Here is a 144,179-nt window from a genome sequence, read left to right as displayed (position 1 = left end):
TGAAGCTTGTACTGTTGTGTGTGTGTTTTTTGTTTTCTGATTTTTGTTTTTTTTGGCTTGGAATTTCCATACAGACTAGTCCTGGAACATCTCAACATTTTTCTAAGTATTTGCTTCTGGGGATTCTTTTCTGTCACCCACCCACACATGCATGCAGGCACATATTATGCACACATTATGCAAGCAGGCCCTGCAGGGACCACATCTTCTATTGCTTTTGCATCTCCTTTAGAAATGTATTCCCTCTGCAGATGCTTGCTCTGTGAAAGAACCCACACCTTATGCTTTTCTTCCTCGGCCCCCACACCACCCCAGCCTTGGGTCTTCTCTCACTCAGACCTTCCCTTCATGGCGACTTGACTGTTCTGGATTCTGCTGAGTCCTGTCAATTGTGGGTCTCTGGTGCTGTTCTGTGCAGGTGCGGCCAAGTGAGTCCCAGGACTTGCTGGTCTAGGTCCTGAGCAACACGTCTCCAAGGGGCTCTGATCAAGTCTTGGGGAGATGGACCACTCTATGGGACCACTCTATGACTCCCGTTCTTTTCTTTCCTTTTCCTCTGCTGTACCCCCAACCCCCCCCCCCACACACACAGTGTAGTAACAATGGATTGAGAAAGTATTTTTGTTTCATTACTTGATGAAGTAACATCATTGCCTTTTACTGAAAGACCACTGTCTGGCCTGGACTTCAGTTCCTGTTAAATAAAACAGAGGGGCTGAAATAGACTGGGTGTTTTCAAACTGTGATTGAGTCCCCAGGAACAAAAATATGCCTCAGGGGGTGCAGTTTAAAACAATTTTTAAAAATCCAGAACATTCCTCCCTCAAAAAGAAAGAAAAAAAACCCAACAACAGAATTCTTGTAAAACCACTGAAGCAGACAACCTCTAGTGTTCTCTCAATGCTCAATGCCAGGCGTAATTTTTTTCACTTTTTTAACAACGCATCGCTTATGTGTGTTTTCACATGCAATGATTTTCACTTCAACAATTTCTTTATGCACATTTAGTAATATATTTAATTGTAATATGATGTGCATTCTATCCATTAACTAGTTAAAACAGTTCACATAAAAAAATAAGCTTCAGCCAAATTCTGTTCCTGAGGAAATTCTAGAATCCAAACCAAAGATTAGGGTTTTAGCTCTACTTGAACCCTTGTTTTGTCATGAGAAATTCATTTAACCTCAGTTTTGATCCCTGAAGACCTGACTAGTAGACCTGAACTTTTTTTCTGTCTCTTTCCTGTTTTGAGTTTGCAGGACACCCACGCTTACTGCCACAAGCTGACTATAGCCAGACTCTAGCTTGAGTATAGGTTTGATGTTTTTCTCCCTGTTAAAGACTTTTTGCCCTTGGGCCTTTAGCTGCTCATTTCTTCATTGACCTTATCAATAGGAAGTAGGCTGAGTCATTTGCTGATGGGCTAGTGAGCCTTTGAAGGACTCCTTCCAGATCTTAAGTACCAGGAAGGAACCCAGGGTCATACCCCATTATGCAAAGAACATGCTAAGATTCCACACTTGCTTTCCTTTATCATAGGCTACTCTTCAAAATCTTGCTCCCTACTAAAATTGCTAACAATTTTTGGCAAAGAAACTGCAAGTTTGTTGCCAAAGAGAAATCAAGCGAGCAAGGATGTGAAACAGGAGGTTACCTGGGGCATAGAAAAGGTATACAACTGGAACCTCCTTATATGGTCAACTTTTTTGAATTATAAAAAAAAATTCGCTTATTCTCAAGGAGGTCAGAAAAAAGCATTAGTGACACATCTTTACTTAAGCCATGATTAGAAACCTTCCTGAATGGCTCCTACCTAATCTAGGTCACATTTGTTAAAGTAAAAGATCATTGTGTTTTCCACATTAAGACTGTTCTTTTTACAATTTATTTTTCTTACTATGTTCATTGGGGATATAGATATAGGCAGAACACTATTTCTCTATGCATACTGATATTTTTGTTATCTCCAAACTCAGTAAACTCACATCAACAACTCTTTCCTCTTGAGCTATAAAAATAGGGTTCTTTAGAGATTTTAATTAAAGCATTTGCAAAGTACTCTAGGAATCTGATTTGATTTAAAAATATTAAAAGTTGAGTCCTCTTATATACCTTTCAAAAGAACATAGAGAATATTTGAAGATCTGTAATCATTAATAATAACTATTCCTTTTTAAAAGTTAATTAGAAAGTTTTATTTTGAGCTCTTGAGTAAAATCTGATGTCAAGGAAACTAAGATTTTGGGTCACTTTTGCTGATGAAATGGTATTAGAGACTTAGATCTGTGTGTACTTTTGCTTTGATAGCTTTGTCTTTTTAGCCTTTCTGTGGGGCAGGACTAAGACTGTATACAATCATTTTCTACCTATGAATTTATCTATGCATCTATATGTGTATCTGTGTTATTTGTGTCTGTCTGTCTGTATGCCTATCTACATAGATCACCTCTATATACTCTGATGTATTATATGGTTACGCCAAAGATCCCTGGGAAATTGTTTCATATGAGTTCATCAATATCTTCCTCATTTTTTAATAGTTGTATGAAATTGAGAAAGAAACAATGACCTAAAGATTTGGAGGCGGGAGAGGGGAGAGAGAGAGAGAGAGAGAGAGAGAGAGAGAGAGAGAGAGAGAGAGAGAGAGAGAGAGAAAGAGAAAGAGAAAGAGAGAAAGAGGAGAGAGAGCAAATGATATACTGTTGTATGATGTGAGGGGCTCGGGGGAGAAAGATGAGTTTTTAAAAAACATTTTTTGGACGTCTCCTCTGAGATGTGAGGTTTATTTCCTCATTCCCTAAGAAAACTTTCAGAAAAGGCCACTTTTCTATTGTATCAGTGATGTAACTTTGCTGAACTTGGTTTGAAGGTGTAGCAAGAAATTTGATTTTATTTGAATCATGGGAGAGGATATCACACAGTAGGTCATTTAGAAGTCCTGTTTCAACTATGGCTAATGGTATAGTTCCTGTCTGGCTTGGCTGCAGGGGGAGGCAGTGGGTGTCCAAATCCATGTTTTCTGGAGATTCGATGCCTCATCCTAGACAGGGAGATTTTTCACCTACCCCAGCAGAGACTGCAAAATCAGTTGTGTGAGCAGACTCACAGAATCAACATGGCTTAAACATCTCATTGACAGCCTGGGACACAGAGGGTTAGATGCAGACGTCAGAGCTGGGTTATTGTGCCAGAATCTGAGCACTGGAGATGAAAGGAGTCCTGAACATTTCAAGAGTAAACAGGGAGGAACCCGGGATGATCTGCCAGCTAGAACAAGTGCTGCTGTTCATTGCTTCTTTTGAAGTTCTGGTTGGGGTGTGGTGAGTCAGCTGAGTTTAATGAACCTGAGACACAAACATGTAGAAACCCAAGGCCCAAGATAGACTGGCATAGAAAATGTCCAGAGAAGGAGGAGGTAAAGTGAGTAAAATATGAAAGTGAAGGAAAAACACTGGAGATTCATTTCTATATTTTGGAAGGAAATCCAAGCCAGAATGTGATGAAGCAGCTGTGTGAAACTAATCCTAAGATACCCAAGCTGAGTGCTTGTGGAGAAAATCTGAAAACTAAGTTACATTTTCAATTTTAAGTAGTAAGCATATGTAATTTAATTTCTCAGGAGGTTGAAAATGTCTAGTTTCCAGTATAGATTCTTACATGAATGATTTGAAGATACCAAAAAGCAGAGCCATTCAAATAGTTTATTTTTCTTTTCTGGTAACACAAGAGGTAAGAGCTTGTAGCTTGATAAATTGCAAAATAGATCTCCTACTTATTTCTCTCCTTTCTTCTTTTACCACTAAATTTGTGATGAATGTCTATTTTAAAACTTGAAAGCCAAAACAAAAATTTACTTAGAAAAATTTCTTAGAGGGTGATATTTAAATACTATTTTTAGAGTTAAAAATAAAAGGAAAATGAATTTGAACTTAAATTTTCAGATAATCCTAATGTTTTTTCTAAGTTTATTTTGGCAGTGTTCTTAATTTTCTTACACTCTGTACACCTCTGGCTGTCAGATGAAGCGTAGGTGCTTTTCTAAATAATATTTAAGAGGGTAAAGTAAAATATGCAGGACAAACGAAGGCTATTATATTGAAATATAGCCATCAAAAACATACTAAAATTGTGACACAGTAAATATATACTCTTTGACACATGAAATAACTACAGGCCTATTATAATGAGAGAGATGATTTTGATGAGATTAGTATAAATGATATTTGCAACAATTATATGATTGAAAATATCAATTGATATTGTAAAAAATATTAATTGATATTGTGATATTATGAAAAAGTCAGTCATCGTTATCTCTACTATGGTTTATTTTTATTATTTATTTATTTTAAAAAAGTTATTTATTTATGCATATAAGAGCTAGAGTGCACGCCAGAGATATGGGGGTGAGAAGATTCACCAGAGACAGAGCAGGGAGCAGAACAGGCAGATCCACTGAAATACACTGCTGAGGGGAGCAGTGGGTGAGACAGGAGAGGTCTGCTGTGCCAAGTGAGTAAGCTTCCTGGCTGGGGATCAAACTCATGCCACAGGGGCTGGTGATAACTTGATAGCTCTGATATTTAACCCTTGTGCCACCAGCAAGGCCCCTCCTGTTCGTTCCTTTCTGCTGCCCTGGGTTTTGTTGTGTACTTTGACACAGCATTGTATCATGTGCATGATACTAGAATATTAGGTCCTTCTTGGAAGAAGTCTTGGCCTCTTTTGTTCCCTCACAAATACCCATTATCAACAGCAGAGCTAGCACTTAAACATTCGTCAGATCAGCAAATAAATAAACATTCATTAGATTAACAAATAAGTCAATTTTTATGCTTCCATAAATCTCCATAATAATTTCCAAGGCTGTGTAACATATTGCTGAGTTGATCAATGGGGGAAGTAATACTTGTGTTCTGCTAAAATACTGCAGCATCTGTCTTTATATGTACAAAAATTTTAGGAACTAGTCACTAATATACTTGTCCATACTGCCTTGTTTATACTGTCTCTGTCTGTCCTATATGCTCAAATTCTTCTCAGTGTTTTTATTTTTCTTTCTTTTTTTGTTTAACAAGTCATGCCATGAAATCCCTGCATTTCAATTTTCCACAAGGGGCTGGTGGGCTTCCTGCTCCTGGTTTTGAGGATTTTGGAGGTGGTGTCCCTTTCATCTCCTGCACTGTTCTTTCTAGAGATAAGTCACAATAGCAATGTGACCTTAGGCATTTCTTCTGCAGTGCAGCTGATCTTGAAGCAAAGTAAAAGGGCAAACTATTTATAAGTGTAACAGGTGCAGAGAACAGATAAGAGTTAGCTTTATCCAGGTTGGGACACCATTCTTGCTGAATTTCCTTGTAGGCTCAGACTGACTGTCAGGTCTAGGGTTTATTTTTTTTAACAAGCATATAGCAGAACCGAACTCACCCCCACCTATGCTGATTGGGAAGTCTGCTGTTTAGAGCTCATAGCAATAAGTTGATTTTTTTTTTGTACAATCACTGTTCACTGCTTGCCTCAGCTAACACCATGCTGGGAGGTCACGAAATTGGCAGAGGACTCTCCACACAGCTCTCCCTAGTGGTTGGACCAGTTTGCACTCCCACCAGCAGTGTAGGAGAGTTCCTTTTTCTCCACAACCTCACCAACATTTGTTGTTGCTAGTTTTTTTAATATGTGCCATTCTCACTGGTGTCAGATGGTATCTCATGGTAGTTTCGATTTGCATTTCCCTGATTACAATTGATGTTGAACATTTTTTCATATGCCTGTTGGCCATTTGCATTTCCTCTCTGGTACATATACACAATGGAATATTACTCAGCAATCCAAAAAGGTAAACTCATGCAATTGCAGAAACATGGATGGAGCTGGAAGGGATTATGCTCAGTGAAATAAGCCAGAAAGAAAAAGAAAAATACTGGATGGTCTCACTCGTAGCAGGAATCTAGAAAACCTAAATAAGGGACCAGGAAAAAAGACTAATTATAATAAAGTTAAGATCAAAATCAACAAGCAGCTATAAACCAGAGACACACTGTGGGGGTGGGGGAGGGGTGGAAGGGAGTAGGATCAAAACAAGGGGGGTGGGAATTGTGTGGGGACTATAACCAAGATGAAAATGCATACATTGTGCAAAACTGAAAAATGATGTTAAAAATATATAAAATTAAAAAATTAAAAAAAAGAAAATACACTTTAAGGAAAAAAAAGAAATTGGCAGAGGAAACAATAGAATCAGTTAAATAAAATAATTCTACCTATGATGGATATAAGAGCAAGGAGCTATGGAAGCATCTGGTAGGGAGCTGCTCCCTCCGGGGTGGATAAGGATGGCTCACACACAGACTTGCTTTTTAGTTGAGGCTGCTCTGACCTTCCCCAACTACCCCCAAATAGTCTTGTCAGATACAATCTTTATCAACATTTTCTCTTTCCCATACTTCTGCATACAATTTGGATTTGTAGGTATTAGTTACTAATGGATATTATCAATATTTATGATTTAATGTTAATATTTTAAATTAAAATTTGGAGTCCCTTTTACTCCTGATTCCACCTCTTTCTTACCCTTTGGTGACAGCATGTACAGATATTCTTTACTTTCCAAAATTCACATTTATGCCCCTTTGCTTTTTGGCAAGACTTACATTATTAACCGTTTTAGCTAACTGAAAGAAACCCAAGGAGGATATTTGCTTTTATGATAAAAGATAAAAAGCAAAAATAACGTTCAATGTCTGTTTTGTGGCAGAGCCCATTCTAAAGGTTGCATGTACCCCAAGCAGTGAGAGTGTACTCCCAAGCTCCTTCCCTGGCAACTGCTTTATACCAGGTGTATATTACTATATCATTCCTGCTTTCACTCTTTGTGAGTATTATTTTAGGTTTTATGTGCTATTTGGTATGATTGGTAGGTTATTTTTAGATTCTAGGAACTCTAAATACTATCCCCATATAAACTAATGGTAATTGCTTCTTTACACCATTTCAGTTTATAAAACTTTTCACAGAAACTCTCCACTTCTGGACAGAGGGGAAACCTGTATTAATATAAATTGTTCAACTTGCATATGCCTGGAGGAAACACCTTTCTCAGTTTTGTCTCTGAAATTCTTCCTTTTCTATTTTGTTTATTCAAATTCTTTCTTTCTTTTTTTTTTTTTGGAGGTTCAACTGCTTTTGTTTATTTACATTTTTTTTTAATCAAGGTTTATTTGTATTCTTGCTCATGTGGTTTCCTTTGTCTCTCACATTACAGAAGTATTGAATTGCCAGTTTTTGATAAATCAGCTATGTTAGATCCTACTCTATAGCCACTGTTTTTATCTTGAACTACTTTCGTTTCTTTTTTAGCAATGTGGGTGAAACTTTCTTCTTCCAGTTTCTTCTTTTCAATTTGAGAGCTAGATGTTATTTATATTATTTCGCGGTTGTGCACAGAATTGGGTTTCATGGGTTTATTTTTACATTTAAGATATTGATACATACAAAATGGTGCTAAAGTGCTTACAGTCATAGAATAAATGTTGATTAGTCACAGGTTTGGGCTTTTCTTCCTTCCCTTTTGATTTCCTTTTTTTCTCTCTTCCATCTATTCATCCTTTTTTTTTTTTTTTTTCACTCTGTGACATAGCCCTTTGCAGGCACCAGGCATACACAAACTAACAAGACATGGAATCTGCCATGGGCGATGGGAGGACATGCAGTTAGAACATATCATGAAACAAGCTAACTCCATGCTGGTTTTGTCCAATACATTCTTCATGATGAATCTGACTCTTTCTTGATGTCTGTGACCCATCTATTACTTTGGGAGAATTTTGTTACTGATTCCAATTTTCTGCCTTAGAGCCCTAAGCTGCCATGACAGACATGTTGAATTTTTCATAAGGCTTGGGTAAGACACAGTGTCTGTTTTGAAACCTAATGTACTGCATTTGAGAAAATTGGTTTTTCTATAAGGGGAAAAAAATCCCATCACCCTGACACCAAGCAATGGATTTTCAGATGCATTTCGGAAATATAGTAATACTGCTTTTTATCTCTGAGTGTGACTGAAATGAGTTGGGTAAAAAATATTGAGAACCTATAGAGAGCCTTCCAGCCTTTGCATTAGGCTTTTTTTTTTTAAGATTTATTTATTTATGCATACAAGAACTGGAATGTAGACCAGAGGTGGTGGTGGGGGCGCTGTTGAAAGGATTCACTAGAGACAGAGTGGGGAACAGAACAGGCAGATCTACTTAAATACATGGAAGGGAGCAGCAAGCGAGACAGGAGAGGTCTGCTGTGCCATGTGGGTCAGCTCCTTGGCCGGGGATCAAATTCGTGTTGCTGTGGCTGGTGAGAGCTTGATAGAGCTGAGACTTTAACCCCTGTGCCACTATGGAGACCCTGCATCAAGTTTGATACAGAGATTGGCTGTATTGGGACAGGAGAATCCTAAGAAGGACTCATGGTGGCAAGAGAATTCAGGAGTCTGTGGGGGTTATGGTCCTAGAAATATTTCAGGATATAACAGGGAGCAGTTTTTGTGGATTATTTCTGGAAGGATATGGAGTACTTGGCTGGAAAAGGCAAGTTACATTTATGACCAGCACAATTAGGCCTTGGCTTGTCATCCAATATGAGTCATTGTCAGGTGAGGTTCTAACAGGGCTGAGCCAGCAGACACGTGCTGAAGAATTGTCTCCTTCTCATCATTGGTTGTGACATGATCAGGAGGGAGGCATTGGAACTCTGGTGCTCCCTGAAGTCTCTAAGCAGAGCTCCTTGAAAGTGTGCAGCACCGTGAGGACCGTGACCTGTGTGGTCATTCATCCACTCCTAAGGATAGATAAAATACAAAGGCCATGTGGGTATTTTTTTTCCCTTGTCTCACCTGCTGCTTCTCTCTCTCTCTCTCTTTTTTTTTTTAAAGATTTATTTATTTATACAAGCCCTGGGTACAGTCAGAAGCGCAGGAGGGTGAGAGTATTCACCAGAGCCAGAGCCGGGAGCAGAGCAGGCAGACTGAAGAAGTACACTCCTGAGGGGAGCAAGGGGCGGCAGGAGAGGTCTGCGCACCATGTGGGACCCTCACCAGAGGCCGGGGATCGAACCTGCACTGCAGAGGCTGCGGGCGGCTTTGCAACCTAGCGCTCAACCACTGCACCACCAGGGAGGCCCTGCTGCTTCTCTTTTTTAATAAAGTTTATTTTATATATTTTTTACATCATTTTTTATTTTTGTACAATGTATGCATTTTCATTTCAGTGATTATCCTTGTAAAATTCCCACCCCCACCCCTTGTTTTGATCCTACTCCCTTCTCCCCACTCCTTCCCGTAGTGTGTCTCTGGTTTATAGTTGCTTGTTGATTTTGATTTTTACTTTATTATAATTAGTCTTTTTCCTAGTCCCTTATTTAGGTTTCCTAAATTCCTGCTATAAGTGAGACCATCGGGTATTTTTTGTTTTCTTTCTGGCTTATTTCATTGAGCATGATCCCTTCCAGCTCCATCCACGTTGCTGAAAATTGCATGAGTTTATCTTTTTTGAATGCTGAGTAATATTCCATGGTGTATATGTACCACATCTTCTTGATCCAGCCATTTATTTTTGGGCATTTGTGTTGTTTACATAGCTTACCTATTGTAAATAGTGCTGCAATAAACATAGGGGTGCAGGTGTCCTTTTGAGTTAATGTTTTCATGTGGATTTTTTTTTTAGAAATGATTGAGGGTAGAACATACGATTTCCAGGGTCTTTTGACCCCTTGGTTTCAATATATGATCAGAATTATTTGCATAATTTCGAAACAATTTCAAGATAAAGTGTCTAGTTATTGCTTGAAAAACAAATAATGAGTTAGGGACAAGTTCTTTATATCATTGTCACCTTTTTAATCTTTTTATTAAGGTGCTAGCCATTATTGGCATATAGCTCTTAAGGCATCAGTAACTGGACCTAGATCAGTAACTTTTCAATTAGGTACTGATAGGGCGAGATACAGGGATGTCAATTAGGGGTTGGATGCAAAAAAGCTAAAGTCTTTAATAAAAAATTGGTGTGTCTTACTTATCCTTTTAACACATATATCTTAAAAACCTACTGTGGGGCCTCCCCTGGTGGCGTAGCGGTTGAGCGCTGGGCTGTGAGGCTGCCCGCAGCCTCTGCAGTGCCGGTTCCTTCCCCAGCCACCGGCGAGGGTCCCACAAAAAACAAAACAAAACAAAACAAAAAAAACCTACTGTGTGTGGTGGGATTGTGTGCTAATTCTTTCTTGTCAAGAGATGTAAATGGGTACAGCCTGGCATGCATTTTTACTACATGTGAAGGTTAGCAGTTTCACATTCAATTTTTTCTCTGAGACTTAAGCTTTCTCCTGTTTCTCTTCTCCACTGCCTTTTTTTTTTTTTTAATCATTTACCTATTTATGCATTCAAGAACTAGGATACAGGCCAGAGTTGGGGGAGTGTTGAGAGGATTCACCAGAGACAGAGTGGGGAGCAGAACAGGCAGATGTACTAAAATACACTGCTGAGGGGAGCAGCAGGTGAGACAGGGGTGGTCTGCTGGGCCATGTGGGTAGCTCCCTTGCCAGGGATCGAACTCGTGTTGCAGAGGCTGCAGACAGCTTCACAGCACTGCGTTCAACCCTTTGAGTCATCAGAGAGGCCCTTTCTCCACTGCTTCTTAAAATGAGTCTCTATGTCCTTTGAGTAGGTAATACACAAAGAAAAAGAAGGCATATTTTTGACTCTTACCTGTTCCCAAACAGTTTTTCCCCCCGTGAAGGTAACTCTTTTTTTGTTTCACAACACTATATATGATTTAGGGGAATAGGATTCATGCCTTCAGTTTATCTTTGCTACCACACACAGTCCTCCACTGTAGCCCACGGGCCCCCTAACGACTTCCATTCCCTCTACTGGCCTCAGTTCTGCACTCATATCTTAAGGGTTTGTTTTGGTTTCATTTTGTCAGTTCCTTCGTTTTGTTTCTTTTGTATCCCACATAAAAAAGATATCATTAGGTGTCTGTCTTTCTCTTTTTGATTTATTTCATTCAGCATAATCTCCATGTTTTTACAAATGGCAAGATTTTATTTCTTTTATAGTTGAGTAGTATTTCATTGTGTATATAGGTCACATCTTCTTGATCCACACTACTATTGTTATTTTCTAATTTCTAGATTATAAACAATTACAAAAACTGTCATACCACTATCCATTTAATAGGAAGACATACATAACTTGATAATTTCTAAAATGCATGCTTCAATTTTTTAGATGACATTATAAGACATATTTTATTCATAGCCATTAAATTCCTGCAATAAAGAGCCAAAATTCAGCCTAAAATTTCCATAATCTCGGTCAGAATGATCTATTCAGTGAATTACTATTATTAAATTTAGTAAAACCATAATTTTTCCACAAGAGATTTGGGTAACTACATCAATAATCATAAAAAGGACAGATTCAAAATGGTTTGTAAAATTGCAGTTTACAAACTCCCCAGGGTGGAATCCCTAATTCAATCTATGTGGAATTAAACTAGTGAAAGTGCAGTAATAGTGTTTTAAACATGAAATCAAAATAGAACATAGTGTATTTTATGAAGCATGTCACTTAGTGGATTCCATATATTATCTATATGGTGGCACTGTTTGTTGTCCCAGTTTTAGCGATGGCAACTCAGAGGTTGAGCAACTTGATAGCTGGTCAAGTGGCAGAGTCTGGGCCGGAAAGGAGAGGTTGGAGCTCACCCATCTTACCTCTTTCCTCCACAAATGCTGAGGGCATTTGGGTGTTGGCATTCTTTGTATTTTCATTTTTTTAAATTTATTTTTAATTATTTATATATTTTTACATCATTTTTCATTTTTGTACAATGTATGCATTTTCTTCTTGGTTATAGTCCCTGTAAAATTCCTACCACGTATTCTCCCACCCTCGTCTTTATCCCACACACTTCTCCCCCTCTGTAGTATGTCTCTGATTTATAGTTGCCTGTTGTTTTTGATTTTTATTTTATTATAATTAGTTTTTTTTCCTGATACCTTATTTGGATCCTCTACATTACTGCTATATGTGAGACCTTTCGGTATTTTTCTTTTTCTTTCTGGCTTATTTCATTGAGCATGATCCCTTCTGGTTGGCATTCTTTTTAAACTCCAAAGTGACTCCTCAGCAATTGGATTGTTGTGTGAAAAATGCTTGTAAGATGTTTGTTTTGTATCCTTTCTCTAAAAGGAATGGAAAATAAAATACATGCGCTAAGGTTGAAGAAGATGTATCCAAGTACTTGATCTGAAAAGATATCTGTGGATGTCTTTCTGATCACTTTGCAAACAACATTAAAAATATTTAAGCTGTCTTTTAAAAAAATTAAAAAATATTTTATTAAGCTTTTTTTATTTTCTCAAATTGTTCATTTTTGTACAATGTTTGATTTCTCCCCTCATAAATCTCCCACCACCACATCACCTATGAACCATCCAATAGTCCCTTGTGTAAGCTGCTTTTTTAATTAAAAGTTTGGATTGCTTTTATTGATATTGCTTTAAAAATTTTAGCATTATTGACTTTTACTCACTTTAAAATTTTGTTTTGGCTGAACCAGAACTTGCCATTTTTGGAGTAAGAGTATTGATTAGTTATTACGTGTATTAGTTATTACACTGTTACATATAATCTTTTTAAGTTGTCACAACAACCCTGTGAGAAAAAATAATATTGATAGCTTAGTGTTACATATAAATAAACTGAGTCACAGGTTAAGTGACTTGCCCAAGGTGATATAATTAGAAAGTAGGGAAACTGGTGCATGAACTTGGGCTGATTGATTTCAGAATCTGTTATCTTTCTTCCTTTCCCCCTTCTTTCAGTAGCAAAAATATATTTTTTATACAACCCCCCAATGCCAAGTATATGATGTACTAGAAATATTGCAACATAAGAACAGGTTTGTTGGGCCTCCCTGGTGGCTCAGCAGGATGAACGCAGTGCTGTGAAGCTGTCCATAGCCTCTGCAGCATGGGTTCGATTCCCTGCCGCCAGGGAGATACCCACATGGCGCGGCAGACCTCTCCTGCCTTGCCCCCTGCTCCCCTCAGCAGTGCTTTCGGTCCGTCTGTCTGTTCTGCTCCCTGCTCTGTCTGTGGTGATTCCTCTCACCCTCCTGCACCTCTGCCTTGTACCCCAGCTATTGTATAAATAAAATTAATCTTAAAAAAACCAGGTTTGTTGTATAAATGTTAACATTTCTCTTTTAATTAATTTTAATCAACTCTTTTTTTATTGAGGTCACGTCGGCCTACAACACTATGTATGATTTAGGGTGTATAAGTTCACACTTCTTCAGATGTATTGCCATACCACACCCACTTCTCAGGCACCCATAATCATTTACGATTGTCCATTGGACCCCCCTCTTTTCTTTACAACCCACCTCTCGCCTTCCCCCTTTAGTAGCCTAAATTCTGCAGTCAGATTTCCAGGAACTATTGTGAATTAGTTTTGTCTCTGTTTTGTTCCTTTATATCCCACAACACTGCCTTACATTGCTCTTTTAATGCTTCACAGATAAGTGTGTGATCTTTTCTTAGGTCACTTAATGACTCTTGTCTTCAGATTTTATTATTTTTGAAAAAAGAGACTTGTTTTCAATAAATTAATAGCAGTATCCCTGATTTACAAACATACCTTTATTTAACCCTCACAATAACCCTAGACATAGATAAGATGTATAATAATAATTTGACCATGGGGACTTAGATCAAGTAACTGCTACAGGTGACACAGCCAGTTTACAAACCTAAGTTGTAATTAATATATTTACTGCTTTTCTTTCTTAAGGGCTTATGCAAACTGAAAATTCCATGTGTGGAATCGTGGCTTTTTATTTCAAATGATAACATGAATGTTTCATTTCATAATGATGTTTCATGAAGGTATAGTTTATGCTGCTTTCAAGAAATGACCTCAGTCTAAAAATGGCTGCCTGCGCCTCCCTGGGCATCCCTGGTGGTGCAAGGGGTTAAGCACCACACTATGAAGCAACCCGCAATCTCTGCAGCAAAAGTTCGATACCCGACCGGCCAGGGAGCAACCCACATGGCGCAGCAGACCTCTCCTGTCTCGCCCACTGCTCCCCTTAGCAGTGTATTTCGGTGGGTCTGCCTGTTCTGTTCCCCACTCTGTCTCTGGTGAGTCCTTTCACCCCTCATACCTCTGGCCTGTACCCCCAGCTCTTGTACGCATAAATAAATCTTTAAAAAAAAAAGCGGAGATTTCTTGACCTACTAAACATAGAGCTTCCATATGATCCAGCAATTCCACTCCTAGGTATTTACCCAAATGACACAGAAACATCAACTCCAAAGAGCACCTGCACCCCTATGTTTATAGCAGCACTGTTTACAATAGCTAAGCTTTGGAAACAGCCCAAATGCTCAAAAATAGATGACTGGATCAAGAAGATGTGGTACATATATACCATGGAATATTACTCAGCATTCAAAAAAGATAAACACATGCAATTTGCAGCAACATGGATGGCGCTGGAAGGGATCATGCTCAGCGAAATAAGCCAGAAAGAAAAAGAAAAATACCGGATGGTCTCATTCATAGCAGGAATCTAGAAAACTTAAATAAGGGACCAGGAAAATGAATATCTATAAGAAAGTGTAAATCATAATCAACAAACAACTATGAACCAGAGACACTTTATGAGAGGTAGGGGGTCGGGGGGGGGGAGGGATTGGGGTCAAAATAAAGGGGTTGCAATTGTTTGGGGAATATAAAAATAAAATAAAAAAAAATAAAAGCGGCTGCAAACATTTAGGAATGACTGAGGCAGATAAAAGCAGTCTTAACAATGAAACACTATGCTATAAATATTATATTGTTATTATTTTTCTGAGGGATCGTATTCATAGCAAACAGGATGTAACCGGACGTGTTAGGCAAGTTGTTGCTAACCCAGAAGACTAAAAGGGATTAAATTCTCATTATTACTCACAGTTAGTCCCCAAATATCTGTGTATGTTCAGTTTCTCAGTTTGGCAGGAAGTTTTAAAGAACCAAGCAGAGTGCCCTTCCGCCTCTGGCATATTCATAAGCTATTTTGGGGTGAGTCATCGGAATTCTGTGGTTTGTATATCCTGAAGGGAGAGACGAGATACTGTATGGTTAGCATTTATTTGAAACAGCTAGCTGGAAAAAATTCTTTGATAAAAGTTCAACATTAGGTAAGAAATGTCTGCGGAAGGATCTTTTCATTGTTATAAAATTTTGGCTTATATTCACATCTCTGGGAAAATAAAGACTTTAATTATTCAGTCTGTGGATATTCACACCTTGACCTAGTGCACACAGAAGCTCTGCTATGGCATTTAGTTGGGGTAATTCAGAGGAAAAATAACTGATTGAACGACTCTTCTTCTATTCTTGGAATCTCTGATTCCTAATATAAAAGTATTGCTCCATGTTGGATAGAGTTGTAGCTATATGAAAATAACGACCAACCCAAACCTCTGAGGTCTGTTGGATAATATCACCAATATCATAACTGTGGATTATTATTAAACCATTACAACAGTAAAAAGTAAGTGGAGAAGAATCAGCCTTTCTCCTCGAAGCTCTAAGCTACACTAAGGGGGAATTCCAATTGAGAAATATATTTTTTCCTGTTTCATTAGGAAAAAAATCTGATTATTAATGGAAGAAGAAAAAAATACAAATTAGGGGTGCTTATGATGTGCCAGATGCTGCACTATGATACCAGAAAACTTCATAAAGCCATAGCCATGCAGGAGAGCTACCTGTTGATCCTCACGCTGGGAGAGTTAAAATAATGCCCTGTTTCTTGAAGTATAGAGAGACTACTGTTTGCTCCTTGAAATGGTTTTAGATAGAACATTACACAGCAGTAAAATACATAATGAGTAAATGCCTTCTTTTTAATTCCCTCTTAATTTCTTAGTATTCAATTAAATGTTTCAGTTTGGCACTAGTGGAATTTTAACTGTCCTTGGAGCAGTCAACCAGATCTCCCTAGACTCGAATACCTAATTATTCTTCACTCTTCTTAGCATAGGCATCTTTTATTTATGGCAAGTGAAATGGTTTTTCCTTTATATGGAGTCAGCATTTAAAATTGTATCTCCATAACAAAGTGTGTTGATTGAAAAACTGTAAGTAACTAGTACAATTAGTGAACTGAATGACTTGAGAGGTTATTCAGCATAAAAGAGTTTTTAGCTGTGGTGATAAAGAAGGATGTGGTTTCATAAATAAAAAATAGAAAACACATTTGTGTAAGTTCTACCTGCTTGTTCTGAGCAATTCTTCTCAAAACATAGTGTGTAGACCACAGATGATTTGTGAACTTTTTACCCATCTGGAAGAAGATAAATACAGAGTCACAAGTAATAATTTAGAAATTTTATAGCTTATTCACATTGCTTTGACATCCAATTATGAAATATCATTCTAGTAATGTATTATATTGTCTTTTAAAAATTATCAACCTGGACTGTATTAGAAAAGAAAATTGATAGTTTGAGAAGCCTTAATGTACAGCCTGTGTTCAGAATGAGAACTTAACCAAGGAAAATGGCTGTCTAGGCAGTTGTGAGAAAGGAATATGCATTGGTGAGAAGTACATGTGGTCTAGAAGAATGGGAATAAGAGACTAAGCACATTTGTAAAGGCCAGGACTGTTTCAATCTTTTCATAGCTGGGGCCCAAGGATCCTGGTATATATTAAACAAATCATTGAGTGAATGAATGAACAAATGACTGAATGAATGAACTATGGTGTTTGGTAGGTGGGCAAATTAAATTGTCCGTGAGGTACACTATATGATAGTGTAGTAATACCTCACTTTGACTTTCCAGCCATTTCATTACATTCTCTAATTGTTTTTGTTCTAATTTTAGAAACACCTAGTCAATGGCTAAGCGTTAACTAGCTTATCAGTATAACTTGACTCTGAGAAGGTAGTGTCTTAATTTAAAATAATTTTAAATTCTGAACTGTATACCACAAAAAGAAGGATAAGTTGGGTTATATTTTAGTAATAATTCCAGTATTTCACTGGCTTAACTAACAATTATCTCACATGAATGCCCAACAAAGGCTGACATAGTGTTTTGCTCATGGTAGTTATTTCAACCTGTATGTCCCAAATAACATAGCAGGGGATGTGGCGTTTCATATCCTGTCTCTTATGGATCTGGCCTGGAAGTGACACATTTCAGTTCCATTCACCTTTTTTTGGCTAAAGCAATAAACATGCCTAATATCAATGGGGCAGAGAAATGCAATCCTACCATGTACTTACCAGGAAAGTAGAGTCAGGAATATTTTGTGAAGCATATTAATTAATAACCAGCGCATACCCCCACTTACTGTGAATTCTATCTTCAGCAGTGCTGATTGTATCATCAACATTGAGTTTCTGTATGTTCAGATCTCTGAAATCTTTAATATAATTACCCCACAAACATAGGGTTATTTGTACCCCTCTCCCTCAGTTGTCAGTTCACTTACTTAAGCTGCTATTTTCTGTTCCTTTTATAGTATCATTTACAGTGGTCTTTACCAGAGAATACCAGCTCCTTTGGTTCAAGTTCTGTCTCTACCAACCAGGCTTATTGCAGAGTACCACTTTCTATGAGAAGGTAGGCAATTGACCTTAGATCTTGGTCAGGGAGATTTCTTCTAGTGAGATTTTAAAATGACTGTGATTATAAAATTTTAATACATATTCCTGTGTGAATTTGTTAGAGTGAGTCAAATTTCAAGAGGTTTGTCCATCCTGAGAAAACTGGGCATGTTTAGTTTCTAGACCCGCAAACCTAAGAAGTAGGTCTGTCTCTCTTACTTTCTTCTTTCTCCCACCCTCCCCCATACTTCTTTTCTCCCCTCCCCATGCTTCCTCCCTTCCCTCTCTCTGTCTATCTGTCTGTTGGTCTGTCTCATCTAATAATCATCCATCTCCCAAGGCAGAACATATCTACGTATCTAGGTTGGGAAAGAAAGGTACTTTTGAAATACATGAAGTATTTTAATCTCAAATAGTATATAAAGTATCTTCACTTTTTTGACATAATGTTTGCAAATTTAGCAGGAAAGAAAAGATTGGCTCTAAAACGGTAACCATTTTGCAGCCATTGTTAACATTACTTGAGCCTCTGGAATTACTGGAATCTGAATGGAGATGGGTGAAACCTGACAGCATACTGGAAAAACCCATGATTTTCAAAATTATAAATAAGAATCAAAACATCACTGTCTGCCTCTTGTACTGACAGAGAGGTAGGGGATAGAGATTTTTCATTGTGATGAGTGTAAGAAGGCAAATCAGATACCAGGTTTCTCCAAAGCCACTTGAAAGGGGCTTTCCCCCAGCTTCCTGTATTGAGCACATTAACAGAATGGTTTCCAGATCTTTACAAGATTATGGTGGTGGACACAGACTAATCACCCAGCTGAATGGTACGGGGGAGGTGTCTTTTATTATGCCTTAGTCAGCTGTTGCACATCTAGACATGTAGCTAATCATTTATTTGCCTCTAATTTTGGAGGCTGGCTCTAGATGATAAGCCTCATAAAAAGCTAACTGGGAGATTCCTTTGATAAGGCTGTAAATCATTAAACAGAGAAATGACCAATTGATTTATGACTTACTGGAATACTTTAGACTGTGAAAGATAAACCTCCATTTCTAGTTTACAAGTGATATCCTTACTGACCCTTAAAAAAATCAAACTTTGATTAAATAATGCAAAAAATACCTATTTTTATTCAATTTCAGAAATTCTGGTTGAATGTCTGAACTCAAATGCTAAGATCTCTTCCAGTTTACAGAGTCTGCTATTAAGTTCCTTCAAACAACATCTGTATAACTAGAGTAATCAGCTTGATAACCTTGGAGGTGCTGCGAGCACCTTTTCATTATAGGCATAAATTTTGTGTTAAAAATAAGGTTATATAGACAAGTCATTACTAAAAGCATAGAAACATAAAATTGCTTAAATTTTCTTTTTTCAGTACCTTCTTCATATACCTATTTCAGGACCTCTGCATTTTTTATTCCTTCCATCTGGAACACCTTTCTCTGTCTCTGTCAAAATAGTCTATCTCCTGGGCCTCCCTGGTGGCGCAAGGGATTAAGACACAACCTATGAAGCTCTCCTCAGCCACTGCAGCACAAGTTCAATCCCCAGCCAGGGAGATACTCACATGGGCAGCAGACCTCTCCTGACACGCTCGCTGCTCCCCTTAGCAGTGTATTTCGGTCAGTCTGCCTGTTCTATTCCCCACTCTGTCTCTGGTGAATCCTCTCACCCTCCCACACCTCTGGCATGTGCCTCAGTTCTTGTATGCATAAATAAATAAATCTTAAAAAAAAATGTTCTGTCTTCTTAGAGACACCTTACCCAGGGACCTTATAGTGTTTCTCCCCCTGGCTCTAACCCTACTGTTTTTTTCCTCATAAAAATGGACATTACTTACACATTTGTTTGTTTTTTTAATTTTTTTTTTTGTTAGAATGTAAACTCTATAGGATTGGGCGGTAGTGAGGGATTGTTTCTAGCTGTTTCTGTAGTACCCAGAAAATGCCTAAATCTTATCTAGTGAGCATTTAATAACTACTTACAAGAGTGAAAGAACAGATAAATGAATATCTAGGTCAATTAATCCATAAAACTGCAAGTTACTGTGGCTTCTGGCAGTCTTATTTTTTTTCTTTAAGTTTAGTTGATTGTAGCTTAAAGTCGGAGGTTGAAATAACTTCTCGTGATAGATCTTACTATAATCATCCTATAAACTTCTCCTCTTATTAAATTAATTATGTAAAACTTTTTTGGCTTTCATTATGCGGTGATTGTATTTTGACTTAAGTTGGCAAATATAGAGGGATTTGGTTTGGGGAACAGAAGGATTTTAGAATAAGGAAGTAAAATCTGGTACCAAATGTTACCTCTTGTTTATGAAAGAAACATTAATCTCTTAAAGAGCAAAAATGGGAACTTTTATTTTTTTTAATTTTTTTAAATTTTTTTTAATAATAAATTTTATTTTTATATTCCCCATACAATTGCAACTCCCCCATTCTGACCCCAATCCCTCCCCTCCCGTCCCCCACCCCCCAAAAAGTGTCTCTGGTTCATAGTTTTTTGTTGATTTTGATTTTCACTTTCTTATAGTTATTCATTTTCCTGGTCCCTTATTTAAGTTTTCTAGATTCCTGCTATGAGTGAGACCATCCGGGTATTTTTCTTTTTCTTTCTGGCTTATTTCGCTGAGCATGATCCCTTCCAGTGCCATCCATGTTGCTGCAAATTGCATGTGTTTATCTTTTTTGAATGCTGAGTAATATTCCATGGTATATATGTACCACATCTTCTTGATCCAGTCATCTATTTTTGGGCATTTGGGCTGTTTCCAAAGCTTAGCTATTGTAAATAGTGCTGCTATAAACATAGGGGTGCAAGTGCTCTTTGGAATTGATGTTTCTGTGTCCTTTGGGTAAATACCTAGGAGTGGAATTGCTGGATCATATGGAAGCTCTATGTTTAGTAGGTCAAGAAATCTCCACACAGCTCTCCATAGTGGTTGGACCAGTTTGCACTCCCACCAACAGTGCAGGAGAGTTCCTTTTTCTCCACAACCTCGCCAACATTTGTTGTTGCTAGTTTTTTTACTTTTAGACATGGCTAATTGGCAATATCTACAAGTTCTCATACAGTCTAAAATTTGAAATGTTTGCACAGAAATAAGCTTCAATATGCCTCTGAAATAAGCATATTTCTTTTTTTTTAAGATATCTTTATTTATTTATACAGGAACCAGGGTGCAGGCCAGATGTGCGGGAAGATGAGAGGATTCACAAGAGACAGAGTGGGGGACCGAACAGGCAGACTGACAAAATACACTGCTGAGGGGAGCAGCGGGTGAGACAGGAATGGTCTGCCACGCCATGTGGGACCCTCGCCAGCTGGCAGGGATTGAACCAGCGCTGCAGAGGCTGTGGATAGTTTCACAGCGCGGGCCTCAACCTCCTGTGCCACCAGGGGAGGCCCTGAAATAAGCATATTTCAAAAACAATGTGAAAATTTGAAAATGAAATCACTTTCCCAATGCTAAAAGAACTTTTCTAACATGCTGTCACAAAAGACAACACCTCTCCTGCCCCTTAGAAAATTTCTTTCCTATAAACAAATGGACTGCTAAATAATCTAAATTCCCACTGCATGTTCAGAGTCACATGAGTAGGAGGCCAAGGTAGACAGTTTTGAGACTTAAATTTGGGAGAAATGCTGTATCTATGTTGCATGTTCTATCTCACAGTGTAACTACAACTCTGTGGAAAGAAATCTAACACAACAAACACTAGTCAACCCAGTGCCTGAACTTCACAAACCCTCAAATTAAATGCTCATTGCCCTTTCCTGACCACATATGTAGGCAGTTCAGAAATAATTGTTCCCATGTTACTTTGAGAGCAGAAAACAATGATAGAAATTACAAAGAATAAGTACATAATGGACAATTATTATTTTTTGATAGAATATAAGATTGCGGTTTTTAGCTGAGAATTTCCTAGGAATATACATAATTTTTATTATAATTTAATTAGGCAGATATAAGAAAATTCCTATAAATAACTGTAATGATTATTTATATTCTTAGGGCAAGTACTTCAGGGGTCACTTGGGAGAAGGTTTGTTGGAGGGGGTTGGCATGCGATGTGAAAGCAGGAATCACATGAAAGACCCTTTACATGGACAAGGTCCAGTTACAAATTGTTGGGATCAAGATGAGTCTTTTCCCTTAAGTATCCAGAATACTCTTAGAAAGAGGTTCTCTCTCTGGTCCTCAGTTGTCTTAGGCATAGAGAAGGGATTTGACTGAACATAACATTTCCATGTCATTTAACTTGCTATAATATATCATTCATTTTCTAATCTTTTTTAAAAAGATTTATCTATTTATACAAGAACCAGGGTACAGGCCAGATGCGCAGGAGGGTGAGACGATTCACCAGTGACAGAGCGGGAAACAGAACAGGCAGACTGACAAATTACTCTGCTGAGGGAAGCAGCGGGCGAGCCAAGAGAAGTTTGCTGCGCCATGTGGGATTCTCGCCGGCCAGCCGGGATCGAACCTGTGCTGCAGAAGCTGCGGACAACTTCACAGTGCGGCACTCAACCACCTCTGGCGCTCAACCGCCTGCGCCACCAGGGAGGCCCATATGATTCATTTTCTGAGACAATAGCATTTTATGTGTGTAGTTTTATCTGGGGGAAAATAGATTGCTTTCAATTTTTCCTTTATCACTGACATTTTAATTTATTCTAATTGCAAATGAATTTCATGACAATATTTGCTTCAACTTTTTATGGTAATCAAAAATAACACATGCATTCTATGATGGAATATTATTCTGCCTACCATTTGTGACAATATGGAAAAACCTGGAAGATATTATGTTTTGTGAAATAAGCCAGTCACAGAAAGACAAATGCTGCATCACTCATCTCGCTTATACATAGAATCCAAAATAGTGAAACTCACAGAAACACTGGGTAGAATAGTGGTTGCCATGGACTAGGGGTGTGGGAGAGTGGGGAGAATTCAGTGCAAGGACACCGTTTCAGTTATACAAGATTGAATAAGTTTTGGAGATCTACTGTATAGCATGGTGACTCTAGTTAACTATACCACATGTTTACAGAGTTACAAGTTGCCAAAGGAGCGGGGCTGAGGTGTTTTCACAAATGCAGATGTAATTTTTTCACAAATGCAGATGGGTGGATGAATGTTACTTGTGGTGATTATTTAACAATTGATGGATATAGTAAAGCAAGTTTTATACTTTAAATATGTGCAATTTTTATTTGTCATTCTATTTTTTTTAAATATTTTTTTCTCTTTAAATGTGTTCTTTTTTTAAAAAGATTTATTTATTTATATATTCAAGAGCTAGGGTGCAGGTCTGAGAAACAGCATTGGGGGTGGTGGTGAGAGGATTCACCAGAGACAGAGTGGGGAGCAGAACAGGCGGATTGACTGGAATACACTGCTGAGGGAAGCAGTGGGAAAGACAAGAGAGTTTTACTACGCCATGTGGGTCACCTCCCTGTCTGGGAATCTAACTGTGCTGCAGTGGTTGCGGCTAGCTTAATAGTGCTGCTCCTTAAACCCTTGCACCACCAGGAAGGCCCCTGTCATTCTATCTCAAGAAAGCTGAAGGAAAAATATAGCCTAGCCAATCTTCCAGAAAGCAGTCTCTTTAAAGAATTTAACTAAGACAGCTTGCAATGCCACAAGAATGAGGGGACTTTTTTTTTTAAATTAGCTCAGAAGAATGAGGAAAGATCTAAGAATTTTTAAAAAATTGCATGCAAATATTTAAGTCTTTATGACTGAAATTCATTCCTGTAATAATTTGGCAATTATTGACCCATGCTAAGTGGTGGAATGTAGTTATTAAAGATTTAGACATTAATGACTCTTGCTATTAAAAATGCTGCATTCTAGTCCTTGGTTTAGTCTAATTTTTGCTAGCATCTTCTTTGATCATTCAGGTTTTTAATAAAGTATGTTTATGATTTTCCAAATCTATTTTGTTGTACTAAATACTTTTAACTGATTCCAAATATATTGTACTGCAACAGAGAACACAGTTTGAATGATACTGACTGAAATTTGCTAAGATTTTTTTTTTATGGACTGACATGTGACCAGTTTTCATCGATTTTTTGCGTATGCTTGACCAAAAAAAAAATGTCATCTAGTCATTAGGTTATTAGGATTTCATTTGTTCCCATTACATACATTATTAGTTATGCTGTTCAAATACTTATTTCCACGATAATATTGATTTGCTTGAGTCATCCTGTAGAAGGTATTTTAAACGCTCCCCTTACTACCCCCCCACATTGATAGTGGTTTTTTCAACTTTTTCTTGAAACTTTGCTGACATTTTTGCTTTGTATGTAATGAGGCCATGTTAATACAAATCTAGAATTTCTATACCATCCTGATGGATTGAAATAGTCAAGCTCTTGATGACTGTGACATTGTTTGACTATATGATTATGACTTCACCTGAGACAGAACTACTAAAGTGAGTTGCTTCCAGATCCCTGACCCTCTGAAACCGCGAGAAACAACTATGCTATTGTCTTGAACAGCTAAGTGTAAAGTAATTTTTATATGGCAAGGATAAACTAACACCATACCTTTTTCTCTATTTTCTCTTTTTGAAACTTGTCTGAGCAATTCTTAGCCTTTCACATTTTTTTTCATTCTCTCCTCCATATCTCTTAGCCTATCTTGTCCAATCCTTTTTTCTGTTTGTGAAATATTTGACATAACTTATTCAGATCTATCTCTTAATTCTCCATTTCCCCCATATCACATTATAATGTATGTAGATAATCTAATGAGTTATTAATTTTGGCAATTAAGTTTTCTACTCTTGGAATTTCTGTTTTTTTTTTTTCACATGCTTTTGCTTAATTTGGACAAATTCCCATTCCTTATATTTGACTGACCATAATTTTTTGAGCTAAGGGTACTCGAATGAGGATGTCAACAATTCAAAAAGAATTTGTATTTCTTTTTTATAAGATTCTGGGGTGTTATCTACCTAGGGGCACATTTAATTTAGTATGTTTGCTTGGGCACTTTAGGTTTCCCCAGAGTGATTCTGGGCTCCCTGGTCTTGATTGAGAAGACACAATACTGTAATGATGTATATCTTTTCAACTAATTTATGTATTTGGAGTAATGTCAATCAATGTGACCTCCCACTCCCCAATCCCAGACTTTCCTGATGGGAAGCTTAGAATTTAAAAATTGCTAAGGAAGACATTTTCTTCAATGAACAAAGACCTGAGTCAGACAGACAAGTTATAAATTAGATTTGCTCAGCTTCTGCTCAAGGGCAGGTGCATACTGTTGACAAAGAAGTAAAGGTTTAGTTGTTTCCACAGCCTGTGTATCTCCACAAAGACTGGGTAAATCCCTTTCAAGAGTGGAAGGACCGTTCCCAGTGTTGCCCTTCCAACACTTGCAGAGGCAGTTATTATTGGTTATTAACATTGGGTTCTTTTTTCACTTTTACTAAGACAGGCAGGGAATACCTCTAATTTTCATAAAGAATGATCCAGAATTCAGTGGCTGACCTGCTTGAGCACAAGAAATCCACCATTCTTTTATCAAAATGCAGATAATGGCTAATCACACCTTTATATTTCATTTCAAACAGAACATTGCAAAGTAAATGCAAAAATTACTCTTAGTTGTATGAATTAGTTTTATTTTCAATCCATTAGTCTTCAAGAACTTTATAAAGCAGTCTTTGACCAAAAGAAAATTTCTCTTTACGAAATGTTTCTTTTGTTTAATGATTCTTAGGCTTTATAAGGGAGACCCAGAGACATTTAAAGTCCTAGTATAGTAAATTAGTTTTCTTAAACTACCTGTGATGAAGTAACTATTTTTTTTTACCAATCCTCTTTTTTATTCCTCCATTGTATTTAAATTTATTACTTCATTTTCCCTTTTACTCCTGACTTGTAACTTGAAGTGAAGAAGATATTGACTTTATTTATTGTTTATTTTACCTCCCTCCCTAATATAAGAATAAAGCACAATAAATCTTCTCTAAGTATTGCACTGGCATCATCCCAGATTAAGATATAGACTCCATTATATTTTTCTTTAAATATTTTATTGCATCTTAAATATCTCCCTGATCCAAAGTTTCCTCAGGAAGAATTCATTCGCTGAAAGCAATGAGAAAAAGCACTGATAAAGAGGTACAACTAGAGGAAGGAAAGAAAAGAGGATAAAATCATCAGTCATTGATAATGTGATAGTATTACCAAGATAATCAAATGAAAAATTCTTAGAATTAATAAAAGTTTAAAGTGAATATTTACAAAATATTCACAAAATGATTCCTTTTTTTTTCCTCTATACTGACTCTTATAAAAGAGTATAGAAAGGGCCCTCTTCATAATAGAAACTATAAAAACAAAACATGGTAAACCTGCCTTACAATAAATATTTGAGAAATTGCAAGAACACTATGAAATCTTATTACAAGTCACAAAAAAAGACAAGGAAATAAACAAACATGTGATATTGTAACAATGTCTATTTCTTCAAATTATGTCTTTGGAGTAATGTCAAGCAAAATCTTAATGGAACTTTCTAGTAAATATGTCCAAGTGATTCTGAAGCTCATCTAAGAAAACAAATAAAAGGAATGTCTCCTACAGTTCCCCTTGGGGAGGTGGAGGTCTGCATTGGGGGGCGGGTCACAGATGGTAGGAAGGTGAAATATCTGTGGGGAGCAGAGGACTGATCATCACCTGGGTCCAGTGATAGCTGAGCTTTCAGAGTGATGCACAACAACTCTTAAACAAGACTTTGGGCATTTCTCACTGGAAAATGAGTGAGTTCAAACATTCAACAAATATTCATTGAACATCAGGCATGATTCTAGGAACTGGGAGTTGAATCATGAAAAAAGAAAAGTCTTACCATTGGCGAGCTGAGATTCTGTTGGAGAGATAGACAATAAACTTGGGTTTTACTGAATGATCTTAAGCCTTATAAGGGGTACTTGGAGACATCTACCAAGATCCTAATGAATTAAATCAATGCTTCTTAAACTGTTTCTCTTGTAAAGAATAATTGTTTTGGTTTCCAATACGAGTTAAATAGATATTTTTGGACATATAGAATCTTTTGCTTGGATGATGTTGTACTACCAAAGGTTTCTACAGACTCTTTTTTTTTTAATTTTGTTTTTATATTCCCCACTACACACTCTTGATTTTTGTTTTGCTCTCATTCAGAGAACCTTGGAACATACTGAGTAGCACTGAGGTAAACAACCTCAAGAAATGTCTTGCTAATGGGAAACAGAGTTACAGACAAGTTGGTTTCAATGACAGTTCACTGTGGGAGTAAATTTTCCTCTATTCCATTGGCATTTCACAGTTGCTCTCCTTCCTTCACTCAAGAACACTTAGATTTCATTTAGATAACCCCCTTCCATACCATTCAGATTGTTGCAATTGGCAGGATTTCATCTTTTTTAGTGCTGAATAGTATTCCATCATGTATATGTACCACATCTTCTTAATCCAGCCATCTGTCACTGAGTATTCAGCTTGTTTCCATAACTTGGCTATTGTAAATAGTGCTGCAATGAGGGGATTGTGCTAGGTAAAATAAATCAGAGGGAGAAAGACAAAATGGATGATTTCACTCATATATGGAAGATAGAAAGACAAGACAAAGAAACTGAACCAAAACAGAGTTGAGAAATGATTACCAAATTGAGGTCACTAGAGGGGGTTGATGTGAGCCAAGTGAAGAGGGGGCCCAATGGTATACCATAAAGAGATGTGGGTGTTCTAGGTTGGGTAGGGTGTGGTGATGTCCATCTGAGGAGCTATGAATCTCTTCCTCTGAATCCTATACAGTGATGTAAAGCAATGTTATCTCAAACAAATAAATGAATAAGAAAAAAGAAAAAACAGGTAAATAATAATAAAAAAAAGGTCACTCTGATTTCTATGTCTCAGTTCCTCTTCCTTTCAAACTGTTTGCTTAGCAGTGGCATGGCGGCATCAACAATGGCAGGCCCCCCTGGCAGAGTAAATAGGAGTTCAGGCTCTGAACTGGATCATTCTGGGCTCAAATTCTTGGCCCTTTCCTGTTGGCTTTGTACCCAAGGATGCTTTGAATGGGAGATAACCTGTTGGGATAGATAGAACATGGATATTCTTCTAAAAAAGAGAAAGAAAAAAATGAAATGGGCTGAGAGTGCACTTTGTGTACAAAGAAATATCAAGTGTTTTCACTTTTGAAGATTCAAAACTTAATAAATGGTCTAATTTCCAATCTTAAAATTCTAATTAAGTTTTTTCTAATTCCCAGATCCCTTAAGCTATCCGTCACAGCCTGTGTTAAATTACATGGAGGAAATAAATAGCTGTTCTCTTCAAGGAAAATGTCAAACTTCCCTCACTAGTTTGCTTAACTGTTGTGGGGTAAGTGAAAAGGTATCAGGCTTTTCTGCCCTCCCGCCATTAGGATAGATGAAGGATCCTTGCGTTCCTGAATGCATGCCTGATGGCGGGCACCTGGAGTGGGGTGTGGGCTTATATAGATGGGATTTACCTGGGCTAAGGCTGCGCTTATAAGGGCGCGGTCATGAGGACGCCATCGAGAGCAGAGAAGCAGAGAGAAAGAGAGTGAAAGAGCAGCAGAGACCACCAGAGACCCCCAGAGAAGGCCGGAGAGCCCAGAAAGAGTAAAGACTTGCTGGGAGCTGTGAGGGCTGCCAGCCTCCCATCCCCCTGGCACCACTTGCCAGCAGTGTACCTGGTAAATCCCAACAGAAGCCTGCAAAAGCCACCGAGGACTTCAGGACTCCTTCTTTACCTGTATGCTGGGATCATAGAGATCCTGCTCTGGCCCTTCCTGCCATGACAACTGTTTATGGATGTGAGCATGATAAACACCTTTTAGGATTATGGGGAGGATTAATTAATGAATATTTGTAGAGTCCCTAGCACAAAGCCAAGAATATTTTAAGTCCTCGTTATCTAAGAAATAAGAGTTGGGAATGTATTCATTTGTATGTGTAACTTCCTTCTATGTCCAGGGTTTTTAAATTCAAGACTTCAGTATACACTTTCAGAAAGTATTTTTATTTTTTCCCCTTCTGATTCTCACACTAAAAGAGGCCTGCTAATTTATGATTACTCCTATGGGTTTAATTATCATTTGCATTTTTTTTAAGATTTATTTTTTTTATTTATACAAGAGCCGGGTACAGGCCAGATGCATGGGAGATTGAGAGGATTCACCGGAGACAGAGTGGGGAACAGAACAGGCAGACTGACAAAATACACTGCTGAGGGGAGCAACGGGCGAGACAGGAGAGGTCTACTTGCCATGTGGGTGGATCCGAGGCTAGCGGGGATCAAATCAGCACTGCACAGGCTGAGGACAGCTTCACAGCGCTGTGCTCAACCACCTGCGCCACCAGGGAGGCCCCATTTACATTTTTTAAAAAGATTTATTTATGCATACAAGAACTAGGGTACAGGCCAGAGGTGCTGGGGGAGGTGAGAGGATTCACCAGAGACAGAGTGGGAAGCAGAACAGGTGGATTGACTGAAATACACTGCTGAGGGGAGCAGCGGGCGAGTCAGGAGAGGTCTGCTGTGCCATGTGGGTTGCTTCCTGGCCCGCTGGGGATCGCGCTGGTGCTACGAATGTGGACAGCTTCATAGATTGTGTCTTAACCCCTTGCGCCACCAGGGAGGCCCATCATTTACATTTTGAATTAGAGTTGGTGTACCCCATTTTTTTTTTCCTTTCTGGCTTTCTTTTGCAGACTTTAGTTAGGAAAAAAATCCATCTTAGGTAGCTCTAGAGAGAGAAAAAGGAACTCATGTCTCTAAAAGGCAACCTGGGCCAGTGAGGTACATGACGGGGAAAGGGATAGTTTGAGGAGTCGGCTTCAAGAAGCAGTTGGGGAGCCCTCCCACAGAATTCTCAGTTCTTTCTGGCCCCAAATAAGTCATCTGTGACTCTCAATTCTACTCCCCAGGCAGAAGCAAACCTCCTGGGGAGGAAATTGCTCCCTATTCATGCCACTTCATTACTCAATTTGGAAATGGTTTTTGCTGTCAGACACAATTATGTCTGAAACCATGATTAAGGAGTGTGTGTCTTTGGTGAACAAAATGAAAATAAAAGCTGAAAATTTCCCTACATACCTTGAAAGGCTCACTTGTAGAGAGAGATTGTTTTGTTAGGTTTATCTTCCCAGGTGTTTTGTAGAAGCCCAAGACAGCCAGTGGGAATGAGTCATCTGGCTGCGGAAAGATTAGAAATTCCTAAAACATGATATACGGGCCCAGCAAATGAGGCAGAGAAAATGCAGGGAGCAGCCCTCTTTGACTTTAATTACCCCTCTCAGCCTTGGTGGCCTAGCTTTCCTTCAAAATTATTGGGCAGGTGCAGATAGAGACACCAGTTTCTAATCTTTTCCCTCTTTCCTCTTCTGTTTTTCTTTTTCCTTTCCTTATTCTGTAAAGTCATGACATTGATTTAAATTGAATGTACACAAGATCATGGCCATGAACTTGATTTTATGTGTGTGTATAAAAATGGCTAACAGAGGGAACCAATGGGTACTCACCCACAACTCATTGGCTCAAGGTTTGGGTCACTTTCTTCCATAAACACAACAATAAGCAAGAGTATTAGTTGAAAGGAAGACTTGGAAGTTCCCTGACTCAAGTCCAGAATCTCAGGACTTCCCCATGGAGTACTTTTTTTTTTTTGAGTTACAAAAAATGTTTAATTAGATTTGGTCAGTACAGGTAAGGTATACCAGAGTCACAGAGTAATATACAATAACAGGATACAAAACAAATTATAAAAGCTGAGTAACTGTGCACAAATTTCTGAAACTTTTAGTCACTTAACCAGAAAATACACAAATGTCTGGTGGACAAATGTATCTAATGTGCAACTACTAGAGGACTTCATCAATGAGTGCAGCTTTCAGTAGTGAAAATTAAATGAACTTATAAAACATTGCTGGGAAAATATTACAAAGATCGAACCCAGTACATTTACACTTGAATTCAAGTCATTCTGAACATGGTGGGGACCTGCAGTGTGATTTCCTTTTCCACTCACTGATCTCTCCTCTTGAGGCTCATAATTGAAGGTGTGTCATCTGAGTGGCATGTGAGAGTTTTTACTGCCCGTGGGAAAGTCCACATTTCTTACCCGCACTGAGATGGTCTCTGTAAAGACCACCTCCTCTGCCAGCTCTCTCCTCTGCGCTGCTGGAGGCCTTATGACCATTCCCAGAGAAGGAAAGTCATCTTCGGTTGTGTCCCCTTCCTTGAGAAATCCAAACCCAGATGTTTTCTGCCAATGGGAACAGTCATTACTTGGTCCACTGGACAGACACGACTTTAGTCCTTACCTGTGGCCTCTGCCTGTCCTACCAGTTTAGAAGATGTCGTCCTTCTGCGATCTGGGGTTGAGGCTCGAGGCCATGGCTGTTGATACTGCATCAGGTGCTAGCACATCTTCTGCAACTGTTGGCAAAAAACTGGGATGGCACCCTGCATACCCTCTACTTTTTCATCAAGTTGAATGATGAAGTCATTCAGTTCATTCTGACCACTTTTAAGCTTCTCACTGGTTTTCTTCTGTTAAGCTTACTCTACTTCAAGTTGTATAATTCATCAAGCTGCCATCCAAGTTCTTGATTCTCTTGGATAAGCATTCAACCCTTTATCAGTAACCTTTTCCTGTTTGACTATCAGGCGTAAACTCCCAGGCACTCAGGTCATTTTGGATTTGTTCCAGTTTGTCTTTAGTGTGTTATAGTTCCCCACTCATTTTTAGGAAAGACAAGTTGATGGTTGGATCTATTTTTGTAGATCTCAGCTGTGTAACTTTGGGCTGCTGGACTTGTGTGAGGCCTGGATTTGAGTAATATAGTCTTGGCATTCTTGCTGCTCAGTTCGATGTTTTCCCTGAGTGCAGACTCATAACTGTTGGTGCTTTAGTTTTCCTTCAGACTCCCTTAAGCCAGTTACATCATAAGAGTTAAGATCTGTGCACTTGACCTTGCACATGTATTTCATATTGTTTCCATCTTAGAATCAACTCATCTTGTGCCATAACTTTGAAGTCTGTTTTCACTCCGTAGAATCTTTTTGGGAAGAGGTTCCCTGCCGGAAGTCTTTAATTGAGGGGTTGCCTTCTGGCTACAGTTGTAGCCCTGGCTTGCTCAAGGCCCCTGCCAAGGGGAGACTCATCAGAGGACTTATACTAAGGTTGGGGGCTCACTGCAGGGAAGGAAATGGAGGACAGGAAGGGGGTGCAACCAGGAAAGTAGATGCCCCTGCAGAACAAAAGAGGGCAGCCCTCCATGGCCCTACAGAGTCTGGTGATTTTCACTGGAGGGACTTTTCAGAAAGGGAGTGAAGACGTGTGATGTGGGCATGGAAACAGCCTAGGCCACTGAGTATTCCACCTCTGGTGTATGCAAGGAAATACGTATGTATATAAAATGCTAGTACAATTCAACAACAACAAAAAACCGGCAGCCCAGTAAAAAAATGTGCAAAGGACCTAAATAGACTTTTTTTTTTTAAAAAACAGCAAGACACTCAGATGGCCTATAGGCACATGAAAAATTGTTCAGTGTTGTTTATTATAGGGAAATGCAAATCAAAACAATAATGAGATATCATCCTGTCCCTATGAGAAGAGCTTGTATCAAAATGAATAAAAACAACAAATATTGGTGAGGATATGGGGAAAAAGAACCCTAATCCACTGTTGGTGTGAATGTAATTTGGTGCAGTGTGGAAAATGGTATAGAGAGACCTTAAAAAAACAAAAATAGAAATCTATGTGATCCAGGGCCTCCCTGGTGGCGCAGGCGGTTGAGCACAGCGCTGTGAAGCTGTCCATAGCCTCTGCAGCGCCGGTTCGATCCCTGCCGGCCTCGGAGCAACCCACATGGTGAGCAGACCTTTCCTGTCTCTCCTGCTGCTCCCCTCAGTGGTGTATTTCAGTCATTCTGCCTGTTCTGTTCCCTGCTCTGTCTCCGGTGGATCCGCTCCCCTCCCGCACATCTGACCTGTATCCCCCTCTTGTATAAATAAAATAAATCTTAAAAAAAATTGTTTAAAAAAAAGAAATCTTATGTGATCTGGCAAAACCTCTGCTTGGTATTTAGCAAAGGACATGAAAATGCTAATACTGAGAAACTTATGTTTTTCTATGTTCATGGAAGCACTGTCCACAGTTGCCAAGTCATGGAAGCAAACTAAGTACCCCAAAACAGATGACTGGATTGAGGAATTCTGGCATATACACTCAGTGGATTAGTATGCAGGTATAAAAAGGATGAAATTGTGCCTCTGGGGACAAAATGGATGGACCTTGAGGTGAGTATGTTAAGAGAAATAAATGAAAATGCAAAAGAAAGACACCAGATGGTTTTACTTATCTATGGAATATAAGCAATTAAAAAATATATTTGCAAAAAACAAAAACAATTATTGGATCTAGTGAAAAATATACTGTTTACTAGAGGGAATGGGGGAGGGGAAAACAGATGGGGGAAGGAAGAGACTAATTATAATAAAGTAAAAATCAAAACCAACAGGCAACTATAAGCCAGAGACAACTGAGGGGGGGCGGAGGGGAGAAGGAGAGAGTAGGATCAAAACAAGGGAGGTGGGAATTGTATGAGGACTATAACAAAGATGAAAGTGCATACACTGTGCAAAAATGAAAAATGATATAAAAATATATAAAATTAAAAAAAAAAAGGAAGAGGCTAGAACTTGGGCACCCAAGATTTGAGAGAGGCTGACTGAAGGATGGAGGAGTATGGAGTAGTAAAAATATACCCCCAGGGTTATCTAGACATGTCAACAACTAACAAATTTTAAAAATTTTAGAAAGAGGGATGCAAAGAAAGAGTAGAAGCAAAGGAGGAAAAAGAACTGGAAGGGAGTTGGGGACTGGGGAGCAGGGAACGGGTGAAGGGAGGGGGGCCCTGAGCCTGCAGAGACCAGCAGAGAAGGGAGGTCGGTCTGTGTTTACTTAAAAGACTAACTGGGGATGATCTTGACTCAATTGTGTTTTTCTATTTGCTGATGTCATAACTAAGTAAACAAAAGACTGTTGCAGCTGCTGTCCTGGAAAAGGCAATTGCTGCAATTCAATTTAAATTTTAAGATATTCTGATGTTAAAAGATCTGCCAGAGCAGTTGGTTTTTGAAATGCTGAGTAGCTCAGGGCTAGAGGCGAGATGACCCCTGGTGTCCTGATTCCAGGATGACTGGTGAGTTTTGGTGAGAAAAATTTTCTGCTGTCCATTTGAAGCGATGTTGGCCTGCCTTACTGACAGAGTAATACAACTCCTAATTAAGGACAAAAATGAACAACTTAAGTGTCCTTTTTCTTGTAGGACTCCATTTCCTTTCCAGAGGTCGGGTGTTCAGGTTTAACTACTGACTGTCAGAGGCAGGAGAGTCCGGGAATCCAAAGTTAGTCAATTTAGTTCTTAAAAGTGACGAAGTACTTTTCCCCGTTATTATTTTTACTTTGAGGACACCTAGTGGCAGTTTATTGAAATTTCTGAAAGAAACTTCAGAATGTAGTAAAGGCAGGGAACCTCTTTTTCCTCAACACCTTCCCACTTGCAGCTTGAAGCCTGAAGCCAAAATTGTTTTCCGGCTGAGTGAGGAGCAAGCTGCAATCCTATCTGCAGCTCGACCCCAATCCCATCTTCCCACCTCTCACAGCTTGCAAACACAGTTCCCTTGGCCTGTTTCACGGTGGTTTCTTTCTTTCTTTTTTTTTTTTGTGGGACCCTCGCCTGGTGGCCAGGGATCAAACTGGCTCTGCAGAGGCTGCAGGCAGCCTCGCAACCCAGCGCTCAACCACTGTGCCACCAGGGGAGGCCCAACAAGGTTGTTTTCTTATGAGCTCCTTGTTTATTTGATATTAATAGACCTCATTTTTTAAAAGATTCATTTTATTTATTTATGCATACAAGAGCTGGAGTGTAGGCCAGAGATGTGGGGTGGGGGAGATGAGAGAATTCACCAGAGACAGAGTGGGGAACAGAACAGGCAGACTGACTGAACAGCAGGCGAGTCAGGAGATGTCTGCCGTGCCATGTGGGTAGCTCCCTGGATGATGATCGAACTTGTGCTGTAGTGGCTGCAGATAGCTTCATAGGTTGCATCTTAACCCCTTGTGCCACCAGTGAGGCCCAAAGAGAAGGTTTGAGGAACACCTTATGCAGTAGGCGAGCCTGTTGGCCCATCATGATGAAAACCTATGGAGGATGAAGGGTATGCTGAAGATGGTCAGTGTGTTGGTTAGGGTGTGTTAGCATTGTAACTTCATCACTTATTAGCTGAGTGACTTTGGTTAAATTGTTTAATATCCACTGTGCCTTAGTTTCTTTTCTCATTTGTAAGATGTGAATAATAATAACATAGAGCTAATGAAATACTTAGTACATACAAAATGCTTAGGACATATGGACAATAAATTTTAACTTCTGTCCTCTACTTCTTCTTTTACCTGTTCTTTTTCTCCTCTTCATTATTTTCCTCCTAAGTGCCCTGCTTCATAGAGGTCAAGAATGTGTCAAGATATGCAAAACACATCAGAAAGAGAAGGCACACAAGTAAAAAAGATCATTCCCCTGAACCATGAACTTTCTCTCACACTTTTCTGTCCACTCTGTCAACTACCTTCTGAACTGACACGGAGGAGGCTGCTGGGACCCCCAGGTTCCCACTCTGAGACTGTGAGACTTATTCTCCGCAGAGTGCCTAGTCACCTTATGAGCTGGAGAGAGGGACCAGCAACATTTCTGCTTATGCTGTGGTTGAAAGGAGAAGGAGATGACCTGTGAAGCATCTGGCTGTCCAGTCTCCCTGTGTCCGTAGATGAAGGAATTATTGATTTATTTATTTTTGGGAAACTTAAGCCAGGATCTGGTATTTATTTATTTATTTAGTTTGTTTTTTTATTTTGTATTTTTAAAATTTAATTTAATATATAATTTACATCATTCTTCCTTTTTGTACAATGTGTGCTTTCTCCTCTCAAGTGTAGTCCCTGCAAAATTCCCTTTACCAATTCACCCGTGTACCATCACCATAGTCCCTTGTGTAAGAACACATTCCCTCACCTGTATTGGTCCCTCTCCCTCCCTCTCAAAAAAATATAAATAAATAAAGGAAGTAAATGTCTGATGGGGAAAATTCCTGGCTGACTCCACTAGAGCACATGTGTGTGGAGGGAAAGAGGAGTCTCAGCTGCTATTTGTGCACAAAGTAAAACCATTTGTGCATCATCTAGTGACTGCCTTCCTTTCCCCAGGATCACGTACACTGCAGGAGAAATATTTAGTCAGGATGTGCTGTGCTGCACGCTCCCTGTGTGCCAGGCTCTCATAGTGTAGACCATGTATTAACTTCCTTCAACGTCACTCTTCCTGGATGTGGGAGGTATTGTGATTATCCCAGCTTGAAGAACATGAAAACCAAGGCACAGAGAAGTAGAATAGGTGGATCAAGATTCAACCAACCCAGTCAGGCTTCAGAGTCTGCTGCTTAACCTTTGCGCCTCTCAGTGGCCGCTTTGATACTCAGCATCTCAAGGGGCTTCGCATCTGTGCTCACAAGATTAACACAGGCCGTTAATTCTGTACTGGGTGCTTTTTCCCTTGATTTTGCATTTGGATACCTCCTATTAAGCTCTTTTTAAATTTTATATATATAGATATTTATTTTTTACGGCATTGTTCATTTTTAAACAATATTTGCTTCCCCCACCCCCTCAGGTGTAGTCTCCATAGAGTTTCCTTCACCAATGCACCTGTGCACATCACCTCAGTCCCCTGTGCTCCTCCCTCCCTCCCTCTGATCCCTCTCCTGCCTCCTCCCCTGCAGTATGTTTCTGATTTATAATTGTCCAATTTTGCTTTGTTGTGTTTTGTACTGTTATTATTTTTTTACACTGATATATTCCTGCTAAAAGTGAAGCCATCCGATATTTTTCTTTCTCTTTCTGACTTATTTCACTGAGCATAATTCCTTCTAGTTCCATCCACATTGCTGTGAATGGCATGAGTTTGTCTTTGCTGGGAAAACTGGACCACCACATGCAAAAAATGAAACTAGACCACTACCTTTCACTATGCATAAAATCAACTCAAAATGGATAAAAGAACTGGACATAAGACCTGAAACCATAAAATATATAGAAGAAAATATAGGTAAAACACTGCAAGACATACATCACAATAACCTTTTTTAAAAAATATTTATTTTTATACAAGAGCTGGGGTACAGGCCAGAGGTGTGGTAGGGTGAGAGGATTCACCAGAGACAGAGCAGGGAATAGAATAAGCAGAAGGACCGAAATACACTGCTGAGGGGAGCAACGGGCACGACAGGAGAGGTCTGCTGTGCCATGTGGGAATCTCCCTTGCCTGCCAGGAATCGAACCCACATTGCAGAGGTTGTGGACAGCTTTACAACGCTGGGCACAACCCGCTGCGCCACCAGGGAGGCCTCACAATAACATCTGTAAAGATTCATCACCCAAAGCAAAGAAAGTCAGGAAAAAGATAAATACCTGGGATTACATCAAACTAAAAAGCTTCTGCACAGCAAAAGAGACATTAACCAAAACAGAGAGACACTCCTATTAACCTCTAAAGCGTTCATTCAGACTATCAATTCCTATTACAGTCTATTGAATTTCTTGACTTATTTCCTCTCTTCCACCACAACCGTAGGTATTATTTCCTGTCCCCAGCCCATTGAACAGTGCCTGGTACAAAGGGGTGTTCCAGAAGGTCTGGGGAATGAATCAATAAATTGTGTTTTGGGGTGCGTTTCTTTCAAGATATGAGTATATAAACATATCCAGTCACAAATAGTTGTCATAAACCCTTGAGGTTTGTGATGAGTTAAATTTTTAGCTTCTATTTATGGGGAGGAAGCCAATAATTTGCCAGGTGGGAGCTTGTTTTTTTAAGGAAGAGAAGAAACCAGTAGTAAGGTTCTATCATGGTGTTTGTCCTTTTATGTGTCAGTTTTGACTAGTTGACACTAGGTGGAGCCAAGGAGCTTTGAGAGACTATCAAAAGAAGCATGAGCTAAAATTCTACCAAGCTTCAGATTGTGCTTAAAATAATTTTAAAGATTACTGTTTTTTAAGTTTCACAAATTGGTACATTAATCGAGCCACTTATTTAATTACTTTCATTATCCAATGCATTTTTATTTTGCTTCACTGGTTATCTTATTATTTTTCAAATTGGAAATATCTTAAACTTTAGTTTCCCAACACTTAGAATCAATTTTCAACTTAGGTGAAGACTCTATTTGGCAAATGAGACTCAACATCCCAGATCTTTCTCTGCCTCATCCCCTCAATTCACCCCACCTTTTGTTTTAGTGCAGTGTGTTTGCAGACACCAAAAGTCTGGCATGTTGTAAATAAATGCTCTGGACTAACAAAAGGGAGTTTTCTTTCCCTCCCTCTTCCTTTTCTTTTTGTTCTCCTTCTCCACCACCCATTGTCCACTTTCTATTCTTTTAGAATTAAAAAAAAATTATTTATTTATGCATACAAGAACTGGGGTATGCTACAGGTGCAGGGGGTGAGAGGATTCACCAGAGACAGAGTGGGGAACTGAACAGGCAGATTGACTGAAATACACTGCTGAGGGGAGCAGTGGGAGAGACAGGAGAGGTCTGCTGTGCCATGTGGGTGGCTCTCCGGCGGGGGTCTGCTGCATTAGGTGGGTGGATCCCTGGCAGGGATCAAACTCATGCTGCAGTGACTGGCGATAGCTTCATAGTGATGACACTTAACCCCTTGTGCCACCAAGGAGGCCCTTTTTTAGCATTTTTATAAGCAAAAAACCAGTGAATACCAGCTATTGCAATTGGCTTGACCTATTCTGACTGTTTCTGACAGTTCATTGTGTGCCCTTTCTTCTCCCTCCTTCTTCTTCTCCTCCAATTTTCTTCTCTATCTTGATATTTTATCTCCTTATTGACTATGCCACTCTGTTAATATTGAGGAGAAGAAACTATTGCTGACAGAAGTATTTGAATAAGAAAGTTTTCTGAGGCTGTAAGATTCAGACCACAGCTAGAAGCTGTTTCCTCCTTTGTAAAATAAAAGATAACACTAATATCACATTGCCACTGTGAATATTGAGCAGAGATACAATTTTAGAGAAAGATTTTCTCACAGGAAATTCCCATATCAATGTTACTTATTGCAACCATTGCTATAGCAACCTGGCTTTCTGAAGACAAACATTGAATTATAGATCTACTTTTCTTTATATTTAATTTGAAAATAGTTTCTTTTTAAAACTCATAGGTTTGAGTTATAATAATAATTTTTATGCACCATGAAACTTCAAGTATATGCAAAAAAGGAAATGCCTTCAAAAGGCAGTGAAATATTTTTCTAATCTAAAATCAGTTCATTTACTTCAATTTCAGAGAATTTTATTTTAACTTCAGTTCACAAATGTTTTTACAGTGATAAACTGAAGCAATGGAGACAGTTTTATTAATTGTAATCTTTCATTATAGTCATATTTTCTTTGCTAAGGAAGCAAGGAGTTTATATTTTTAAAAAGTGTTATAATGTCAAAATACAATAAATCAATGAAATCATTTCAAAAATCCTTTACTCTTAAAAATAGGGTAAAAAGAAACTTCCTATTCATTTCTTTGTGCCAAGAACTATGGATTTAGTCAAGCAATGTCATGAGATTCAGCCAAGATTGTATCTGCTGGCTGAAGAACTACTGGCTGATTCCATTCACTGCATAATTTTTTTTTTATAGAGGCATGTTTTATTTATTTATTTGTTTGTTTGTTTTTGTTTATACATGCACTGGGTACAGTCAGAAGCGTGGGAGGGTGAGAGAATTCACGAGAGCCAGAGCGGGGAGCAGAGCAGGCAGAAGGACCGAAGTACACTGCTGAGGGGAGCAGCGGGCGGCAGGAGAGGTCTGCTGCGCCATGTGGGACCCTCCTTCGGTGGCCGGGGAGCAGCTGGGGATCGAACCGGCACCGCAGAGGCCGCAGCTTCGCAACCCAGCGCTCAACCGCTACGCCACCGGGGAGGCCCACACTGCATAATTTTTAATCATCACTTAAAATTATAGAGCCAAGTGAAAGTTGGAAAAATACTTACAATAGGGAAGAACAGCTTTTGCATGTTTGTCAGTTTGTCCTATGAAGAATAAAATGAAATTTTTATAGGAGTTTTGACAGGTCAAATCCTTCCTTTTGGTTAACCTCAGGTAGTGCTTCTTACCTTTTTGTGTGTTTAGTTCATCCCATGAGCCTAACGATAGAAGCAGATCTTTTCCCCAGAAAAATGCTCATATTCTCACATATTTTACACAATATTTTGGAGCATTCTGAACACATCTCCTCCCACAACTGTGGTATTAGCAACTCAATTCCTAAGGACAGTCAGCTGAAGGACAATTTTTCACCTTGATTCTGAGTCCTGATAACAGATCAAACTATATCACACTTTTTTTTTTTAAAGATTTTATTTATTTATTCATACAAGCACTGGGTACAGTCAGAAGCACAGTAGGGCGAGAGAATTCACCAGAGCCAGAGCGGAGAGTAGAACAGGCAGAAGGACCGAAGTACACTGCTGAGGGGAGCAGCGGGTGCGGCAGGAGAGGTCTGCACGCCATGTGGGACCCCCACCCGGTGGCTGGGGATCGAACCGGTGCTGCAGAGGCTGTGGGCAACTTCAGCTTAGCAACCCAGCGCTCAACCACTGTGCCACCGGGGAGGCCCTATATCACACTTTTATTTGAAGGGGGTTTGAATCTCAAAGGAGGATGAGATTATATATTGGCTGAGATCCATCTACTTCCACTAACTTTTCTTACTTACCCCCAAAAAAGAAAACAGTCTTTCCATTCAAAATTAGCTTGAAGAACACTAATTAATAAAAAATCTGACTCTCCCAGGGAGTTATTTATAGGTTCTAGAATGATGTCAAGGGGCATGAAGTCATGGAAAATATTTCCATGTCCATCCTAGCTCTCGATGGATAATGAGCACCTGACTGCCCCACCTAAGGGTCAGTGCAACAGATCTGGATTAGAGCACTGTGTGTGGTCTCCAAAAAATATTTCCTTAGTGCATAGTCTCTAAATCAGAAATTAATTTCCCAATTTTGTCTCAAAATAGGGCCATACATTTAATTTCTTGATTTTATTTTAAAATTCAGTGCATTCTTGCATATATACACAATGGAATATTATTTAGCAATCAAAAAGATAAACTCATGCCATTCTCAGCAATGTGGATGGAACTAGAAGGAATTATGCTCGGTGAAATAAGCCAGAAAGAAAAAGAAAACTGTTGGATGGTTTCACTTCTAGCAGGAAAATAGGGGAACCAAATCAGACATCAGTGTAAAAAATAATAATAACAGTACAAAACACAACAAAGCAAATATGGACAATTATAAATCAGAGACATACTGCAGGGGAGGAGGAGGGAGAGGGATCAGAGGGAGGGAGGGAGGAGCACTGGGGACTGAGGTGATGGAAACTGGGGAAGGAAACTCTATGGGGACTACACCTGAGGGAGTGGGAAGAAGCAAAAAGCAAAATATTGTTTAAAAATGAACAATGATGTAAAAAACAATAAAAAAATCAATGCATTCTTCTTCTTCACTAGGCTTGGTGAGCACCATCTGAAGTTTGGTTCCGTGAAATTGAGGGTAAATACCACTTCCCTCGGATAACTTATATGTGTTGCAACTTTGTACTGTTTTTATGTAAATAGGGCCTCCCCAGTGGAGCACTGGGTGAGCGCTGGGTTGCAAAGCTGCCCGCAGCCTCTGCAGCACCAGTTCGATCCCCAGCCCCTGGGCGAGGGTCTCACATGGCGCACAGACCTCTCCTGCCGCCCGCTGCTCCCCTCAGCAGTGTACTTCGGTCCTTCTGCCTGCTCTGCTCCCTGCACTGGCTCTGGTTAATTCTCTCACCCTTCCGTGCTTCTGACTCTACCCTGTGCTTGTATAAATAAATAAATAAATCTTAAAAAAAAAAGGCAGCAGTGTTGCTGTTGCTTATATATATATATATATATATATATATATATATATAAAATAAATATATGTGGTTTTATAAGGTGATACCCCTAATGGCAACCAGTTTGGCATTGATGATTCATAAAAGTCTTTTATACTGTTTTTTTTTTTTTTTCTTCAGTCGCCTCTTTTTTTTTTTTTTTTTTAAAGATTTATTTATTTATTTATACAAGCACTGGGTACAGTCAGAAGCGTGGAGGGTGAGAGAATTCACCAGAGCCAGAGTGGGGAGCAGAGCAGGCAGAAGGACCGAAGTACACTGCTGAGGGGAGCAGCAGGCAGCAGGAGAGGTCTGCACGCCATATGGGACCCTCCTCTGGTGGCTGGGGAGCAGCCGGGGATCGAACCGGCGCTGCAGAGGCTGCGGACAGCTTCAGCTTCTCAACCCAGCACTCAACCGCTGCGCCATGGGGTGGGTGGGGGGTGTCCCTTATACTGTGTTTTGCATAAAGGACAGGGACAGGCATTATGTTTTGCATAAAGGACAAACTCTTGAGGCTTACAAAGAGTTGTGACTGAGTTAGCAAATGACAGAGCTGGGCTTCCTCCCTAGTGCTCCTTGCCCTTATTTGGATGCACTAGTTCTCAAACATATGTTGAAAACTCATTTCAGTCATCTCTGTTTATTTTAGTAATTGGCATGATTACTTGAAGCATAAAACTATTTAACAACACAATTTATCATTATAATTTAATAACACCTTAGGTTCATTCTTGACCTCGTGTTAAGTCTGATAGTTAACTGTCTATCCCTTGAATTAATTTTAAGACAAAATTGGTCTGATTTCGGTTTCCAAACCAGTGTCTCATGAGGAAAGTAGTTCTTTTGTTTTTTATGATCTTGGTATGAATTACTACTTCTGTTTGATGTCACTTCTCTGAAGAACAATTCATCCATGAAAGGTCATTTCACATCAGACTTCCAAAAGAATAACCTTAATTTCATATGAACTAGTTGCATAAAGAGTTGTAGTTATAATAAAAACCCATTGTCAAAAATGCCAGAGAGAATGCCTCTTGTTCTTACTGAATGTATGGCACTGGGTGAATGTCTGTCTAATCGAATATTTCAAAATGTCACACCAAAGGTCTCGTGGAAGCAAAATTTGAATTACAAAAACATTTCCCAAGTTTCCTAAATTTTACAGAAATCTTGGTTTCCATAAAGGAAAAAAGTCTTAAACTGGAAAAATCTTAAAAGTAGAGGACTCCAAAACATACTTGATCGTGGTATCATGCATGAAACAGGACTAACAAAAATTAAGAGAAAGCTCATCACACAGATAAATATGCTATGGACTCAACTAGACTTCTTAATGAATATGAAAATCAAGGCCTCTCTTTTCCTATTTGTTTATCTTTGTTTCTGAAAATTGATTTTCTTTAGAGTAAATATGTTTTTGTGCTGTAAGTTAAATAGCAACAAAAATCTAATGCTGACAGTGGAAAACGCATGCCTCCCTGGCCTTAACAGCTCAAGCAATACCTTTCTCTCAATTTTGTGTAGGCTAGAACTACCCCCTTCCTCTCTACCATTAAACATTAATTGCTCAATTACAGTGTTTTGGGATACTGAAAATTTTGCCTGAGGCTTTTCAGCAAATTCAGCTTTAAAGCAAATGATCCCAGTAGTCAAAATTATTTTCTAAACACAGTACAGAGTTTCCTCTAGAAAGATTATTTAAGGCCTATTACACTTGCTAGGTCCTTACATTACAAAATACTTGGGTGCTTAGTGAGGCTGTTGTCTTTATTTTTCAGTACCTAAATGTAAAAGGAATATTATGTATCTGGGTAGCACAAACTCACGCAAATATACTTAATCTGAATGCAATTTTCTTCATTTTAGACCATTTTGAAAAGGGATATTGAGTTCTGTTTTCAGGGCATTATTTATAAATGCTGAGCTAAAAGATTTATTTATAAAAATACTCTTTCTGTTAAAATTTAAATATGTATATAGATATGATTTGATATGTCCAAAGTCATCACGTTATTTGGACGTATTCTTTCCTAAATCTCTGTGAAAATTTTATCAATTATTTTATAATTTGACAACAAAAAATAAACCCATAGAGTTCTGTGAAGCATTTTCTCATTACTTTTCTCAATGGTTGTTAGCTATTCCAACTCCATTTTACAGAAAAGGAATATGAGGCCCTAGACGGGTGAATGACACAGGCAGGGCATACTGCTAGATATGGGCAGGGCACAGTGAGTCCTATAGGAGTGGAGTCTACAGAAATGAAAACAATGACATAATTAAAAATACTGCTGTGGAAGCTATGATGAAAAGGGGTTTTCCAAGTACAGAGATTTAAAGGATATTTTGATAAAAAGTTGAACATAAATTAAAACATTTGAGATATATTTCAATAAAACAAGTTTAAAATCCTATAGGGAATTCTTTTCAAAATCTTTGTCCTTTATAGTAATTTGGATTTTCATGTATCAGGTTTGCTTGTCTGCCTGTTTCACTTGGAATGCAGCCACCTAATTCTTGAAAAGTGAGACTTCTTGACTGTATGCTTTCCATACAGTCTCCACTCTTGATCTTTATAGTTAACAGAAATAGTGGTGGCTTTATTGTGTTGATGCCATATCATGAAACTCCAGATAGAGCTATATCCTATCAAGTCTTTAATGCTTCTTTCTGCTCTATCTGAGTCTATCATCAAGCTGTACATATAATTATGTACTCCGTATTGTAACATAAGCATATTATTTACTTTTATCTCAAACAGTTTCACCACTGGGATATTTTTTGAAAGCCTGTATTATTTTGCCAGCTGAGACTTTGAAAAAAAGGAGATGAATTTGCTCAGAAGAATTACCTTAAGTGTGTATGTATTTTTCATTCACAACACCAAACCAAACAAAATACAACAAACAACACCACTGAACAATCCCCAAAGAAAAATCTCTAGGAAAAATTTACTTTGATGTAGTCCTAGACTTGCCTTGCACACAGTAGGTATAATAAAATATGTGTTAAACTTAAATTGAATAGACCATTCCTTGTGTCAAGGATATTTCTTTGTGGTGACTTTGACACTGAAGCGATTTGACACTCCTGCAAGCTGGATTCTCTGGGAAGCAGACTTAGATGACAAATGTGCAGGAAGTTTATTAGGGAGTGTTCTGTGTGAAAAAGCTAGGAGTGGGTAGAGAGAAAGGTTTGTCTGTGATCAGTCTCAGTCAAGGCATCAGGCTCATAGGAAGCTTTGAAGATGGGCTGATCCTTCAAATTTGTGTCTTGATGTGATGTGAGGAGTCAGGTTTTATAATCTGGCATTGACCAGCCATTGGATGTGAGCTGTCCCTCTCCTTGACGTTGGACAATGCAGCTTTCTCCAGACGAAGGCAAATTCTGCACGTTGACTGCAGAGAAAGCAGAACTTCTAGTAGCTGGTGTAACAGGAATAAGTCCTGGAACCCTGAAGGTGAATCTGAGAGATGCAACACTATTTTCAACACAGACACTATGGCCAGTGAATTGAATGAAGCAACAATAATAAAAAGGAAAATTTTCCTCTGCCATTCTTCTTCATACTCCATTTTCCAAACTCTATTTCTATTAAAAGGACAGGCATTTTTGTTGTTGTTGTTGTTGTTTGTTTCATTACTTTCAACTCACAGGTAGACTTAGTGAGGTCTGACTTGGCTAATTATTTTGACAATTTCCTATTCATTATTTCACATAGCAGGGAGCCTTTTTGGACCATCAAGCCTGTAAATTTACGATTGCACATTAATCAGTGGAATATAATTGCTAGCTGCTGCCTCTGGGCTCGTGGTGCACTTTATATGCCAGGATACATACAATCAGCCTCCAGGTTTTCTCTGGAACACTTGCCTATCCAACAAGAAAATGAGCATTACTGTAATTGAGAAAATGAACACCTTTGGGTCATTTTCTTATTAGCAATGGTTAGAAACTTATCATTGCATTGCCTTGTTTTGTTTCTCATTATCTTACAAAGGATTGCTGGGCAAAGAGCTATTTGGCATATGTAGAATTTTAGCTTGCTTGGGGGTGGGGAAGAAGGTGAACTCTAAGAGGAGAAAATACTAAGTTCTAATACCATATAGATTCAGTGCCTGGACTTTGCTCATTTGTATATATTTTGCTAGATGTGGTAGGGCAGTGGAAATTGACCTGGGAATTCAAAAAATCTTCCAAAAATACATAGCTGATTTAACTGTATATACATCTGTATATTTTTCTTTTCTGAAAAAGAGAGTCTTTAGCTGTCATTCTATGCTCAAAGTGCTCTATGGCACCAAAAGGTTTAGGACTCGTTACACTGAAAATTGAACAAAAGAAACCACTTCTTTTATTTTCTGGTTTTCAGCTATTATCTCTATGTCAAGCCTAAGCATGCCTTTGGATACTCCACAAGCACCTTCAACTTTCCTACCACCAACTCATCACAAATTAGCCCTGTTTTCCCCATTTCCATTGATAATATCCCATTCACTTAATTGTTCAGTTAGAAATCTAGGCACTCGCTCTTCCTCCTTCCATTGTTCCCCACTTCTGAGATCCACTTAATGACATGGTTGAAACACAGGTATCTTCTATCCTAGGAATCCACTTACCGTGATGGACTCTTGGTGTCCTGCTGCTCAGCTTCATGAAGTCTGTTCAAAATGACAGCTGTTTTGAGGATGGGGGAAATTATGAAGAAGAATTAAGAAAGAATTTCTTTATATCAGAATAGAAGGAAAGAGCCAGTGAGCTCTTGTTTGTGGGGGCAATGCCTAGATTGCTGTTTGTCTTGGGTGGTGAATAGATAGGAGAGGGTCTTTCTCTTTGAAACTTCTTAGCTTAGCATGGTGAATTAATCAAATCTAGATTGGGTTTCAGAAATCAATAATCTTTGAGGTGATTTTGTGTGAACTCTGCTCAATAGCAATACTTCATATTTAGTAAGACAAAGGAAGTTTTTCAGAGTCATACTTTCGGGGAAACATAAATGCCAGCTAAGCAAAGACAAGTTTCTTGTTCCTCACAAAGTTAGGCAGAATTTCCTGGTCGAAGTTTGCCTCACATTCCCAAGCAGAAATTTTTTCCTGAAAGACCTTCTTTTCTGTCCCCCATGTATTCTTACAGTAAATTCATCCATGTAAGCAATTTGCTTTTCTCTGTTTTGGAACTTGGTAGAAACTGACCTTCTGGACTAGTAAAATCTCTGTAGCTAAAAGGAAATATTTTCCTGCCTCACGGGTGCTGACTGATGCTTGAAATTCTAGTAACAAGGAACAAATCCTTTTATCCCACAAGAAAGAATGAGGAATAGGGAGGAAACCAATTAAGTCAACTAATATTTACTGTGTGTCTGCTGGGACTGGTATGGTGCTAAGCCCTTTATTCAGATGTTCTATTTGTATATGTGATCCTCTCTTCTAAGACAGATTTAATTATTCCAGCACAGGAAAACTAATGTCACTGATTTTATGAAATTTGCCCAGAGTCAGTCATCTTTTCTTTAGGGGAAGGACACCAGCATTGTGACCCAGGACAAAATCATTTCCTGCTTGGTCCTCAGCAAGAGTCCTGATGATATTGACTTGTAGCATTTTTGGTTATATTTGTGCTAGGAGGGTGGAGAAAAGAATCTGGAACTAGCTGTAGAGGGAAGAGGCAGTTTGGTGCAGGACTGGCTCTTTACCTATATTAGCTCCACTCTGGTCAACTTCCCTATGCACAATTATGTGACACTGCTGCAGGACTCTGCAAACTTTATTTTCAAGACCCTTTGTTACGGTGGCTCTCTTTTTAGAATTGGTCGAAAGGACGACTATACAGAAGTTGGGAAATGGGAGGAAGAGAGAAATACTTCTCCCATTTCATCTGTTCCTGCAGTGTGAGTCCAGTGGCAGCGTGGGGTCCCAGCAGTAAAAATTAGTAAAAATTAATTCCAGTCTCTAATAACTTCCATCCCTCTAAAAATCCAGTGTCTTCCTACCCACTGAGAGGTACCCGTCATGGCCAATGGTATGCCCTCTCCTCAAAGGCCTGAGGACAACACCACATGCTTCTGGGCCACGTGCTTAGGTTTTTAACCCCTTCTCTTCCCCCTGTTCTTTGAGTTTTAGGGTGGCAACTGCTTCCTACTTGGGCTACCGCGGAGCCCCACTTTCCTCTCTTAGTTGTCCAACACTTGCTGTAAGCAATTTCTTGAATTAAATCTTTGTATTTTAAAATGTTACATTGATATCTGTTTTCCTGACCAGCTGTTGTTTATATTTGTATGTCCAAGCTGCAGAGAGTGGATAAACAGACAGTTGGGCATATGAAGACTAGGGAAAAACGGAACCATTTCTGTTCTGGTTAAGCAAACTGCTGGTTGCATCAACTGTTCGAGGAGGGGTTGTCTTGGCCTAAAAGTTCTTGGACGAAAATGTCTGAATTCCGTGTTGTTCACAATAAGAACATTTCTTATTGCAAGGGTGAGGGCCAAAGAAAAATTCTACACGACATGTCTCCTTAAAGTACTTGCAAGAGGCCACACAAAGGAATCAAATTTCCATATTGTGGCCTTTTTCTCTAAGTCATGTGGTAAAGTGGAAATTTTGTAATTTGACCCTTTATACTAGAGACAACAGAACAGTCTGCTCTGGTGTATCCAATCCCTCCCTTACTTCCGGAGCACTTGAGATCCTATGCAAGATTTGATCCTCCCCAACCACAAATCACCCAGTTTTTCTTTTTACTCAAATGTCAGCAAAGGTTTACAACTGTTTTCTACAAGATCAAATTACCTATTTATTGAAATAAGTTAACTGTAGCTTGCTGACAGAGTATTTCATTTTCAGGAACAGTTGTCAGATTTTTAAAACATTAAAAACCCATCAAAAACTTTACAGGAACTATAGCCAACATTTTGGAAGTGACTTTCTAAAATCTGTTCTGCTCAGGTGTATTCAAGATAATTAACTGGTGTGGTTTTTGCCATATTGTGGGTAGTGAGGCTTTTATTCTTTTTAAATTAATGTGTTTCAGAAATTTTCATGGATCTATTCACCTTGCCTTTTAACAAATGTACATCATGTGACGTGATGGAGATTAATGTGACCATATTACATCGGAAACCTATAATTTCTCCAAAGGTGAGGAAACCTTGTCCCCTTTGGGGAGGTGGGAAGCACACTTATTTATCCTTCTTTTTTTTGGCCAGTATTCTCCTTTACCTTATTCTCCAAATTTGTCACATAATTTCCTTCTAAGGTGCACCAGATGGAATGATCTAAAGACCGGATGTACAAGTCAAAGGATCCCTAAATGCTAAGTGATTTGGAATAAAAAGTCTCAAATCCCATCTGAATCTTCATTTTCTGAAATATGTTTAATGTAATCTTGTCCCATAGTTAATCAATGAAATTAAGATTTCCACAGCCAAACCCCTGGGGTAGTTAAAGATTTTCTTACTATCCCTTGGAGATGCAGTACATGACTCATAGGTTAAATGCTAAAAAAGTCCTGCCTTAGAGAAAGCAATTTAACTTTGTGGAAGGAAGTAATTTCCACATTTATGTGACCTTGGAGCATTTTTAACCTTTTACATCTTGTATGGCTCGGTATACCAACCTAATTTTCCTTGAAACACACTTTTAGAAATACTGTATATAATTGAAAGAATGAAGATGAAGGCATTTAAAGGTCCTTCAGCAAAAAAGTGAGTGACATCTGGAGAAAGATAAGATTCAGTCTTATTTACTTTTTGAAAACATATAAGGCTTCTTATGTCATTTAAGACTCTGTTGAAAAGGATAGAAAAACTGCTTCAAAATGGTTTGAAGGAAATAGAAGGAAATTTAACATTTTACAATATTGAAAAATCAAAGGTAGACTTGACTTCAGACACTGCTAAATCCAGCAATCAAGCAATGTTTTCCTCCACCTCCTTACTCCCATTGTTCCTAGAGCTGTGCATAGTCTGGGGAAGCCCAGTCTCTGTATAGATAGCAGCATGAGAGCTGTGAAATCTCCAGTTGTGTGTTCAGAATAGAGTGAAAGGGAAAGAGACCTCCTTTTTGGTGGAACTTGTGGTGGAGAACTTGAGAAGGGAGCAGTGTGGACCCAAAGAAACAGGATTGTTGTTGTGCCAGATTTACTGTCTGGGGAGACACACAATCAAAATGTTACAACACAATCTAGTGTATCTCCCTGATGTGTTTTTTCTACTGAGCTAACAGGAGAAAATAACAACAACAATAATAACTCTTAAGAACACTCTCTAAAGATCTGTGTACTTTCTTGAGTGACAGAAGTGGTGATGCTTGGAGTGTTGATGGATTCCTATAGGGCACTGGAATAAGTTGGAAAGACACCCTGGCTACAACTCCTCATTGTGAGTGGAAAGGAACATAGATATTGTTGAGCTCCCCTAGATTGGAAATGTGCCCTAGTAAGTGTCCTAGCAGGTGCTCCGTGGGACAAAGAAAGAAGTAGCTGAAGAAAACAGAAGGGAAGAAAGAAATCCAAGACTGACCCTTATTGAATCTCATTCCTTTGGTCGCCATCATTTCTCCAGACCCATGTCTATTTCCTCACAATCTCCTACCCCTTAGAGGATTACCCCAGCCCTTCACTTTGCCACCCTTCTTTCCCTTCCAGATCTGTCAGAATTTGTCTCTATCCATGATTACACAGCCCCTGACCCTGTGGCTTGGATCTAGAAGGCTCCTTATTTCCAGTGCTTGATGACAGATGGAATGTGATTATTTATTATAAATGCAAAACAGTCTTTCCAAGATGGTAATCTGATTGATTTTCTTTCTAGCCACCCATGTCAATATTTTGTATGTATTGAGGTTTCATCTTCTCTATTTCTCTCAGTGAATTTTGATGCTTTTATGGGTTGTTGCACCCCATAGACTGGTTCCCCTACTTGTCCAGCTTTCTCTCACCACACTTAGACTTATACTTTGTTACATCAATGCAAACCCCCTGTAGTTCTCTAGGCATTCGTATGCTGTGTACCTCTAGAAATGGCCTGAGATGAAGATTCCATGATTGAGTAAGAAAGTGCTTTCAGGAGAAACCTGGGATGGAGTAAGGGGAGCAGGATAGGACAGGGAAAGAAGCTGTAAAAGATGGATGGTCAAATGATAACGCTGGTGATCTCTGAAGCATGCATTACATCCCCCAGTTTTTCTACCTTTTATATCTCCAAATCAGTCCATCCTTGACAGTGGCCTCTTTTGGGAAGGCGCTAGCTGTCAAGTATTCCCACATGAGTCACTTTCGTTAGGTTTAGACCAATTGCCAAGAAGTCAAGTGCCACTGTGAGCTGTTAGCAACCAGTACTCAGAGCTTCTGGGATATTGACTAAACTGCAATAAGTGCTTGCTTAAGTAATTCATCCCTGGAGAAACCATCAGTCCCCACTCCTCCCTTTGATCTACTGCCTGAAAACATGACTTGATACGGTGTATTTCAAACTTCAGCCTGTATCAGAATCAACTCAGGGCTTGGTGAAACTCAGCTTGCTGGCTCTTGCTCTCAGAGATTTTGATTTGGAAACTGGGGTAGAGCCCAGTTGTTGCATAGAGCAACACCACGCTGATAAACAGGAGTCAGGAGTCCTGAGGCAGCTTACATAATGCAGGATGCTGCTGAAAAGCAAAATCAATTGAGAGGAAGGAGGACAAAGAGAAAAGGGAGGCAGAGTCTAGAAAAAGTGCTTTATCATCTGCAGTATCAGGGATTGGGAGTCTGCCCTCCAGGCACTTCTCATCTGCTTGATGACTTGCTATTATAATTGAGATTAAGCTCCAGTTCCCCAGTGATTTCACCCTTATCAACAAGGTGTTCCACTGATCAGCTTCTGGGGTCCCTTGTTATACAGCTGTCCTCAGCAGCCACCCCCCCTTCCCCATTCCCAGTCATACCCCATGATGCATAGCCTTCCCAGCCTGATCCTGCTTTGTGCTCTTGTTTGATTTGAAAAGCACCTTGTAGGGTTGGGCTCCTGTACCTAACTGAATGGGTCATTTTAACCTTGCTTAAGATTTAGAACAGTAGGTAACAAAATGGGGGCCGAACAGGCCGCTTAGGAGTAGCAGACCCACACCCAATAATTTATATTTCTAACAAGTTCCCATGTTCTGTTGATGGTGTTTGTCTGAATCCCCAACTCTCTGAGAATGTGTGGTTTTATACATTCTACCTTCCCTTCTTAACTTAATTGATCTATAACCACCCTAAGGAAAACTTCTTATTTATTCATATCCTCATCACTCCTCTTCACATTGAACGAGCCATTTTTTGTTTGTTTGTTTGGTTTGGTTTCACTGACAACACCCCGTGCACTTACCACACTATGTAAGAGTTTTGTTTCAGGTAGTAGTGGAGAGTTATGAGGACTCAACCAGAAGAGTGAAGGATGGCACATGTTTAGACTTCAAAGGAAAAGCTTCTACTGGATTTCTCTTAAAAATGAATCATTTCTCATTACCTCATAGACCTTTGAGAACAGTACTCTGTCACATTCATCGTGATATATCTGAGATCTTAGAATTTTACCTGATTCCTTGTACGGGTCCAATATAGGTCTATTAAACTGAACAATGTCAATCTTGGTTTCGTGGAAAAAAATGTTTAGCTTACCTATGTTAATAAGTGACATAAGTGAAATACTTGCATAAATGTGTGTTTAATTCAGTTATGGGAAATAAAATAATTTACAAATAAACCTTGAAGAATAAATTTATTTTTCAGTTGAAGCTTGCCTTCTCTAGGACACAGTATTTATCCCTCAATATATGTAGGAAGGTATTAGTATGACTTTTTATACACACACAAATGAGTCACTTCCAGAAATAAGCACCATTTCTGCCCCAACACTTACTTAATTCATGAACCTGTAATTTGCTTTTGGAAAAATCATCTCATGAAATGATGATGACTTGAGGTTTCAGACACCTGGCACAGAACTAGAAAAAAAGTAAACTTTGTGGCAACGCTGCAAAGAACAAAATGTAAGCCGCGTTTAGTGTCAGTAGCTGTTAAATACACGCATTCACAGTGGCAGACAACCTTCCTTTAGAAAACACAGGCCAGTGACAGAAGATAACAAATACATGCCATTCTCTGTGAAAGTATGAGTGTTCTCTCCAGAAGAAACATGATAATTGGGGAAAAAATTAGAAAAAGGTGACTTTGGTAGAGTGGCTAAGGAGTATATAATGTAATGGCTGTTTGGGTATATATTCATCAAAGCTGTTGACATAGTTCTCTTATTAGCTAATATTTTAAATGTTGTTTTAAGGAAATAGCACATCTGTAAAGCACCAGAAGCAAGAGGGTCTGGAGTGGTTGCTGTTAAACCTCTTTGCTAATTGGACACGCCAGCCACTGTTGCACCATTAGTCTGCAGCTGTACCTGACAGGCTAAACAGCCTGAGCAAACCCAGCATTTGGAATTAATGTGTTTACTTTAAGAAACACAAAGTCTGATTCAATTAGCATCCAAAGTCATGGAGCTACAGAATTTAATGTTGAAGGCTTTCTTTCATTTTCTTTTTAAATAAAATTTCTACTACAGCATTTACAGAACCTAAATTAATGATGAAGAGATGTATTACTTTTGTCTTAGAGGCTGAAAACATAAAAAAGTTGGATTAAAATTATGAAGCTACTCTGACATGATATATTAAGAACTCTGAATGATGCCTAGGGATGTAGAAGAGGAGAAAAACACTTGAGTAAGTAAACAGAGTTTATGAGACTTGTTTATGCCAGGAAAGCAGGATGAATATTTCTGACTAAAAGTTAATTAACTATTTTGCCTCAGCGAGCCAATTTGTCGTCTTAAACTTTGATTCATTAACTGCAGACTGAGAGGGTTGCTTGTTCCTTGGTGTACTCATAGACTGAGTTTGTGTTAAATGGTGCTGTGAGATATTGTCTGTTCTTTCCAATTGAAACTAACGGAAAAGGCTATTATACTGCAAGTAAGACTTTTTAAGTGGCAGTAAGTAGATGGGTAGTCTTTCAGAGCAAAGCCTAAGAACTATATGGCTTAATTGCAAAGCTAATCAACCCTTATTAAATAAAACAAGGGCAAATCCAGGATTTTCGAGTCTGCACATTTAATGGGGCATGGAAGTTGCCCAGTTGGCAATTCTGAGATCTTAAGACTCATGAACTAATGGTTTCTGCCTGCCCCTTTAGGATTTGCCACTTGGAGGCTGTAACCTTCTTTGAAAAAGTAAGTTTCTTGTGATGACAAAATAAATCTCCATTTGTCAAGATATTGGCTTTATTTCTAATTGCGACATATTTTATGCAAAACCATGTGCTGGATGTGGAACACCTTGGGTAAATGAAAAGTAAAGACACCTTATTTAGAATTTTCGTAAGTCATTTCATTAGTCATTCTAACTTTTTCCCTAGTATAATGACCTTTGAAGATTTTAATCACAGCTATGGAAGGAAATATTTGAGGGGTCAGAGTACATGTTATTTAAAGGGAAAATTTGTACCCAACCACACTTACCTATACATGGCTAACTCTATATCCATAGGACATATATTTGGGAATATTTGTGAAAATCCCAGAACTTTGGTGAATTGGTTCAAATAGAAATAGAAGAAATATCATTCTTCACAAAAAATATCATTCTTCACATTCAGCACAAACATGTCACCCACCCTTTATGTGAACCTCAGTCCTGAGCTGTCTCCTTCACCCTGTCATGAAAGGCAGCCCTTCTTGGAGCAGCTTCGTCATGTGTGCTGGTATAAGACCCCTTCAATGTGGACTAGACTGTAAGCTCCATGAGGGGAGGACCCTGTGTGTCAGAATTGTATGCCCACTTCTTGGAACAGTGCCTATGGAATGAATAATGGAATGAATGATGAATGAACAAATGAATGATTGCATCTGGGCACTGAAAATGTATTGAGAATGTTGTAGTGTTGTTTTGAGAAGGTTGTAGTGATTTGAGAAGGTTGTGGTGGTGTTTTGTTTAATAATGAGCTAAGCTAGATTTCAGTGTTGGATTTATGGGCAGCCAAACAGTGACTAAGCACAATGTGTGCTTCAAGGGATTAAAATTTTTGTTCTTTTTCTTACTATGTAACTTTAGCAAGCTATTTAATCTCACTAAATCCTGATTTTATCACTCCTAAATCAGAGTTAATAATGATAATACCTTTCTTATAGGCTTACTGTGAGGAATGAAAATGGTCATGTTTGTTGAACACCTACTCCTCAGCAGGAAGACGACATGAAACTGCCATGCGTTATGACCTGATTCATCTGAAAGTGGAATTTGTTTTCAAAGAGAGTAAGCAAATGCTGGTATTTTTAGGTGAGGTTTTATAAACACAGAAAGATTTAACTAGCAGTAATTTACAAACCAACACTTGCTGTTTCAAAGATTCTAGCCTGGGATATGTACTGAAAATGATCTACATTCATGCCCGCTGTCTTGACTCAAAATGAAACACAGATATTGAACGAGTTGACTGTGTCTCATTGTATCGAATGAATATAGGCAAGTCTGACATTAGTATGGGTAGTAAGAACAAAAAAAAAATGGGCAGAACCTTTATTCAGATTAAATGTCCCTACATTATAAAGTAACCAGCAATATAATCACAAATGTGAAGCAGAAATCTTGTCAAGATTCCCGAGATGCTAAATTTTAGAATTTTTTTTTTTTTTTTTGTGTGTGTGTGTTGAGGGTGTGTGTTGAGGGTGAGGGTGAGACAAATTGAGAGAGAAGTTTTTGGAGGAATGGATGTCTAAAACTTTTAACATGGCATACTGAAACAGTGGAATTTGACCTTGATGGAAATCATAGAAAATCAGTTATCCTTTGAAAAGCAGTTTTACATGTTCCCCTAAGTAAAGAGGACTACTGCCCTGGAGAGGATATATTTTTTTATCCTCATAGCTTGGCATCAAGTGCTCTATCTTTGGTCCACAGTTGGTGCATGTAAATTCTTCCCTATGCAGTGAACAAGAAGGGATTGTTCTTCATTTCTTGCAGCCATATTATCTCCATGGGCAAATTCCCTCACCTCTTCAACACCTACACTAAAGTTGCCATTATAGGCTGCTATTCCTTCAGGCAGTTTTGGTGTTGATTTTTGTGATTTACTCACTTGTCTCAGCCAAAAGAAAACACACACTTGCACACACACAATGTTGAAGATTCAAGCAGCTCCTTTAAAAATTGTGCTAAAAAGCATATAACATACAATTTACCATGTTAACCATTTTTAAATAGTTAAGGGCTTTAAACCAGTTCAGCCACGTTCAGTATATTTATATTGTTATAAAATAGATCTCTAAAACCTCTTAATATGATAAATGAAAACTATACTGATTGAATGACAAGTTATTTTTCCCCACTCCCAACCTCTGGAAACCACCATTAAACTTTCTGAGTTTGACTGCTTTAGATACCTCATAATACAGTGATTGTCTTTGTGAATGGTTTATGAACTTACTGTAAAGTCCTTAGTTTCATCTGTGTTGTGGTATGGGACAGAATTTCTTTTTAAAGACTGAATAATATTCCGTTATATGTTTGTCACGGATTTTCTTTATCCATTTATTCATTGATGGGCATTTGAGTTGCTTCCATCTTTTAACTCTTGTGAATAATGTTGGGATGAATGTGAGTGTAGAAATATTTCTTTGTGATCCTGTCCAAACAGCTATTTATTCAAAGTTACTGGAGATTAAATCCAAATCAGAATGGAATGGAGCCAATAACATGGAAAGTTGTCATTACTGGATTTAAGCTAGCAAATTTCTTGTTATTTATTAAAAAAGAATATAGGGTGGGCCTCCCCTGATGGTGTAGTGGTTGAGTGCTGGGCTGCAAGGCTGCCTGCAGCCTCTGCAGCACCGGTTCATTCCCCGGCCTCTGCAAAGGGTCCCACCAAAAAAAAAAAAAAAAAAAAGAATATAGGGTTCACCGCTGAGATCTCTGTGATTCCTAAATGAATGTTTATTATGAAGATATGTGTCCTTTTTGTTTCTCACAATGCCCACCACTACTTCCTGCATTTCAGCTCTTTGAGTCATTTTGATATGCTCCTGCTTCATGTTTCTCCTTGTCCTGGGTTTTTATCTTTCCTTCCATATCAGACAAGTGCATAGGATCCTCTTACATCTTTGAGATTTTCCCTTCTCCTTTCTATGTTCTGCGTCCTAAGCATTCACTCTTTCTTTAACTTTAATAATTTACTTATTTATATATATTTTACATCATTGTTTATTTTTTTTCCCTAAGCAATTACTCTTCTTCCTGTTTGTTACTCTGAGCCACAAGTGTGGAGATAAGGAATAGGAAAGTAGGAGGGGTTGTCACTAGGTTGCAATAGCCTCTTTGATCTTCAGTTGTGCCTAACTAGAAAAATAATGAATAAGTGTTTAATTTTTTTTATTTTATATAATTCTTACATGCATTTTCATTTTGGTATTTTCCCCATACAATTGCACCCCCCTTTATTTTGACCCTAGTCCTTCCTCTCCCTGCCCCTCTCCCTTCTCCTCCCCACCCCCTTTTCCTCCCCCCTCCAAGTGTGTCTCTGGTTTATAGTTGCTTGTTGATTTTGATTTAGAAAAATAATGAATAAATGCATGCATGATTACACAATACCTTATATATTATTGATTTCTGTTGACCTGACTTGTAAAATGTTTGGCTGATATTTGAGAGTATGGAAAAGGGCTTTGTATCAAGTAGAGATTTAAGATTCAGGAGTTGTCGCCTGTGTTCTTGTCCTGGTTTCATAGAGGACATAGGCACGACAGCCTAAAGTCATTCATGTGCAGTCAGGATTATGAGGTTCAATATTCCAGAGAGGATGTGAGAGGGCCGGTGATCAAGGCAATGAAGGTTGGCTTGGTAGGGGTCGGGCACTCCCTATCCATCATCACAATTGAGAGCCAAAGTGTATGGAAAATGTATCAGAGATCAAGAAAGAAGTGAGACCAGTGTATATGAATGTGTGCAGAGAGAGACCAAACCTAGGCAAATTAGTTATCAGGAATGGCACCAAAGCAGTAAGTATTGAGACATTTACAGAGTTCATGGATCAATAATATTAATATCACTATTTTTTTTAAGATTTATTTATTTATGCATACAAGAACTGGGGTACAGGCCAGAGGTGTGGGAGAGGGGTGAGAGGATTCACCATAGACAGAGTGGGGAACAGAACAGGCAGATTGACCAAAGTACACTGCTGAGGGGAGCAGTGGATGAGTCAGGAGAGGTCTGCTGTGCCATGTATGCAGCTCCCTGGCTGGCCAGGAATCGAACTCGTGCTGCAGTGGCTACGGGTAGTTTCACAGGTTATGTCTTAACCCTTGGGCCACCAGGGAGGCCCCAATATTAATATCACTATTAATAGTTGTACTTATTGACTACTTAATCTGTGCCAGATACTACTAAGTACTTTTCATGCATTGTGCCATTTAATCCTCACTACAACCGTATGAGGTAAGTTTTATTATTATCTGAATTTTACAAATGAGAAAAACAAGTTTCAGGCAAGTTAAGTAACTTTCTCATGGACACAGTAAATGGGAGAGTTTTCAGACTTAATACTGCTTTCTGGTTGTAAATAGATAGGAACTGGTCTGAGTGAATAAGAGGATAAGTAAAATGTCACATAATTTTCTGCATTATACCGTTATAGTACATTTCCTGGTAAATAACAGATATCGTTTATCATTGATTTGGATTCAATGACTTTGTTTAAATAAAAGCAATTCCATCAAAATTCAATAGATGTTTATGTATAATCAAACAAAAAAATTGGTATGAGTGGAAACCTTAAGTTTTGAATTTTTGAGAGAAGGTTTTCAAACATTTAGTTCCCAAATGCAGTCCCATACTTTCCACAATTGTCTAAATTCTTGTTCAAAAATAGTGCCACTGTTGAGAAAGATGTCAGCATTGACATCCACATTTTAAGAGTTAAAAACATCTGGCTTCCCAGACAGACTATCTTTTTTGATTTTGCAATCATATATCTGGCATAAATGTTTTGAAGGACAAGTTGGGGCATTGATCTGAGCCTTTGCAACTTGAGAATGAATCTTACGTTGGGAGAAGGAACTGCAAGACTACAATTGTGCATGGGCGAAGGTTGGGTGGGATGGGAAGAATGTTAAATGTGATGCCAGAAGAGGCAGGTTCATATTTGTCCTTTGCTGATTCCAAACCTGAAATGAAGATGATAGTTTCACATTTTCAGAACAGTTATTATGTGGTTCAAATGAAATAATATGTGACTGTTCTTTGCAAAATGTAAATTTAGTTAAGCAAATAGTAGGCATTTATTGTCATAAATTAATTACTAGTCTCATGAATCTATATATAAATAAAGTCCTTTATAGAACTTTCATTAGAGGGGCCGCACTCTTGACCTAAGGGGTAAGTCCCTGGCCAGGGAGCTAACCCACACATAGCACAGCAGACCTTTCCTGTCTCACCCGCTGCTTCCCTCAGCTGTATATTTTAGTAGATCCACCTGTTCTGCTCTCCACTCTTTCTGTCTCTGGTGAATCCTCACATCCCCACACCTCTGTCCTACACCCTAGATCTAAGCAAAAATTAAAAAAAAAATCAAAATTAAAATGTATAATTTAAAAAATAAATAAAATAAATGTATAATACCATTATCAGTTGTATGGCATGCAAAAATTTTCTCCCAATCAGTATAAATAAATAAGTTATTAAATATAAAAAAATAAATGTATAACACCAGTTCTAGGAGTGCCTCAAAGATTCAAAAGAAGGCCCTAGGGCAACTTATCGTGTCTTGAAATGGGGGTTGTTCAGTTGGTGAGCGTGGGACAAGGCACCAAGTCTTCCTTTAAAGACAAAGACTTAATTACAAAGTCACCAACAAGGCTTTGAGTGGCTGGAGCGTCGAGTTTCAGAAGTGACTTCCAAGACCCACAAGAGGGAGCGCATGCTCTTCACTTCTGAGGCACTGCTGATTAGCTTTCCAATAGCACATTCAAAACAGACAGTAGTTTGGGAGGTGAGGTGTGATGGAGAAAATGATCAAGAGAAATGAGCTCCTTCAAGAAAAATTATTGGAAGATGTAAACCTTAAGTTCTTCAGTGTGTTTGAAAGTCCTTGAGAAAATTCTGGCCAGAATCCCTTTTAACTCACTCCTTAAAGGAAAAAGAGCAGCTGCTATCATTTCAGATTAATTTTTTCTGGCTTAACATCTATCCCAAATATTCTCTTCCTGGAAAAGAGCATTGGGAAATGATGCTGCAGTGGAAATGATGCCCAACTCCACTTAGGCTAGGCAGCTTTGTGAGGCAAGCAGGAATACATGGTTTTGGCATTTGTAATCACAACTTGATTCACTTAAACATTCAGAGAGCAAGAAGAGCAAGAAGTGTATGCCCACACATATTAAAACATGCCAACTACCTGAAGTATGTTATAAAGACTAGAAAAGTGTGTGTGTGAACTTTGTGTAAATTGAACAGGTCTATATGAAATAGAATATTATCCTTAAATCTTATAAACTTGGAAGTACATTTCACTATCTATATTTTTAATCCAATACATAATAAAATTACTAATGCAATGAATCTTTTAAAAACAAACAATTAAAAAATGATTATTTTTGACAAGCCCTTAATAAGAAAACACTTACTAGCCCTTAGTAAATCAAAAATGAAACTACAAAATGTCATTTCATAGTGTTGAGTTTCAATTGAATGAGATGCAATGAGGAGGGGCCAACTGACTGCCTCTCAAAGGGTCTATGTGGGCAGTATTCATTATAGATATGAAAATCAGAAACTGGATTGGACAACCCTTTCAAAGCAAATCCATCTTTTAGGGATTCATTAATGTATGAATATTCAAAAAATGAGAAATGTAACTTGCATTTTCTAAACAACCTAAGCAGAGACTTATTACCCACTAGGAGAAACTTTTAAGGAAGGCACATTTGATCAAAAGATTGTTTGGTTGGCATGAAATCAGAGTGAAAGATCTAACTTTGATAGTTTAAGGGGGTTTATTCAGGTAAACTGTCTGAATACTGTTCTCTACTGCAAGGGTGATTTTTCCAAAGGGGCAAAAATAATAAATACCTGGTGCCCAATTCCTTTTCTCTGGAATGCTGTTTGGATAGAAAGACACACCTCTTGTCTTCCTGGGATTTCCAGTCTAGTGGGGGAGCTGACAGTGGGTCACATAAGAAAAGAGCATCTTCCCAGCAAAGGGATAGGGAAAAGATCAAGAAATACTTTAGGAGGAAACAGCACGAGCTAAGCTCTTGATTTAACCAGAGAATTATACAGTGCTAATAAATGTCTGTCTTCAAGTATGTCTCAAACCCAATTTGGCCATAACTTTTACCTTCTAGGTCATTTTAGGATGTGAGCAATTATTCAGCAAGCAAGGGCAGGTTCAGCTTATCTGGAATTCATGGGATCTTTGAACACTGTTCAGTAATTCACCCCAGCAGCATTTGCCGAGGCATGGTCTCCTGAAATTGGATGTGGTTCATATTTTGGCTTGTGCTTTTGTCTTTTGTTGATGTAGAGATCAGCTTACTGCATGGTCACTATAGTATTTCCCATCATTTAGCTTTGTTTTTATGTTTACTACTTAGGTTAATGGTTCACAAAGGAAACCAATTAATCAGGAGACTAACGAACATGTGACTACTGAAGTCAAATGAAATTTTGGACTACAAAGGAAATTTCCATCAAGGATCATATCAAATATATGACCACAATAGAATCAACAATATATTTATTGGCAAATTTGCTTCACCAATGGCATCATCATTATCCATTCAATTGCTCAAATCAAACCCTAGGAGTTTATTCATGATTCTCCTCGTTCACATGTAATGTATTCCTAATCTCTCAGCAAATTCTATTGGCTGATCTCCATAGCTAAAACTCTAGTCCCAGCCACTATCAGATCTTACCAGTACCTTAGCAACCAGTTAAAATCTTTTCTTCCTATGTCCTCTTACTCTTCTTTCCCTGTCTGAGCCCATCTTCTATACATTAACTGTAAATGGGAGAGTGTCATATCCATACATTTAGAATAAAATTTAAACTGTACTGTGGCCTGAAAGATCTCACTTAGAGATCTCACAGATCTGAGCTCTTCTATCTTGCAGACCCCACACCCCGCCTTTCCCAATAGCTGCACTAAGCTTTCTGATTTGAAAAGTCTCACATCTCTTCATTTCAGTGTCTTTGCACCAGCTGTTCCCTGTGCTTGCAATATTTCTTCCAAGACTTTTGTCTTGCTGTTTCTCAGTATTTTGCTTGTATTGTATTTTGAGGAGCGTCCTTCCTTTGCTATCTTAGTTGAATTAAACCTTCTCTTTCATTTAGCATGTAACATTTTTATCTTTCATCTTCTTTATAGCATTTATTAAATCTCAACTTTCTCATTCAAGTTTTTTAAAACTATGAATGTAGCAGTTAAGAATATGGATCTGTCCTGGATTCTCATTGCCTGGTTCCAAATACTAGCACTACCAGTTTTAGCTCTGTGTTCTTGTATACATTAAGATCTCTGAGACTCGTTTTTCTCATATGGAGAATAGAGATAATAATAGTATTTACCTCATAGCTAAATGCTAGTAATTGGGAAATCTTGGTGGAAGTGCCAAGAGATTAGTGATCTTATTTTTTGTGCTATTCTATATGTCTGAAACTAGGTCAATTTTAAAAAAATGTACAAGGAGATTTCTAAGAAGGGAATGAACTCTCCTGACTGGGGAGATCAGAGAAGTGATCATAGAGGATATTCCAGATAGAAAAAATGGGACAAATTCCATGACAGCATTGATTTATACCTTTAGGTCATGCTTTTGTGAAGCACCTGTAGGACATGTAATCCCTGGTTACATCAGGAATTTAGGGAGATAAGGGCTACGATTACCTACAAACTTTCTATAGTAGGAAATTTACGGATTTACAAAGTTTCTTTGTAATTCTCAAAACAACTGTACATGGCATTTATAAATCACTAGTTTATGGGCTAGTATATTAAATAACATACTAGTTTGCTTAAAACAATATCAGCTATGTAAAAAAAACCCAATTTTGAGCAATACAAGCTATGTTTAAATTCTCATAGACAGAAATAAAACTCACAGTGAAGTCCTCTGCTTATAACAATTGATGTCTTAGAGAAATCAGAGTTCAAATATCATGATTTCCTAATTTTCCTATTTCGTGCAATATCAGCCAGGAAATCTGGAAGGTAAAGCCAGAACTGTCTTCCACTGGTACTATATCATACTCAAGTTGTTCATGGGTTCTATTTATTCCAAGTTTCCAAAGGTTAGTAGGATAGCTAAGACTACCTTTATTCCCACAAATTCAGAAAATTCCGTAAGTAAATCTTCATCTATTGAAGCAGTTTATTACTTGAACTATTGATTCACAGAACCAGAGAGAATGTTTTTAAACTCATGTTAATATTGCTGGTCATTGAGCACAGCACAAATTTTAGTGATTTGCAGAAAGAGGAGAAAAATGAAAAGCGTTAGTACATTCAGCTTTGCTAATGTGTCAATCAGTCCATGCTACCTACATAGGATCCATAGCTTGGAAATATAGAACACACTTGGGAGATGCCTTCCTTCCAGAAAGAATCATCTGCATCAACTAAAAAACCTTCAGAATATTAACTCCTTTGTTCGGTGTTGCAGTTGTTGAAATGTGTTAAGAATCCTTAAATGCTTGACACTATGTGCTCCTCCCAAATTCAGCTTTTAATTTCTGGGCTCTGGTTAATTTTCACCATTTTGGTGTCAGCAGAAAAACTTCTATCATTTTTATTTCCAGTCACAGCTGCACTTGACTTCTGGAGAAATATATCAGGTCAGAGTGAGAAACAAAATCAAGGTGACAGGGAGAACTGTTGCAGTAAAGCCGGGCCACTTACCAATGCCTAAACTTTTCTATCAAGGTCCTTTTTCCTTCGGGACTTGGCATATGAAAATTATGCCTTAGACTGTTAGCTAGTGCCAATGGGAGGGTACCTTTAGCAAGGTAACTTTATCCTCAGTCAAGATCAGATGCTGCCTCACTTAAATGTCACGGACAAGCTTTCCTTTTTCTGTTAATACAATCTGTGACCATGTTTTCCATGTGATTCCTCACCAGTCGGCTGTAGGAACAGGGATAGTTTTTACGTGATCCCTGCAAAGCTTGCTTTAAAAAGCAAGGTGGAGAAAGGAGGGTAGAAATACCAAGTATATAGCAGAGGAATTCATTGATGGTTGGTGACTAGAATACCATTCCTTAGGCTCCAGAAATCTGTACTAGCCAAATCTATATATAATAGATTGTGCAAGTGCTGGTCCCTAACAAAACACATGGCCTATTGAGAGAAAACTGGTGTGTTAGAATCACATACAATGAACCATATTCTTACAAAATTACTGTGTGTGATGTTACAGAAATGAAGTCTTGTAGTTTTACTTTCTAGTGTTTTTTTTTTTTACTATGTTTGCATGTTTATTTTTCCTTTTGTAGATTAGAATCAATTTGTCTAGCCTCACAAAAAAAGACCTTATTAGGATAGAAATAAATTTTTATAAATTACTTTAGAAAGAACTGACATATTTATGAGTTACTATTCTATTCCTAAACAAAGGATGTCCTTCCATATGTTCCATATGTTCATATTATATCTTTTAGGAGAGTTGTAAAGTTTATTTCTAAACATTCTAAATTTTATTCATATACACACTATCTTTTTTTGTTGATATTATATATGGTTTCATCCATATTATAGACTATATTGGTACTTCATTCATTTTTATAGCTGATTAGCATTCCATTGCAACAATATGCCATGTTTTGTTTATTCTTTCTTTAGTGCATAGCCATTTGGGCTGTTTCTGCTTTTTGTCTATTATTAACAAATCTGTTATACACTTTCACTTGCAAGTTTTGTGGGGACAAATGTTTTTAATTTTCTTAGTTATATACCTACGAGTGGGATTGCTGGGCCATATGGTAACGCCATGCTTTTTTTTTTAATGAGGCACTGCCAACCTGTTTTCCACAGTGGTCACACCATATTACCATTTTATTAGGGTTCTAACTTCTCCACATCCTTGCCAACATGTTATTATCCACCATTTTGATGATAGTCCTCTTAGTGGGTATGGCATGATACTGAATTGTGGTTTTTATTCATAGTCCTCTAATGACTAATGATGATGAATATCTGAATATCCTATCCTATACTTTTTGGCCATTTTTGTATCTCTTTTGGACAAATGAATCTTTTGTCTATTATAGACTGTCTACAACTTATAAAGTTTGACTTATGAGTTTTGACTTTACTATGGTGTGAAAGTGATACACATTCAGTAGATGCCATCCTTGAAATTTTGACCAATTTCCTGGCTGGCAACAGGAAGTACAATACTCTCTTATGATGTTGGGCAGTGAAGCACAGCTCCTAGCAGTCACATGATCACGAGGACCAACAATTGTCTACCAGCTATCCTGACTCTCATCAGAAGAAAGTGAAACTGATGACCCCATCATGGTAGTATCCCTACCATCCAGCAATTAATTTTAGCTCAATGTTGCTGATTGGTGGAGTCCAATGTGTTTTTAGCAGTGCATGTTAATGATGAGAACCTATTCAAACATTCTGCTTTTCACTTTCAGTACAACATTTAATAAATTACATGGAAATTCAACATATCATATTGAATATAAAATAGGCACTGTATCAGATGATTTTCCTGAATTGTGGGCTAATGTGTGTTCTGAGTACTTTTTTTTTTAAGCACACATTTTAAGATTTATTTATTTATGCACACAAGAGCTGGGGTTCAGGCCAGAGGTGGGAGGGGCAGAGGGTGAGAGGATTCACCAGAGACAGAGTGGGAAACAGAACAGGCAGATTGACCAAAGTACACTGCTGAGGGGAGCAGTAGGTGAGTCAGGAGAGGACTGCTGCGCTATGTGGGTTTCTCCCTGGCTGGCTGGGCATGGAATCATGCTGCAGAGGCTGCGGACAGCTTCATAGGTTGTTTCTTACCCCCTTGCATCACCAGGGAGGCCCATGTTCTAAGTACATTTAAAGTAAGTCAAGTAAGCTATGATGTTTGGTAGGTTAGGTGTGTTAAATACATTTTCCTTTTAATGTTACTTTCAATTTACAATAATCTCATTGTAAGCCTAGGGGTGTGTGTGTGTGTGTGTAATTAGATTAGATGATTTATTTGTGAGTTGTAAGATTTATGTATATATTTTGAATGCTAGACTGTGATCTTATAAATTATTTGTAAGTATTTTCTTCCACTCTGGGATTACCTTTTCACTTTCTTGATAATGTCCTTTGAAATATAAAGTTTTTAACTTTGATGGAATCCAATTTATTTTTTTTTTCTTTACTTGCTTGTGCTTGGTGTTAAATAAGTCATTGCTTAATCCAAACCCATGAAGATTTGCATCTGTACTACTTAGAATTCAACACTTTTAACTCTTACATTAAGTTGTTGATCCATTTGGGGTTAATTCTTGCATATAATATTAGGTAGGGCTCCAAATTTATTTCTCTGCATGTGTACATTCAGTTGGTCCAGCACTATGTGTGGAAAAAATCTTTCCCCCACTGAATATTTTGAGACACTTGTCTGTGTAATTAAAATTCCTAGCTTAAACTCCACATAAAGTGATCTACATTTTCACATCTGTCCCTAGTGAAATTTATCTCCCGAAACCATGGAGTCAAGATTTCTGAAAATCAAATCCATAATCTTTTCTTAAGAGGTTGAATTTCAGCAGTTAATTCCCAACCTCTCAGGATGTCTTCTGTTAAAGTTAGAGCATTAATTGAAAAGGAATGGGATCCTGAAAAATAGAATGAAGACACATTAATTTTCCAATGTGGTTGTCACAAACAGGTGCTCTACGTTCTTGTCAACACTTGAAGTTTTTAGTTGCTAAAAGTTTAGCCATTTTGTTGGGTATGTAGTGATATTTCCTTAACCTAAACTTTCTGATATTATCAATTTGAAAAATCCATGGAAAAATTCTGTCATTTACATATATAAATTCCACTTATTGTTCTATGTATTAGTTTTATTTTTTAGCAAAATAATTATATTAATAAAATAAAAATCAGAAAAATTTAAGCATTGGAATTAAATAAAAACTGGAATTTGTCTAGACATTGAGAACAATGGAGTTAAAATTAAATGAAAGAATAAAAACTTTTACCTGAGACATTTCTAGACTTTCTATGTGGTATTAACTAGAGCAAAGTTCTAGATTTAGAATGAGTTATTGATATATAGTAAGTAGCATAGAATACATAATAATGCTGATAAATTGTATGAGTTTGAATAAGTCACTTAGATAGTATTATTATACAGTAAATATTATTTAGCCCATCAATTCCACATGTATTTAGTGAATATTTAATTTGATTATATTTGTGATCGTACTGCCTTCAGGAACTACATGTAGGACAGAGCATATATATAGATATGTTATCATACCATGAATTGGAAATTTGGTATTTTCTGGTTCTTTTCTTCAAAGAAAGTGAGTTGGTGAGAAAGTTTAGTGATTTAGATGGAGTACTTCTCTCGTAGTTTGTGTTCCTTTTTTTCCCAGGAACTGTAATTCTTTTCTGTTCGACAGTTTCAATGGAGTTTTATGTCTCCTTCCTTCATTGGATCATATATTCTTTGCAAATTATTTTCACACTCTGCTAATGTTATCATCCAAAGTTCAAATTTTCATTATTTTGTTTTGATGACGATATGGTTCTTTCATTAAGTGCTGCATAATGACTATGCTTCTTAAAAAGAAATGATTCTCCTATTTTTCTGTTTTTGTTTTTGTTTTGTATTGGCTGTACCAGTTTTGTAATTGGAAAGTATATATATATATTTTTTTTTCCATAGGTCTATTCGGCAAATTGAAAAATTATAAGTCATTTTCTTCCACTTGGTGCTGAGAAGATCAGCATCTTATGGATAAGTTCCCAATATTCTGGGGAGACAGGACAGGTCTTGGTGAGAAGTAGACTCTCCATTTGCTTTTCTTCCCCAAATATTTTAAGTGTTCCATGTTCTGTTGCAATTGAAAGCACCTTTCTAAACAAAGACTAGTCTTGGGGACTTGGCAATTTTTGCTAGGTGGTTGTGAGTGTGCCTTTAGATGGCAAAATGTGTCATATTTCTTGATCTATTTCCCTTTACTTTCTTCTGTACTTACTTTCTTCTGCAAAAGTACACTTAGATTCTGGTATGTTTATTTAATTTGGTAACTTTTTGTTTACTTGACATGTATCCCAGCAGGAGAAAAATAGATGTCAATACTTTCTGCAAAAAATTATTAAAAATTCCTCATAAACCAGAGACACACTATGGGGGGGGGGTGTGTGGAGGTGAGGGAGAAAAGGGAGTAAGATCAAAACGAGTGGTGGGAATTGTGTGGGGACTATAACCAAGATGAAAATGCATACATTGTGCAAAATTGGAAAATGATGTAAAAATATATATAAAATTAAAAAATATTCCTCATTGCATACTGATATCACATTTGACTGTTTCATTTCCAATATTGTTTAACTATAAAAAAGTTTTGAAAATGTAGACTGCTATATAGATATTCATTTATAATATTGTAAATCTTATCCACCCTTGAAAGGCACATTGCTTTTTCTCTTATTTTAAGGGTATTCTTTGATTTTCCCACTAAAACAAGATCTATCATGGTGATAATTCCTATACAGACAGGAAGGGAGAAAATTTTCTTGTCTACATCTTTTACTTCCATATTTTCCAAAATGAGTAGCATTAAAAAAATCCTTTTTTCCTGAACATCTTTTTTGATATAAAATTGATATACAAAAAACTAGACATACAATGTGATGAGTGGCTAGATTCTCACACCCAGAAACCATCACCACAATGTTGCTTTCTTTATAAATGCCATTTCTATGAGTCCGTGGGACACAGGAAGTCTGAGCTGTAAGTGTTCTAATCTTGTTCTTCAGTTTTAGCTTGTCCTGAGTGAAGAGCTCTAAAATTGTGTACTCAACTTAGCTTATGACTCCAAGAGCTCTGGACATGAAGTGTAACTCAATTTCAATATGTAAAATTTTCTTTTCCCCTTTATACCTAGTGAAGTTCACACTCTAGGTATGCTTTAATTAGTTTCATTTTTAAGACTCTAACATGGGATCATCAAAGTAACAAGTCTCAGTTGCACGACTTGACATGTCATTAACACTTGCATTACAACATATGGTGCTTGGGTGACTTGAGTTAATGCAGGAGTCACAAGGGGGTAGAGGTGGGCTACAGAAAGTCAGAGTTTCTTGGCATTTGACATGTTATGTTAAGAAAAACATTAGTTACATTTTTTGAGCAGAACAGATGATCATGAGTGCAACAAATTCTCTAAGTAGAGCAGTTTAGATGAATTATTGTGTAAGTGCTTCTGAAAGTCAAGTTAAAACATGCCTGGCATCGGTGTAATCAAGCACAGTATAACCTGATGGAGAGTTGCCATGTTTTGGCATTTTCATTACAAAGATAACTGTGGTTAAATCAAGCTTGTAACCTGTAGATATAGACACAGTATTTGTAGTTATAATTATTTTTCTATATTCTTTGCAAAAACCTCAAGCTCTTTCTTCACGTCTTAGATTTATTTTGATAAATTGCTAACTACAACTTAAACAAGTTTACTGAACAAATGGTATATTTATTTAATTTGAGATAATGCCTTATTTTTTGGAAGAAGAAAGAAAGAATGTGAAATCCTCATACTGCTGGCTTTAAAAATTAGGCTCATACTAGTTAAAATCTAAACGTTAAAATGTTTTTATTTTAGCTAGAAAAAACTCTTCAATTAGTCTATATCATAAGCACTTCACTGAACTCCATAGCCTGAAGTGACCAGATGGTAGAATTAGAGGATTTGGAGCTCAGAGAGACTCAGAGGTCATTTAATCCAACATCTTAACTTTACAGAGGTGAAAAGTAACCCTCAGAGCTGTGGTTTGTACTTTAAATAGCAGATTCTTCCTTTATAAAATAAAAGAGCGTTAGAAAGACTAATGAGTCTATGATAAATAGATAGGGACAACTGATGTGCTCATGACTTTGTGTTTAACATTCTAAACAAATGAGAGTGGAGCCCCTGGGAAGAGTTATGATGCAGAATGCATTAAGCCCCCAAGGTTGCAAGCCCTGCAGTGACATTGCTGTAGGTAGTACATCCCAATTCCCAGAGCAAGGAATGAGATTTCAAGTTGTATGTTCAAGATAGTAGCACAAGCCCCTGGATAAGTGTTATACTCCACCACCATGCTTTCTCATCCTTCTGTTTGGGCTCCTTACCTCTTTAAAACTAATTAACTACTTCTATTTTTTTCTTTTTCTTTTTTTTAAAGATATATTTATTTATGCGTAAAAGAACTGGGGTGTAAGGCAGAGGTGTGGGTGGTGAGAGGATTCCCTAGAGAGAATAGGAAGCAGAACAGGCAGATCTACTGAAATACACTGCTGAGGGGAGCAGTGGGCTTGGCAGGAGAGGTCTGCTGCACCATGTGGGTAGTGTCTTGGCTGGCCCAGGGATCGAACTCGTGCTGTAGTGGCTGGCAATAGCGTGATAGCACTGTCTTCTTAAGCTTTTCCATGTGCTATATTCTTTTGAACATCTTTTCTTTTGGATTCAACATTGCTTTAAGAATACATAACAGAATTTCAAACTCTTATGATGTTTAAATTGAAGAGAATGCTATTTTATTTATTCATTTTGATACATAAATTGCTGTTATCAATAGATTATCATCCAAAGAGAAAGAAAAATAGATAAACATCATATGATTTCCTAAATTCTTTAAGGTTTAGTCATGTAGTGTTTATAATATGGAAGCAAAGAAGAAAATCTGAGTACATACAAAAGTTCAAGCAGATCATTATCATGTAGATAATGTAAAAAACAAGTAATTATTTGTTTTTTTGTTTTTCTTTTAATTCCACTATCTTTGCAGTTGTGGGGAGGAAACTCAACCAAAGAGCACATAGAGTGGATGGAGAAGTGTGGTCTATATATACAATGGAATAATATTCAGCTAAGAAAAGATAAAATTTTGCCATTTGCAGCAAAATGGAAGGCACTTGTAGGGATTATGTGAAGCAAAGTTAGCCAGAAAGATAAAGACAAACAATGGATGATTTCCATATCTGGGGAATACAAGGAAACAATGAGGATGAACAAATCAAATATAAATAAACTAGTGGACATTGATAACTGAACTGAGGTTACCAGAGATGAGGAGAGCAGATAGTGGGGCAAAGGATGAAGGAGTATCAGGTATGGTGATGAGTGTTTTATTTTTAAATAGCACACACCACAGAAAATAACTTTGCAGTTATTATTAATTTTCTAATGTTATAAATAGCATGTTTTCATTGTGAGAAAGTTTTGAAAATATAGACATATGGTTGAGTATATTCATAATTTTATATATCAATAAAAATATTATTCAATGATTTGTGTTAAATTTGATTAAAAATTTTTGGCATGTAATAATTTCATACTTTCCTTGTCTGTCCTCTAAACTTCATTATATTAGTTGGGATTTAGTTTTAGTCTTAAAAGATACTAAAAATTAGCCTCCTTGAAAACTGACTTATAGATACCATTTTTAAATTTACGTTGAAGTTTAAGGATTTATTATAAATAACTTTATTCTAATTATAGGATTAGCCATATTTATGATGACAGAATATTAGCTTGGATTATTATTTTTGCCACTATCACTTCTACCCTGAAATTTTTGAGGTTGAATTCTTTACTTGGGCACATCTCTTTGGTAGCTGCAGTGTGACTTTGAACAAATTTTCACTCTCTTCCTTATTTGTCTAAAAAAAAAAAAAAACTTCTAGTGGCTTCTAGACATGCAAAACCAATTGACAAGACATGGACTATGTGTTTCAGAATCCTTTCTTCCCCAAGCCGTTGATAGCTGGTATTTTGCACTGCAAATGAGAAGCCTGATCCATACTGATTCTTTTTATTGCCCTTTTTAAGTTATTAGTTTCCTTTCTTTCCTTCACTGTGGTAATTATAAATCTCACAAAAAAATGATTTTAAAAAACACAAGACTAAGATGTTCCCTCCACATCCCCCAGGATACATCTTAGGAGTTGACCTTTTAATTGCTAAGTAAGAAGCCTTCTTACTTGATAAAATGCTTTTTATCTGAAGACTCATGTATTGCTTTATTCCAGAACTCTTTTCATTATTCTCCAAATTATTTTTTCATTACATGTTTTTGCTCATTAAATATTTTTGAGTTCTGGACAAATTTCTACAATTTTTAGAATAAAAAATGCATTTAAATGCATTTTTGTGTACGTTGTGTCCTATCTCCATGCCATTTGATAATTTTACAACCAAGTTTTTAGTTTCCATGTTGTCTTTTCTCTGATCTCAGAAAGCTACCTATTTTCATGACTTCTTACTTTGATAGTAAAGCTGTTTTCTTGAATATCATTAAGAACGTATAAACAACCTCTTTTGCATTTTTCTCCTATTTTCTGATGCTCACTGATTTTTCTCTGATACTTAATGTCATTTTCTTTTCAAGTACACTTGTTTATACATTTTTTGTCTCTTTTCCATCTTGAGAGATATGAAGACATTTGCCATTCTAGTCCTCTTCTGGCCTCTTGTCACTGACTGATGGGAGTTCACCCAACTGGCCTCGGTCTGACATTTTCTAATCCTTCACAGGCAAGGGTTATATACTGAGATACAGTTTGAGTTTCTTTGTGTCCTTGTCATTGATCTCTAAATCATATTTTGGTTAGTTTGATATGCATTATACCTAGCAGAAATGCCTTATATTTATAACAGATGGATACAATTCTAGTTTTCACAGCTGATAAAATTTACTGCTTATTTTTTATAGTCTGTGGACCCCATATTTATCTATGGAAGTCTGGCAAGATGCCTTTGTTATTTCAACATATTACCCTCAAGTACCCAGTATATTTTATAGGTGAATTACTTTTTATCCTTTACATTTGAATAAAGTCGATAGTCATCTGACTTGTCTGATCCATCAGCTTTCCACATCATATAATCTTTGTACTTCACTCTCTAGACATATGGAACCACCTACTGTTCTCTCCAAATAACCATACTATCATATCTCTGCCTTAAATGCCTGGCACAATCCTGAAAAAATGCATCCATCAATTCTCCGGTCAAAGAATTTCTGTCTTCTTGGCAGACCTATTCTGCGTTAAAACAGTTATCCTGCTGGTTAGTTGTTATTCACAAACAAGCATGTCTTCCCAGTAGGATATAAACTCTTTGAAGGCAGATAGTATGACTTGTTCATTTCTGTATCCCTAACTCCTTGCAAAATGCCTGGGAGATACTGCATGATTGAATAGATGGATGATTGAATGGAGGAAATCCATCATAAGCACTTTGGATGAGAAAATCAGTACATTATATTTAACTGCTGAGTAGAAAGTATACTTTGTTTATCAAGTCATATGGGAAAACATGTCAATTAAAAAATCCAACTATGGCAACCACTTCCTGATCTGCTCTAATTCTGAAGACAAAAAGATTTAGCAGACAGCTCATAGCCTCACATCTCTCCTCCATCTTTCTGAGACCTTGGAATGCTCATAGAACAAATTTGTATAGAACTTTAATTTTAGTGAGTATTAATTTTGAATACACACACAAATAATGAAATTAAATTTCTAAATCAATATTTTACATCAGAGAGGCATACTGAACAACAGAATCTGACAGAACTTTTGTTCAAATTCCATATCCAATATTTACTGTTTGCATGACAACATTTAAAACTCTCTGATCATGAATTTTTATTTTTTAAATTGAAGTAACATTTTATTATAACATTACGTAAGTTTCAGGTGTCCATTATTGAGAATCAACATGTATATATATATATATATTAATGAAATGTTCAAATATATTTTAATCTGTAAATGGGCATAATCATGATTGTTATATGGGGCTGATTTGAAGTTTCCCTTTTAACTTACTTTAAATTAAGGGAAGTATAGTCTTTCTTCATATTAGTTATATGAGGAATTTGTATTTGAAAATGGTGTCATTAATATCACAAAATTAGAAATATAACTCTCAGTCAAATGCTGAATATAACTCGAGCTTTTGTGTTCACTGGGAAGAATAACCCTTACATCTCCTTACTTATTGTGTATATACAGTATTCAAACTTTATCAGTCATTAAATATTTATTGGTAAGGTTTCAAACAACCTGCCCACTTGGTGCATCATTTGATACTAATAATGGAAATAAGAGCAACCCTGTTTTATAACTTTATAGTTTGCAAAGCTCTTTCACACACATTTAATCCTTTGATGCCAGCTGGTAATGAAATGTGTTCTAATTATTATGCATCATTGGGCAGGGTGAGCCTGAAGGCCAAAAGCAGTTAACAGGTATTAATTATAGCTATTTACTTTCCTCTGAACTTTAATTCATATTCCCACAGGTTAAAATCCTTAACTATTCTACATATTTGCTTCCTTCAGCCTCTCTTCTATTTGTCTTTCGAATATGGCATGTCTTGTTCAATTTAGAAATTTCTATGGCTCAAACTATGGTGTTTTCTACTGCAAGTGATTTAATGAAAGTTGATAAGATTTCCTTGTTTTCTAACGAGAATGTAATAATTTGTGCTGGAAACAATAAGTAAATTCCAAAAATGGTTATTGAAACTTATAAGTGTTAAGAAAAAACACTTCTATACAGCCAAGTCTCACAAATAGTCTAGTGGCCTACATCATATTGATTTGTAAATCATAACATATATAATCATTGTGATTTGAGAAACTAATTAAAAATTGAAAATCAATGAGCTTTATGGGACTCTGTGAGGCATTGAACTCACTGTCTCTCAAACTTTCTTATAGACCCCTCCAAATAGGCTGTCAAGAAAACTGAATCTCATCATCATAGAAACAAAAACATCCCCCATAAGATAATTGCTATTTAAAATTAATTTTTACTATATATACACACACACACAGAGATATGTAATTGAAAGCATGTTATAACAAAGAGTAGTAGTTTGGGGATTGACTTTATTTCTAGGATTTAAAACTCAGGAAAATAAGTCATCCCATTTGTAACTGAACACTAAGAGTTTTCAGTGTAAAATTTCTCAGACATAAGGATAAAATAAGATAATGCAAAATGTCATGTATGATATATGCATGTCAACAGGAAATAGGATGAAATGGGGAATAAATACTTTACGAATATCATGTAAAATATCCATATTCTAATGGTATCTAGTGGGTAGAATGTATCCCTTCTCTATTACATATATAGGACTTTCACCCTTCCCTTTGTACATGTGATTTTGTATGTGACTGGTTTTTCCCGTAAAGAGGCAGTGCATATTTCTCTGGCCCTTGACCATTGGTTCCTCCATGTGACTTGCTCTGGATCATAGAGTCGTGACAGTATTCCAGCTCTAGCCCAAGACTTAAGTGAACTTGCATGTATTCCAACCATGTCCAACACAGATCAGCTGACTTCTGTGGAACCGTAGAAATGTGAGTGAACCAAACTAAATATTTTATATCTTCCTTCCTTCCTTCCCTTTCTTTTTGTCTTCTTTTCTCCCCTTCCCTCCCTCCCTTTCTATGTATGTATGTATGTATGTTTGTATGTATGTATGTATCTATTTATCTCCATCCATCCATCCACCCGTCCATCCATCCACCCATTCATCCATCTGTGATTATTGATCTATCTATTATATCTTTATTTCTATTTAACCCCCAAACTATGTTATTGGAATTTGTTAAAGGTTTAAGACTTGAAATATTTATGAATCTTAATTCTTTACAAGATAACAAGAAAGTTTACTTGTCTGACTCTTTCCTGTGGGCTGTAAGTAGAGAGAATACAGAAAAGAGTTATAGTATTCTTAATAATGTAAGTATACATCTTCTCTTATAAACAGTATTTGTTCTGGTTCCAAAGCAGCAGGGACTATGAGCATTTGTGTGATGTTTCAGATAGTTTGGTTGTGTTTCATGAACACAAGCCCATTAGATTTCAGGATTAATTAAGCCAACAGTCATAGAGCACCTACTATGGTCCAGAATGTGCTAAAGATACTGAATATACAGTAGTCAATGAGAAGTTCATGATCCAGTCATTCCTGTTTGCTAGAAAACCCTGATATTAATCTAAATTACTCTAATAAATATGTTTGACTAATTGTGATAAGTGACATGAAGGAAAAATATAGAATGTCATGACAGCACATAGTAGGACGGTTTTATCATCGACTACAGGTTCAGAGAAGTGACGTTTTAGCTATATTTAAAAGATCTGAATTAATCAGGATAAGGGAAGTATGGTTTGCAGAAGACCACTGGAAACAAGGGGTCATCTGTGCAAAGGTCTAGAAAAAGGAGAACAAACAATCTCTTCTTGAAATGGAAAAACATAAAAGACAGTGTGACTAGGGGATGATGAGTGAGAAAGGGAAGCTTGTGATGGGGCTGACATAGGGCAGGGGACAGATCAGGTAGGCCCCTGTAGTCCATTTAAAAATCTTGGGCCTGGGCCTTCCCTGGTGGTGCAGACAGTTGAACGCAGCGCAGTGAAGCTGTCTGCAGCCTCCGCAGCGCGGGTTTGATCCCAGCCTGCTGGCGAGGGTCGCACATTGCGCTGCAGACCTTTCCTGTTGTGCCCACTGCTCCCCTCAGCAGTGTATTTCATCAATCTGCTTGTTCTGTTCCCCTCTCTGTCTCTGGTGGATCCTTTCACCCTCCCGCACATATGGCCTCTACCCCAGTTCTTGTATAAATAAATAAATCAATCTTTAAAAAAAAAAATCTTGGGCCTAATCTTAAATTCAATGGGAAGCCATGGAAAGATTGTAAGTAGATAAATTGTATTCACATTAAATTTTAAAAGATCATTCTGGATGTAGTATGACAAAAATAGAAGAGAGAGAGGTGAACCTAGTGAGATCAGAGGTCTGCTGACTGCAAGGTGGAGGCAGCAGCTCTCTTAGACATGAAGGTGGTTTAGAATAGGAATTTTAAGGTGGATTGGCAATTGGAGGTGCTTAGATTAAGCATTTCTGCACAACACATATCCCCAATCTCAATGGCATGCAACAATGGTGTTGGGTTAGCTCACACAGCTGGGTGTTGGGTGTCCATGCTGAGCTATTAGATGGCTGTGCCATAGCTTCAGTGAATCTGGATCTTTTCACACTTTCATTTCATCACTTGTTGCTGGTTTCTCTGTTGTTACTGTTTCATAATATTGTCCTTGTCTTTTCAGTCCATTATATTGTAAGTTCTTGAGAATAAGAATCTTTGCTCACACTTTAAAAATATTCTTTAATACCCCCTAAAGAATGTGACCAAATAAATGGTTGGCCCTCAGTAAGTACTGGTTTGTCTACCAATTTGTATAAAGCTAGAATACTTGTTAAGAATTTGGAAGGAGCATATTGAATCACTGTCTAATGGATTGATTGATTGAAATATTAATATATTCCCTTTAATAGCTGTCACTCTGATAATTATTATACTAAGATTTCAGGATACCGAACATTTTAAGTTTGTCTTCAGCCCTGAGGAACTCAGTCTGGTAGGGGAGAGCGATGGAAAATATTATGTGTATTTTTGGGTCTAAGTTATTATAGTAGAGATACTAGACCATTTTAAAATCACATTTAAAACATGCTGTTTTAAAATGAAACCTCAGACTATAGTCTGAATCATCAACTTTATCCATCTCTTTTAAAAGATCAGCTAGTCTCATTCCAAACTCTTAGCCTATAGCTTTAATTTCAAAATCCTCCCATTTCTGCCTTCCACATAAAAATTTGCTCTTACCTCTGGCCCGTTAATTGCAGCTTCCAAATTCAACATTCAATAAATAGTGTCTAAATGATTTTTACAAAAACTTGAAAATTTAAATGCAAGAAGAGAAGTAATTCGACAAGTTCTATTTAAGTTTCCACATGTCTCCTAATTCCAGACATTTTATGAGTATTGTGGAGATATTTAAAGCTAATACACACAAACAAAAAGAGGATTTTATGGCTTCTGATTAGAATTAAAGAGGAAAAAATCTTTCTTGAAGAGATTTTATAATGGAAGAAAATTACATTTGCTGTTGTTTTGTTCCCACTTATTACTTAACATTGAGTACAGAAATTGTGCAAGAAATTATTTTCAACTATTGTTAGTTCTGAAGCATTGCAATTAGATAGAGATTATTCCACGTTTAATTTTTTAAAACTGTATGACCACCCCATCTTTAAAGGATGCTAAGACTATTCGATTTTTAGTGTTATGAATAAATTGAACAAATTTTGTTTACAGAAGAATGCCAAGCACATCAGCTAGCTGTTTATTAGATTATGTTGAAAAATCTTGTCAAGTATGGACCTGATGATTTTCCCAGCCAAAAACAGAGCAAAAGTTTATAGTAATTATTTCTGTTATTCATACTTCAAATTCATTTGGTTTCAAATATCCAAGTAACTGAAGTAAACTTAGAAATTTTGTACATGGAGTGAGTGGTAAATGATCTAAGCTCTACTAACAAACAGTGGTAAAATTCAAAAGAGACACAGTCTTTTCCCTTCAGACCAATGTTTTTCTTTCTTTTTTTCCCTCTAAATATTTTGCTGTCTTGGTTTTGAAAGTAAAAAGAGAAGTGATCCCACATGATTGAATTACTAGTTGAACTGCAAATGTTATGTGTTAAACAAAATTATTGATTATCTAGATTTCATCTAGGTGTTTACAAAGGGCTAGAATTTCTTTTTAATGAAATTTGCATGGGGGATAGGAGGCAGAACTTTTTTTTTTGATTTGTGAAAACTTACAAAATCAGAGAATTTTTGTTATCTGATGGTCAAAGCTTATTTAAAGCCTATAAAAACAGTTTATGTACCTTAACTTGTTATTGCACATAGAGATGAGACTTAAGCATTTGTTGTAAACAAATATCTTATATATTTTTTCCTGAACTTTAGCCACTTCTCTGCCACAAAAATGGAACAATAATGGATTATTTGTTCAAAATAATCCACTATGTCTTGAATTCACACACATACACTCTTTCACATACACATAAACATATTTTCACATACATACAATTGGAAAGCATAAGTGAGATTTTACTACAGGTATTATGAGATGGATTATTGTTTTGTGAAGAGTTTATCTTGGCGATTCTTTCGTGTCAGTCTATATACACATATATCATTATCTCGTAAGTGCAATGTATTCCATAGTGCTGACATGCCATGATTTATTTAGTTGCTCTGGCAGAAATTTTTAGATTGATTTGACTTATTTGCTCTTAAACAATACAGCTATAAAATTAGTTCTGCATGAATATTTGGACAAATATGAATTTCTATAGCTTAAATATATAGAAGTAAAATCCATGCATGTGGTTTATAAAAATGTTAAATTTTGATATTTACAAAGTTCCCTCCAAAAATAGTTTGACTTCAAATGCCCATGAATGGGTTATGAAAGCAGCTGTTTCTCTGTACCTTTTCTTAATTTCCCTTAAACTTAAATGGACGGTATCAAACTTTAATAGTTTATATAACCTGAGGAATAAAAAGTATATAGTGATTTTATTTTAATTTTAATTTCCCTGGTTACTACTGATAGTAAGGTTTAGCTTTATTTCATATTTATATTTAGTATCTAATTTTCATTGCTGTAAATGTGTTTATTGTATCTTTTATCCAATTTCTTAGAAATTGCCTTTTCCTAACAATGTGAGAGCTCTCCACAGACAATGATAATTTACTACTTGTCTCTTAAACATATTGCATATATTTTCCCTCAATATCTTTTATTATTGTGGTTGTAACAATCATCTTTGCCTAAAAAAGTTTAAATATTTTCATATAGCCGATTTTTCATCATTTGATTCATTGATTCATTTATCATATATCTGATTTATGGGAGGCCCTTTCTCATCTCTCAAGATTTAAAAGCCTTTATTGTATTAATTTTTTATAGTTTTGTTATTATACTACCACTTTAATCATCCTATAATTGATTTTGTGTATATATTTAAGTCAGGTTCTAATTGACCTTTAATTTAAAGGGCTAGTTATAATTTTTAAATAGTCCAATATTTCTTTGCTAATTTAGATTATATTTTCTCTGATATGTGCATGATATGCTTATGCACACAACTTTTCTTCTGGACTCTCCAATGTCTACTTGTCTATTCTTTTTTTTTTTCAAAGATTTATTTATGCATGCATACAAGAGCGGGGTACAGACCAGAGGTGTGGTGGGGTGAGAGCATTCACCAGAGACAGAGTAGGGAGCAGAACAGGCAGATCTACTGAAATACACTGCTGAGGGGAGCAGCGGGTGAGTCAGGAGAGGTCTGCTGCGCCATGTAGATTGCTCCCTGGCTGGCCGGGGATTGAACTAATGCTGTAGTTACTGCGGACAGCTTCATAGTTTGCGTCTTAACCCCTTGCGCCACCAGGGAGGCCCTAATTGTCTATTCTTGTGCTCTTATACTGCTTGCATTTTCATGACTTTATAGTATGTTTATGCCTGTTATGGCAAATCATTTCAATTATCCCTTCCAAATAGCCATATTTAATTCCATAAAAGTCTTATTATGAATTTAGCTAGGATCATATCAAATTTATAATTATTCTATGGATAATTGTGATCTCTTCAATGTTTAATTTAGTGACTCTTAGTCACGCAGTTATTCTTATGTTTGGAATTCTCCATACATTTGTCTGTGAACAATATATCTATTTGTTGTTTGCATACTGTGGAAGAGACATGGGATGTGTTTCTGGGTTTGTACTAGCTGCCTTCCAGGCCTGGAGCCTATCGTCACAGCTACCTGGAGAATCACTTTGCCTCTTTCATCTCAGTGGTCACAGTTCTGGCCTAAGTGTGGGTGCAAATGGTGATGTTCCCAATATTTCTTCACAGACACATTGGCTGCTTTGACCAGGACCACATGTGAAGTCCCAAATCTATTCATTCTGGCCTGATGATCTTTTAACTGCTGCTAGGTTTGCAGGAGTTTTTACCTCTGTGTGTTTTAAACTGTGCTTATCTCCGGCTTTGATTTTCTGAGGCCTAATCCCATCCATTTTATCACTCAGGAATTCCTCCCATTACTTGCTTCTGAAAAATGGATTAAAAATAGTCTACTACAGTTTTTATAATTTTCAGGAATGGTAGCCTTCTTGTCACACTTTCAACAAGTCACTTGAAATATTTTTTGGAAGCAAGCAATTAGCAAGATCCCTGGAAGAGTCAGTCAGTTTCTATATTTGTAAATCAAGGATGATGACATGCTCTTTTAGAGGGCTATTTTTTAAGTTTAAATGAAACACACATGTATCTTAACATTGTCACCATAAAACAAAAAAGATAAACACATGCATTTTGCAGCAACATGGATGGAGCTGGAAGGGCTCATGCTCAGCGAAATAAGCCAGAAAGAAAATGAAAAATACCGGATGGTCTCACTCATAGTAGGAATCTAGAAAACCTAAATAAGGGACCAGGAAAAAGACTAATTAACACAAAGTAAAAATCAAAATCAACAAGCAACTATAAACAAGAGACACACTACAGCGGCCAGGGAGGGAAGGGTGGGACACAGGGAGAGGAAGGATTAGGGTCAAAATAAGGAGGGGTGCAATTGTATGGGGAATATAACCAAAATGAAAATACAAACATTGTGCAAAAATGAAAAATGATGTAAGAATTGTATAAAATAAAATATTAAAAAAAAACAAATTCAGGAAATAGCAAAGAATCTCACTTTTATTTAAACCTAACACAAACTCACCCTCATTTAAAAAAAAAAAATTCTAACCCAAGTGTTGTGGTAGGATTATTGGGGCAAAGCAGATCATTGATGAAAGTATCTGTAGCATTTTCAGTGTTTCAGGTAAAAATCTGTTACCAGAAACACTGCTTCTAGAACGATAGGATACTGAAATTTGGCAAGTACTTCAGATGTGTTTGGCCCCATGGCTCCAATCTAATAACAACATGAAAACTTCATGAGGAAAATGATATTGGGGTATTCCCAAGAAATGCTAGTGTCTCTACGTGTACTGTCAAGCTATCTTCTCTGTGGTGTCGCTGCCGCGGTAAGTCATTCATTACCTCAGCGACATCTCAGGGAAGGCTGGTCCCTGAGCAGCAGTTAAGTCATCCTCGCAGAAAAGGCCCTGAGACATCACGGTTGCTTCATTGTGCTCCTATCACAGCAGCAGCTTTGAAAGCTCTGATGGTTGGTTTTTCTAATTAAAAGCTAGTTTTTCTAAAGCGATCATCTGTCCTAATTGTAATCAGAAGCAGTTAGTGCAAAATGCAAATTTTACAAGGACTTACAGCTTTTTGCTTATTTACCACTTTTCTAACTCGAACTTGAGTGACCATAACAAGTAGTGGTTTGTAGCTGTTATTAATATGGCCATCACCAATAAGAAACAGAACAGGTAAGTGATGGTCCCTGAGTAATAGTGTGGTAATTCAGGGTAAAGCACGGATCTATGATAAATTTTTCTTGCTTTTAGACTAACATTTTCTCTTGGGTCTGCAATGCTGCTTTTCTTTTCCCTTTTTGATGTACATGAAGGGCATTTGCTCTGATGCTAAATTTTGCACATTTTTTTGTAGCAGGCTTGGCTTCCAAATCAAAACATAAATAAACAAACCCCAAAAAGCACTGTACGTGTCTAGAAGCGCCTACAGTGAATTTGAAATTTCAAGGACAACTTGGAGGTACCAGTGATTCATGAAATAGGGATGTTAGCCAACTCTGATGTAATATTTTATATGAAGGACTTTCCACTTACAAAGGTCTCAGTATTAAGCAAAATTACATATCCATCGGCATCCATTTCATCCTGCACAGACTAATGATGTGCAAGTCGGTTTGGATGGACCAGAGAAGTCATTTAACATACAGCAAGTGTTTATAGCAATTGAGCTGAGCAGATAAAAGGACCCTGTTCTTTTGAAACTACCGGGGAAGGCTCTAAGCAGGCGGCCACAGGCATCCAGCTAAGCTGACTCTGTCCAGGACTCCAGGCTGTGGGACATGACCATGGGCCAGCTATATTTGCTAACCACACATTAAAAGTTATGAAATGTTTATTTTTGGCTTCTCAGGCTAGGGAAAGTTAAAGATCATATCTGTAACCAAATAAGCTTATGAGCCCTGTACACTTCAGGCCTGCTCTGTAACCTTAGTCTGTGCAAACAAACTCAGATTTATCCCTTTTATAAGGGAGAAGAGATTATCATTCCTTATCGGTGAGCCAGCACAAGTACTGAATTATATACAGCTGCTAACATCAGAATTATTTTGAGCTTTATGCTTTTGTGAGACTAATGTTGTGAAGAACAGCACTACCATCTGTCTGCTTCTTGGAGGCCATGGTTGGATTTGCTTCTGTTGAAACAGTTCTTTCTCTTTGGAAAAAGAGCATGTTACTAATATATAAGAATCCACAGGGATCAAGGTTTTAAATTGTATTAGAAAACCTACTGTGCTATGACCCATCTCATGTCCCCACTATGGGGCACAAGAAAGCTGTTCTCATGTCCAGCTTTGTTCACAGAGTCTATCTGCTTCCCAAAGGAGATTTGTACATTTTGAACGAATGCTTTCTTCCTAATTTAACACATCAATTTTTTGAGTTGTTTGTTCTGCTCTGGACTTTATTTCTAAGGCCAGAATTAGTTGGAATAGACATATGCTAAAATCTCATTGGCCTGAAATATGAAAAGAGGAGGAAAGAAAGTCACTGAGAAGTATAGATTATTATCTAAACTGAAATGCAATTTTATTGCATTCAAGTATATTGAGAGTGAGGCTGACAATCTTAAAGCAATGGGAGTCAGACTAACAATGTTTGCCTATGCATGCTTTGATGAATGAACAAGAGAGCACTGTAATTTCCTCATAATTCTGTGCTGTTGACATTCCTGCAAAACTTATGGTGGAGTAAAAGATTTAGCATGGAGTTTTCTGACAGTTAAGACAAAAAGTAAAAACTGTTGGAATATGTAGTGCTATTTGTCAGATAAGAGGAAACATACAATTCTCTCAGTTGGGATAGTGTTTTTGTTGGCATTGAACTGATGGTAAAGATTGTTCATTTTGTATATACGAGCCCAAATTACTTAATTAATTGATATTCTTATTTTTACGGAGCACCTATTATATAATAAGGAACTGTGTGAGCTATTGAGGTTTATGGGCAATTAAGACAAAGTCTCTGTGAATAGTCTATGAAATTAAAATAGTGCATAATGATTTTATAAAAGTACAACTTTGTTCAAAAAGTTGTGTCTTACTTTTCTTTTTTATTAAGATGAGAACAAGTTAATGGATGCTTTTTGGTTATTTAAGACTGTGCTTTCAGGACCACACATTTAATCCAGAACACAGAGAACTGAGATCAACAAAAGTTTAATGTGTCTATAATGCACCCCTTTCTCAAACATTAGATGTATAAAATGAGCATTTGGTAAATTTTGGGTCATAGGCTATTCACAACTCATTTCTGAGACAGGATCTCAGTTCTTAGTATTTTGAGTTGTTTATTGAAGTAGTACTAGATACCAGACATTTTGGAAGCGGACTTTAATTTGCTTGTGAAATTGATGAGTCCAATGGAATTTTTTGTTTTTATTTTTGCTTGTTTGTTTGCTGAGACATTTAGCCAGTTACCTTCTACTCTTCTTGGAAAAATAAGACTGGCAAAAAGTATCAATATCATTCTCCCATAAGACCTCTGCTTCTGTTGAGCCCTCTGGCAGGCACTTGGTTAATAGTGTAGAGATTTGTACCATCTAGCACAGAGATGATTATGATAACTCGTGATACCTCTGCTTATTGAGGTTAAGTGACCACAGCTTATTCACAATGTACCCCTACCACATAATATACTATCTGGCCCACAGTGCTCAACAAATGATTGTTCAACTAAAATAAAATAAAAAGTAGAAATTAGCATAGCATAAAAATGACCACATTGAATGTTAAAATAATAGAATTGTTTCAGCCACTAGAACACAAAGAATAAAACTCACAAATGCTACTCACAAGAAATTTGCAATACATTTTGGGAGGCAAATTGTAATCAGTATTAAGGACTGCATATTATCAATATCAAGGGTGAATATTAAGGACTGAAGAAGCATGGAAGAATAAATAATTTTTCCTCAGCAGATGGGGAAGTCTCTATATTCCTAGGACTCCTTATATTGTTAAGACTTTTACAAAAAGAGTTTAAGAATTATACTCTTGAGTGAAACAATGTTTGAGTTGTATCTTTAAAAATAAGAAGAAATTAGGCAGAGAAAGCTGAAAAGATATTTAGTACTGTTTTAGGTATGAACATATAACAAAACACTCCAAACTTAGCTTAAAACAACAATCATGGGTTTTGTAGGGCTTACGTGGACACCTTATTTCTAGTCAATGTAGTTTCAGCTGTGTGACTTGACCACTTGTTACCTGGTTGTTGGTTGACAGGTTAACCAGAGCTGCCTGCTGAAGTCCTTCTTACTTTTTTACTATTATTTTAAAATTTTCTTAACTTTTTAATATTTATTTTCTTACATTGTTGTTAATTTGGGGACAATATTTGATTTCTCCCCTCATGTGTAGTCCTGTATGTCTCCCACCATTATGACACCCATGCACCATCACCACAGCCCCTTGTGCTCTTCCCTCCCCTGCTGTCCTTTTTATAAAAGTTCTTGGGCTGTCTCAGTGCAAGGCAACTCTGTTTCAAAATCATGTGTTTTAAGAGACAGGACTCAGAAGTCTCTTAAGTTCTGGGCCTAGAAGTTGACACAGTGTCACTTTTTTTGCCTGCAAATTCAAAGAGAAGGGAACTCACCTATCAGAAATTTTGTGAATATCTTGAACCCAGCACATCTGTAGATAAACTATCATTAATGATTTACTAAATACTCATTTTGGTCAGAGAATGTAGAGAAACCCACTGTGATCTGGCGGGGGGGTGGGGGGAGCAGAATGGCAGGAGCCAAATTGGGAGACAATTGTGGAAGAGATACCTTTAGGTAGATAGCAAAGAGCCATGTGTACGGTGTTCTGAGTTTTATAATCTTTTGGACTCCAGAATCGACCTGCTCATTTCTGTGTGTGTGTGTGTGTGTTTTAAGATTTATTTATTTATTTATACAAGCACTGGGTATAGTCAGAAGCACGGGAGGGTGAGAGAATTCACCAGAGCCAGAGTGGGGAACAGAACAGGCAGACTGACAAAATACACTGCTGAAGGGAGCAGTGGGAGGGGCAGGAGAGGTTCGTTGCGCCACGTGGGACCCTTGCTGGTGGCCAGGGATCGAACTGGCACTGCAGAGGCTGTGGGCAGCTTTGCAGCCCAGCACTCAACCGCTGTGCCACAAGGGGAGGGTCTGTGTGTGCTTTTTATTTAATTAATTAATTTATTTATGCATACAAGAACTGGGGTACAGGCCAGAGATGCAGGGGGTGCCAAGATTCACCAGAGGCAGAGTGGGGAGCAGAACAGGTGGATCTATTGAAATACACTGCTGAGGGGAGCAGCAGGCGAGACAGGAGAGGTCTGCTGTGCCATGTGGATAGCTCCCTGGCCAGCGGGGATCAAACTTGTGCTGCAGAATATGCAGACAGCTTCACAACACTGCGCTTAACCCCTTGCACCACGAGGGAGGCCCTCACTTCTGTATTTAGAAAGATCAATTGTGTAACTGTGTGAAGGAGTGACTCAAGTGAATTGACATTGCAACTAGCAGACATGGGAAAAAGCTCTTGTAGTTTATCTAAAAAATGATGAATTTGGGAGTAAATGGCAATAAGGGTCTAGGACAAAAGATGTATTTAGAGCAAGCATGAATATATACTTAAGAGATAAAAAAGAATCAGTATGGCCTGAAAGGTTTCAACTTGGAAAGTATCAGAAAATACGGAACATATTGTAGCAAGAGAATCATGAGTGAGAAAAGAGAGAAAAGATGGCCAGTTAAACTGATGGGATGCCGGACTTGAGATAGGGCTGACAGTATTAGGCTAAGAAGTTTGTGATTAGGGAAGTGGTTATATATGAATAAGGACCCAAAAGAAAGATTAATTGTGAAATATCTAAGTTTATAGCTATCAAGTTCCAAGTGCTATTTGAAACTAGAGGTATACATGAAATCAATATGAAACAATTTTTTTGAGAAAAGTAGTAATTTTGAGGCAAGAACTTGGGGAAAAGGAACACAAACATAACGATGAAAACACTGAAAGAAATGAAAAGGGCAGTAGAAACAAAGTGACTTATTTGGTCACATAAATCAGAATAATCAGAGGGAGCAAATGTCATCCTATCTGTGTCACAGTGCAGATAATGATGCATAGTTTCCCAACTGATTTTTATGATTCAGAAATTTATTCAAGGATGTTAAGTGAGAAAGTAAGCATATAGTTTGTTTTCTATTTCCCAACATTATATATTTGCAGCAGTATTACAGGTGGTGGTACTCAAACGTTGCAAATGCAGGGACATTTAAAAAAATCTGAAGCTATTATCAGCTTTCAAAAAGATTGGAAAATAGGCTTTTTTTCACATAGTATAAATATGGTTCAACCCTTCTAAAATAGCTGTCTTCCTTAAATAGCTCCTTTCATCTTTAGTAATCAGGACCACTTACTTGAAGTTATTAACTTGTCCAATACCTAATATCCCAGCACAAGAAGGTTTGAAACATGCCAAAATTTTGGAGAGAATGTCATTACTTAAGTTGGTTTTGGGATTTTTCTGAATTGTGTCTTATTTCTTATATCATAAACTACCTGGAATGTCAATGTTTATTTTTTTAAAAAAGATTTTATGTTTATTCATACAAGAGCTCAGGTGTAGGCCAGAGGTGCAGGGAGGGTGAGAGCATTCACCAGAGACAGAGTGGGGAGCAGAACAGACAGATCTACTGAAATACACTGCTGAGGAGAGCAGCGGATGAGACAGGAGAGGTCTACTGCAGCATATGGGTTACCTCCTGGCGGGGGATTGAATTAGTTCTGCAATGGCTGCGGATAGCTTCATAGTGCTGAGACTTAACCCCTTGTGCTACCAGGGAGACTGGGAATTTGAATGTTTAAATATTAGTAAAGACATCTTAGTTTCTTTTTGCCTCTATCTCATGGAAACAGTAGTGAGCCATAGAAAGAAAGTCTGTTGGTAAGCTCCTAGGAAAAATGTGAACAACTCTTGCTAGAACCTCTAGCTCCTGTATTGTAAACACTGGGAGCTCTCCTTATTATGTATAGAGCTCATTTGAATCAGAGCCAGTAATCTAAGACCTGTGATGGGAAATGGGTGGAAGTGGCTTGACACCAAGTCTGATGCTCAAAGGAGCATCATTTCCCAGACCCAGCTTTAAGGATGTTCTATAGCAGAATCTGCGAAGGCATTGCTATGAGCACCTCTTTAAGGGTGAGCAATAAGGAGACCTTTGGAACTATTGGCTTGCGTACATGAAAAGGTAAAGAAGTTAAGGAGGGCCTCCCTAGTGGCACAGGCGGTTGAGCGCCGCACTGTGAAGCTGTCCACAGCCTCTGCAGTGCAGGTTCGATCCCAGCCGGCCAGGGAGAAACCCACAGGGTGCAGCAGACCTCTCCTGTCTTGCCCGCTGCTCCCCTCAGCAGTGTATTTCAGTCAGTCTGCCTGCTCTGCTCCCCACTCTGTCTCTGGTGAATCCTCTCACTCTCCAGCGCATCTGGCCTGTACCCTGGCTCTTGTATAAATAAATAAATCTTTAAAAAAAAAAAGAAGTTAAGGAATGCTGAGTTACTGAAGACTAAGTTTGCTGTTGATTTGGGCCAGTATTGATAGAAGTGGAAAGAATGAGACTTTAAGGTTTCCCTCTTTCTGCTCCAGAAATTACATTATCTAAAAATGAATACTCACGGAGCTTTATATCTTATGTTCTAGTAGGCATTCATCAGTACAGTATTTCTTTTTATCTTCACAAGACCAAATTAAGTGAAGATTAGGGCAAATCTGTTTTAGTCCAGCAATAATGTCTCTCTAAAGTTTTTCCTCCTAGACTCCTGGCAGAAGGGGGTAGTATTTATTGAGATATAATTTGTATGCCATGAAATGCACCCATTTTGGGTGTGCAAGTCAATGATTTTTTAAAAGTATATTTCCAGAGTTGTGCAACCATTACCCAAATCAACTTTGCAGTGCTTGGTGTGAGAAAGTGTTTATGACTCTTGGTTCTTTGCACCTGGTAAATTGTTAATGAATAATTTGGCATAAATAAACGAAAGACACCATGAGAGGCAGACTCCTAGTTCAACTAGCTTCAAGTACTTGGACTTGAATCAGAACCTCAGAGTTTCTTGACAGAGAGTCATCTGGTACATGGTTATACTTTCCTCTCTCTCTCTCTCTCTCTCTCTCTCTCTCTTTCTCTTTCTCCCTCTCTCCATATAACTAAAGTCACAGTCTTCTGCTTTATGTGAGTTAAACTTTTATTGCCCATGAGTTATATATTTAATCATTCTTGGAAGGTGTATAAAGTTGAAAATAGTCCTCATACTTTATTTCTGCATTTCTGTGAATTATTATTTTCTGACAGCCTGAAGAGATATGTAAGTCTGTAAACATTGAAGAACATGAATTTAACAGCTAACCAGAAACTTGAGAGTGGTAATGATCCTATTCCCACCAGATCTTTAAAATACCTGTTTAAAGAAACCCTTTTATCTTCTCTGAGCTACAGTTTTCCTCATCCATAAAGTGATGCTATAATAGCTACCACATGGAGACATTGCATTTCATATAAAGTTTTTCTTTGGACGTGTCCTGCCTGTTTTTCGAAAGAAGACAGTGGGATATAGTAGATGTGACATGTTATCAGTTATATGACTTTGGGACATCAACTTTCCAAGCCTCTATTTGCATAATTACGATGAATAGAGGGCTCTGAGGATTATTCTGAAGATTAAGGGGATAATGTATGTGAGCCTCTTGCTGGAAAATATTCCTCAGTAAGTTCTTCTGAATGATTGACTGGATGAGCAAGACATTTCTCTGACTCAGTGACAATAAAATGAACTGCTAAGAGAGGGAAGGAAACAAAATGGCTTGTGTAGAATCGAATTGGTTGAGGAGGGGAATTGGTAAGTGGCAAGGATAGATAGAGTCCTGGCTTCACATTCTGATTCTCTATAAAATGTGAGGATGCATGCAGTTTATTTAACCTCATAACATTTAGGCCTTACTTTGTTTTCAAAGTGAAGAGGACATTCCTTATGTCATAATGTTGATGAAAAGATTAAATAACGTAATGTATAGAGAACACATCACCAAGTTTACAATTGTAATTCAGTGAGAGTTTCCTTCTTTGTCCCCTCTTTGTCATGTATGAAAACATTTCATACATGTGTGTTATATTAAATTATATTAAAACTAAGGACAGGAGTATTATGCTTTTCTAATATGTAGGAAAATATTTGGGATTTGATGGATTTGTTATACTGCGGGTGAGCCTGGGGACAGGCTGGGGATTGGATTGTGAAGTTACAAACAAATCAGTGACTTTGGTAAGTTATCCTCTTAGCACACTTGTTTCTGCCTCCTAAAATAAGGAAAATAAGATTAAGTACTTCATAAACTTGTTGTCAGTATTAAATCAAATACTGCTTTGAAAGTAATTTCACAAAGATCTTGGGATATTAGCTAACCCTTCAATAAATATTAGCTGTGAGCTGTTATTTCATTTCCTAGTTGGATTCCCAGTTTTAGGTTGAATTCCCAAAGTTAGAAATGGTTATATGGAGAATAAAATGACATTTTAACACAAACGTTTAAACTGATTAGAAATAATCGTCAAATAAAATTGGTGGTGGGTAAGGATCCTATTAGAACCCTTTAAGTTAGGGCTAAAAAATAAGATTTATCAGAGACACCCTGCAGGTGAGGAGAGGGACAGGGGTCAGAGGGAGGGAGGAGGAGCACAGGGGACTGAGGTGATGGTGCACGAGTGCACAGGTGAAGGAAATTCTATGGGGACAATATCTGAGGGGGGAGGAAACAAATATTGTTTAAAAATGAATAATGATGTAAAAAATAAAAAAATAAAGATTTATGAGTTATGGTCAAATGATGTTATTTTTGACATTGTGATGAAAGCAAATAAAAGCAGTCCACATGGGGGTATTTTAAAACATTTTCCTTCACCCTTTGCATTCAATGGAATTTAGTAGATTTTTGTTTTGTTTATTATTATTTGTATTTTAAACAGCTTTATTGGATATAATTGATGTGCAAAGAACTGTATACATTTAACACAAACAGTTTGATGAGTTCGGACAGTTCACAGATGTGAAACCATCATCACAGTCATGAAATAGATATAGCTAACACTTAGACTTTCCTTTTGTCCTTGTTTTGTTTTTAAGCTTTGTTTTATTTTTGTAGTAAGAACACTTATCATGAAATTACCTTCTTTGCAAATCTGGAAGTATATAATAAATATATTGTTAACTAGCTACAGGCACTGTTTTGTATAGCAGGTAGAACTTGTTGATCTTGCTTATCTGAAACTTTATACCCATTAAATAATAACTCCCCATCCCCCTAACTCCACCCATCAACTGCTGACAACCACTATTGTATTCTCTGCTTCGAGGAGTGTGACTATTAAGGATACCTCATATACATGGAAGCGCGTAGTATAATTCCTCCTGCAACTTATCTCACTTGGCATAATGTCTTCCAAATTCATTTACTTTTCACCAACAGCAGAATTTCCTTCTTTTTAAAAGCTGAATAATAGCCCGTGGAATGCACATTTTCTTCATCTACTCATCTGTCAGTTAACCCTGGGGCTGTTTCTGTATCTTGGCTATTGTGAATAATGCTATGATCAACAAGTTTAGATCTCTCTTTGACATCCAGATTTCAATTCTTGTGGCTATATACCCTGAAGTAGGATTACTGGATCATATGGTATCTCTAGCTTTAATTTTTTGAGGAAACTCCATATTTTTTTCCATAGTGGCTTCACCTGCATTCTTGCTAACAGTGTCCAGGGCTTTCAATTTTTTCCACATATTTGTCAACTCTTATCTTTTTTTTTTCTGATAATAGCCATCCCAATAGGGGTGAGGTCATATCTCATTGTAATTTTGTTGTGTATTTCCTTGAAAATTAATGATGTTGAGCATTGTTTTATATACTTGTTGGCCATTTGAACTTCATTTTTGGAGAAATGTCTATTCAAGTCCTTTGTCCATTTTGAATGGGTTACTTTTAAATAGCTTTTATTTTTTTCAGTTGAATTATATGGCTTCATTATGCATTTTAGAAATTAATACCTTATATATGATATGCAAATATTTTTTCCCATTCCATAAGTTGCATTTTCATGCCTTTGATTGTTTTCTTTGATGCGAAGAAGTGTTTTAGTTATTGTTCACTCACCGAGAGGAGTGATTTAGTTCCTGAATCAAAGGGATTGCTCAATGCCATGGCACATTACCCTTCTATAATTTTAAGTGGCAGTGTTCAGAGATAACATTTTCTCTGGAGTTATATTATCTAACACATGATACTAAGTAAAGAATGGAAAGGCCAAAGCACTAATGATCCCAAACCCATGTTCCATGTGAGAAAACTTTGTTTTAGTAAGGGGGGAGAAAGGCAAATCTCGATAAAATTAGGGAGATATACTCTTTCCCCAAAATCTTTCCTGGTAGAAAACATACCAGCAAACTATGACATCCAAGTTGTCAAGAAGCCTGTGTCTCTTGCAAAGTGGGAAGAAACCACTCCACTATTCTGCTATTCTCTTGGCTTAATGAAATGCTAGCAGGCTGCCCTGCTGTTCCCCGTATCTTGTATTTCCAGGCCTTGCCACCTGTGCAACAAAAGCAAGCAATCTATTTAGAAGAGTGTTTTTCATTCTCTTAACTCTGAAGGTCTTTATTCTCAGCATGAGATTATTGCAACAACTTAACAAGCCGTGTTTTCTCCCCCTATTTTCCTTTCTTTTCTTTTTGCACCTATGTCCTTTTAAGTCCATTCAGGCCTTAGGGAAACATTTAGTACTTAAGCTTTGGTTTTTCAAGCTCAATCGGGTAGAAAATCTAACACAGAATGTGTGCACAAACGATAGCTCTGCACAATAGAGACGAACAAATAGCACAAAGAGAAAAGAAGAATATGAGTGTTCAGGGAGCAGGGCTGCACTTGAATTCAATTTCCCAACAGCAGACTGATGCTTTCTCCCAAGATTCCCAGGTTTCAAATTGGTCATATATTGAGGGCCAGTTACCTGGACAATAGGGGGAAATGGCAGTCAGTAATTATGATCATGGTTTCTAGGTTGTTAGGAAGCTAATATTAATCCTGAAATTGTATGAGGAATGTGTTCATCTGGCCATAATTGTATAGTCTTCTTGAAAGCATTTACCAGCAATGCTAATTTAAGGCAAATCACCCCAGGGGAGTATTTCTGAGCTAGTGGGGTTGCCAATTTATTGGTTAACTCTGGACAGTTTATCCAGAACAGAAATAGCAACAGGAAACTCACAAAAAAAAAATGATACAGGTATATATTTTCATTTTCTATCAGGTAAACAATTAGATATAAAGATTATCAGAGCACTCATTGTTCTTTGGAAAACAAAGTGCCTGTGTTGGCTGGCTGGCAAATGATCCTGAATGCTACTGAGTTACATGCAATTAAAAGCATCCTGAGATATTAACACTAGGAGTTAATAATGCTGTTTTCAGAAAACACATTCAATTTGAATAAATACATCAAAATGTTGTTTTCACAGTGAAATATCTATGTGAAAGAATGATTCATCATCAGTCTCCCTCAAAATTAAAGCATAGATTATAGGTGCCTTGTTTGCTTTTGTTTCGTGAGAGAAAAGACTGAAAATCCCAACAAGATTCCAAAAGTGTTACAGCTTTAGAAACGAGACAAAAGAACCATGAGCGTTTGCTTAAGCTTGCTTTTTAGGATTATCTTTATTGTTCACAATGAAGATTATTCCTGCATTCCTCTTTTGGTTTTTCTTCAGTTGTTTACTTATTTCATTATACTTGTCTGATAAAAAAAGATAAATTTCTGAATTTTGGGAAATAAAACATCCAAGTCCCATTTTTGAGACAATGTATTTTTAAACTTCATAGAGAACTGTGCAAAGCAGGTAATTTTATTATATCATGGAGCTACTCTGATAGATTGGTTAAAGGAACAATGTTTGCATACATTTTATAGCTCCTGGATTGGAAGAGAACCATATGTTAGGAGGTGGCACCTCAACTCCGTCCAGGGTTCCCAATGACCACACGGAGCCAGAGAAGCAAAAGCAAAAAGGCTTTTACTAGGGCCCAACTCTGCCTGGAGTACTGACACAGCAGTCTCATCAGGTTGAGAGAGGGACCCCCTCCCAGAGCAACCAGATGTTTTTGTACTTTGTTGACAGGATGTGGGGACTTTTCACACCTGGGACAGGGTCCACCCTGATTGGATAGCTCTCATGGTGCCAGGTAGGTTTCATTTCTTCTTATGTTGTGGTTTCTGCCCAGAAATAAAACCTAGCTGTGCCCTTTTGAGATGGCAGTTATTTCTCAAAATGCCTTTAGTCTTGCTCATCTTACAATCCCTCCTTTTCCCTGTGCCTGTAAGGAGAGGGTAATCTTACCCTCATAGTTGTTTTTATCTTTGAAGCCTTTCTAAACTCTTCAGAGGTCCCCTCCTGCGCTGTCCCCAAAACTGCCTAATTACCCTAACTTGCCCTATGTTTTATTTTTTTTGTCCTTTTGCGAATGGAGCCCCTAACTGCAGTCAGGAAAAAGGGCATCATTTTGATCAGTAACTGCTTCCTGCTGAAAGTGGGCTATGAGGGGAAACAGTCAGGGCTCCACCACAGGGCGACGATTTAAGGGACCTCGAAAGGACAGTGGAGGCTTTATAGTTTGATGGTCTCCAGGCGAGAAATGACCTCGATGAAGGCATTGAGGATGTAAAGCCCAAGCAAGAGAAACAAAAGATTTTAGTTCAAGAGTGAGGAGGTTTAAGAGTAAGGAGGTCACAAATTTTTTAACTTTAGCTATTAACAGGTCTAGGGCTTTGGGGTTTTATACATACTTAATTTTACTGTAGTTATTAAAATGTGGCCCTTTAAATGTTAGTACATAAAATGTTAAATTTAAACCAAATACAAACAAGTAGCCTCGTAGCAAGCAAGGTAGTAGTGCTGTAAAGAGTCCTGGCTCCAGCTGGCCATTTGTACTAGTAAGGGGGACAATCGACCAGTAGGTCAATTCAAAGAATTGGAGTAAGGCAGAGCAAGTGGTCCCTTATTTACTAAAAAGGTGATTTTTTTGTCTGTCACTTCTAGGGTCACCCAAGGTTTATCCATATAAACAGTAAACAGGGGCCTGTCTCACCTCTGGGCTTCTTCAGAGAAGGTCTTCTCCTGCACCGGGTTCTTCATCAGAGGCAGCTGTCCGTCAAGCCTGTCCTCCCATTCTGGCCCGTGGTTTGGGCTGGCCCCCTCCCTCTCTGGAGAGTGGGACAGTCCCTCTTTTCAGTGCCCTGTACTATGGCACTGAAGGCATGGCCCTGGGGACAGCTTCTTGCAGCTGAGGTGTCCCCGTTGCTGGCAGTGGAAGCAAGCTGGCAGTCCATTGAGAGGTTGAGGTCCCGAATGCCCTAGGGCACATGGGGCCTTGGGTGAGTCTGAGGTGGCAGAGTACTGTGATGGCAACTGCCATTTGTAGGACCTCTTTTTTTTTTTTTTTTTTTTGTCTAGCCAGACTCCTTCATATTACTGTAGGCCTTGAAGGCCATGTCTAAAAGTGTTAAAAGGATTTTAGCCCCTTGATTTAGTCTCCGGATCCTGCACCTGATGTCAGAACAAGGCTGGTTAAAAGATACATATTTTAATTATACATTTTTATAGGTTTTATATAGTATCTATATAATAGAGATTAGAGACCACTTGAATATTAAGTAACACCAAAACAGTGAATAATATTTTCCTGATTTTGAACAATTAAATATTATACTATTTTTTATAGTGTTTACATATAATACTGGAGAGAAAAATACAGAAAACACAAAAAGTTATCATGCTGCCTCTCTTGTGAAGAAGCTAATTAGATTAGTTGTTTTTACCATTTCTGTTATTAACTATAAAACAGGTGTTTGTTATAAATTATTTTACTTTATTTTGTTTACCTGTCCTGTGTCTAAAATGTTAGTATTTTTTACATACACTACCTTTTTGCCTGGGGCACATGGGATAAAATGGTTGGTTTTTTTCAACCAAGCAATGAAAAGGCAATTGCCAAAATCCAGCAATGCATTACCAAAAAGGCGAGAGATTTTATAAAATACAAAACTGAAACTTTTATATTTACTTAAGAAGCTAAAATTTTTATACAAATTTTTAACCAGAGCCCAGACTATTATTTTATTAAAAGAAGTTTAGATAAAAGCCTAGGAGTAAGTTTATTTGTTAGCATAAACCAGGTTAATTATTATTTTCTTTGTAGAGCATGAGCAAACACATTTTAACAAAGTATTAATTTTTAACACTAAAACCTTAAGGCATGTATGCTTTAAACCATTAAATGTAGAATCAGTTTTTTTTTTAACCACAATTTTAGATCGCAATCTCAAAATTTAGGATTTTTTTTTATAGGAGCCATTTATAATTAATTCTCTGGAGATAAAAAGCAAGAACAAAGAGATCTCTTGATTTTTATTTAAAATTTTTGGCCACGTGAACTAGTTTTAAGAAACAGTTATTTTTACCAATATTTGCAAAAACACTGAGAAACCACAATTTAGTAAATAACAGTTTTTTAATAACAATTTTTTTAAGTTTGACACATCTATTTAGCCAAGTTTTTAATATTTTTTATATCAAGCAGTTTTTTAATAACATAGAGGTTAGAATTTTTATATAGAACAAGTATTTAATTTTAGCCCTTACTTAAAAACTAGGGTCCAACAAAGACCACAATAATTATAAAGTTAAGCAGTTTGTACTAACTTTCTTAGATAAGAAAAACATTCTGAGTTTGTATTTTTAAGTAATTATTTGGCTTTACATTGTTTTAGTTCTGTCTTACTGAGATCAAGCACATTTTTAAGACAAAAGACATTTTTTTCTTTACAGAACCATGTATGGGGAGGACAGGAGAAGAGGAAGAATAAGATCTTCCTTTACAGTTTGTCTGTTTTCAGACTCTTATCAGAAATTAATTAGTCTGAATAAGAAACTAAACTTTTACAGGTCCAATAAGCAATTTAGAAGTTTTCACTCAATCAAAAAATTACCTTTTATGGCTCGTTAGTAAGTCCAAAGTAACTCAGCCGTTTTTACCTTAAACAATCTAGACTTTAAGATTGGACAAACACAGGGAAATAGAACTTTTTTTCCCTAGAATGAACCAAATTAGTTTTTCAGGGTGGACAAAGGGAGAGTCCAATTTCCCCACAGCTGGAAGGCAGCAGAGACATACCAATGATCTCAACACTGGAGAAAAAGTCCAGGTAGCTGCTTGCTGAGATCAGAGGCAGTCCCCCACCAGCCAGTTGTAATGGGTCCCTTACTTTTTGCCTTGACTGTAACCAAGGACAGTGGGGTAGACATTGCCTGACCCATGATTACAAACACAAACACAACAAGAACAACAGACACCAGGAGGCACGGACAAAAGACTACAGACAACAGAAACAGGCCCGGGGGCTTACCGGAGAGGACAATGATTGTTTCCCAAATTTGCCTCAATGTCCCAGCCTGTGGCCCAGGACAGGTTCCGGATTCCACGTCAGAATTAGGCATCAGTGTCCCGGCCTGTGGCCCGGGGAGTATCCCAGCCTGCAGCCCAGGATGGGTTCCGGATTCCTTGTCAGAACCCGATGGCTGAGTATGCCCCAGAAAAATCTGAATTTCTCTGGGCGTCGGCTGTCGCAGGTTTGAGACATCTTTCCAAACCCCGAGCCCCTGGTTGTATGACACGTCCGCCCGACCCAGGAGGCCCATACTCATTCCGGACTCCACGTCCGGACGAGTCCTGGATTCCACGTCAGGACCAAATACCAAGAATCAGATGTCCTCCTCTGGCCTAAGCCTTACTCTAGTCACCTTGTATAGTTTTTGGGGGACCCCGGAGGGGCCCCCAAAATGTTAGGAGTTGGCACCTCAACTCCATCCGGGGTTCCCAAAGACCACACAGAGCCAGAGATGCAAAAGCAAAAAGGCTTTATTGCTAGCTTAAGCTAGGGCCCAACTCTGCCTGGAGTACTGACACAGCAGTCTCACCAGGTTGAGAGAGGGACCCCCTCCCAGAGCAACCAGCTATTTTTGTGCTTTGTTGACAGGGTGCGGGGACTTTTCACACCTGGGGCAGGGTCCACACTGATTGGATAGCTCTCATGGTGCCAGGTAGGTTTCGTTTCTCCTTATGTTGTGGTTTCTGCCCAGAAATGAAACCTAGCTGTGCCCTTTTGAGATGGCAGTTATTTCTCAAAATGGCTGCAGTCTTGTTCATCTTACGCATAGAAATATTCTTTTAAAAACTTTCCTTTATCTATTAACCTGATTGTGATGTTCAGTTTGCCTCTATCACTGGTGATAGTGATTTGGTGTCTTAACATGAAGTCAAAGAGCAGGAATAATGGAAATAGAATATTAATTTCGCCACCAGAATAACCCCTAAAATAGACAATTTAATAGTGATGATGGAGGATTCCCGGGGTGCTTTTGTGGTGGGCATGATGTAACATGCATTTCTAGAGGTGTGAATCTGTACCCTTAAAACACATACAGTGTTGTAAGTCATGGTTCCCTTAAAAAAATGCCCCCATGAGTGTTTTAGTTGTTTATTTATTTTTTTTTATAACTTTTTTTTTTTTCAGTGTGGGCTGATCCCAGGATCCACTCATTTTATTTATTTTATTTTATTTTTTATTTTTTTAAAGATTTATTTATTTATTTATACAAGCACTGGGCATAGTCAGAAGCACAGGAGGATGAGAGAATTCAACAGAGCCAGATCCAGGAGCGGAGCAGGCAGAAGGACCGAAGTACACTGCTGAGGGGAGCAGCGGGCGGCAGGAGAGGTCTGCGCACCATGTGGGACCCTCCTCTGGTGGCCGGGGAGCAGCTGGGGATCGAACCGGCACTGCAGAGGCTGCGGGCAGCTTCGCAACCCAGCGCTCAACTGCTGCGCCACCAGGGAGGCCTGGTTTGGTTGTTTTAAATGTTACTATATATGCATGTATATAGTGACTAATTTGTTACTCTATAGTTATTTTATGTGTCACTGTAACAGGAAACCTGTAGGCTCCTGCAGCCTCTGGGCTTGAGTGTCTTTGTAGATGAGTTTGAGGACCTGCCCCCACAGAGCCATGGAGCGAGAGACTGAGAGCACCATGGAGTCTGCTCAGTACTGGTGCAGCCTGGGGAGCCAGCTCCGGTGAAGGTGAACCTTGCATGGTTCCAGTGCAAGCAGAGGGAAGAGAAATGCTGGCGGCTTCTCAGGCCAACCTAGTGGGCTCTGAACAGTGGGTTCCATGCCAGTCTTTGGGACCTGTATTCCCGCCCTACTGCAGGGCCCACCACAGAGGAAAAACCACCTTGGGGTCTGGCCGCCCTGGCCTAGTTTCGTTTTTTGATTATTGGGCTGGAATAGAAGATGGACCAGTGAGGTTCCAGCTCACAATGGACCAGGAGTTTGTTGGCTTTGTTTTGTTGTAATCTAGCTGTGACTATATGGAAGAGATGAGCTGCCATCTTGCCACTGGATATTTCCTCTTTTTAAAACACTGATAAGGCTAACAGTTTGCATCTCTATCTGGAATAATAGAAAAAGCTGCCATAACAATTTGGTAAATGATGATGTAATTTATATTCTATCTGTTGCCCAAACTATCTCATATGTCAGTGTATGTCATTATCATTCATCTGGTTATGAATGCTAGAAATCTAAAAATTATATTTGACTACCTCCTGTCACTAAATCATCACTAAATCACCACTCCTAGTTTGCCATCAGTCCTAATTTTAACCTGAAAAATTGATCACATCAGCTCTTAGTCTTTTTGTTCTCACCCTCACTGATTTAATTCAGTGTCTTATCTCAATGCAATGGATTTTTTTTAAAGAATTATTTATTTATACAAGCACTGGGTATAGTCAGAAGTGCGGGAGGGTGAGAGAATTCACCAGAGCCAGAGCGGGGAACAGAACAGGCAGAAGGACCGAAGTACACTGCTGAGGGGAGCAGCGGGCGGCAGGAGAGGTCTGCGTGCCATGTGGGACCCTCCTCTGGTGGCCGGGGAGCAGCCAGGGATCAAACCAGTGCTGCAGAGGCTGCGGGCAGCTTCGCAACCCAGCACTCAACCGCTGCGCCACTCGGGAGGCCCTTAATGCAATGGATTTTTAACCAACTTTTGTCTCAACTCTATTAAATTCAATCATATAGTCAACACTGCCCTTAGATATCTTTTCTAAAAAACAAAATTTATTTCTTGAGGGACTATCAATTTTGATGATTCCCCATTGGGCATAGAGTCAAGTCTAAACCTGATGGGAAACCAAGCTCCTGCATCAGGAATGAGTGCCTTTCCCACAATCATCAACCGCCAGACCCTCCTTTGGTGTATTTGGTATATTTCTCTGAACAGATTTTGAAATTTTTTTTCTTTAGATCTAACATTTACTTTTTATTTTTCCTGGGTTGATTTTTCTCTCCTTGTTTCAGAGAATTTAGACTCAACCTTTTGAGCCTTCTAAAGCAACACTTCCAGGTAAGTTATCTTAGGATTCCCTTAGAGAGAAAAGTCATCAACCAGTCTCCCAGATTTAGCTCACATGTCTTTATTATAAGTTTTAATCTTAAAAAAATTGCTACATTATTAAAACAAGATTTCTGAGAGAAAGATCTAGTTTTATTGTTTTTATTTCCTCATTGTGGAAAACAGACGTGTCACATGGTAAGTGCTCAGTAAGCACCTGTTGGTTGGATAGATGTTAATGAAAATCAAGAATTGTTGAGTACTAGATAAAGTTATAAAACAAACAGAAAGCATTGCATCCCTGGCTATTTAAATAAGAGGTTTATGGCAATTGCTATCAATTATTGGTATTAACCAAGTCTCTTCTTTTTGGTGGAGAACTCAAGAGTTCAGGCCATTAATATCTGTTCTTTCTCAAAAAACTTAATTAGCAATGAAATGTAGTAGTTAAAAGCATAGGTTTTGTGATCACACTGTCTGCAATCAAATCCTGGTCCCCTTATTTAAAATCTGTGTAAACCTGTGAAAGTTATTTAATGTCTTTGTGATTTAGTTTACTTGCCTATAAAATGTTTAATTATGGAACCCATCACAGAAAATTCTGGTAAAGATTAAAAGAGTTAATGCATGTGAAGAAACCTGGACTTGTTCCTGGTATGCAATAAAGTACATTTTATTAGTTTTTACCTATTATAATTATTGCTTCTGGGTTTTAGTTACCTAGCTCCTTATTGATCAGTAATTATCGAGTCTTATAAATACATCTTATTGAAGTTTTAAATGATTGACAATAATATTGGGTTCTCTACTTCTGCATGAAAAAAAATTATTGGAATTTATTAAATTCTTTTAATGAGATGTGTCAAAGAAATTTTGAGCATTATGAAAGTTTATAGGTGAGATTACTGAATATGTTTTTTTCTATGGTCATAATTCTCAACTTTAAGTTTTTATTGAAGATTCCCTCTTACCTTGTATGATGTTATCCATATATTGAGGGCTACAAGAAAAGAATGAAAGAAAGAGATATTACTAAATTAGTGCAGACAACTTTTTTTTTTAAAGATTTATTTATTCATGACTACAAGAACTGGGGTACAGGCCAGATGTGTGGGAGGGTGAAAGGATTCACCAAAGACAGAGTGGGGAACAGAACAGGCAGAATGACTGAAATATACTGCTGAGGGGAGCAGCGGGCAAGACAGGAGAGGTCTGCTGCATCATGTGGTATCTTGCTGGCTGGCCAGGATCGAACTTATGCTGCAGAGGCTGTGGATAGCTTCATAGCACTGCACTCCACCGCCTGCGCCACCAGGGGAGGCCCTAGTACGGGCAACTTTTTAATCTAAGAAACACAATACATTTTCAGGAAGTTTGGATTTTAAATAATATAGAAATATGGAGAGGACATATTGTTGTTTTCAATAATCATTAAATATTTCTTGGAGGCTAAGAAAAGCTTCTTGGAGATTAAGAGAGAATCTTGACTGATCGGCATGGTTAGGATGGGAGAATAAGAAGCTACAAAAGGAAAGACACAATCTGGATTTGAGAGGACACTTATCTATTAAATGTACATCCATTGCTGCCAATAGACTCTCTCAATGTGCATTTGAATTCCTAGTTTTTATTTGAGAGTCCCAAGTTGAAATACCTATTTTTACCTAATTATTCCCTTCAATAAATAGGTATCAAATGTTGGTCTCTGCAGTGGGACAACAGAGGTTGGAAAACTTTATGTAAAGAATATAATACTGAAGATGGATTCATGGTTTTTGTTTTTGTTTTTTTTTAAAGATTTATTTATTTATTTATTTATTTATTTATTTATTTATTTATTTATTTATTCATTTATTTATTTTTACAAGCACTGGGTACAGTCAGAAGCAGGGGAGGGTGAGAGAATTCACCAGAGCCAGAGCGGGGAGCAGAGCAGGCAGAAGGACTGAAGTGCACTGCTGAGGGGAGCAGCGGGCAGCAGGAGAGGTCTGCGTGCCATGTGGGACCCTCCTCTGGTGGCCGGGGAGCAGTTGGGGATTGAACCTGTGCTGCAGAGGCTGCGGGCAGCCTCGCAACCCAGCGCTCAACTGCTGCGCCACCGGGGAGGCCCAGATTCATGTTTTAATGGTGGTGGACAGAGTGGGTAGAAAGAAAGGGATGAAGGTTTGATAATTTGTATTTCAGAAGGATCTTCAACCTCTGCAGTGATAAGTCTTCTGATAGTGAAAATTAGTTTGCAGTACTATGCATTAATTTTTTTCTTTTTTGGACATATAAAGCATCTTTTGCTACCAGTTCAAAAGAATCATGTGTTCTCTGTTAGTACTTTACCCTTTATCTCCCAATAATAACATCTCCCAATAATAATTTATCCATGCAAAGTGACTCTGGAAATAAGCATTTATTTCTAAAGGATTACTGAGCAACTGGGTGAATGGTCCTTTGTATTTTTGTAGCCCTTGGGAGGCTTTAATCATCAGGAAATGTCGTATATAATTATTGCTAAAAATCTTGATTTGGGAGCTGTATTAAAGGATGAAATAATAACCTCACTTTATCATGATTTTGACCATATGTATCATTCTGTTTATAGCAGGCAGCTTCTGATCCGTATAGAGAATGTCTTTGACAGTGTTAAGTGCAAAATCACATTGTACCATATTCTTCCTTCCAGATGACATCCTGATTTTCCTTTGAATATTCTTATTAGCCTGGAAATTAGTATAAACTGGTGGTTTTATATTAGACATATAAAAAATTGATTGCAGCATGAAAATTAGCAATTAGATCAATCAAGATATGGCATATGGTTCATTATCAAAAAGAGGCCTAAGACCTTATAGAATCTTTAAATTAAAAGAAAGCATATATATAGCTAATGCTTCTTAGTTCTCCATGCTTGCACATGGACTTTGAGCTACTTTTATTATCATTTGTTTGATAGAAAACTGTATAGGGACAAAGACTTGCCAGTCTGATAGCCCCAGGTTTGAGTTCTATTTCCATTCCTACTAAGCTATGGTCTCTTAACTTACTCCCCTTAAAACAGGATTAAATAAGCCAACATGTATAAAAGGCTCAGTAAATAACATTAGTTAGGAAAGGATGCTGATACATATTGACCTTTGTGTGTTCATACTATATTTTGTGATTAATGACAACCACTTACAAAATAAAATGCTTTCCAAATTTTGTATTATTTTTATCTGCAGGACCTGAACTTAATGAACAGAGTGGAAATAAAATTGGCAAAACTCTAATAAACTGACTTGATTGTGGGCCCTCCTTAATTCTTCCCATTTGGGGCCTCTGCCACACCAGCAGGATATACCTCCATTGTTTTCTTTGCCCCTTCATGCCTACATGTGATTTGGTCAAGTCTCAAGATGATGATTTCTAGTTATTAGAATTTCACTGACCTTGGAATATGACTAATCTCTCTCTTATGTCTCTGTCAGTAAAAATGAAATAATATTTACAACACCCACCACAGCATGTGTATCAGGATAAGAGGAAATTATATTAGTAATAGAAAACAGTTGGAATGCTGACTCTGTGACAGCTACTGTTCTGAGTATTCCATATACATGAACTCATTGATTCTTCTAAAAAACTTTAAGATGGCACAACTAGATGTCCCGATAGGAAAGTTGGAACATCTTCTTTTTCTAATTCATTTTATATTTTCCAACAAAGAACTGAACCAAGAATCTACACATTTAGCCATTTATACCCATTCTTAAAGATGAAGTTGGAATGGACTGAGGTAGTCCGGTTCCTCACAACAGCAACATCTTAGAGATTTTGATAGAACTTTGCAAATACTAAATAACAAAGAATGAAATAATCATGTACACTTTGACTTTCGACCTGTGGGTAAGACAAGTCTCCAAGTAGATTAGAGGTTCCCACTTAGAACCCAGTGAGGGAAGAAAACAAAGGCTGGTTTAATTTTGTAATAGACATTTGAAGACATCCATGAAATGCAGTCATTCTGAGATTAGAAACAAGGAAGGTAGAACTTAAAACCAAATTTTACATGCAGCAGAACTGTACCCATTTATTCATTTGTTCCATCTGTTCACCATCAGACATTATGCTAACAGTAATAAGGAGATGTAAAAGTTGCAGCATCTTTATTTTTCATAAAGTGCCCACTCGCCAGTAAGGAAGGCACCAGATGCTGGTTGTCACTCTGCCATGTACTAACGGCATGATCTTGAGTGAATTGCTCAGTTGCTCTGATCTTCTATTCCCTTGTTTATAAATAAGAATAATATCTACATTATAATGTTTCTGTAAATGTTAGGGATGGGCTGTATAAACTGCTTGGAACAAATCACCACTGGATAAATAGCTGTTAGTTATGAAAGAGCATAATGGGTATAACAGGGCATAACTAAAGGATATTTAGCCTGAACATGTGCTGCTTAGATCTCTTCATATTAGAACATTCACTCTGGGGTCTCCCTGGTGGCCTAGGGGTTAAGTCTCAGCGCTATCATGGCTATGGCCTGAGTTCGATCCCCTGAATTCGATTCATGTGGCACAGCAGACCTCTCCTGACTGCCTGCAGCTCCCCTCAGCAGTGTAGTTCAATAAATCTGCCTGTCCTGCTCCCCACTCTGTCTCTGGTGAATCCTCTCACCCCCTGTACTTCTGGCCCACACCCCAGTTCTTCTATGCAAAAATAAATAAACATTTATAAAAAATAGAAAATTCACCCTGATAGCAGGATGGAGGTTGGGTTGCTTAGGGACTGAGCTCAAGGGCAGGAAATTCGTCAGGAAAGTACTAAAAAATAGAGGAGACAGAGCCTACAAGGTAAAGAGAGAGGTTATGGACTTGGAACAGAGATGAGAACTTTTGGAGATAGAATCTATTTTTCTATATCTCAAATAGGGCTATTTTTATGGGGTTTGAAAATGGAAGCTTAGGGAACATTCAGCATGAAAACAAGTGTCTTTTTTTCCCTTACGATCACTCCTGTCTAGAACATTTCTCTTGGTTTTGAGTCAGATGAAAGATAATTATTCAGTTTGTTAATTTTCTGCCTTTGAACTTTCATCATCTCCCTTTCTCAAGGGTCAGTAAGAGTCACTTTATTTTGGGCCACTGGGGCCCATATGCAGCTCCTTTCTGCCACATACCTCACCACGCTGCAGTTATTTTTATGACTGTCTCTCTCAGCAGATGTAGAACTAGGCAATAAAGAACTCCTTTTTCTGAATTCCCAATATTATATAATGTATGGCATAGAGCAGGTATTCTGTTAAAATTTATTGGATAAATGAATGAGTAAACAAATGAGAGATAGTAGTGAGGCATAATATCCTTGGGGTAAGACTAGTATGTTTTGAATTCTGATTCCACCACCAAATTCTAGGATAATTACCTTCTAAGTCTGTTTTCTCTTCTCTGAAAATTACAGTATCATAGTGCAGCAAGGTTAAATGGCACAAATATATGCAAAGTCCTGAATATATTCCCTGAAATACAATAAGCATTTATTTAATTAAAAGAGAGCTACCTCACTATTATGTATTATTACCATAAAGATAAATGGACTCTACATTCTTAACCATTTTCATCCATCGCTCTACTCCCTGCTTCACTGATTTGAAAAAAAATTCAAAGTAGTAAAATTGATGATTAAGTAAATTTCTGAATGGTAGGATGATTTGATTTTTCTTTATTCTCATTATTCCTACTCTTCTATTTGCCTTCATGCAAATAAAGGCCCAGTAGCGTCTCTATCTCTCCCAACTACATAACCTAAAATACCTTATAAGAAATATATCTTTTATAGATGCTATATATATATATATATATGTACACTTATTTACTACATCTTGTATCTCCTACGTGTATGTTCTACATATTAGGAACAGCTAGCTAGCTAGCTAGACAGGCAGCTATTTCCTTGCCACAGAGAAATATTAAAGAGGAAAAACCAGATCGCGGGGAAACAGAAACAGAAACACAGAAATAGCTTGACCTTATCAGGGTGGAAAGGCAAGTGGCTGTCTTTGAAGAATTAGACCAATATCAACAGGAGTCACTGGGACAATTGGAAAACAGTTTTCACAGCTTTGTTTTCTTACCAACCCACCAAACATGAAAGATGAAACTCAATATGTGGCAAGGGCTTCCCTTTATACACTCTCCCCAGCTTTCCACATTTTCAAATAAATGTGTTTGAGAAGCACACTTTGTGCTTTTTATTAAACACATGGTTGGACTGGATTTCTCTGTATTAGGAGACTTAATTTGCCAGTGAACTATAGCTTCAAGTTGGCCATCTGGAAAAATAAACTCCTCAACAGCCATGTAATTTGTCTTTTGTCTGGTTTCAGGCAGTGGATTTTGGGGGATTAATGCTGAGCAAACAGCAAGCAGGCACTTTCCTTGCTCCTTGAAGCCCTCTTCTGTTTCCAAAGGGGCATCTTGCTAAGTTACAAGTTAACAAATGGTTCTTACTCCGATAATGCCTTTGTCAACACTATGTATATATGAACCTAATTTTCAATAAAACAAAACAGCTTTCCCTTTCTACTTAGGGAGGCAATGGCATATGGACTAAAGCGTAAGGTCAGAGAAAGCATATTGCCTGGAACGCTGGCCAACACACCAGCTGTGCTCTTCACCAGAAGGTGAGGGGGTGGCAGGAGGAGACCTTTCTCTCTCCTCATAATGCTTACCCCCACTGCACCCCACCAAGTTACTAGTCTGGTTGTTTGGGAAATGTCACAGGGGACAATTTCCATGTTTTACTAAAACTAATTGTAATTATTCTCCCAAGCCTTAAATACTGTGTCACCTTTTTAGGTAGAACTTGGCAAGCCAATGTCAAAAACCCTGTTTATTCAGATAAAGACCATAGTTGCTGAAGGTTTGCATTTGCTACATTTCCAAGTACAGTTATAGAATCATTCTTTTCTTTCTTTTCCTTGATAAAGAAGCAAATAGAAGGACACTGAAACTGTAGTTAAAATATGTGTTAAAGGGTCAGGCAGACCTGGTTCTAGCCTGCTTTGCCATTTATTAACAAAGTGACCTTGATTAAATTGCTGGATCTTCTAAACCTTAGTTTTTCTACATGTGTGATGGGGATAATAAAACTAACAATCATGGGCTCCATCTGCTAGGGTTATGGTGATTGCATGAGATTGTGTAGACATGCAATGGTGTTAATACAATTTTGGCAAAAGTACTCAATAAACTGTATTAGTATACAAATGTACACTTATTAGACTCAGACCATATAACCACATATACTGTGCTCATGTTTAATGTAATAGTTATATCTACTTTCCAGACTTGTGTTCTGTGCCAAGAAATAAGCCAAGGACTTCATAGCTACTATTTCTATAATACAGGAATTGCTGAAACTCATGAAGAAAATTATATACTTACTAGGATCTTAATAAATGTCAGATTATATGTTTTATTAGGTTTAATGAGGTACACGATTGGATGTAAAATGATTTCCTGATTGCCATCTAAAATCTTGTATAATGAGCAAATTATATTAAAAAATATAATAGGCAGGGAAGTAAATGGGACTGATTCCTAGAGAAAGAATAAATATATTAGCATTAAATTTATGTTCAAGAATAAGCATTGGTTATTTATCATATATTTTCTATGTGTCAGGAACAACCCAAACTTTCAAGTATAGTACACTGATAGTACTAAATTGGGAGCACTTGCCTAGCTTTGACATTTAGTAGCTATGTAACCTTCCATTCACCCCTTAGTCTTTTTTTTTTTTTAAAGATTTATTTATTTATACAAGAATCTGAGTATAGACCAGATGTGCAGGAGGGTGAGGGATTCACCAGAGACAGAGTGGGGAACAGAACAGGCTGACTGACAAAATACACTGCTGAGGGGAGCAGCAGGTGAGACAGGAGAGGTCTGCTGCACCTGGCCGGCCGGGATGGAACCCGCATTGCAGAAGCTGCGGACAGCTCCACAGTGTGGTGCTCAACTGCTGCGCCACGAGGGAGGCCCTTAACCACTTAGTCTTTAGATATCTTAGCTTAAACTGGATGATATCTCCACCTAACTGGATTGTAGTTGTGATGAAAACACTACAAGGACAAAGGATTTTCCATGGGGAAATATTTTAGCTGGGTGGTATCCTGATTGTGATTCAGAGATTTTCCCCAAACTATATTATAGGGCCCAAATTCCTGCTAATGCCTATTTCATCAGTAAATGGTCACTATAGTATAGCTCAGGCCTTCCATGTGAGCCCCTAGAGGAGAATCTTAAAACGTCAATGGAAGACTCGAGAACATTCTTTTCAGAAAGATTAATGTTAGCTGTAGGGTTTTTAGAAACTGTGCACTTAAGATAATCCATAAATTTTCTGAAAAAGATCTTAAATCTCTAAAAGCTGACTTGTTTTCCTAAGAAAGTGGGCACAGGTCAGCAGGAGCCCACTCCAGGCACTCCCCATTTGTTATTTGCTGTAACACACTGGCATCATTGTTAATCTTGGTGATGGGACACCTGATATTTCTTGCCATAGAACTTGTCTAGAATTCTGATGTTGTTGACCTTCCAGTGCCATAAGTTCTTCTCCTGCCACTTGTGTCTACTATAAGGAAGGAAAAGGAATTTTCTCTTTATCTTTCTGAGTTCTTAACTGAGACCTCTATAATCAAAGATCGATTAACAAGAGAAAAACAAACAGAGGTTTGTTAACAGGTATGCCTTGTGTATACATGGGAGAGACAAGACAGGTAAGATGAGTTAACTCTGAGGCAGCTTAGAATTCAGGCTCAAATATCTTACTAGGGAAAAAGGAAGGTCTCTTAGAGGAGAGTAATTATTTTTAGGATAAATCAATGGGGGCTTGCAATAGATGGGAGGGGTGATCGTTTGTGACAAAGTTAGTCTGAGTGTGTTGTTGATTTCTACTCTACATACTTGTGATAAAATCAATCTTCCCTCCTTGAAACTCTGGGGGAGGGGATTGATAACATTTGAGTTCCTTTTGTTTTGTTTTGTTTTTTTAAAGATTTATTTATTTATACATCCAAGATCTCGGGGTAGAGGCCAGAGTTATGGGGGGTGAGAGGTTTCACCACAGGTTGGGGAGCAGAACAGGCAGACTGAAATATACTGCTGAGGGGAGCAGCAGGCGAGTCAAGAGAGGTCTGCTGCGCCATGTGGGTATCTCCCTGGCCGGGGATCAAACTCGTGCTGCAGTGGCTGCAGCGAGCTTCATATGTTGTGTCTTAACCCCTTGTGCCACCAGAGAGGCCCCATTTGAGTTCCTTTTGGAGGATCTGTCTTTAGGCACATAACGTGAGTCCAGTGAGTCTCTTCCTGCATTTTCTGCTTTTAAAGTCATATAGCTAGTGCAAAATAATCAGTATTATCAATAGCACCCATTTTGGGTGGCATCTTCTGAACTCGAACAGTCATATTTTGGGATGACATATTCCACTACTTTTCATAACTCTTCCTTATTAATTTCAGAATCTGCAGTGAAGGGTGATCTACTTGTCCATTCTGAAAGTGGTTCTTCTCTGGGATGGGGAATCACAGCAGAGTCCTAACATACTTAATGATTTTCTATAATAGATCCTGCACACAACATCTATTGATAAATACATGTTTCAAGAGACTTTTTTTTAAGCCAGAAGGTGGTATTGGCCACCTTTATACAGTGCTAGGAATGAATTTGTTGGACTAAGCATGAGATCAACAAGGTGTTTTTGACTCAAAAGCCTCTAATACATTTGGATTCAATCTTTAGACGATTTGTTAGGAGGTAAACTTCATCCTGGAGTGCAAAGAAAGAGTTTCTGGAGGAAGTGAAATTTGCTTGAATCTGTATACTGATTGATTTCTCAAATGGCATTGGAGGTGGGGAAGTTGGTGATTGGGGAGAAATAAAAAGGTTGCTTTCTTGTTACCGGCTAAAACCTGTCACTTAAGGGCATGTGCCTAATTGTTTCTCTTCCACGCATGGGTGCCCTGTTACCTGAAGGAGCTGTGAAAAGTTGCCAAGAGATAAATTTAGCTGTTTATGAGAATCATTTCATGGTTCCGTGTTTATTTCTCTGGCACCGTCCAAGGTCTATGAATTGTGACTGAACAGCTGTTTCTGGTGCCCATCAATAAAAATACTTTAATATGTCTTAAACGTATTGTTTAAAAAGGGTACATAAAACAGAATGCCTTGCTAGCGTCAGGAAACCTATGAAAAGAAAGAAAGGAAACTTTATCATTTGACTACTGCTAACGTTTTATTGTGTGACTGGGATAGTGTTACAGTCTCTCTGTGCTGATTATAAAGATGATAATTAAGTGGGCTGTCTCTGCAGGCTTCCAACCAAGTTAGAAGCATTTCTCCTTCTTAGGTTTCAGCTACTACCTCCCCTAAGTGGGAACTGGAAAAACAGAATAAGAAAACCTTTGAAGTCACACAATGTCTGGTCTGTCTTGGCTAACCGTGTGGTAATATAAATGGCATTATAGCAGGTAGCAAGATAACTCATGTCAGAAACAATACAATTCCACATTTCATTAATAGAAGGAACAGAATGTGCACCACCGTATTCCTGGGCAACCACTTCCTCCCAGAAAGTGATATCCAAATGACTGTCAGGCAGTACCAGTTTCTCAAAGTAATATTAAAAAATGGAGGCTTTTATTTCCTCTTTACCTTTAGCCATGGTCCCAGCAACCTACCTCACATCTCCTAAGATGATCTTCAGTCTGGTTCTCTAGCATGTGTGTGAATAGCCAAAGCCTACTAAGCAGAGGTGGTTATTGGGACTGTGACTTACCTCCTTAGCAGCCATCTTTCTTAAGCTGAGAAGCCATTGATCTTCCATCTTCTCTGAAGAAGAGCATTCTACATCCCTCTGGTTAGTTGGGAAAAGAAATGCAAGAAAAAGGAAGTGAGGATTGCCACATTCTGTTATATAGAACAAAGAGAAATGTTGGGAGTTCCCTGTGGATTTTGTGAAATCAGAGTGTAAAGACTCAATAACCTTTCTAATAAACTTGCTTAAACTCCTGGGGTTTGTTAGTATGCCCCCTTTTGTTTTGAATTGGAGAGTTTCAGTTTTGAATCACAATTGAATACAGTACTCCACCAGGATCTCAGTCTTGAAGATTCCTGATACATTCTGAAGGCATCAGGTTACTTTTTATCCAGAGCTGTCTGCCAAGACCTGAGGAAAAATTGCTTAATGAAGACAACCATTTTGGGAGTCTCCTCATCCACGTTTATTTCAGACCAGTGTCTAAGACTGCAAAATGTCAAATGCTAGGCTAACCAAGTATTGTGCTAAGACCTGACTGAACCCTTTCATTCAAAAGAGGGAACTTAAAAGAAGGAATCCAGGGGAAATCATCACTTCCTCAAATCTGATTGAAGGTTGAGAGGGATCAAGGAAAATTTCAATAGCTTGGAAACTAGGCCCTAGGAAAACAATGAATAGGGCCTGGAAGAAAAGAAAGGAAGTCTTGCTGATTAGCTCCTCCTGTGGAGAGAGTCTCTGCCACTTGGCTTCCTTTGATGAGATTATAGACTTCTGAAACTTGTTCCCACCAGGAAGGTAGAGATGTTGAAAGAACATCTTTCTAAGTAGGCAGGGAACACATTCCTCCTTCTTGGGAAAGTATGCTATTTTACCCTCTGGAATGACTTAATAATGTGTTCAGTACTAACACCAAGCTTTTTCCTCAGGAGATTCTGAAGGTATCTAGTCCGAGATGAAATTTAGGTATATTTGATGAAGTTGCAAAAGTTCCAGCTAGTCAAGTCATTGTATTTTTATCTTTGTGCAATATTTCTCAAAAGGGTAAAGAGAACTTAATGATGCTCTTAGCTTTCTTGTCCTTGAGATTGTTCCATTTGGATCTCTCCATGGTTCCCCTTACTGCCCAATATAAACATGCAACATAACTTTTTATTGATTTGTATTTATTTTAGAGTTAAAGTTCTCAGTCTAAGGGAGAAACTGTATTCTTTTTTTTCCTTAAAGATTTATTTTTATTATTTATACAAGAACTGGGGTACAGTCCAGAGGTACGGGAGGGTGAGAGGATTCACTAAAGACAGAGTGGGGAGCAGAACAGGCAGATTGATTGAAATACACTGCTGAGGGAAGCAGCAGGCTAGACAGGAGAGGTCTGCCACACTATGTGGGTGTCTCCAGGGCCGGCTGGACTGGAACCTGTGCTGCAGAGGCTGCGGACAGCTTCACAGTGCTGCGCTCAACACACTGTGCCCAGTTTTGGGGAGGCCCAAAACTGCATTCTTAACTTATGGTTTTATAAATTCACTCTTAACTTATGGTTTGATAAGTCTTCCTTAAAACCATCATTGTCAGAAGAACTTCTTGGTGGAACTTACACCTATTTTGGTGCATCTTGTCTTTATTACGCCACTGTCCACATACAACTTCCCCTCAATGCTCTGTATATCCCAGTATCATATATCTTTGAAGTCCATCTCAAAATCTCCCATTTCCTTAATGACATCTTAGACTAAAAGTGATTGTATAAACTTACAAATCCAGTAGAATCATAGCATCTTAGTAAGGTAAATCAGAAAGGAATGTGCAAATGGTCTACTCTAGTATCCTATTTTGTGAATATGAGAACTAAAATTAAAGAGGTCTGATAAGAAACTGCATCCCACATTTTGACATCAAATGAACAATATATTGTTGTTGTAGTTTTTAAACACTGCAGGTGTGTTTTCTTTTCTTCCAGTTGTAAACTTATTGAAGGCAATGATTATAACTTCAGTGTCTGTATTTTGCATGGTGTTTTATGTACACTAGGTTGCTCTATTCGGTGCTGTCCCACAGAACTGAAGATGGTACAATACCTACATTGCTCAATATGATATTTTCTGACAAACTGTAACTTTTGAGAATTTGAAGGGTGGTTCATACACCTGAAGAACTGAATTGTTATATATAGTTCATGATAGCCCCCTTAAGTTTAAATTAATATAGTCACATGTTGCTAGTGATCGCTCCATCAAACACTGCAACTCTCATTCATTTGTTGATCCACAACAAGTAAAGAAAAATTAGGGCACATTTCTTGATTTGATAATGTGTTTTAATATATTTCATGCAGGATAACCAGGGTTTAGAGATGGAATGGGTAAAGTCTCATTACCTCAATTACTAGCCCCAGAAAAGTGAAAGCATTGGTTTAAGTTCACATGGTTAATTAGGAGTAGAACTGGCATTAGTCTTAGGCCACCTGCCTATAATTTTTCCTTATTTTTTTTTTCACCAACAGAATGCTGTGGGGGCAAATGGGAACCTCCTCCTGTCCAGACATAAATGGAAGGGAAAATAAAAAAAAATTATAATATATATATGCTGACGGTAAATAAAGATTACAGAAAAGGAAGAAGAAAGGAAATCAAACAAGAGGCATTTGCCTCTGTGAGAAAAATCGATGAGGAAAGCAAAAATTTTCACAGTTCATACTCCATGGGCTAGTATATATGAAAAAATCCCTTTTAAATATAAAATAATGTTACTTTAATAAATCATGGCTATTACATAGGTGCATCAAAGATTATACAATGAAGAGAGCTTAGTGGTTATTGACCCATGACAAAGCTTTCATACTAATGAATTACATTCCTTAAAACCTTTGTCATGTCTATCAAAGAACTCTCCCTGAATGAGCATGGAATGTTAACATCTGGGTTACTGAATGGAGATAACAGTTTCATCCAAAGCCTTAGTTATCAATCTTTTATCCTTCCCTGTTGTTGGATGATCCCCCCTTATCCTTCCTCTTGCTTTGCAGCTGTTCAATGAGGGAAAGATCTTGCTGAAGAGTGTTGGCTTCAGTGGCATGTAAGATAATCCAGAAGTAAGAACACTGGTAGATGTGAATCATTTGGGAGCTTAAAAGAGTGCTTCAGAGGCCCCTTCTTTATAGAGTCCTGATAGTCTTAGCAGCTTCAATAACCTTTCAAGACAAAGTTGGATAGAGACTCTAGACTTTCATTAAATAAGAGAAGCAAATCATTCCCCAAAGCTCAGAGGTATTCAAAACAGTATTTTGCAATTTTTGTTGCTTTGCAGTATTTTGTAGCTCATAGAAGGAAAAGCTAATATTAAAATTTATTAATTGCAATATGTATTTTATTTCTTTTTTAAAAACATGACTGCTTTTTTTTTTAAAAGATTTATTTATGTATAGAAGAGCTGGGGTGCAGGCCAGAGGTGTGTGTGTGGAGAGAATTCACCAGAGACAGAGTGGGGAGCAGAACAGGCAGATTGACTGAAAAACATTGCTGAGGGGAGCAGCGGACAAGTCAGGCGAGTTCCGCTGTGCCAGGTGGGTTGTTCCCTGGCCAATTGAACTCATGCTGCAGAGGCTGCAGACAGCTTCATAGGTTGCGTTCTTAACCCCTTGCGCCACCAGGGAGGCACTGCATTTTATTTCTTTGTATATTCTTATTCTGGCAGGGAAATGAAATGACATCCAGATTTTCTTAGAGTGTGTAGAATATTAATTTCTTACTAATACTGTAGTTGTCCAGTTAGGGCAAAGACAACAAACTTTTCTTTTGCATTTTGAATGTGACTTTTCCTGTTGATATGGTGCCATTCTCAAAGTCACAGATTCAGGTGAGGTTTATTCTTTCTGGACTGTAAGGAGGGTGTTGAATCATCAGTCCCTTCCAAGTCTCATTTTCTCTTTCTTCTTCCAACCTATTTTCTCTTTCTAAAATTCCTATTTCCTATTAATACTATTTCCCATCCTGGTCAACTGCCTTCCACATCTATCGCACCATTTTGACTGTCCCTTTTCTTATGCCCTACATCTAGATGACTGCTCTAGGAGTGTCTGTTTCAAAAATGTTTCTTATCTGTCTCTCACCTTTCCATTCTATTGCCGCTGTCCTAAGTCAGAGCGCTGTTAGTTTTCTGTCTTTCTTGTCACCAGCACAGGCTACACACTGTACCTTAATGAATGAGTCTAAAGATCAGACTAGCTATATCACTCATAGCTCATAACTCAAAAATCCTATGAGCACTTAAAGGGAAGAATGAGGAGAAGGAAAAGAAGAGGATGAGGTAGAGAAGAGAATGAGAAAAGGAGGAGGAAGTGGTCAGAGGAACAAGTAGTAAGTTCAGAATTTTTCTGTGTGTAAGTACCATAAACAAGTAGTACTGAACTAAGATCAAGTCAATGGAAAACTATTTACCATGTTGTAGTTGTGATTAATTGCTTTAAAATATTTAAGTTAGGGACCTCCCTGGTAGTGCAAGGGGTTAAGACACAGCACTATGATTTTTTAAATTATTATTTTAAATTATTTTTTAATTTCATATATTTTTTACATCATTTTTCATTTTTGCACAATGTATGCATTTTCATCTTGGTTATAGTCCCCATACAATTCCCACCCCACCTTGTTTCACATAGCACTATGAAGCTCTCTGCAACCAGTGCAACATGAGTTCGATCCCTGGCCAGGGAGGTGACCCACATGGTGCAGCAGACGTCTCCTATCTCACCTGCTTCTCCCCTCAGCAGTGTATGTCAGTAGATCTGCCTGTTCTGCTCCCCACTCTGTCTCTGGTGAATGCTCTCACTCCCTGCACCTCTGACCTGCACCCCAGCTCTTGTATGCATAAATAATCTTAAAAATATATTTAAAATAGACACATACCAAAATAACTTCAGATTGGTTAGAATATCAGATGCAAAGAAAAATTCTTAAAGTACTTGAGAAAGAGCAGAAATAATTATTTAATATCATGATTAGAAAGCCCATGGTAAATGACAAGGCAAAGAATAATTTAAAAAATAAACAAACTCTACAAATCTAAAAAAAAAAACAATCATTCAAATTCAAAAACAAATGGCCATCTAAGAAAATGTATTTCCAAGATCCATCAGTGTGTTAAAAATATCAAGGTCTCTTGCAAATAGAAAACAGTGCTCCAATAGAAAAATATGCAAAGATTATGGGGGGAGAATCACAGGAAAATATAAATGACCTATGAAAAGAAAGACATCATTGTCTTTTCATTGTTTTAAGAGCATAAAATCCTTCCTAATATCAAGATTAGTCAGTAACTTTTTTTCAAGCTTGTGTTTTTAGTTTTGCATTTAATATTTTCATTCATTCACTTGCAGGTATGCCCTGAGAAATTAAAGTCAGTTCAGTTGTAATCTTTTCTCTCCTTCCTAGACTGTAAGCTCATTGAGAGCAGAAACAAGAGCAGTGGGTAACAAGTGTATGGTGCACAATACTCAAAATAGGGGAGGTGAAGAGGAAACTGAGTAGTTTTGAGATAGGAGGCATCTTGTGAGGTTAGTATTGAAGTGCAAAACTATATTCAAGATATTGTTTTTTCACATGCAATTTGCAGCAACATGGATGGAGATGGAAGGGATCATGCTCAGCGAAATAAGCCAGAAAGAAAAAGAAAAATACCGGATGGTCTCACTCATAGCCGGAATCTAGAAAACTTAAATAAGGGACCAGGAAAATGAATAACTATAAGAAAGTGAAAATCAAAATCAACAAAAACTATGATCCAGAGACACTCTATGGGGGGTAGGGGGCAGGAGGGGAGGGATTGGGGTCAAAATAAGGGGGTTGCAATTGTATGGGGAATATAAAAATAAAATTTATTATTAAAAAAAAAGAAATGATCCTCATATGCTGTGTGCCTGTGAGAAAGGCAATACCTCAAGGACTTGGAAAATCACTATAATACAAAAAAAACTTATTAATATAAAAAAAGATATTTTTTTTCTTTTGTCTGTCTTTTTTGACTTATAAATGGCTTAAAGGTAAAATAACGTAAGAAAAGCAGCATAAGATACAGAAGAAGAAGGATACTGAAGAAAGACAACTGAGGATTTGAAGACTGACACTGAATCATATCACTTTAAGTGTTCATTCCTCTTCTACGAGACATATATACTGATTACTTCTTGCATAGCTATTGGAAGACCAAAACCTGTCTTTGGAAACTGATCAAAGTGTTGATTCCATTTTCTTCTTTCTACTTATTTTTTTTCCTGCTATTCAAGAAGAACATTTTGCATCCTTTATTGTAGTGAAGTAAAAATATGACAGCATATATGAAAACATTTTTTAAGATGAAATATTTTTAATAGCATAAAGTACCATTAATTCAATTTTGGGGTATATATTTAATTGTAAATTGTTAGCTTTTGTTAATGATAAATTCAATGGACGTGATACTTGTGAGAAAATGCTCAGAGTAGGTAACAGTAAGTAAAACAAAATCCAATGTGAAAGAGAAATTATTAAGATGGAGTCTTATAGCAGACATGGTGTAGATTTGGGGTATCAAGCAACATGAGTTTGAGTCTCAGCTCTGCCACAAACTCTGCAACTTTGGATAGGTAACTCCTTGAGACTTGCCTTTTCTACCTGTCAAGCTAGGATTAATAACATTTCCACAGCAGGATGTTGCAAAGATGAATGAGTAAATGAAAATGTGGCAAACAGTAGCAGCACAGAAGATAAACACTTCAGTTTTTGATTTTTCTCTTCAAACACTAACAGGCCAGTCTGACTCAGAATATCTCTGGATATTTATATATTTCAAAGATCAGAATATAACTTCTTAAAAACCCAACCAACTACCTTTATGTCACCTCAGAGAGAATTGATCCTACTTTTAAGAATGTATTCAGGGCCTCCCCTGTTGGCGCAGCAGTTGAGCGCTGGGCTGAGAAGCTGCCCGCAGCCTCTGCAGTGCCAGTTCGATCCCCGGCCGCCAGTGAGGGTCCCACATGGCGCGGCAGACCTCTCTTGCCACGCCCACTGCTCCCCTCAGCAGTGTATTTCGTCAGTCTGCCTGTTCTGTTCCCTGCTCTGGCTCTGGTGAATTCTCTCACCCTCCCGCGCTTCTGACTGTACCCAGTGCTTGTATAAATAAATAAATAAATAAATCTTAAAAAAAAAAAATGCATTCAGACTTAATCCCTTCATTTACAGAAGGATTTTTGGAGCTATGTATTTCTCATGAAACAGTGTGCAAATCTCCATGCATATTCAACTAGTCATCTCGGTTTGTCTTGTAGGCATATAGCCATTATTTTGCTCTCCAGAAGATTGAGAACATTAACACCAATTCCTTTGTTTTAAGGGGTTATCATGAGTTGTTATCACTGCTTGCTTTTTAAATTTTGTGATCTGTAAAATATAGTACTTTATATTCTTGGGAAGTTTTTTCTTTCCCCCACTGAGAGTACTTAAATTGAATTTTCTCTTAAGAACCTGGGAGGGAAGATGCTGGTAATAAAACAATGCATTCAAAATTGTAAAAATAAGCAGTATATTTATAGCATCATGTAGGCCTGTTATTAGTGATTAAGTTTAGTGTTTTAGAATAATATATCTAGGGTGAGAAAATGCTAAACATTATAACTCAATAATTTTTTTCTAGTACTTTTTATTTTTTAATAAAGAATACTTATATTTTAGAATGAATAAAGCATGATCTACTACATTTGCATCAATTTAGTATGTGTAGTAGGATATAACATACATTTGCTACTTTGTCTCTAAAATTGTTAGCTAAAATGGTTATCCTATTTTATAATCTCTTTGGGTGTTCCCTTGAATGAAAAGAGGCAATAGCCCTTTGAAGCTGTATCATTGGAGAATGATAAAACTTTTTCCACACTCATTTTGCCTCCCTTTCCCAGGGTGTGGAGATGTGAGTTTTTGTACTTCCTTTATTTGTGTGCTTTAGGTTATAACTTTATCTTGCTAGAATCAATAATTTAGTAATTAGCCAGCCTTTCTGAACTTCAGATTTGTTTCTGTTAGGGTAAAAGTTTATATTTGAACCTCCATTTATGTATTTTAAAGAAATTTGATTTAATTTAAGTTTATGGTTAGATTGTATCAGTTCCATTGTCCCCATTTCAAAGTTGAAGAAAAGAAGATCCACAGGATTTTCATAAATTATTGCACATTCTTACCTAGTAAAGAATTGATTTGGGCCTCCCCTGGTGGCGCAGCAGTTGAGCACTGGGCTGCAAGACTGCTCACAGCCTCTGCAATGCCGGTTCGATCCCCAGCCGCTGGGGAGGGTTCCACATGGCACAACAGATCTCTCCTGCTGTGCCCACTGCTCCCCTCAGCAGTGTATTTCGTCAGTCTGCCTGCTCTGTTCCCCACTCTGGCTCTGGTGAATTCTCTCACCCTCCCGTGCTCCTGACTGTACCCAGTGCTTGTATAAATAAATAAATAAATCTTAAAAAAAAAAAAAGAAAGAAAGAAAACTTGGCCAACGCAATGAAAGGGGGAGGATAATAAACACATAAAAAAAAAAGAATTGATTTGAAGTGATAATCCAGGTCTAAATAGCTATAAACATAAGTTCTTTCCAATTCAGTAGGCTATTGGATTTTTACACTGATTTGCAAGATTTTTTAAGTAGTCTTTTTATGATTAAAGCATTAGGTAAGGGTAATGATTCATTTTTCTTTTTTTATCACAAAATAGGAAGAGTAGGCTTTTGCAGGGAGAGATGAAGAGATTGGCTTTGATATGCTCTTTCAAGTGTCTGCTATATCTCCTGCTGGAGTTGGATATAAAGAACCTAATCTCCAGAGAGAGAGAAACCAGGACTGAAGAGAGAAACTGGGGAGCACCAATAACATACACACAATAGATATAAGGAACCTGCAATCTTATCTTTTTTGGCCTGTTTTCCCAGTCTTCTTTAAATTTTTTTCTTATTAATTAATTTTCTTAGATATTTGTAAATTTTTGGACAGTATTTGGTTTATCCCCTCAGGTCTAGTCCCCATACAGGTGTTCTCCCACCACCAAAGCACCCATGAACCATCACTGCTTGTGATGGCTTTCCCTCCCTTGTTTTCAGCACCCCAACTCCTTTTCCCTAGTTGCATGCTTCAGATCTATGGTCGGCTTGAAGTTTTATATTTTTCCTGATACTTTGTTTGGTTTCTCTATAGTCCAAGTGTTGTCCCATTCTTAGTTTGTGCGATTGTGAAACTGAAGGCAAACTGGTTTAACACACAGGAGGCTCAGCTCCTAGTGAGGTTGGTGGAGGCTACGCCATTATGAGATGTGGTTCAGGGTCAGTCTATGTGTGTCACATTTGTCTGTTAGAGATTCTCAAACTTTGGTGTGTATCTGAATCACCTAGAGAGCTAATAAAGAGTTAGTGGTCCAGAAGGATAAAGCCTGAGCCTCTGAACTTTTATAAAGTTCTCAAGAAGATTCTGATAGATTCCAGAGTGTGAGAAGTACTAGTCTCAATTCCTATCTCATCCAAAGTAATGACTATTCAAAAGCAATCATATAACTTTTTTTATAATTTAGAAGGATATGTTGCTGATTTGAAATGTGAATTAAAAAATTGGTTTATAACTTATGCATTTATGGAAGACAGACAAGTACATTCATATGATGAAGTCTTTTGTCTCTTTTACAAGATGCAAGGATGAGGACGCCTGGGGCAACAGGGAGATTCTCCTCAAACTTTGCTTTCCCCGTGGGAGCAGTGTGAGGGAAACAGGATTTCTGAGCTCCCTGGAGACAATGCTGACACATATTCTGGAATTTGAGGAGCAGCTGCCAATTATACCTTCAGGCAGGAAGTACACACCTGTTAGCTACTTGGTTTTTCAAGTAGTTTATACTTGGCCAGATTACAAGGAACACTGTTGTTATGGCATCAAAAAAGGAAGCTGACTTACATGCGAGTAATCCTTATTAAAGGGGATTTTAGGAAGCTGGACACTTGAGAAAAGCAGGCAACTGTGAAAAGAATATCTCCTGCTTACCTTTGTAAAGCCAACAATTATCCTCAAAATGGGTTGGGATTAGATAAGGCAATCAGTTGTAATAGAGTTGATATCTGGGAAGGGGGGAAGTTTGAGTCATTCAGAGATAAACCTCTTATGATTTCCTTTCCTTGGTCATCTTTATCCTTCCTCCCCTACCTTAATAAATAGTGGTCACTGGCGGGGTGAGGAAGGAATGACTTTGGAAGTGCTCCTTAGCCAGCCTTTTGTATGCATTGTCCAGACTCAGGGCTTTCTCATCAGCAGGCTTTCCTGCCCTGTCATTAGTTCCTAGTGGCAAAGAGTCTTATTCTCATGAACTGACCCATGCTGCGAGCAGGTCACCTCGGATGAAGGCTCGCTGCTTTATTCAGAGGCTTCTAAGATCCTGTTGAAGCAAGATGCAAATATGGGGAAACACTGTCACTGCGCCTGATTCATTTTTCTGATCTTTGCAAAAAAAATGGGATTCTATCTGACGAGCAACACACAGACTCATGTGGCCAGGGTGGAGTCTGCAACCTTTCACAGTTGCAGTTGGGAAAAGAGTGTCTTGTGGGAGCAACAGTTCATTTCCCCTGAATGTTACTACAGTTTAGGAAGAATAAGTATTCCTCCCTCCTGTCTGTTTCCCCTTCATTTGTACTTAAAAACAGGTAACTGGAGAAGGGATGTGTAATCTTGCCCTAGGGCTAAGCTTGCCACCTAATGACACAAGGTTGTTCTTGATTGGGCAGTCTTGCACTCATTATCCCTAAATTAGTTCCCTTTTCTCCTTTGCTTTATTATTCATCCATCTCCTCCCTTTTCATTTGGATTTTTTCAAGTGAACCATGACAAAGTGTGTCTTTGTGAGGTTGTGTGTCTCTGCAACAGCACATCTGTGTGAGTGAGTATGACACCTTCCCCTTTCTTTACACTAAGTATTTAGTCAAGCCAAGGCAGTGGAAAACTGACAAAAATCCTTGGCACTGATTGTCTCATAATGATCTCGCATCAATTCAGGGAGGAAAGACCAGCTGAAACTCAGAGGCTGGGTTCCCCTTGTAGTGACAGAAGCAAACAACTCAAACTCAGAGAAAAAAGTTGAAACTGCTTTTGAATGAAGACCATGAGAGTGTTTGTGTAAAGGTATAAAAATATAATTCTTTAACATCCTGAGCTGGTAAAAGAAAAGTCACTTGTGATTCTTTATTCAGCTGTAAATATAGCAGGGGTTAAAGGCAAGAAAATATACCTCTGGCTTTCTTAGTTCAGATCTGGGCTGGAGTTCCTCCTCTACCCTTGGTTACCTGGTATTAGTTTTTCTGAGTCTGTTTCCACACCTAAAATAGGGATAATAATATCAATTCATAAGTTTGTGGTGAGGACTCGGAGAGATGGTATTCAAAGTGCTTAATATAGTACTTGTTACAATGTAGAAACAAATTATATCAAGAATTTTCCATTCTTCTTAATACCCTTATAATAAACTGAAACACAGCTTGAAATGTTTTAGCTTAATAGCCTAAAATATTGAGTTTGGGATTTTTTTTTTTAAAAAGATTTATTTATTTATGCATATAAGAGCTGGGGTACAGGCCAGAGATGTGGTGGGTGAAAGGATTTACCAGAGACAGTGTGGGGAACAGAACAGGCAGACTGACTGAAATACACTGCTGAGGGGAGCAGCAGGTGGGACAGGAGAGGTCTGCTGCCTGGCTGGCTGGGGATCGAACTTGTGCTGCAGAGGCTGTGGATTGTTTCATAGTGCAGTGCTTAACCCCTTGTGCCACCAGGGAGGACCGAGTTTGGGATATTTTCCTTCTCTAAGATCATTTCTTTCTTCAGCTTGCAAAGAGATCTATGTTGCTTATGTTCTGAATGAAGTACACTAGGAATTTTTGAAGCTGTTTTAGATCCTGTTTGGCAGTATAATCTTATTGCACTCTTGTACAAACTCCACAAATTATTATTATTTTCCCCATATTGCAGATAGGAAAAGGGACACTCAGAGAGATTAGGTAAATTGCTCAAGGTTCTAAAGTAAGTGGTGGAGTAAATAAACAAACAAAAGTTTGTCAAACTCAAAGGTTATAAATGCAGTTGAGAATTAGGGTCTATTTCATTTACCTTAGTTTGCTTTCAGAAAGTTATTCCCTCAGATATTATGTTACCAGATAATCTCAATCAGAGGGTTAGAGATTCTTTTAATCCAAATATAGGAGAGAATATAAGGAATTTTAATTCCTAGGGTAATATTTGATATAATCCTAGAGTAAATAATTGCTACTGATATTAGTGAACAGATTAATTTATTTCTGGCAACTTTACGAGGGTGGCTTCCTTTAGACATATATCTCATAGATCATAATTTTTCCATGTCATCGTATTCATCCTACCTTAACATTCTAAAGGCAGCTGTACCTCCATATTCTACCACATTTCAGTGCAAATCTCCTTTCCCTTCTTGGGTACTGAGGTACTCTTCAGCCTCTATAGTACAGGTGAGCTTGTGTTGCTGCTTATGTTCTATTACTCCCTCCACATGTATTCTCTTTCTATCTTGCAAGATCATTTATTTGTCCTCTACTTTTGATCCTTTGTCTATGAAACCAGAGTTAGCCAGGAGAGAGTTTAATATCATGGTGTAAAGGGAAGACATAATGGTTCTAGTTCTAGCAAAAGCAATTTAACATGTCTGCATCTCAGTTTCCTTAGCAGTAAAAGCACATGTTTCAGTTGTAACTTCCTAAGATCTATTTTGACCATAATTCCAAAGCTTGCAGATAAGGTTTTGTGCTCTGGCCTCCATCAGGGGTACAGTCTCTTACTCAAGGACAGAGTTGGTAGCAACTATAACAATAACAAAAATGACAATAATAACAACACAGCATATACTTTGTATTCATGAAACCTGCATGTGGACATCTGTTTACTTGCTTCTTCCAAAACAGTGACTTGTACCAGGTTACATGGACAGTAAATTGCAGAGCCAGGACCTTAATACAGTCCTCTTATGATTGAATCTTGCATTCTTGGCTCTGCAACTCAGCAGGGTAAAGTAAAATGGCTGGGGCAGGGCCTCCCTGGTGGCGCAGTGGTTGAGCGCTGGGTTGCGAAGCTGCCCGAAGCCTCTGCAGTGCCTGTTGGATCCCCGGCCACCAGGCGAGGGTCCCACATGGCACGCAGACCTCTCCTGCCATGCCCGCTGCTCCCCTCAGCAGTGTATTTCGTCAGTCTGCCTGTTCTGTTCCCCGCTCTGGCTCTGGTAAATTTTCTCACCCTCCCGTGCAAAAAATGGCTGGGGCATGGAAAGAGGAAGATCAAAGGTTGTGTGTGTGTATGTGTGTGTGTGTATTTGTTGACCATCTGTATGTCTTTTTTAAAAAAATTAATTAATTAGTTATTATTTTATTTTATATAATTCTTACATCATTTTTCATTTTTGCACAATGTATGCATTTTCATCTTGGTTATATTCCCCATACAATTCCCATCCCCCTTATTTTGACCCTAATCCCTCCTCTCCTCCCCTCCCCCCAGTACTGTGTCTCTGGTTTACAGTTGCTTGTTGATTTTGATTTTTTTCTTTATTATAATTAGGCTTTTTCCTGGTCCCTTATTTAGGTTTTCTAAATTCCTGCCACGAGTGAGACCATCCGGTATTTTTCTTTTTCTTGCTGGCTTATTTCGCTGAGCATGATCCCTTCCAACTCCATCCATGTTGCTGCAAATTGTAAGGGTTTTCGAATGTGTTTCTCTGTGATCTGGCCTGGGGAAGTATTAATAGAGTAAACCTAGAATGTAAAACTAAAGGGTAGAACAATTAATTATTGCACAGGTCTTGCTGTGTTTCCCTAAATGTCTGCAGGATAATGCCTGTGTAAGGGAGTCTGCAGGGAGTGAAACAGAAAATATAATTTCAATTAAAAAAATCCACATTCTGACATTAAATAATGCAGTACAAACTATTATAGTGACTTAGGGAATTTTCTACATTTTTTTCTGCATGGTATTTTCACTGAAATGAAAGATATTCCTCATATTAAAATTCAATATTTTGCTCTTCTCAAAGATTAGTTTATGTAGTCCCTTGAGTTACAACTCTAAGGACTTGTAACTTTTTTTCATGTCAAGATCAACAACTCCTGTGCAGGTTGACCCAGCCCTGCCTTTGTGAGATGGATCAAATTTAAATCTGCCTATCATATATTCTGACCTCTTGTGACCATAAAATAATTCATTCTTCATTAAAAGGCCAGTGACATATTCCAGATTCTTTGTGAAAGAATTAAACATATCTCTCTTTGTTCAGGAGGTGATTTATTAGTTGGGGGCGTGAAAGAGGAACAGGGAAATGTGGGATGGTTTCATCATATGTCACAGAAGTTCAATGTAATATATTTGGCCCAACCCATTCTCATTTAAGATTTAAACCAATATTTATTTTTGAAAGGAAATTCAACCCATATGTATCTGCCTCAGTAGCCTTGTTGGCTTTTATTGATAGGAAACAGGAAGTTACTTTTTGCCAACATTACAAAAGGTCTAAAGATCAAGTGAATTTTAATCTTGGCAAATATAGCTTCCACCCTGAAAGGGGGACCCTAGATTCCAGGTACTAACAAAAGAAAGATAAACATTATCCTAAGTGTCTTCCAAGATTAGAAGGGCAGAGAAGACTAAACAAGTACTAAGAATTACTGATTGTTTCATTTTGTCCCAAAGCCAATATAATTTGTTCTTGAATGCAGATTCTCACAGGCGTAGGTGATGGTACAATTCGTTCAAGTAATTCCAGCTGTAGCTGCTAAACATTTAGCAAAAAAAAGAAAAAAAAATGCTGTTATAGCGTCTTTTACTTTGATTGTTTGTGCCCTTCAAAACAAAGATTATGAACACATGTGGTTTATCCCAGGGAGACTCACTGTTCTGAACTATAGTTTTTATATAAAAATGAGATATTTTAGAGAACAGGAGATATTTTTATGTCATCCCGAATAAAGGAATACTTTAAGCTAGTTTCAGTTCCAAAATGGGAGAGTACTTGACAGTTCCTTTCTAGGATATTCTGAAGTAATAGGTCATGCCCTTGTGCTGCTTCTTCTGCTGGAACTCCTTGGTCCCCCAAAGGAAGCTCTGGCTTGTTCTAAGGCCTTTTGAGAAAGGACCCTGATTTTGCAGAGCCCAAAATTTCTGGGATTATTTCAGTCTCTTCTCCACTACCAGATTATACAGTACTCTGCCTGGAGTGATTGAAAAAACTCTCACCTTTTACTTCCATTTTATTAGGACTCTCTGCTTTGTTTCCTCTCAGAATGATGCAATGACATATGGCCTTAGACATTCTGATTTTGTACGTGTTCTGTTAGCCTGTAAATTTATGCGGATGACACTCATTTTAAGAGATACAAAACTATTTTATGGGGACTACACCTGAGGCTGGGTGGGAAGCAAACATTGTTTAAAAATGAACAATGAGGTAAAAACTAAATAAAAAAATTAATAAGGATATGAAACAATTAAAAAAAGAGATACAAAATGATTCTTGCTCTTATTATGGCACCAGAAAGTTAATAAGTTCTCAATTTGATCCCTGAGGGATACATATTTTTTAAAGTTTATTGTATATTTTCTCTGTATATTTTTGGAGGTTATTATATTCTGGGCACAGGTGGTATTTTTGGCTAGTTTGACCTTATTTCCAAATTTCCATCTGGGACACTGGGGTTATGCCACCTATGACCTTAGGGATCTCATTGCTACTTCTAGCCTAAGCTTATTTTCTGTTTTTTGAGCCTCATTTTGGCTTCCTGTTCTCATAATGGGAGAGGCACCCCTTTTAAAATTGTAACCTGAACACCAAGTGCCAAATGATACTGGTATGAGGTAAACATCTGATAGCCTTCTGCAAACTTCCTGTTGGAAAAGCAGCCAAATCCTACCAGCAGCTAGTTTAGGAGTCTAGTCAGTTGGCATATTTAGTTGGAGATGGATATACTCAGAAAGAGAGGCAGGTCCTAATATTCATCCAAATATGCTGGAGGACTGTGGGTGCTTTGGCGGTGGGTGTGGTGTGCAACAGCACCTGAAGGGGGAGGTCCTAGCCCTCTAAAACACAAGTTGTAAATCAGTGTTACCAGAAAAAATATAAAACCCCAAATACTGAATGGGCCACTTTCCACCATAACATATGTTCAAAAACTGAATATATTATATACAATGCATATAAATATATTTATCATATGTAATATGTAATTATATCTAGTATAAATATATGTCATGCATATGAATATAATTATCTATCATATATTATAAATGATAAATATGTATTTCTATGCATTATATAATATATATAACTATATATATAATTAAGGTAATAGTTTAATCCTTGAATCAATCCAGTGAGGTGGGGCTTATTAGACTCCCTGGTCTATGAGATGAGTGAAGTGAGACTTATGGAGGTTATGCGACTCACTCTCAAAGTGCAAGTGAATCAGGAACTGCATTCAAACCTCGGATCATTCTTCTGTGCTATTAACCACTATACCACTGGTTCTCAATTTATTAGGCCCACTATTTAAAATAGTTATTTGAAAGTTGTTCTTTACTATTCTGAAATAAATTGTATAGATAGTGTAATCTACCCTCTTACAAAGCTTTAAAATTCTATTTAAAAATAGAGAACTGCTCAGCCACAACAAGGTACAAATTATAGACAGGCACAGCAACACGGATGAATCTCAAAAATATTATGTGACGTAAATATGGGCACAGAAGAGTACATTATTTGTGATTTCATTTTAAACATTCAAAAGCAGGCAAAATTAATCAAGAGGATTAGATATCAGAACACTGGTTGCCTTGGGAGATTGACATTAAAGGGGTATAAGGCAGGCAGAGTGATGGAAATGTTCTACATCTTGATGAGGTATTGGAAATATGGGTTGTATATTTGTTAAATTGGCCAGAACACATGTAAAATCTGTGCATTTCATCTTTCATATTCATAACTCAATAAAAATTGAAGTCACTATAAAACTCTACCAGTAATATATGAAAAAATAAAAGGATTTAAAATAATATATATTTCAATCTATGAATGTCTTCACCTATATTTGAAGACATAATGAAAGAGTCAGATGCTTGTCTCTAACATTGGTAAATATATTTGGATTTTCATTTTGAATTTAATATTGCAAAACTTCTATCACATTTTGAATATATTATACATACCTATATACATAGAGATTAAACAAGAATGGAACAGCTGCAAATACAGACAAATAGTATGTGTTATATTGAGTCCACCAATATCACTGCTTTCTGAGGAGAAATTGACTGAGGAAAAATTTTTTGAACTAATTTTGAAAAAGTTCAACCAATTTTTCCTCAGTCTTTTTTCAATTTAATAGCAGTATTTATCTGAAAAATTTAGTAATTATACCATGCAAAAAATTAGTTGAGTTTGTTTATGTTGGGTTTTCAGCTACAAAAATGTCCAGAAATTAAAAAAAAAAACTGAGTGAATTGTGGGACATTTCTGCATTATGCAAGAATTTCTTCTCATATCAGAATGTTTTACATCCCTAGTCCTTGTCCACTGAATGAATGTAGGATTGTGTCCAAACATCATGATAAGATTTGAAACCTCACTCATATCTAAATCTCCTCATGAAGACCAACACTGGCTGAGTTGAGGGTCTGCTCCAGAAATTATTGCAAATTTTTAAGACCCCTTTCAAGTACTGCCTCTTTTGTTAAAACATCTTAAACTTTTTCCAGGTCCATTAATATATCCTTCTTCTGTCATCCTGGAATCCGAGAGATATGTGTATTTTAGAAATTATTTTTTATTTTTGGTAACCGTTAATGTACTTGTCTATGTGTCTCCCTAGACGTTGGAAGTGCTTTTATTTCTGGCCTTCAGCACAGCTCAGGCACATGTTCAGAGTCAGAATATGTTTGTCGAAAATATGCATGACTGGATTAATGCAATAATGAACACAAACATTGAATCTGCTGAGGCCACATGATCCAAGTAAGAAGCTGAATTTATTTTTCTTTTATTTGACTATTTACTAGTGGGGATTTATTAGGATTAGAACAAACTTACACTGGGAAACAAATAATTCTCTTGACAAAAAAATGACATCTTTAACATACTATTGACATTTAAATGTAAATAAATAGATGTAGTTACATAAAGACTTCCTCATTTCCTTTTGCTGAAAATTAAGGTATAATGAGAAATGCTATATCAGTTTTTAACCCCAAACAATCTCACTATTTTGTTACCCCCCAAAAAAAGTCAGATTACATAGGAATTCCATATTTATTTGAAAAAAACAAAATGTGGTCCTTAATTTACTGATGTTACCAATGGGAAAGAGTCCCATGCAGTCCATGATGCCCACATGGGCAGTTCTGTTACTTCTGCACCTGAAGCCTTATCTAAGATCTTACCTGTCATTATCTGCTAACAATCTTAATAGAACCTGCATTCATAGCTGCAGCTAACATGCATATAGAACCTTCCTAGTAGTGAAGCAGGCTCCAAAATTATGCCTCGATAGACTTGTCTCATTTTCAGTCCCTCCCAGCTGTTAAGAACACTGGATGACTCTTCAGATCTCTCAGCTCTTTGGGAACAAAGAAGTACAGTGTAAAGTATCCACTCAATCTCAGACTAGTTACCTTGGCTTTGCTCTGCAAATATGAGAGCTGGGTCCTGCTGTTTATTTTTCTCCTAAACCTAAAAGGCCTAATAGAATTAAGATTTCCAGAAAGACCCAGGCTTGGAGATAAGTCTTACTGTAAATGTAAACAAAAATAAAACACTAGAAGAAGGTCAGTTACACTTCTATAAAGTCTCTTTTGAAGATTTTGCTTTCCTTATATGTGAAAGTGCAGAATTCTCACTGAGTTGGGGGCAGCAAAAAGCAAAAACCCAATTTTTTACAATCTGCTGTGTTCTTTATTTGGAGAGTAGGAAATTATTCCTGAATGTAATCCTCATGAAACTGATACCGGAATTGCCAGGCCTAGTCTCCCGGCCTAGTCTCCCAGCCAGAAACGGATCCCAGGCTGCAGGGCAGCGCTGAGCCCCGGCCACTAGACCCCCACGGGTTGGTGTCTCACCAAGCCGCAGCAGGAACTTCGCAGACGCTCAGGCAAGCAAGCGAGAAGAGGCAGGTTTCTTTTTCGAAAGAAAAAGTTTATTGGGGAGAAAAAGAGCAGAAATAAAGTAGGACTCCCAGGCCAGGAAACCAGGCCTGGGAGGGGCAAGGAAGCCAAAGTGGAGTTGTGTCTCAGGGAATAGATAGATACCTTTTTTCCCTCCTTATTCTAAAGCTCCACCAGTTTCTTTGTGATTGGTTAGTTCTCTGCTGGCTGTCTCACTTAATCTGCTACTGAGTGGGGGATCTTCACATTCCTTATCTAACAGCTTTCTTTTTCCCCATTTCTTGCATCTTTATCTTTATGGCCCAGTCTTCTGGATGAGCATCCCTGCATTGAAGTTAAACAGCTGCCCTTCTAAGTTGTCCATAAATTAAACCACTCTCCATTTCCCCAATCTCCTCCTCCCTTTACCACCTGAAGGAAACCAGGACCAGCGTTAACAATGTTGTCTTTGGTCATGAGATGTTTGTTTTTCCTAGTGGAATTGGTTACTTTCCCTTGGTTGTCCTTATCTCTGAAGCCTCCCTAAATTCTTCAGAGGTCCCCTCCTGCACTGTCCCTAAAACTGCCTAATAACCTTCCCTGGGTCACATTGGGGACACATTTATGAACCTTTTGGGACTTCCTTGCATTTGAATTAGAAGTTAAGATATTCTAATTTTGGCATTGTATTTGTGACATTTTACTGAGAAAGAATCTTTAAGTGTCTCTTGGGAGAGCAGATAAAGGTCAACCGGGAATAATTCAATAAATACTTTTTAATGTACTGAGAATCTCTTCTTCCAAAGAGGTCAAAGTAGTCATTGTTCAACCATTTTATTTCTCCGTGCAGTATTTCATCATCCATAAACATTTGTAAATATTTTTAGTAGTATAGTACTGTCGGGGTATCGTTTAATAAGGTTAAAAACTAAGCCCCACTCCTTACCTGCAAGCAGATTTTGGAGGTTTGGATAGGGAAACTGATAAAGTTACTTTTGCAACAAGGCCTTAAGGCCCACCATGGAGACTAGAAAAGCCAGCCCAGCTCCAGGAATGCAGAAGTAGAGACCACACATTTCTGTGTCAAAGCCTAGAGCCTGAGACCAGACATCCCAGCAGATAACCCGTGCAAACTGGTGCTCTAAGTAAGAAAGCCTTTGGAAAACAGAGTATCAAAGAGAACCTCAAATCTTCCTTCCTGCACAGACCTTTCCTCTCTCCACCCCAAACCTGCTCCTTTGCAGTGTATTTCAATAAATCCATTGTTTCGGTTCTCCACTCTGTCTCTGGTGACTTCTTTCACCCCCATGCCTCTGGCCTCAACCCAATATTTCTGCCCACTTACATTTTCTGAAAAATATGTTATTTCAATGGCATCTCTTAAGAAAGAGGTGTCCATGCTTTCCTGAGGAAGCCCGACTTCGAAGGATCTCTGGAGGCATTCTATAGTCTTGAGCTGTGGAAACATATGTTAAGGAGCCTGGCTCAAGCCACCTATGGAACAACCCCAATTCTCATTGATACTGCCTCCCACCCTCCCCAAAGGGCAATGGTGGTGCTTTTACACTGACACCTGGATGAGCGGATCAGTTTCATGCCTGGGCCTCAGGGCTCAGTTTCCAGGCAAAGGTTGTGTGGTTGTGTGGGGGTTCATTCATTGCAGACCAGCCTGGGGTGGGAGCTGCACTGCACTTGTCCTCTATTCATAGCTTCCTGGAGGCAGGGCAGGGTGCGAATCCTGTGACTCTTTCCTGGCCAAGGTCCGACTGGGAGATTGTCCAATGCGCCATTCCATTGACACCTGGGCCTGCTGTTTCTTACAGTGACTCTGAGGTAAGGAGACTTCATCCTCACTACTTTCCCTTGAAGAACAGTCTTATTAGGGCTTTGTTCCCTCAGCTCTTTTCCAACAGATAGGGTGTTGCAATGAAGCAACTAGACCCTTCACCCCAGCGCTGCCATTAGGAAATGTACTCTTTAGAAGGAGTGGGGGGGGGGAGACATGGAGGGCTGGGGCTTGAAGCTGGGCCTGGGGTAAGGTTGGTGAAGAATGGGGTTTTCTTTTCTTTTTTTCTTTAAAGTTTTATTTATTTATTTATTTATGCATACAAGAATTGGAATGTAGGCCAGAGGTGCAGGGGGTCAGGAGATTCACCAGAGACAGAATGGGGAGCAGATCAGGGGGATCTACTGAAATACACTGCTGAAGGGAGCAGCGGGTGAGACAGGAGAGGTCTGCTGTGCCATGTGGATTTCTCTCTGGCTGGCCAAGGATCGAACTCCTGCTTCAGAGGCTGCAGATTGCTTCATATTGCGGTGCTTAACCCCTTGCGCCACCAGGGAGGCCCATGAGCTCACTTCTTTCTTTTTTTAAACAGTAGAACCTTGAACTATAGTAAAATCAGTCTAAATTATTTAAAATATTTGCAGAATGTCATTGGGATTTTTATTGGAATAGCATTGAATCTGTATAATGCTTTTGGAAGGATGGCCATTTTAATGATTTTGATTCTTCCAATCCATGAACAGGGGATGTCTTTCCATTTCTTTGTGCCTTCTTCAATTTCTTTTAACAGTGTTTTATAATTTTCTTTGTATATGTCTTTCACCTATTTTGTTAGGTTTATTCCCAAGTATTTTATTTTTTGAGTTTCAATTATAAAAGGGATGGTTTTCTTGATTTCTGCTTCAAATTGATTGTGTATAGGAAGGCGACTGATTTTTGGGTGTTGATTTTGTATCCTGCTACTTTATTGAACTGGTTGATTATTTTGAGTAGTTTTTCTGTGGAGTTTTTAGGGTTCTCTATGTATATTATCATATTGTCTGCAAATAGTGATAGTTTTACTTCTTTTTTCCCTATTTGGATTCCTTGTATGCCTTTCTCTTGTATTATTGCACTGGCTAGGACCTCCAGGATTACATTGAAGAGCAGTGGTGAGAGAGGATATCCTTGTCTTGTTCCTGATCTTAAAGGAAAGGCCTTCAGCTTTTTGCCATTGAGAATAATATTGGCAATGGGTTTGTCATATATGGCTTTTATCACATTAAGGTATATTCCTTCTATCCCAAGAATTTCAAGGGCCTTCATCATAAATGGATGTTGGACTTTGTCGAATGCTTTCTCAGCATCTATTGATATGATCATATGGTTTTTATTTTTCTTTTTGTTGATGTGTTGGATTACACTTACCGATTTTCATATGTTGAACCATCCTTGTGCCTCTGAGATGAATCCCACTTGATCATGGTGTACTATCTCTTTGATGCAGCAACGTGGGTGGAGCTAGAAGGAATTATGCTCAGTGAAATAAGCCAGAAGGAAAAGAAAAATATCGGATGGTTTCACTTATAACAGGAATATAGGGGACCCAAATAAGACATCAGTATAAAAAAAAAATAACAGTACAAAACATAACAAAGCAAAAACAGACAATTATAAACCAGAGACATCCTGCAGGGGCAGAGGAGGGAGAGGGATCAGAGGGAGGGAGGGAGGAGCACAGGGGACTGAGGTGATGGTGCACGGGTGCGTTGGGGAAGGAAATTCTATGGGGACTCAATCTGAGGGGGTGGGGGGAAACAAATATTGTCTAAAAAATTTAAAAAATGATAAATGTTAAAAAATAAATAAATAAAATTATTTTAAAAAAGAATTATAATATCACAAAAATATACATAAAATATTTGCAAATCCAACTTTTTCATTTGAAAAATTTCCTTTTCTCCTTCTAGTATTTGATGTAACATCCTTAGATGTTGACACAAAAAACTGGAGAATAAGGCCATTATCCACAGTTCTTTTCAGCTTCTCACTACCTGTATTCTCTCTTACTCTGAACTGAGATTACAGGCACTTCAAAGGGGGTTTTGCATGAAATTCATTTTAATCTCCAGAAATTCAGTTTTATTTAGAATATTGTGCATTATTTGTTTCTGTAAAGATTGAACTGAGTACAAAATATGTAGCTATAAAAAATAAAGATTGCAACTGGATTAACAAGCTATGTATTATACAATTTTCCCTTTTGCTACACAAACATTTTCTCTGTGATCAGGCAAACATGACTTTATGTTTTCTTTAATAAGATGGAGAAAGCAACTAATGTTTACTGAACACTGGCTATTTAACCAGAGAGAAGCAGTTGTATTACATAAATAATTGAGTGTAACCCTTTCAATTCCATGAATGATTTTAATTTCTCCAGTTACTAAGGAAGAAAATGAATATTTTTTTGAACTCGTATTTTTGTTGTTGTTATTTTCTGTATCCTAGTCTCAAAGGTATGATGTTGATTTCATTTATGGGATATTTTAAATGAAACTTTTTTAGCTGCTCTAATAGTCTCTTCATAAACGCTTGATTTTAAAGGTTTGAGAGTTAATTTTTATAGGGCATTGGTAGCTAAGAATATTTTCTTATTTCTATAACTTGATCTACTGTCTATAAATATTTATTTTTATGCATGACACTTCTATTTTGATAAAGTTTACCTTATAATGTCTTATTATAAGAACTTAGATGTAATCATTTTATTTATTTTTTATTTTTTAAAGATTTATGTATTTATTTATATAAGAACCCGGGTACAGGCCAGATGTGTGGGAGGGTGAGAGGATTCACCAGAGACAGAGTGGGGAACAGAACAGGCAGACTAACTGAAATACACTGCTGGGGGAAGCAGCGGGTGAGACAGGAGAGGTCTGCTTTGCCATGTGGGACCCTTCCGGCCGGCCCACAGGCGCTGTAGAGGCTGCTGATAGCTTCACAGCACTGTGCTCAACTGCCTGTGCCACCAGGGGAGACCCGATGCAGTCATTTTAAATAGCATTTTAAATAGTTACTAGACTATATTATTTTAGAGAACAAAAATATAGAATACATTTATTGAATATATGCTCACATGTATATTCACATACACATATCTTTATAGATTTTATTTAGATAAAATTATATAGAAAACCACACAAATTAAAGTGTACAATTTAATAAATTTGAATAACCCATAAAATTATAGTCACGGTCAAAATAGAGAACATACAACTTACCCCCCAAATTTTCCCCTGCACCCTCGTAATCTCTTCCTTCATCACCCTTTCTTTTCTTCCCTCCAATAAATCATTGATCTGTCACCATGCTTAGCTTGCATTTTCTAGAGTTTTATATTAATGGGATCATGCAATATTTACTTTTTTGGGAGTGGGTAGTAGTTGAACTCTATCTTTTTTTTTCAAACAACCTAATTATTTTGAGGTAGTCTTGTGTTGTGGTATGCATCAGTAGTATGTTCCATATTATTGCTGAGTAGTAGTCTGTTACGTAGATAAACCACAGTTTGCTTATCTACTTATATGTTGTTAATTGGTATTTGTTTTGTTTCTAGTTTGGGGCTATTACTAACAATGTTTCTATAGCAGTTCACATACATATGTTTTGTTTTATTTTTAATTTTCTTGCACCGGTGTTTTTTTTTTTTTTTTCAATATTTGATTTCTGCCCTCATGTGTAGTCCCCATAATTCTCCCACCACTGCAGCACTGTGACCATCACCATAGTCCCTTGTGCTCTTCCCTCCCCTGTTTTGACCTTTCTTCTTCCCTTCCTCTGCTGAATGCCTCAGATCTATGGTTTGCCTGCAAATTTTGCCTTTTTCCCTCATCCTTTGTTCACTTTCCCTATATTCCCCCTGTGAGACCATCCTATATTTTCTTTTTCTCCTGACATATTCTGCTGGTCATAATCCTTACTAGTTCTATCCATGTTGCTGCAGATGTCATACATTTATCCTTTTTGATTGCTGAATAGTATTCCATTTTGTATGTATACCACATCTTCTTGACCCAGTTATCTTTTGGGGGGACATTTAGGTTGTTTTAATATCTTAGCTATTGTAAATAATGCTGAAATAAACATAGAGGTGCAGGTTTCCCTTTGAATTGTTTTTGTGTCCATTGGGTATATATTCCCAGGAGTGGAATTGCTGGATCATATGGTAGATCCATTTTCAGTGTTTTAAGTATCCTCCACCCAGCTTTCCATAGTGGCTGGACCAGTTTGCATTCTCACCACCATTGTAAGTATGTCGAAGAGATTCTAAGTCATATACAGTATTGTAAAGAATTACCTCATTAAAAAATGAATAAGTAAATTATATTGTTTCACTAAATTTAAATTTTTTTATCATTTTGCCAGTTTATAGAAATGCAGCTATAAACTTGGGTATTGATCCTATATCCTACAACCTTGTTAAACTTGTTAGTTCTAGTAGCTTTTTTGTAGATTCCATTAGATTTTGTGAAGGGATGATCTTGTCTGTGAATGACAGTCTTGCTTCTTTCTTATTTATTTATTTATTTATTTATTTAATGTTATACATTTTTTTACATTATTTTTCATTTTTGCACAATATATGCATTTTCATCTTGGTTATAGTCCCCATACAATTCCCACTCCCCCTTGTTTTGATCCTACTTCCTTCTTCCCCCACTGTGGTGTCTCTCTGGTTAGATCAAGAAGAGGTGGTACATATACACAATGGAATATTACTAAGGAATCAAAAAAAGATAAAGTCATGCAATTTGCAGCAACATGGATGGAGCTGGAAGGGATCATGCTCAGCTCAATAATCCAGAAAGGAAAAAAAAAAAAAAAAACAGATGGTCTCACTCAAAGCAGGAATTTAGAAAACCTAAACAAGGGACCAGGAAAAAACCTAATTCTAATAAAGCAAAAATCAAAGTCTTGCTTTTTTCTTTCAAATATGGAGGCCCTGTCTTTATTTTTCTCCTCCTCCACTCTTCCCTTCTTCCTCATTTATTTACAGTGGCTTAAACTGGTGTAATACTGAATAGAAGTGTGTGTTTCTAATCAAGAGAAGTTGTATTGTTTCTGATCTTAGGGAGAAAACACTGATGTTTCATTACTGTGTTGTCACCTATTAGGTTTTTTGTATGTGCCCTTTATTGTTTTGAGGAAGTTTTTTTCTGTTCCTAATTTCCTGAAGGGTTCTCTCTAGAACCATTTTCTCTTCACTATTTAATCTTGTGAAGTTTGGCCACATTATTGTCCTGTATGCTCATCTTTTCCTCAACTAGAATAGTTGGCTAACATTTCTCATCTTTGTTTCATGCCCTGGAAACTCACACCAGAGTAAACTGAGGTAGTCAGTTCTAGGGCTGAACTCACTTTTCCTATCTCAGGTTATCACCATCTTGTTACTTGGTGTCTTGTGTATGGAAAATGGTTGTTATTCATTCATTCTTTTTTTCCTTCTTTCCTTCTTTTTTTTTGCATATTTCAAGTAGGAATATATTCAACTGGTGTTATTCCATCCTGGCCTTGGAAGTGTTTTCAATACTATAATCTATAATTTGAATATTTAATGCATATATAGTCTGCTATTATGTTATGTTAGGTCCTTAGCTCCTTTTTGGGGTATATTGGTTATCTATTGCTGTTTAACAAATTACCACAAATTTAGCAGATTCACACAAAATTTCTTATCTTACAGCAGCATAGCAGCATCAGTCAGAGGTCCTATACATGTCTCATTGGATTAAAATCAAGGTTTCAGGAAAGCTCTGCTCCTCTCTGTTGGCAGAATTCAGTTCCTTGGGCTTATAGGATTAAGGCTTTTTTTTTTCTTACAGGCTATAAACTGAGGACCATTTCCAGTTTCTTTGTTTCATGGTTCCTTTCTTCAACTTTAAGTCAGCAATGGTGGGTTGAGGTCCTTCTTGTTTTGCAGCACTCTTAATTAGTCTTCTACTCTCCTTTTCTATCTATTTTTATGGACTCACGTGATTATTACTGTATCTACCCAGAAAATCCAGGATAATCTTCCCGTCTCAATATCTTTAAACGTCATCATGTCATCAAAGTCCTTTTCTTAGATAAAATGATGTTCACATATTTCAGGGATTATAGCATGTGTTAGACTGCTGTATTTAAAAAGTTCTGGAACCTAGGTATTATTCCATTTATATTGTCAAGACAGTCCATGTTCTCTATATGACCAGACTAGTACCTATAGTGTGGAAGACTCATGTAAGGTTACACCACCTAGGGAAAGCTACTACCCAAAACAAACTGTGAGTGTTGATAAAAAAAAAAAATATTGTGTCTAAGCTCTAAGGAAGAAGAAAATTTGAAGATGCAACACATTTTCAAGCTAAAATGTTTGATGAAAATGCTCTTAGAAGACACATATTACTAATAGCAGCATGAAAGATAGGAAACCACTGCCAATCTGTTAGACACAAAGGAATAATAAGGTAATATTATAAATAACAATGCTCATAAATCCACCATGTAGATGAAATGGACAAATTATTTATTTAGTTTTACATTTTATTTTATATATTTTTTGCATCATTTTTCATTTTTTACAATGTATGCATTTTCATCTCGGTTATAATCTCCATGAAATTCTCACCACCCATTCACCCATGAATGATCACCATGGTCCCTTGTGCTCTTCCCACCCCTGTTTTGATCCTACTCCCTTCTCCCCCCTGCAGAATGTCTCTGTTTTATAGTTGCCTGTTGATTTTGATTTTTACTTTATTATAATTACTACCCCTACCCCGATCCCTTATTTGGACCCTCTACATTCCTCCTATAAGTGAAACCATCTGATATTTTTTTCTTCTAATTTCTGGCTTATTTCACTTTTATATTTGATTCACTCAAGAAGCACTTATTGAGCCTCTGTTATATGCTAAATGCTAGAAAACATGGTGTTGAATGAGACATAGATTTCCTGAAACAGATTAAAATAAGAAATGTAAGGGCAGTGTGCAATAGTGAAAGATAAAGAGGTTTCACATGATAGAGTGGCTGGGTAGCTCTTTACATTACAAGTTTAGGGAAACCTCTCAAAGGTGATATTTGAGCTACAGTGTTGATGATGCAGCTTAATGTGAGGAAACAACTAAATCTGGGGAAAACCAGAGGAAAAATCAAGTGGAAGAATGCCACAGGGAGAGAAGATAGACTCTATTAAAGTCCATGAGCTAAACACAGTGGAAATGTAGAAAGAAGTCAGTGGTGACTAGTGAATGGGAAATGTCGTCCTCTGAAATAATTGGAAGGATCACTGCTTACTCTCTTTTTGCCCTGTTTCTTTTTTTTTTTTTAAAGATTTATTTATTTATGCACATAAGAACTGGCCAGAGGTGAGGGGGCTGAGAGAATTCACCAGAGACAGAATGGGGAACAGAACAGATGGATCTACTGAGATACCTAGCTGAGGGGAGCAGAGGGTGAGACAGGAGAGGTCTGCTGCACCATGTGGGTCACCTCCCTGGCCAGGGATTGAACTCTTGCGGATAGCTTCACCATGCTGGGCCTTAACCCCTTGTGCCACCCAGGAGGCCCTGCCCTGTTTCTTATTAACATTACCTATCGCTCTTTCTTCTGAGTCTCAATTTTTTTCCATATAATGTTCTAGAGCTCTGATATATTTAATTTTTTGCACTTTATAACCTTTCATGTGAAAACAGATTGAAAGTTTTTTCTTTTCTGAAAGATCCTTAATAATGCATTTAATGTAGTCTATATTAATATTCACTTGTAACACTGAATTAAAAATTATCTCTTGACACTTGACACAAAATATTGTTTTTAAATTATTTTCATAAGAAAATTTTAAAATAGTTGCACATTAAAAAAATCTATGGGTTGTTTTATGAAACTCACATTATTCCTTATATTCTCTGTTTTATATACTTAATATTTGGGATTTTGTTTCTTTTTTTCTCTCTTTTGGTTTGTCTGGGTTTTATTTCAGTTCTACTAATAGTCACTCTCAGCAGTTACTCCTTTATACAATTGCAGCAACTGACCCTTAACATTCTCATAACATTTACAGAATAAATGGTTCTTTATGCTATTATTTCCTAGGAGAAAACTAATCCTTGGGTGTGGAAGTGGGATTCTTCAGCTAAATGCATGTTTGATGTAGCTAGGTACCTAAACAGACAGTAGTCCCACTACTAAAAATCGTCTGAGTGGAATGCCAAAGCATTCATGGTGGTCTCAAAAGAAAGTTAGAGGCATCTGTCAGGGTCCTCTAAGCAGTTCAACTTTCTAATCAGACCATCTGAATTCCTGAGTGAAAGATAAGAAATACCCTGCCTACTCATAGGGCAGTCACTCAACAGTAATAAAGCAGATGTTTAAACAAGATACACTTAGCCATGTCTGTCAGTCTGTCACTTAGTGAAAAGGTGGGGTTGCAACGGAAAGGGGTGGGAGGAGGAACAGATGAGGGAGAGGAAGCACAGAATTCAGCTGAATGTGTGAGCAATTGATGTGCAGATGTAGAGGTAATGGCTTAAAACAACAATGTGGCAACCCAAGACACTGTTGTGAATCTGAAACTTACTGATTTTGAAAGATGTCCAGAGAGAAAAACTGGGTCAGAGCAAATGAACCACAACTGAGAGAACATATTTTATATTCCCTACCATTCATAGCACTATTTGGAGGAACACTAAGGACAGTTAGGCAAAGGTATATACATTTTTGTGGTGTATATCAGAGAACAATTTTTCTAAGATTTTTTTTCTTTGGGGGAGGGTATGCTAAGGTGCAATGGAAATTATCTTTTTAGTGTTACACCAAATAGCAGTCTTCTGAGTTCTGATTTCCTTATCTGTGAAACCATGACTTTACACACTTTGAAGAACTGTTATTAAGACTTAGAAATTAGGTATATAAAATGTGTGACAAGTAAAGCCATCACTTGCTTTGAGGGTGTGTTTTCATGTAGCTTCAATAATCACAAGTAGTGATTATTACCTATTTTGTGGTTAGTGTGGAAGCATGGAACTCCATGGGAAGAGCTCTTCATGCAAATTTAATAGGAATTTCTAGAAATCTGGGGATGGACTCAGTTCAATGTTTATGGGTAAGAGGCTACAACTACAGCACCACTGGAGGGATAGTTGCATTTAGGGACATCCAAGCAATATAGACGGTCATCTCACAGGCTACTTTATCAGGAAGGGGTTAAAGTACAGACTCATGTGTGTACAAACACAAATGTATTGTGAGCCGATGAATGTGCATGGAGGGGCTACATCTGTCAATGTGCAGCATCTGTGCAAACTTACTTTCCTATGAGAAGACTAAGTGCAAAACAAAGAGTGCAACTGTTAAGTGTGTTATATTCAAAACCGAGGTTTTAAAATCTGCTTACAATCCCACAGCAAAGGGTACATGGATAGGCTTGAGACAGTCCTTGGAACACATTGCTACTCTGAAATTTGGTTTGTGCATTTTCCTGAGCTACATTTTCATAGGTTCTATTTTCTTTCTTTTCTTTTTTTTTGTGGTATATATACATAATGGAATACTATTCAGCAATCCAAAAAGATAAACTCATGCCATTTGCATCAACAGGGATGGAGCTGGAAGGGATTGTGCTAACTGAAATTAGAAGGAAAAAGAAAACTATCAGATAGTTTCACTTATAGGAGGAATACAGGGGAGCAAAGTAAAGGATCAGGAGAAAAAATAAAAGACAAAACTAGCAGGCAACTATAAATCATAGGTTCTGTTTTCAAAAAGTTTTCTGATCATGAGAAATTAATCAACCCGTTTTATCTTTAGAGTTAGATAAGACAAAGACTGACCTTGATAGCTTCTGGATATTGCTGTATAGTGGACAAGTGGTCTCTTCAATAGACTCTATTTATATCCTTTGAATTGCCATCACCAACGAATGAGTAGCAGCAATCTGGTTGTAAAATATCAACTTGAAATATTTCCTACTGTTCCCATCTAGCCTTTTTTTTTTTTTTTTTTCAGACTTGATTGCGGTTTGATTCTCTTTGGTTCCAAAATTTCCTAAATTCAATTATAATCAGTTTTCTGTGAAAAAATGATGGAAATGAGTCATAAAAACCAATAGAATAAAAAGATAGCTAGCTTGCTGAAAAGGCCTCTGGAGTGTTTTGTGGAAATTTATGAAGAAATCTGTCGCTTTAGGCATTAAATAGTTTGGGGGTTGATGAAATAAACACTGACTCACAGAAGTTCCTGTAAGGCAAATTATATGCCAGTTCATTACTCTTGGAGAATCAAAAGAAATAAATTCAGGGCCCCCCTGGTGGTGCAGGTGGTTGAGCACAGCACTATGAAGCTGTCTGGAGCCTCTGCAGTGTGGGTTCAATCCTGGCTGCGGTCGAGATACCCACATGGCACAGCAGACCTCTCCTGTCTCGCCCGCTGATCCCCTCAGCAGTGCTTTCAATCTGTCTGCCTGTTCTGCTCCCCGCTCTGTCTCTGGTGAATCCTCTCACCCTCCCTCTGGCCGGTATCCCGGTTTTTGTATGCATGAATAAATACATCTTTAAAAAAAAGAAATAAGTTCAACATTATGATTTTGGGGGAATATCTCTTCAAGAATTCAGTCACCAAACATACCTTTTCTTCCCCATTGAGATAGTAATAGTGGAAATATATTTTATCCAAAGTGTTTTGCATATATTTTTATTTTATTTAATTTTCAAAAACACCCAATTAAAAAAAGTTATTTCACCCCAAATTTAATGATGAGGGAATTGATAATTAGATTAGGCAACTCAACAGAAGCCCCACTATAATAATGGACAAAGGAATCAAATTCAGTTGACTCATATTGATAAAGGTGGGACCATAACACTTCAAACTACATAAGTATCCAAGGGACATATAATAACTATATTGATCACTAATATTGCTAATGCTATTACTAAGTATTATACTAGTTAGTGGGTCAAATATTACTGCTTCAGTGATATCACTAGCTAGAGATAAGACAAAGCAAGAAGTCATTGACAATTCTTTCTGCTATATTTTATAGCCATTCCCACTTCACACAGTGAATAGCATATTATTTTAAATTCCTTTCATGGACTTCAACATACTATTGTTTAGTTTTAAGCAGATCTTAACATTGTGTTGTAAGGTAAATTTGTAAGTTACCCCAGTTTACATGTAGCTTCAATAAATTTGTCAAATCATTCTAACCTTCATTTTGGTCTGGGAGACATGTACTCTGAAGTCTGTGGGAGAGACACAGGCGTCACAAACCCATATGCATAATGAAATACAAAGGTAATGAAGTGTCACATTACTTCATTAGAGAATACAGGATAAATTATCTTTTGTGAGTGGTATATTATAAAGGACACAGACATTTTAATAAACACTAGTGTATTTTTTTTGAATGTTAGTGTATTATTTGTCAGTTTGTTTGAATCCAAACTGCCAATTCAAAAGAATGTTTTAAAACATAATTAAATATGAAGAAAACAATTTATCTGCAGATTCCAAGAAATAAATAATAGTTGAATTTTGTAGTGAATATTTTAATGTCTATGGCATCTATTTAAATTATTCTTTGATGCATATATTCATTCATTTACTCTACAGTCATTCAGTAAGCACATACTATGTATTAGGACCTGTGTTTGATATCAC

General features: G+C 37.6%; 1 pseudogene across 1 annotated transcript; it reads right to left on the bottom strand.

The window, feature by feature from the left end:
• Positions 1–27,701: 27,701 nt before the first annotated feature.
• On the bottom strand, positions 27,702–97,976 carry LOC311173657 (pre-mRNA-splicing regulator WTAP-like; annotated as a pseudogene). The gene is made up of 6 exons: positions 97,679–97,976; positions 46,393–46,450; positions 45,090–45,227; positions 30,670–31,808; positions 29,826–29,924; positions 27,702–27,821 (listed from the first exon to the last, which is right to left on the bottom strand). The product of its transcript is annotated as a pre-mRNA-splicing regulator WTAP-like (transcript).
• Positions 97,977–144,179: the final 46,203 nt, after the last annotated feature.

The sequence above is a fragment of the Talpa europaea genome, assembly GCF_964194135.1.
Source record: "Talpa europaea genome assembly, chromosome: 7".
NCBI lineage: Eukaryota > Metazoa > Chordata > Mammalia > Eulipotyphla > Talpidae > Talpa > Talpa europaea.
Note: the sequence above shows the minus strand (reverse complement) of the source record. Positions and strands in the feature narration are given on the sequence as shown.